The sequence below is a fragment of the Triticum aestivum genome, chromosome 5B, assembly GCF_018294505.1.
Source record: "Triticum aestivum cultivar Chinese Spring chromosome 5B, IWGSC CS RefSeq v2.1, whole genome shotgun sequence".
Lineage (NCBI taxonomy): Eukaryota > Viridiplantae > Streptophyta > Magnoliopsida > Poales > Poaceae > Triticum > Triticum aestivum.
The window spans coordinates 370,822,782-370,966,960 of record NC_057807.1 but is presented as its reverse complement, the minus strand read 5'-3'; positions in this window follow the sequence as shown (position 1 = coordinate 370,966,960).

Genomic DNA, 144,179 nt, shown 5'->3' with positions numbered 1-144,179 from the left:
TATCATTGGATTCTTAAGCGGATGTAGTTTTCAAACATATATTTTTCATCAAATATAATACAGATTTAGTCTGCTAAATTGTCATCCTAGAACGACGTGCATGCCTTATAAACCGAGACGGTGGAAGTATTAATATTTTGCGACAAAAGATGAATTTTACTGATTCAGAATGAGGCATGAGAAAGATACATAATACAATGACCACATACCGGACCTCTGTATAAGTATGATGCACACAACCAACACACACAAAAATGTGCCAACAACTAGCAAAGTTATATAAGACCAAAGCTATGCATGAGTGAGAAAAAAATCTCGAATATGATCAGATAAGCAATCGGTCAACTACATCAATGATCATATCCGCACCAACCATATCATGACATCATAAGGACGACGATGTTCTTCAACATTAACACCTTCACGAAGGGAGCGACACTCAAGCGTCAAGGCCAAAAGTTAGGTTTTCACTCTGAAGAATCAATTCAAGCATATTAGAGCAATGCCTTTAACAAGGTAAGGACATCAAAAAACATCATCATTGCTAGGCATAACCAGCTCAGGTCAGGCCTAGACTTCCACCCCGGAGCTCAAGACCAGGTGATGGGGTAGCACCACTATCAAAGTCAATAAAGTGTTGTCGCCACCACTTTTTCATAATCCCAGCAGCTACATGCGATGTGACCGGCACTGCTGCACAACCATCCCTCTGCGTCAAGACTTCGTCCATAATTCTCATCTCACCGCCAAAGTCAAACACTGGATCTTGAGAGATGGACAACCCCGTAGACATGTTAGTGACCACCGTTGTCATGGAGTCGTAGGAGGTCGCTGCAATGCATACACCCCCACCCAGCCAACCAAATCTGGATCACCACCACCAACGGCGACCATCTAAGCCCTCGAGCACCAACGCCGATGGGAGGCAGGTTGATCTGACCATTGACCAACTCCAACAATCACCGCTGAGCACATCACCCAACGTAGGCCATAAAGCACTTGTCACTGGCAACAACCACCACCATGCCTCCAGCCACGTCCATGTGCAACGGCCGGCCAAGGTGAGCCACCGCGCCTAGGAAGCCAATTGGGGCGGAGGGAGAGCGCCCCAGCGGACCAGGCCGAGGCAGCACCAGGGCCTCCACACCGTATCACGCCGCTGGAATGTGCGCCTCCCTAGCCGCCCTGAGCTCGTGTGACATTGCCGACACGGGCATCTGGGCCACTATGCGAGCCCTGCTAGACAAGCCCCATGTCGCTGCAACCCAGTGAGAGGAGGAACCGGCCCCCGCCACCGCCGACGTCGCGCGGGCTTTGCCCGGCAATGCTCACCAACGATGACAGGAAGAGCATGGAGGTGGATGTGCCCTGCGGCGGCTAGGTTTTCTCTCCCGGGTCGCTCGCGGGAGAGCGACGTGGGAGGCCCTCACGTCTCAACACCCCGTATATATCCGCATGAGAGTGGACAGATCTTGCCCTTTTCGAAACCTTTAGCATAAAAGGAATTGGACGAAAAACATAAAATGGCCTCATTTGCATGGCGTCCTCGACGGAGGTAGCTACCGCGCTATCTAGCGTGCTCGCCTTATATAGATGACAAGGGCTAGGGTTTACACATGAATCCAACCAACCTTAATCCACCGTCGTTCTTGGCTTGCACTCCAAGATGATCGTTGTGCTCTTCTAGGGTATTTGGGCTCCCTTCAATAGTCGGGCCCCATTCAAGCCGTGCGGGCCCCGTAGTGGGTTTGTAGCTGCCCCCAGGTGTCGGTGCTAAATCCGGCATATCTCGAGGTAGTGGTCCTAAGCTGGGCGTCTTGGAGCGATTGTAACATGGACACATGATTTTACCTAGGTTCAGTCTCTCTCGAAGAGATAATACCCTACGTCTTGCTTTTGACTGTATTAATATGTGTATAGTACATAGTACATGTATCTACCACGAGATTGTTGATCTAAGTTGTAATGTCATTCTCTATTGACTAGCCTAGCCTCGGCTTATATAATGCACCAGAGGACTAGGATAACAGGAGTCCTTGTCTTGTACGCCAAATTTTATGGAGTCTTCCTCGTATACGTCATGGGATGCCTGAAGAAGCCCATTAGTAAACCACCATGGGGGTCCTCGGTCCAACCCACCTAGTCGGGAGACGACGTGGTGAGTACCCCATATTCCAGGACACTGTCAGTAGCCCCCTGAACCGGACTTCAATTTGGGGATGCTCCTCGGTTCTTCCGAACTGTTCTTCATCTTCAGTCGTCGATCTTGAAAGCTGGTTCAACAAATCTTCCCATCTCTGGTCTTGAGTATCGCCGAGGTATATCCGAAGAGTTCACATGTTGGGCATCCGAGGAGTTTATATGTCGAGCGTCCGGGGAACCCCTTTAAATTCTCGGCCTTTATCAATGCCTTGTTATTTTTACGTCACACCTCGGGTTTGAAGTATTTTCCATGCGGCGGTGTCCTCTTGCATTGGAGCTCCAACGCCGGGCTACATCTGAGGTGTCTTTTTGCAGCCGAGCTCCAACGTCGGTATGCAACCAAGGTGTCATAGATTACCTCGGTCCTGAAAAAGTTTAAGGAGTTCAACAGAGCTTAATGGCAGAAATGTCCTATATGGATCTAGCCACTTGCATCCGAGCTTTATGCCGGACTGTGATGTCTACGACGCAACCTTCTTATTGTAGACGTTGTTGGGCCTCCAAGTGCAGAGGTTTGTAGGACAGTAGCAAATTTCCCTCAAGTGGATGACCCAAGCTTTATCAATCCGTGGCAGGCGTAGGATGAAGATGGTCACTCTCAAACAACCCTGCAACCAAATAACAAAGAGTCTCTTGTGTCCCCAACACACCCAATACAATGATAAATTGTATAGGTGCATTAGTTCGGCGAAGAGATGGTGATACAAGTGCAATATGGATGGTAGATATAAGCTTTTGTAATCTGAAAATATAAAAACAGCAAGGTAGCAAGTGGTAAAAGTGAGCGAAAACGGTATTGCAATGCTTGGAAACAAGGCCCAGGGTTCATACTTTCACTAGTGCAAGTTCTCTCAACAATGATAACATAATTAGATCATATAACAATCCCTCAACATGCAACAAAGAGTCACTCCAAAGTCACTAATAGCGGAGAACAAACGAAGAGATTATTGTAGGGTACGAAACCACCTCAAAGTTATTCTTTCTGATCATCGTTGGGCTATTCCTGTAAGTGTCACAAACAACCCTAGAGTTCGTACTAAAATAACACCTGAAGACACAAATCAACCAAAACCCTAATGTCACCTAGATACTCCAATGCCACAACAAGTATCGGCAGGTTTGATTGTATGATATGCATCACACAATCTCAGATTCATCTATTCAAACCAACACAAAGAACTTCAAAGAGTGCCCCAAAGTTTCTACCGGAGAGTCAAGACGAAAACGTGTGCCAACCCCTATGCATAAGTTCCAAGGTCACTGAAACCGCAAGTTGATCACCAAAACATACATCAAGTGGATCACGTGAATATCCCATTGTCACCACAGATAAGCACATGCAAGACATACATCAAGTGTTCTCAAATCCTTAAAGACTCGATCCGATAAGATAACTTCAAAGGGAAAACTCAATCCATTACAATAAGGTAGAGGGGGAGAAACATCATAAGATCCAACTATAATAGCAAAGCTCGCGATACATCAAGATCTTGCCATATCAAGAACACGAGATAGAGAGAGATCAAACACATAGCTATTGGTACATACCCTCAGCCCCAAGGGTGAACTACTCCCTCCTCGTCATGAAGAGTGCCGACATGATGAAGATGGCCAACGGTAGGGTGCCGGAACAGGGTCCCGATTGGATTTTGGTGGCTACAGAGGCTTGCGGAGGCGGAACTACCGATCTAGGTTTGTTTTCGGGGGTTTATGTATTTGTAGGAATTTTTGGCGTCGGTTTCACGTCAGGGGGGGGGTCTCCGAGTCATCCATGAGGTAGGGGGCGCGCCCAGGGGGGGTAGGGCGTGCCCTCCACCCTCGTGGATGGCTCAGGACTCTTCTGGCCCAACTCTTTTGCTTCGGGGGCTTCTTCTGGCCCATAAAAAATCTCCGTAAATTAGCTTGTCAATTGGACTCCGTTTGCTATTCCTTTTCTGTAAAACTCAAAAAAAAGGAAAAAACAAAAACTGTCACTAGGCTCTAGGTTAATAGGTTAGTCCCAAAAATCATATAAAATATCATATAAATGCATATACAACATCCAAGATGGATAATAGAATAGCATGGAACAATAAAAAACTGTAGATATGTTGGAGACGTATCAAGCATCCCCAAGCTTAATTCCTGCTCGTCCTCGAGTAGGTAAATGATAAAAACAGAATTTGTGGTGTGGAATGCTACCTAACATATTTATCAATGTAATCTTCTATATTGTGGCAAGAATATTCAGATCCATAAGATTCAAAACAAAAGTTTAATATTGACATAAAACCAATAATACTTCAAGCATACTAATAAAGCAATCATGTCTTCTCAAAATAATATGGACAAAGCAAGCTATCCCTACAAAATCATATAGTCTGGCTATGCTCCATCCTCATCACACAAAATATTCAAATCATGCACAACCCCAGTTTTAGCCAAGCAATTGTTTCATACTTTAGTATTCTCAAACCTTTTCAACTTTCACGCAATACATGAGCATGAGCCATGGACATAGCACTATAGGTGGAATAGAATGGTGGTTGTGGAGAAGACAAAAAGTAGAAGATAGTCTCAGATCAACTAGGCATATCAATGGGCTATGGAGATGCCCATCAATAGATATCAATGTGAGTGAGTAGGGATTGCCATGCAGCGAATGCACTAGAGCTATAAGTGTCTGAAAGCTCAAAAAGAAACTAAGTGGGTGTGCATCCAACTTGCTTGCTCATGAAGACCTAGCGAACTTTGAGGAAGCCATCATTGGAATATACAAGCCAAGTTCTATAATGAAAATTCACACTAGTATATGAAAGTGACAACATAGGAGACTCTCTATCCTGGAGATCATGGTGCTACTTTGAAGCACAAGTGTGGAAAAAGGATAGTAAAATTACCCCCTCTCTCTTTTTCTCTTTTTTTTTGTTTTTTTGGGCCTTTTCTTTTTTTTGGCCTGTTTTTTTTCGTTTGGAGTCTCATCCCGACTTGTGGGGGAATCATAGCCTCCATCATCCTTTCCTCAAATGTGACAATGCTCTAATAATGAAGATCATCACACTTTTATTTACTTACAACTCAAGAATTACAACTCAATGCTTAGAACAAAATATGACTCTATGTGAATGCCTCCGGCGATGTACTGGGATGTGCAATGAATCAATAGTGACATGTATGAAAGAATTCTGAAAGGTGGCTTTGCCACAAATACGATGGCAACTACATGATCATGCAAAGCAATATGACAATGATGAAGCGTGCCATAAGAAACGGAACAGTGGAAAGTTCATGGCAATATATCTCGGAATGGCTATGGAAATGCCATAATAGGTAGGTATGGTGGATATTTTGAGGAAGGTAATGGTAGGTGTAAGGTACCGGCGAAAGTTGCGCGGCACAAGAGAGGCTAGCAATGGTGGAAGGGTGAGAGTGAGTATAATCCATGGACTCAACATTAGTCATAAAGAACTCACATACTTATTGCAAAAATGTACAAGTCATCAAAACAAAGTACTACGCGCATGCTCCTAGGGGAAGCGTTGGTAGGAGTTAACCATCGCGCGATCCCGACCTCCACACAAAGGATGACAATCAATAAATAAATCATGCTCCAACTTCATCGCATAACGGTTCACCATACATGCATGCTACGGGAATCACAAACCTCAACACAAGTATTTCTCAAATTCACAATTACTCACTAGCATGACTCTAATATCACCATCCTAATATCTCAAAACAATCATAAAGAATCAAACTTCTCTTAGCATTCAATGCGCTTTATATGAAAGTTTTTATTATATCCCTCTTGGATGCCTATCATAGTAGGACTAAATTCATAACCAAAGAAAATTACCATGCTTTTTAGAGGCTCTCAAAATAATATAAGTGAATCATGAGAGTTCATCAATTTCTTCAAAATAAAACCACCGCCGTGCTCTAAAAAGATAGAAGTGAAGCACTAGAGCAAAAGACAAACTACTCCAAAAGATATAAGTGAAGATCAATGAGTAGTCGAATAATTATGTAACTATGTGAAGACTCTCTAACATTTAATAATTTCAGATCTTGGGAAATTATTCAAACAGCAAGCAAAACAAAATAAAATAAAATGACGCTCCAAGCAAAACACATATCATCCGAGGAATAAAATATAGCTCCAAGTAAAGTTACCGATGAATGAAGACGAAAGAGGGGATGCCATCCGGGGCATCCCCAAGCTTAGGCTCTTGATTTTCCTTGAATATTACCTTGGGGTGCCTTGGGAATCCCCAAGCTTAGGCTCTTGCCACTCCTTATTCCATAGTCCACCGAATCTTTACCCAAAACTTGAAAACTTCACAACACAAAACTCGACAGAAAACTCGTATGCTCTGTTAGTATAAGAAAATAAATCACCACTTTTGGTACTGTTGTGAACTCATTATAAATTCATATTGGTGTAATATCTACTGTATTCCAACTTCTATATGGTTCATACCCTCCGATACTACTGGCAGATTCATCAAAATAAGCAAACAACACAATGAAAACAAAATCTGTCAAAAACAGAACAGTCTGTAGTAATCTGTAACTCTCGAATACTTTTGTAACTCCCAAAATTCTTAAAAAATTATTTCCACCTGATAAATTTTTGCACCAATCCATATAAAAAAGAATCAGGTCAAAATAACGTTTCAATAATATTCTGGAAATTATTTACTGAGCACAAAAGTTTCTGATTTTCAGCAGGATCAACACAACTATCACCACAAGCTATCCTAAAGGCTTTACTTGGTACTTTATTGAAATAAAAGCTATAAAACATGATTACTACAATAGCTTAATCATCTGACACACAAAAACAGTAGGGGTAAATATTGGGTTGTCTTCCAACAAGCACTTTTTCTTTAATGACTTTCTAGCTAGGCATGGTGATTTCAATGATGCTCACATAAAAGATAAGAATTGAAACATAATGGAAGCATCATGAAGCATATGACTAGCACATTAAATTCTAACCCACTTCCTATGCATAGGGATTTTGTGAGCAAACAACTTATGGAAACAAGAATCAACTAGCATAGGAAGGCAAAACAAGCATAACTTCAAGATTTTCAGCACATAAAGAGGAAACTTGATATTATTGCAATTTCTACAAGCCTATATCCCCCCCTCATAATAATTTTCAGTAGCATCGAATGAATTCAACAATATAACTATCACATAAAGCATTATTTTCATGATGCACAAGCATAGATAATTTACTACTCTCCTCATAAGCAAAGTTCTTCTCATGAATAGTAGTGGGAGCAAACTCAACAAAATAACTATCATGTGAGGCATAATCCAATTGAAAATTAAAATCAAGATGACAAGTTTCATGGTTATCATTATTCTTTATAGCATACATGTCATTACAATAATCATCATAGATAGCAACTTTGTTCTCATAATCAATTGGAACCGCTTCCAAAATAGTGGATTCATCACTAAATAAAGTCATGACCTCTCTAAATCCACTTTCATAAATATTATAAGATTCAACATCCCCCAAAATAGTGGGATCATTACTTCATAAAGTTGACACTCTTCCAAACCCACTTTCATCAACATAATCATCATAAATAGGAGACATGCTACCATCATAATAAATTTGCTCATCAAAACTTGGGGGAAAAAATATCATCTTCATCAAACATAGCATCCCCAAGCTTGTGGCTTTGCATATCATTAGCATCATGGATATTCAAAGAATTCAAACTAACAACATTGCAATCATGCTTATCATTCAAAATTTAGTGCCAAACATTTTATTGCATTCTTCCTCTAGCACTTGAGCACAATTATCGGAATATTTATTTTCACGAAAGATATTAAAAAGATGAAGCATATGAAGCACCCTCAATTCCATTTTTATAGTTTTATTTTATAGACTAAACTAGTGATAAAACAAGAAACTTAAAGATTCAATTGCAAGATCTAGAGATATACCTTCAAGCACCAACCTCCCCGGCAATGGCGTCAGTAAAGAGTTTGACATCTACTATGCAATCTTCTTCTTGTGGACGTTGTTGGGCCTCCAAGTGCAGAGATTTGTAGGATAGTGGCAAATTTCCCTCAAGTGGATGACCGAAGGTTTATAAATCCATGGGAGGCGTAGGATGAAGATGGTCCCTCTCAAACAACCCTGCAACCAAATAACAAAGAGTCTCTCGTGTCCCCAACACACCCAACACAATGATAAATTGTATAGGTGCACTAGTTCGGCGAAGAGATGGTGATACAAGTGCAATATGGATGGTAGATATAGGTTTTTTGTGATCTAAGAATATAAAAATAGCAAGGTAGCAAGTGGTAAAAGTGAGCGAAAACGGTATTGCAATGCTTGGAAACAAGGCCTACTGTTCATACTTTCACTAGTGCAAGTTCTCTCAACAATGATAACATAATTAGATCATATAACAATCCCTCAACATGCAACAAAGAGTCACTCCAAAGTCACTAATAGCGGAGAACAAACAAAGAGATTATTGTAGGGTACGAAACCACCTCAAAGTTATTCTTTCCGATCATCGTTGGGCTATTCCTATAAGTGTCACAAACAACCCTAGAGTTCTTAGTAAAATAACACCTTAAGACACAAATCAACCAAAACCGTAATGTCACCTAGATACTCCAATGTCACAACAAGTATCCGCAGGTTTGATTATACGATATGCATCACATAATCTCAGATTCATCTATTCAAACCAACATAAAGAACTTCAAAGAGTGCCCCAAAGTTTCTACGAGAGAGTCAAGACAAAAACGTGTGCCCAACCCCTATGCATAGGTTCACAAGGTCACTGAACTCGCAAGTTGATCACGAAAACATACATCAAGTGGATCATGTGAATATCCCATTGTCACCACAGATAAGCACATGCAAGACATACATCAAGTGTTCTCAAATCCTTAAAGACTCAATCCGATAAGATAACTTCAAAGGGAAAACTCAATCCATTACAAGAAGGTAGAGCGGGAGAAACATCATAAGATCCAACTATAATAGCAAATCTTGGGGCACATCAAGATCGTGCCATATCAAGAACACGAGAGAGAGAGATCAAACACATAGCTATTGGTACATACCCACAGCCCCAAGGGTGAACTACTCCCTCCTCGTCATGGAGAGCGTCGGGATGATGAAGATGGCCACCGGTGATGGATCCCCCCTCCGGCAGGGTGCCGGAATAGGGTCCCGGTTGGTTTTTGATAGCTACAGAGGCTTGCGGCGGTGGAACTCCCGTTATAGGTTTCTTTTCAGGGGTTTCTGTATTTATAGAAATTTTTGTCGTTGGTTTCACGTCAGGGGGGGGGTCTCCGAGTCATCCACGAGGTAGGGGGCGTGCCCATGGGGTAGGGCGCGCCCTCCACCCTCGTGGATGGCTCGAGACTCTTCTGGCCCAACTCTTTTGCTTCGGGGGCTTCTTCTGGTCCATCAAAAATCTCCGTAAATTGGCTTGTCAATTGGACTCCGTTTGGCATTCCTTTTCTGTAAAACTCAAAAACAAGGAAAAAACTGAAACTGGCACTGGGCTCTAGGTTAATAGGTTAGTCCCAAAAATCATATAAAATAGCATATAAAACATCCAATATGGATAATATAATAGCATGGAACAATAAAAAATTATATATACGTTGGAGACTTATCAGACTGCTTCCGAGGAGGTGCACCACCATGGTCGTGGGCTAATTTTTTGTGGAATTTATTTCCGATCGGCGGAATTTATTCTTTGCCAAGATGTATATCTAGTAGCCCTCAAGGTGTGTGTCGGCCTAAAATTTGGGATGCACCTAAAGGATAAAAATACCTGCTGATCCCAGTAGCCCGTGAGACTCAAGTCGATTCACGAAATTGGCCTGAGGATCAAGTCCTTGCTCGGTAGTATACTTAGGAACAAAAACACAGTGTGCATAGCCCCCGAGACTCAGGTTGGGTGTGGACGACCATCCTGAGGATCGTAATCTCCTCAGAAACTATTTTGCACTTTAAATTTCCCTGCATTGAATCGTCAATGCAGTAGCCCTCGAGCCACTGGTCAAGTGAGAACACCAGATTAGGGGATCAATGTGACCCTTTAATGTCAGTTATTCGATTTCTCAGCGAGACTGTGCCCTTGACTCTTTAGCAGATGTGATAGAGTAAATTGACTTTATTCATAATTTGTGCGTAATGATTTTATGTATCCAAATACTTTACATCATTAGTGCTCGAATCCGCATTGTACAAAACTTTGTTGAACGACTATCGGCTTCAACATCCTCGACCAATAGGCGGGGAGTGTTTGTCCCACTTTATAAATCTTTATGAGGGAAAAGACTTACGGCAAACAAGGCAATCCGGCCATACAAATTTTATAAACAAAGGTACGCGGAGAGATATGTTGTATTACTATTTAATGTAAGAAACATCTTATGGGAAAAAATAGTTCATTTATAAGTTCTTTCTCCCAAGCTATCATGTTGACCATGATCATGAAACCTCACTTCCGATCAATCTGGGAATATTGTGTATTTAGTTTGGGGAAAGTTCCCGAACTCTGTGGTCTTAATAAACCTAAATTTTCACTTCCATCACCGCCGGTCAATTATATTTGTAAGATAGCTAGCTTTCGGCTTCACCCGTCTAAGGTACAAATCCGAATGACCCAATAGTAAAAATCATAGAGGTGCTCGCTTTACCCCCTAGCCGAACAATCGGGAACATAGGGGGTAAGCACAGGAGCCAGGCAACCCAGCTTGGCCAAAATCTTAAGTCAAATTGATGCATATTTATGGATCTATAACGATGAATATGGAAGGCAACGCTCATATATTGAATACAAACATTGTTGATAATCGACTCGAGCATATCATCTACGTGATGCATCAGATAATTGACTCGAGCTGAACCCATGGAACACAGCCAGACTCCAAAGATTCTACGCCTAGTGTCGAACTCTGTGTTCGTCTCCTTACCTCCGCGTTTTTTAGGTTATATCCTCTTTCTCTTTTTATTTCTCCCCTATTTATAGCCTTCAAAGCTTCAAGTGTGCTTCGACTACACACTCCTGCCGTGCTATGCATGCTCAATATACTTGGGGGCTTCTTATACAGAAGCTTAATATAATTATCTTCTGGGCTTTATGCCCACCACATATGCGTCACTTTTCCATATGTACCTTTTTTCGCCATTATATGCATCGATATGACTTAAGTTTTGGCTAAGCTGGGTTGCCTGGCTCTTGTGTTTATGCCCTACGTTCACGTTAGTTCGGCTAGGGCATAAGGGGAGCACCTCTGCGATTGTTACTGACGGGTCAGCCGGATGTGTACCTCAGACTGGGTGAAGCCGAAAGCTAGCGTTCTTAAGGGAGTATTCGATCGGTGAACAAAGATGTTTCTTACCTACTGCAATACATGCCCCCAGATGCTTATATCCCGCGTCTCTTTTCGCAGTTCGGACATGCACATTAATGCATGCGTACCCAGGGAAAGGAACCCTTAATGGAACTATTCTCCCTAGAAGATGTTTCTTACTATCCATGTAATATAACATAGCTAGTTGGGTACTTGTCTGTTCAAGCACTTATGACCCCTACACCTGGTCTCCATACCCTGGTTTTTACATAACTAAGCGGGTATTCGGATACATCCGGACTGTTGGGTCCGGAGGTTGAAGCGAAAAGGTCTGCCATGACAAATGATTTACAATCCGGCTAGGGACAAAATATGTCATCTGAAGTACACAGCCACTTAGACTGACTAAATTCTTCTTCTATACCATCCAACAGGCTGTCTAGCCTACAATCCCGTTGGGAATACTTTGCAGCTAATGCTACTGGTCATATACCAGACTAATGGGGATCTCTTTTCCATCTGACCCTACGGGCCCGACCTCGGCCATGTGGTTCTGATCAGCCTTGGTGTATCGCGTCTTCACCATGGCCCAGGCTTCCCTCACACCTTGTTGGAAGGCCGATATCTTCCATAATCAGAAGCGCCACCGCGCTCCCTTGAGCATCTCTAGAAGCTCCCCCATGCCTCCTGGCAGGGAGGCGGATGGCCACAAGGCCTGGGCGATACCCTGCATCACCTGTCGAACTTGTTCGTGCAGCTGTGAGAGCTCTTGCAGAAGATCGCCTACAGATCCGAGCATCTCCTCTTTGGGACGACCTGTCAGCATACCTATAGACATAACTCTGTTAGCCTATTTCTTCTACGAACTGTATAAAGGTTTGTTCGAGCACTTACTAAAAATGCCGCATCGAAGCCTCTTATTCTCCTTCACGGAGTTAGCAAGCTGGGCCCGAACATCTTTTAATTCAACGTCCAAAAGGGTCTTGGCATCCTTGAGATCATTATTCTCTCGAATAACCCGCGTAAGCATGCGCTCGCCAGCCTCTCGCTGTCGTTGAGCAGGTTGCTCATCCCCCGATACGATCTCCAGATTGCCTCCAGGATTGTCTGCAGAATCTATTGTTAGATTTTCATGCATGCCGAATACTAGCTGGTACATGTCATTACATTCTTTTTTGATCATGACAAGTATTACCAGATGACGCCTTCTTGGACTCCTCCATTCCGGCAACTGCGGCCCATAGCTAGGCTTTGCACTCCTCCAGCTCTTTAGACAACTGGGTATTCTTCTCCATAAGAACCTATGCATAGAATGATCCTTAACTAGTTGTGCCAACTGTTTCAAGTCTCAGGGGCTACTGATATACATAATTATCAAATTTTATTACCCGTATATCCTTTACATATTGGTCCGTGGCTCTGGCAAGTCCATCTTGAGCGGCTCAGATGTACGCGTCTCCTGAGTTGAAGGCATTGAACGCCTCTTCGGAGAAACTAGGATCGCGGAGTACGGCCTGGTGACGCCTGTGATTCATGGCGCTCTCCACTTAGAAATTCGTAGCAGACAGTCTATCCGCATCCTCTGTAGGAGGACCATCCGGCATTGTCCCCACGTTAGCCTCTGCCCCTAAGTCCGGCTCTGGAGTCCGGCTGGTGGAGGCATGGCCGGCAGGCTCTCCGGACACTATCCGGCGAGCGTTTTTTCTGCCAGGAACCAAGGACATTATTATATTTTAAAGACGATAATCACGGAGCAAGCTTTTAATCATACCTCTGCGACGGCGTCTCAGTCCTGACCGCCTTCCTTTTGAGCCTACCCGGCTTCGGTGCCCCTTGTTGATGAGTCACCACGGATTCGGCACGGCGCCCCGCTGGCCTTCCTTGTAAGACACAATACGTATGCGGTGGGTAAGAGGCAAAGAAGGGATCCTTCTCGGAAGTTGGGACTCCGGTTTTACTTACATGCGATGCAGGGAGTAGGCCAGAGTAATCGGCTATGATGGCCACTAAGGCGCCATCACAGCTAAGCTGATAGAACGCCCTGTCAACAAGCTCCACAAATACGTCCGGATCCTCTTCGAGTCCGGGGTCGAGGGCCCGGTCAGGATCCTCTGGCTATGGAGATGGGCTGTGGATCTCCCTCACTGCTTTTCGTAGTTCCTACTATGAATTAGCAAGGTAAATATTTATGATGAAGAATGCGGGAAGGACTAGAGTAAAAAGATAGCGGCTCACCCAGCTTGGGGGGTTGTACATGGAGAATCCATCCCATGGCTTAATACGGATGGACTCCTCTTCTTCTCCTTTGTACAAATCAGACAGTATCTTCACCAGAGCAGCGGCGGAGTATGGCTCTATGACCGCAACGGGTGGCATCGTCTTCTCCATTGAAGTGCCACATGGGTTTCCCCCGATATTGAAGTGGTTGCACCCCTCGCATTATACAAATTGACATAACCTTGATTATTGTCAGTCCTGATTTGGCCAGCGTTTTTATCCTACCCATCAGGTAAAGGACCTCTCTGTTGTCTTCCTCCTGGGGGCTCCGAGGGCGCCAGCTATGGCGTTTCTTTAACGGGCCATTAGCAAACTCAGGAAGGCCCATCCGAATAGGGTCTTGAAGGGGGACGTCCTCCATATAAAACCACTCCGAAGGCTAGTCTTTGGATGTCTTCTTCAGAGTACCGGACAGGTATCCGGTCCCGATGATGCACCATATTTCGGCTCCGCCTACTTGATATATCGACCCCTCCTGAGTGCGGGATACAAGGCAGAATAGCCTCTTCCATAGCTTGAAATGAGCTTCGTAGCCCAGAAATAGCTCGTAGAAGGCGACATAGCCTATGATGTGTAGCATGGAGGCAGGAGTGAAGTTATGCAGCTGGAGACCGTAGAACTCCAGGAGCCCACGGAGGAATAGATGGATTGGAAATCCGAGTCCCCTCAGCAAGTAAGGGACAAGGCATACCCGCTCCCCCTTGGATGGGTTGGGAAAACTCTCCGCTTGCTCCCCGCCATTGTAAGTGGCTAGTCCGTCTCGGACAAGGACCATGTACGCAGGCGGGAGAAACCCCTGGGTCTGCAACTCTACCAATCGGCTATGGGGGACGGAACACTTCTCCCAATCGCCTGTCTTAGTGCCGGGAGCGAGAGGAGGAGCTACGACAGTCGGCCATGATGGGATGGTTTCTTTCGGGCATGCTCTGATGGATACTCGCTAGGGGGAGGATGGTGTGATTTGGATCTGAGGATCCCTGTCTCTTTAAATAGACGATTTACTTACATGGTCAGGGTGGAAAATGTAAAAATGCCCTGACTTCTCGCATTCACTCGATTCGTGGAGATAGCCAGTATTAAAGCACCGAAGCCGAGGAGTGCAACATTAATGGCAATCCAGACACTACTCGTTACAACAGGTACTCTGGATTTGGAGAAGAACCCGCCTTGCAATGCCGAAGACAATCTGTGCGCCAGACTCATCGTCATTGAAGCTTGGTTCAGGGGCTACTGAGGGAGTCCTGGATTAGGGGGTCCTTGGACAGCCGGACTATATACTTTGGCCGGACTGTTGGACTATGAAGATACAAGATTGAAGACTTCGTCCCGTGTCCGGGTGGGACTCTCCTTTGCGTGGAAGGCAAGCTTGGCAATCCGGATATGTAGATCTCCTTCTCTATAACCGACTCTGTGTAACCCTAGCCCCCTCCGGTGTCTATATAAACCGGAGGGTTTGGTCTGTAGGACAACAATCATAATCATAGGCTAGCTTCTAGGGTTTAGCCTCTACAATCTCGTGGTAGATCAACTCTTGTAATACTCATATCATCAAGATTAATCAAGCAGGAAGTAGGGTATTACCTCCATCGAGAGGGCCCGAACCTGGTTAAACATTGTGTCCCCCGCCTCCGGTTACCATTAGCCTTAGACGAACAGTTCGGGACCCCCTACCCGAGATCCGCTGGTTTTGACACCGACAGCGCCCTACCCCCTGGGCACGCCCCCCTGCCTTGTGGGCCTCCTGGCAGTCCTCCGGTGGCCATCTTCTGCTATATGAAGTCCTTTACCCTGGAAAAAAAAATCATAAGAAAGCTTTTGGGAAGAAACACCGCCGCCACGAGGCAGAACCAATCTAGGGCTCTAGCGGAGCTGTTCTGTCGGGGAAACTTCCCTCCGGGAGGGGGAAATCATCACCATTGTCATCACCATCGATCCTCTCATCGGGAGGGGGTCAATCTCCATCAACATCTTCACCAGCTCCATCTCCTCTCAAACCCTAGTTCATATCTTGTATTCAATCTTTATCCCAAATCCTCAGATTGGTACCTGTGGGTCACTAGTAGTGTTGATTACTCCTTATAGTTGATGCTAGTTGGTTTATTCGGTGGAAGATCATATGTTTAGATCCTATATGCATATTAATACCTCTCTGATTATGAACATGAATATGATTTGTGATTAGTTACATTTGTTCCTGAGGACATGGGAGAAGTCTTGCTATAAGTAGTCATGTGAATTTGGTATTCGTTCGATATATCGATGAGATGTATGTTGTCTCTCCTCTAGTGGTGTTATGTGAACGTCGACTACATGACACTTCACCATTGTTTGGGCCTAGAGGAAGGCATTGGGAAGTAATAAGTAGATATGGGTTGCTAGAGTGACAGAAGATTAAACCCTAGTTTATGCGTTGCTTCGTAAGGGGCCGATTTGGATCCATATGTTTCATGCTATGATTAGGTTTACCTTAATACTTCTTTTGTAGTTGCGGATTCTTGCAATAGGGGTTAATCATAAGTGGGATTCTTGTCCAAGAAAGGGCAGTACCCAAGCACCGGTCCACCCACATATCAAATTATCAAAGTAACGAATGCGAATCATATGCGCGTGATGAAAACTAGCTTGACGGTAATTCCCATGTGTCCTCGGGAGCACTTTTCTTTATATAAGAACTTGTCCAGGCTTGTCCTTTGCTACAAAAAGGATTGGGCCATCTTTCAGCACCTTATTTACTTTCGTTGCTTGTTACCTGTTACGAATTACCTTATCATAAAACTATTTGTTACCGATAATTTCAGTGTTTGCAGAGAATACCTTACTGAAAACCGCTTGTCATTTCCTTCTGCTCCTCGTTGGGTTCGACACTCTTACTTATCGAAAGGACTACGATAAATCCCCTACACTTGTGGGTCATCAAGATTCTTTTCTGGTGCCGTTGCCAGGGATTGAAGCGCCTTTGGTAAGTGGAACTTGGTAAGGAAAATTTTATATAGTGTGTTGAAATTTACTGTACTATGGAACATAATCCTTTGAGGGGCTTGTTCGGGGTATCTTCACCCTGACCAGTAGAGCAAAGAGTTGCTCTTAACCTACTGAACCCACTGAAAATGTTTACTTTGAATTCCTTCTGGTATGATAGAGAAACTGCTAGCTAATCCTTTTACAGGAGATGGAACATTGCATCCCGATTTACACCTAATCTATGTGGATGAAATTTGTGGATTATTTAAGCTTGCAGGTATGCCCGACGATGTTATCAAGAATAAGGTCTTCCTTTTATCTTTGAAGGGAGAGGCATTGACATGGTTTAGGCTATGTGATGATATGAGATCATGGAACTACAACCGATTGAAATTGGAATTCATCAAAAGTTTTAGCCTATGCATCTTGTTCATCGTGATCATAATTATATATATAATTTTTGGCCTCGCAAAGGAGAAAGCATTGCTCAAGCTTGGGGGAGGCTTAAGTCTATTCATGCCCCAATCATGAGCTCTCAAGAGAAATGATTATTCAAAAAAAATTATGCTCGGCTTTCTCTCAACAATCGCTCCATGCTTGATACTTCTTGTACTGGTTCCTTTATGATGAAGACTATTGGATTCAGATGGGATTTATTGGAAATAATTAAACGCAACTCTGAAGATTGGGATCTCGACGAAGTTAAGGAGTCAGGTATGACACCTAAGTTTGATTGTGTTAAATCTTTTATGGATACTGATGCTTTTCGTGAATTTAGCACTAAATATGGACTTGACTCTGAGATAGAAGCTTCTTTCTATGAATCATTTGCTACTCATGTTGACCTCCCTAAGGAGAAGTGGTTTAAATATAATCCTCCCGTTGAAGTAAAAGTAGTTGCACCTATTAAAGTTGAATAAAAGACTATCACTTATAATGATCCTATTGTTCCTACTACCTATATTGAGAAACCACATTTCCCTGTTAGGATAAAGGATCATGCTAAAGTTTCAACTGTGGTTCATAAGAGTAATACTAGAAAACCTACACCACGTGAGCAAATTAAAGTTGAACCTAGTATTGCTATGGTTAAAGATCTCTTGGTGGATAATATTGATGGGCATGTTATTTACTTCTGTGATGAAGCTGCTAGAATTGCTAGACTAGATACTAAAAATAAACATAGACCTGTTGTAGGCATGCCTGTTATTTCTGTTAAAATAGGAGATCATTGTTATCATGGCTTATGCGATATGGGTGCTAGTGCTAGTGCAATACCCCATTCCTTATAGAAAGAATTTGATGTTACCATTAAGCTTGCCAATAGAGATACTATTTCACCAGTTGGGATTGTTAGAGATGTTGAAGTCTTGTGTGGGAAAGTTAAATATCCTATTGATTTTCTTGTTCTTGGTTCCCCACAAGATGACTTTTGTTCCATTATATTTGGTAGACTGATACGTCTCCAACGTATCTATAATTTTTGATTGCTCCATGCTACTTTATCTACTGTTTTGGACTATATTGGGCTTTATTTTCCACTTTTATATTATTTTTGGGACTAACCTATTAACTGGAGGCCCAGCCCAGAATTGCTGTTTTTTCCTATTTCAGTATTTCGAAGAAACAGAATATCAAACGGAGTCCAAACGGAATAAAACCTTCGGAAACGTGATTTTCTCACCGAACATGATCCAGGAGACTTGGACCCTGCTCCAAGGAACAACCGTGGAGGTCACGAGGGTGGGGGGCACGCCCCCTGCCTCATGGGCCCCCTGTTGCTCCACGGACGTACTCCTTCCTCCTATATATACCTACGTACCCCCGTCAGATCAAATACGGAGCCAAAAACCTAATTCCACCACCGCAACTTTCTGTACCCACGAGATCCCATCTTGGGGCCTGTTCCAGAGCTCCGCCGGAGAGGGCATCTACCACGGAGGGCTTCTACATCAACACCATAGCCTCTTCGATGAAGTGTGAGTAGTTTACTTCAGAACTTCAGGTCCATAGCTAGTAGCTAGATGGCTTCTTCTCTCTTTTTGGATCTCAATACAATGTTCTCCCCCTCTCTTGTGGAGATCTATTCGATGTAATCTTCTTTTTGCGGTGTGTTTGTTGAGATCGATGAATTGTGGGTTTATGATCCAGCTTATCTATGAACAATATTTGATTCTTCTCTGAATTCTTTTATGTATGATTGAGTTATCTTTGCAAGTCTCTTCGAATTATCCGTTTGGTTTGGCCAACTAGATTGGTAGTTCTTGCAATGGGAGAAGTGTTTAGCTTTGGGTTCAACCTTGCGGTGTCCTTACCCAGTGACAGAAAGGGTTGCAAGGCACGTATTGTATTATTGCCATCGAGGATAACAAGATGGGATTTTTATCATATTGCATGAATTTATCCCTCTACATCATGTCATCTTGCTTAAGGCGTTAATCTGTTTTTAACTTAATACTCTAGATGCATGCTGGATAGCGGTCGATGAGTGGAGTAATAGTAGTAGATGCAGAATCATTTCGATCTACTTGTCTCGGACGTGATGCCTATATACATAATCATACCTAGATAACCTCATAATTATTCGCTTTTCTATCAATTGCTCAACAGTAATTTGTTCACCCACCGTAGAATACTTATGCTCTATTCTCATCATATCAATCTCCATTACTTTATTACTTTCTTTGTTTTTACTTTGCCTTTTACTTTTTACTTTGCATCTCTATATCAAAAATACCAAAAATATTATTTATCATCTCAATCAGATCTCACCCTCGTAAGTGACCGTGAAGGGATTGACAACCCCTAATCGCGTTGGTTGCGAGTAGCTATCGTTTTGTGTAGGTACGAGGGACTCGTGCGTGATCTCCTACTGGATTGATACCTTGGTTCTCAAAAACTGCATCATCCTCTCCTCTTTGGGGAAATCCAACGCAGTGCTCAAGAGGTAGCAAGAAGAATTTCTGGCGCCGTTGCCGGGGAGTTTGCACAAAAGTCAACCATACTAGGTACCCATCACAATCCCTATCTCTCGCATTACATTATTTGCCTCTCGTTTTCCTCTCCCCCACTTCACCCTTGCTGTTTTATTCGCTCTCTCTTTTTCGTTCGCCTTCTTCCCATATGTATCTTTGTTTGTGTTTCCTTGTGCCTTCTATATGCTTGCATCTTTGCTTGCTAAAAATCTATTGACATGGATCCACTTAAAGTGTTCTACTTGGATCATCTTCAATCCTTATGCGCTCGTGCTGAAACTCCAACTAGCCTAGTTGATGGGAAATCTTTAGATGAGCATGCTCATTCTGTGCGTCATCAATTATCTGAAAAAGGGAGACTCTTACAGTATCATATAAATAGTTTGCTATGCTATGCTTGGAATCTTTATGAAATGTGTGATTTTACTTGTTGCTCTAAGAACCCTAAAAAACACCTTCCCTACCTATGTGAGTTCAATGATAATGAAATCTTATCTTCTTATGCAAAGGGTGTTTATAGTTACTATGATATCGAACAAATTGAAGAATTTGTCGTTTTTAAGGGTGCTCATGAAGTTGCTTCTTTGATTGAAAAGTATGATTTTACTCTCAACAAATCTGAAAATTCCGTCATACTTAAATATTGCAATGAAAACCTCGCTCATAATGTCTATGTCCAAGAATTTATTGAAAGAATGACCGTTGCTTTGGAAGAAAATAATGATATGCATGAATCTATAGATAATGATGATTCCGATGATTTGATTGAAATATCCCTTGATGAACATGATGCTTGCTATTCTTGTGGCCATGAAGCCAATATTTATGAAGATGAATTTGCTATAGTTCCTTATGTTAAACATGAGATTGTTGCTATTGCACCCATACTTGATAGTTCCTTAAATGAAAAGCATGATTGCAATGATTTTAATACAAATTCTCTTGATGTCAGTTGTGCTAATAATATGCAAAACCCTAAGCTTGGGGATGCTAGTCTTGCTATGTTTACTACTTGTTGCAATGATCATGATTGGGTGATTCTGCTTATGTTCTTGAAAATTTATTTAACCCGCATGATGAATATGAGATTGATAATAGTGTTTACAATATTATTGAAAGTGGGTTTGGAAGAGTGTCAACTCTATATCCCACATATTTGGAGAATATTCAATCTTATGAATTTTTTGATAAAAGTGGGTTTGGAGAGGTCATGACTTTAGTTAATGTTAATCCCACTATTTCGGAAGAGTGTCAACTTTGCATGCATGTGGATCGTGTTGAAAATATTTTATGTGATAGCTATTTTGTTGAATTTGCTTATGATCCCACATGTAATTATTATGAGAGAGGAAAATATGGTCTTAGAAATTTTCATGATAATAAATTACCTCTCGTTATGTTGAGATTGCTATTGTTTCTTTCCGCCTCCTTGCATATGCTAGTTTTTGCTTACCTTGATAATTTGTTTGTTTACAAGATGCCTATGCATAGGAAGTATGGTAGACTTAAATGTGTTTGTCACATGTTTTATGATGCTCTCTTTGTGCTTCAATTCTTGTCTTTCACGTGAGCATCATTGAAAACTCAATGCCTAGCTAAAAAGGCTTTAAAGAAAAGCGCTTGTTGGGAGGCAACCCAATTTTATTTTGTGTTTTTGTTTTTGCTTCTGTTTAGGAATAAATAATCTATCTACTTTCTGTTTAGATGTGGTTTTATGTTTTAATTAGTTTTTTTTGCCAAGTAGAACCTATAGGATGAGCTATGATGATAGTTGATTTGATTCTGCTGAAAAACAGAAACTTTGCACTCACGAGAAAAAAATCAATAAATCACAGAAACGTGATTTTGCATTGATTCTTTTTGCTGATGATCAATAACCAAAATTTCCAGTACTTCCTATTTTGGTAGAATTTTTAGAGTTCCAGAAGTTTGCGTTAGTCACAGATTGCTACAGACTGTTCTGTTTTTGACAGATTCTGTTTTTCGTGTGTTGTTTGCTTATTTCAATGCATCTATGGCTAATAAATTAGTTTATAAACCATAAGGAAGTTGGAATACAGTAGGTTTAACACCAATATAAATAAAGAATGAGTTCATTACCGTATATTAAAGTAGTCTTTTGTTTTCATTCACTAACGGAGCTCACGAGATTTCTATTGAGTTTTGTGTTGTGAAGTTTTCAAGTTTTGGGTGAATTCTTTTGATGGATTATGGAACAAAGAGTGGCAATAGCCTAAGATTGGGGATGCCCATGGCACACCCAAGATAATCCAAGGACACCAAAAAGTCAAAGCTTGGGGATGCCCCGGAAGGCATCCCCTCTTTTGTCTACTTCCATCGGTAATTTACTTGGAGCTATATTTTTATTCACCACATGTCATGTGTTTTGCTTGGAGCATCTTGTATTAATTGCGTCTTTGCTTTTTAGTTTACCACAATCATCCTTGCTGTACACACCTTTTGAGAGAGCCATACATGATTTAGAATTTGCTAGAATACTCTATGTGCTTAACTTATATCTTTTGAGCTTGATAGTTTTGCTCATAGTGCTTCACTTAAACCTTTTCGAGCGTAATAATTTTTGCTCTAGTGCTTCACTTAGATCTTTTAGAGCACGGTGGTGGATTTGTTTTAAACAAACTATTGATCTCTCATGCTTCACTTAGATTATTTTGAGAGTTGTTAATAGCATGGTAATTTGCTTAAAGATAATATACTTGGTATTCAAGATTTGTGAAACTTTCTTTTGAGTGCGTTGAATACTAAGATAAGTTTGATGCTTGATAATTGTTTTGAGATATGGAAGTGATAATATCAAAGGCAATGCTAGTTGGGGTGATTATGAATTTAAAGAATGCTTGAGTTGAAGTTTGTGATTCTCGTAGCATGCACGTATGGTGAACCGCTTTGTGATAAAGTCAGAGCACAATTTTATTTATTGATTGTCTTCCTTATGAGTGGTAGTCGGGTACAAGCGATGGTCTTTTCATACCAATCTATCCCCCTAGGAGCATGCGTGTAGTGCTTTGGTTTTTGATGACTTCTAAATTTTTGCAATAAGTGCACGAGTTCTTTTGATTAATGTTGAGTCCATGGATTATACGCACTCTCACCCTTCCACCATTGCTAGCCTCTCTAATACCGCGCACTTTTCGCTGGTATCATACACCCACCATATACCTTCCTCAAAACAGCCACCATACCTACCTATCATGGCATTTCCATAGCCATTCCGAGATATATTGCCATGCAACTTTCCACCGTTCCGTTCATATGCACATATTACTTTTGTCATATTGCTTTTTGCATGAACATGTAGTTGACATTGTATTTGTGGCTAGGCCACCTTCATAACTTTCATACATGTCGCTCATGATTCATTCCATATCCCGGTACACCGCCGGAGGCATTCATATAGAGTCATATTTTGTTCTAAGTATCGAGTTGTAATTGTTGAGTTGTAAGAAAAATAAAAGTGTGATGATCATCATTATTAGAGCATTGTCCTAGTGAGGAAAGGATGATGGAGACTATGATTACCCCATAAGTCGGGATGAGACTACGGACAAAAAAAAAGAGTGGCAAAAAAAAAAGAAAAGGCCCAAATAAAAAAAATATGAGAGAAAAAGAGAGAAGGGACAATGCTACTATCCTTTTTCCACACTTGTGCTTCAAAGTAGCACCATGATCTTCATGATAGAGAGTCTCATATGTTGTCACTTTCATATACTAGTGGGAATTTTGCATTATAGAACTTGGCTTGTATATTCCAATGATGGGCTTCCTCAAAAGTTCCCTAGGTCTTCGTGAGCAAGCAAGTTGGATGCACAACCACTTAGTTTCTTTTGTTGAGCTTTCACATATTTATAGCTCTAGTGCATCCGTTGCATGGCAATCCCTAATCACTCAGATTGATATCTATTGATGGGCATCTCCATAGCCCGTTGATACGCCTAGTTCATGTGAGACTATCTTCTCCTTTTTGTCTTCTCCACAACCACCATTCTATTCAACCTATAGCGCTATGTCCATGGCTCACGCTCATGTATTGCGTGAAAGTTGAAAAAGTTTGAGATTATTAAAGTACAAAACAATTGCTTGGCTCGTCATCAGGGTTGTGCATGATTAAATACTTTGTGTAATGATGTTAGAGCTTAGCCATACTATATGATTTTGTAGGGATAACTTTCTTTAACCATGCTATTTTGAGAACACATGATTGCTTTAATTTGTATGCTTGAAGTATTATTACCTTTATGTTAATATGAACTTTTGTCTTGAATCTTTCGGATCTGAATATTCATGCCACAATTAAGAAGATTCACATTGAAATTATGGCAAAGTATCACTCCGCATCAAAAATTCTTTTTTATCATTTACCTACTCGAGGACGAGCAGGAATTAAGCTTGGGGATGCCTGATACGTCTCCAACGTATCTATAATTTTTGATTGCTCCATGCTACTTTATCTACTGTTTTCGACTATATTGGGCTTTATTTTCCACTTCTATATTATTTTTGGGACTAACCTATTAACCGGAGGCCCAGCCCAGAATTGCTGTTTTTTTTGCCTATTTCACTATTTCGAAGAAACAGAATATGAAACGGAGTCCAAACGGAATAAAACCTTCGGGAACGTGATTTTCTCACCGAACGTGATCCAGGAGACTTGGACCCTGCTCTAAGGAACAACCGTGGAGGTCACGAGGGTGGGGGGGCGCCCTCCCTAGGCGCGCCCCCTGCCTCATGGGCCCCTTGTTGCTCCACCGACGTACTCCTTCCTCCTATATATACCTACGTACCCCCGTCAGATCAAATATGGAGCCAAAAACCTAATTCCACCGCTGCAACTTTCCGTATCCACGAGATCCCATCTTGGGGCCTGTTCCGGAGCTCCGCCGGAGAGGGCATCTACCACGGAGGGCTTCTACATCAACACCATAGCCTCTCCGATGAAGTGTGAGTAGTTTACTTCAGACCTTCGGGTCCATAGCTAGTAGCTAGATGGCTTCTTCTCTCTTTTTGGATCTCAATACAATGTTCTCCCCCTCTCTTGTGGAGATCTATTCTATGTAATCTTCTTTTTGTGGTGTGTTTGTTGAGACCGATGAATTGTGGGTTTATGATCCTGCTTATCTATGAACAATATTTGATTCTTCTCTGAATTCTTTTATGTATGATTGAGTTATCTTTGCAAGTCTCTTTGAATTATCCGTTTGGTTTAGCCAACTAGATTGGTAGTTCTTGCAATGGGAGAAGTGTTTAGCTTTGGGTTCAATCTAGCGGTGTCCTTACCTAGTGACAGAAAGGGTTGCAAGGCACGTATTGTATTGTTGCCATTGAGGATAACAAGATGGTTTTTTTATCATATTGCATGAATTTATCCCTCTACATCATGTCATCTTGCTTAAGGCGTTACTCTGTTTTTAACTTAATACTCTAGATGCATGCTGGATAGCGGACGATGAGTGGAGTAATAGTAGTAGATGCAGAATCATTTCGATCTACTTCTCTCGGACGTGATGCCTATATACATAATCATACCTAGATAACCTCATAATTATTCGCTTTTCTATCAATTGCTCAACAGTAATTTGTTCACCCACCGTAGAATACTTATGCTCTGGAGAGAAGCCACTAGTGAAACCTATGGCCCCCGGGTCTATTCTCATCATATCAATCTCCATTACTTTATTACTTGCTTTGTTTTTACTTTGCCTTTTACTTTTTACTTTGCATCTCTATATCAAAAATACCAAAAATATTATTTATCATCTCTATCAGATCTCACCCTCGTAAGTGACCGTGAAGGGATTGACAACCCCTAATCGCGTTGGTTGCGAGTAGCTATTGTTTTGTGTAGGTATGAGGGACTCGTGCATGATCTCCTACTGGATTGATACCTTGGTTCTCAAAAACTGAGGGAAATACTTACTCTACTTTACTGCATCATCCTCTCCTCTTCGGGGAAATCCAACGCAGTGCTCAAGAGGTAGCATAGACCCTTCTTGAATACTGTTAATGCTAAGATATACTGCAAAAAGGATGTTGTTACGATTGGTTTAGGGGATATGTCTCATGAGTTTAATTTTGCTAAATTTTGTAGACAACCCCATGATAAAGAATTGCCTAGTAAGGATGAAATTATTGGTCTTGCTTCTATTGTCGTGCCTCCTAATGATCCTTTAGAACAATATTTGCTAGACCATGAAAATGATATGTTTATGAATGAAAGAATGGAGATAGATGAAGTATTCTTTAAATAGGGACCTATTTTTAAACATAACTCGCCTGTTGAAATCATAGGGGATCCTCCTCCACCCAAGGGTTATCCCGTGTTTGAGATTAAACCATTACCTGATACTCTTAAATATGCTTATCTTGATGAAAAGAAGATATATCCTGTTATTATTAGTGCTAACCTTTCAGAGCAGGAAGAGGAGAAATTATTGAAAACTCTGAAGAAGCACCGTGCTGCTATTGGATATACTCTTGATGATCTTAAGGGCATTAGTCCCACTCTATGCCAACAGAAAATAAAATTGGAGAAAGACGCCAAACCAGTTGTTGATCACCAACGATGGTTAAATCCTAAGATGAAATACGTGGTAAGAAAAGAAATACTAAAGCTCCTTGAGGCTGGTATAATTTATCCCATTGCTGATAGTCAGTGGGTAAGTCCTGTCCATTGTGTCCCTAAGAAGGGAGGTATTACTGTTGTTCCTAATGATAAAGATGAATTGATCCCGCAAAGAATTGTTACAGGTTATAGGATGGTAACTAATTCCCGCAAATTAAATAAAGCTACTAAAAAGGATCATTACCCTTTGCCTTTTATTGATCAAATGCTAGAAAGATTATCCAAACATACACATTTTTGCTTTCTAGATGGTTACTCTGGTTTCTCTCAAATACCTGTGTCAAAAGAGGATCAAGAAAAGACCACTTTTACTTGCCCTTTCGATAATTTTGCTTATATACATATGCCTTTTGGTTTATGTAATGCACCTGCTACCTTTCAAAGATGCATGATGCCTATATTCTTTGACTTTTGTGAAAAGATTGTTGAGGTTTTCATGGATGATTTCTCTGTTTATGGATCTTCTTTTGATGATTGCTTGAACAACCTTGATCAAGTTTTGCAGAGATGCGAAGATACTAGTCTTTTCTTGAATTGGGAAAAGTGCCACTTTATGGTTAATGAAGGCATTGTCTTGGGTCATAAAATTTCTGAAAAAGGTATTGAAGTTGATAAAGCTAAAGTTGATGCTATTGAAAAGATGCCATGTCCCAAGGACATTAAAGGTATAAGAAGTTTCCTTGGTCATGCCGGTTTTTATAGGAGGTTCATTAAGGATTTCTCTAAAATTTATAGGCCTCTGACTAATCTCTTACAAAAAGATGTTCCTTTTGTCTTCGATGATGATTGTGTAGAAGCATTTGAAATACTTAAGAAAGCCTTTATTTCTGCACCTATTGTTCAGCCACCTGATTGGAATTTACCCTTTGAAATTATGTGTGCTGCTAGTGATTATGCTATAGGTGCTGTTCTAGGACAAAGAGTTGATAAGAAACTAATTGTTATTCAATATGCTAGTAAAACTCTAGATAGTGCCCAGAGAAATTATGGTACTACTGAAAAAGAATTTTTAACAGTTGTATTTGCTTGTGATAAGTTCAGAACTTATATTGTTGACACTAAAGTAACTTTTCACACTGATCATGCTGCTATTAAATATCTTGTGGAAAAGAAAGATGCTAAACCTAGACTTATTAGATGGGTTCTCCTATTACAAGAATTTGATTTGCATATTATTGATAGAAAGGGAGCTGAGAACCCCGTTGCAGACAACTTGTCTAGGTTAGAAAATGTTCTTGATGACCCACTACCTATTGATGATAGCTTTCCTTGATGAACAATTAGCTATCATAAATGCTTCTCGTACTGCTCCATGGTATGCGGATTGTGCTAATTACATTGTTGCTAAATTTATACCACCTAGTTTCACATACCAGCAAAAGAAAAAGTTTTTCTATGATTTAAGACATTACTTCTGGGATGACCCACACCTTTATAATGAAGGAGTAGATGGTGTTATTAGATGTTGTGTACCTGAGCATGAACAAGAACAGATCCTAGGCAAGTGTCACTCCGAGGCATATGGAGGACACCACGCAGGAGATAGAACTGCACATAAGGTATTGCAATTTGGTTTTTATTGGCCTACTCTCTTCAAAGATGCCCGTAAGTTTGTCTTGTCTTGTGATGAATGTCAAAGAATTGGTAATATTAGTAGACGTCAAGAAATTCCTATGAATTATTCTCTTGTTATTGAACCATTTGATGTTTGGTGCTTTGATTATATGGGACCGTTTCCTTCCTCTAATGGATCTAAAATTATTTTAGTTGCTGTTGATTACGCTACTAAGTGGGTAGAAGCTATTCCAACTAGTAGTGCTGATCATAACACCTTTATTAAGATGCCTAAAGAAGTTATTTTTCCGAGGTTTGGAGTTCCTAGATACCTAATGACTGATGGCAGTTGACATTTTTTTCATGGTGCTTTTTGTAAAATGCTTGCTAAGTATGATGTTAATCATAGAATTGCATCTCCATATCACCCACAGTCTAGTGTCCAAGTAGAACTTAGTAATAGAGAGCTCAAGTTAATTTTGCAAAAGACTCTTAATAGATCTAGAAAGAATTGGTCCAGGAAACTTGATGATGCGTTATGGGCTTATAGAACTGCATATAAAAATCCTATGGGTATGTCTCCATATAAAATGGTTTATGGGAAAGCATGTCACTTACCTCTCGAACTTGAACATAAGGCATATTGGTCCATTAAAGAGCTCAATTATGATTTCAAACTTGTCGGTGAGAAGAGGTTATTTGAAATTAGCTCACTTGATGAGTGGAGAACCCAGGCCCTATGAGAATGCCAAACTGTTTAAAGAAAAAGTTAAAAGATGGCATGACAAAAGGATACAAAAGCGTGAGTTTAATGTAGGTGATTATGTGTTTCTTTTGAACTCTTGTTTAAGATTTTTTGCAGGAAAACTTCTCTCTAAATGGGAAGGGCCTTACGTTATCGAGGAGGTCTATCATTCTGGTGCCATAAAAATTAACATCTTCGTAGGCACAAATCCGAAGGTGGTGAACGGTCAAAGAATGAAACATTATATCTCAGGTAATCCAATAAATGTTGAAACTAATGTTATTGAAACCGTAACCCCGGAGGAATACATAAGGGACACTTTCCAGAATGTTTCAGACTCCGAAAAGGAATAGGTATGTGGTACGGTAAATAAACCGACTCCAAAACAGTTCTAATAGCAATTTTTCTCCATTTTGGAATATTTAAGAAAATAGGAAAAATAAGAAGTAGTCCGGGAAGGACACGAGGCATCCACGCGGGTGGAGGGCGCGCCGTACCCCCTGGGCGGGCCCCCTGTCTCGTGGGCACCTCGTGTGCTCTTCAGACTCCATTTTCTTGCACGATACTTCTTTTGGTTGGTAAAAATTCATTATATAATTTCCTGAAGATTTTGACCACCGTACCACGACAAAATCCTCTGTTTTTGTTTCGAGCGGTTTTTCTAACAAATCTCGATCACCATGACGTCTTCAAGTGCCCCCAAGGACAAGTTTTTCGAGAAGGTCATCAACCCCTACCTCACGGAGGTGCTGCAACACCCAAAAACCATTGAGATGCGTGAGGGGGTGCAGCACATCCGCGATGTTGAGGTTTCAAGGAGGACCGGAAGCATGGAGACAAGACTCGAAGCAATGGAACAACAAGTTTTCAAGTGCCAAGGGATGGTGGAACAAAGACTCAACGCCAACCAGATGATGATCGCGGAGTTCACAAACAACCACAAGCTGGATGCCAAGAACATTGGGGAGACCATCTTCAAGCTTCATGAGAAAATCGAGCACCTCCAAGCCCAGATCTATGACCTGCAAAACCAAAATTGTGAGTATGAATATAGATTCAAGAGGATGAGTTTGGCTGCAGATTTGAGGATCCCGGAGACTCTATCATCCTTCTATGATGGTGGGCCTATGCCTTGGAAGATGGACGGCAAGCCTACATCATCAACAACTCCATCATCACCACCTCCGAAGAAGGAGACATAAACACATGGGTATGGCACTCCCCGTGGCAACTGCCAAGATTGGGGGAGGTACCCGGTATCGTATCACCATCACACTCCTATCTTTACCTTTTTCTTAGTTTGATCCTTTTGGTAATATCCTGATCTAGTAGAATAAAGTTTTGGTATGATTTAGTTTTGAGTTTTGCTTTATGATCCTTTTATGTAATCGAGTCCGTGAGCTATATATAATAAAGATTAGTGTTGAGTCAAGGGCTTTGTTATCTTACTTTGATCTTGAGGGAATAAAAGAAAGTATAAAAAGAAATAAAGAGATCATATTGATCTTATGGAGAGTAATGACTTCAATATAAAGAGTATGATGAATAAAAGTTGTTGACAGTTGACAAACATAGTTTTGGTCGTCGTTGCAATTAATAGGAAGTAATAAAGAAAGAGAGGTTTTCACATATAAATATACTATCTTGGACATCTTTTATGATTGTGAGCACTCATTAAAATATGACATGCTAAAGAGTTGATGTTGGACAAGGAAGACAACGTAATGGGTTATGTTCTCTTATATTCCAAATATAGTATATTGTCATGGATCATCCAAGATGTTGGGCTTGCCTTTCCCTCTCATGCTAGCCAAATTCCTTGCACCAAGTAGAGATACTACTTGTGCTTCCAAATATCCTTAAACCCAGTTTTTGCCATGAGATTCCACCATATCTACCTATGGATTGAGTAAGATCCTTCAAGTAAGTTGTCATGTTGCACGCAATAAAAATTGCTTTCTAAATATGTATGACTTATTAGTGTGGAGAAAATAAGCTTTATACGATCTTGTGATATGGAAGCAATAAAAGCGACAGACTGCATAATAAAGGTCCGTATCACAAGTGGCAATATAAAGTGACATTCTTTTGCATTAAGATTTCGTGCATCCAACCATAAAAGCACATGACAACCTCTGCTTCCCTCTTCGAAGGGCCTATCTTTTACTTTTTGTCTTATACATTATGCAAGAGTCATGGTGATCTTCACCTTTCCTTTTTACATTTTATCCTTTGGCAAGAACCTTGTGTTGGAAAGATCCTGATATATATCCAATTGGATGTAAGTTAGCATGAACTATTACAGTTGACATTACCCATGAGGTAAAAGGTTGGGAGGCAACACTATAAGCCCTATCTTTCTCTGTGTTCGATTAAAATTCCATAACCATAAGTATTGCGTGAGTGTTAGCAATTGTGAAAGACTAAATGATAGTTGAGTATGTGGACTTGCTGAAAAGCTCTTATATTGACTCTTTCCGATGTTATGATAAATTGCAATTGCTTCAATGACTGAGATCATAGTTTGTTGGTTCTCAATGAAATTTCTAATTCATACTTGACATTGTGAATACATTGTTACTTTAGCATAAGAAATCATATGACAATATATATATATATATATATATATATATATATATATATGTTGCTGCTATAAGAATAATCATGATGCCCTCATGTCTGTATTTTATTTTATCAACACCTCTATCTCTAAACATGTGGACATATTTTTCGATATCGGCTTCCACTTGAGGACAAGCGAGGTCTAAGCTTGGGGGAGTTGATACGTCCATTTTGCACCATGCCTTTATATTGATATTTATTGCATTATGGGCTGTTATTAAATGTTATGTCACAATACTTATGCCTATTCTCTCTTATTTTACAAGGTTTACATGAAGAGGGAGAATGCCGGCAGCTGGGATTCTAGGCTGGAAAATGACCAATATTAGAGCCCTATTCTGCACAACTCCAAAAGTCCTGAAACTCCACGAAAGTTATTTTTGGAATTAATAAAAAATACTGAGTGAAGTAAGTACCAAAGGGGGCCCACACCCTGGCGACGAGGGTGGGGGCACACCCTACCCCCTGGGTGCGCCCCCTGCCTCGTGGGCCCCCTGGCAGTCCTCCGGTGGCCATCTTCTGCTATATGAAGTCTTTTACCCTGTAAAAAAATCATAAGAAAGCTTTCGGGAAGAAACACCGCCGCCACAAGGCGGAACCTTGGTGGAACCAATCTAGGGCTCCGGTGGAGATGTTCTGCCGGGGAAACTTCCCTCCGGGAGGGGGAAATCATCCCCATCATCATCACCATCGATCCTCTTATCGGGAGGGGCTCAATCTCCATCAACATCTTCACCAGCTCCATCTCCTCTCAAACCCTAGTTCATATCTTGTATTCAATCTTTATCCCAAATCCTCAGATTGGTACCTGTGGGTCACTAGTAGTGTTGATTACTCCTTATAGTTGATGCTAGTTGGTTTATTCGGTGGAAGATCATATGTTTAGATCCTATATGCATATTAATACCTCTCTGATTATGAACATGAATATGATTTGTGATTAGTTACATTTGTTCCTGAGGACATGGGAGAAGTCTTGCTATAAGTAGTCATGTGAATTTGGTATTCGTTCGATATATCGATGAGATGTATGTTGTCTCTCCTCTAGTGGTGTTATGTGAACGTCGACTACATGACACTTCACCATTGTTTGGGCCTAGAGGAAGGCATTGGGAAGTAATAAGTAGATGATGGGTTGCTAGAGTGACAGAAGCTTAAACCCTAGTTTATGCGTTGCTTCGTAAGGGGCTGATTTGGATCCATATGTTTCATGCTATGGTTAGGTTTACCTTAATACTTCTTTTTTAGTTGCGGATGCTTGCAATAGGGGTTAATCATAAGTGGGATGCTTGTCCAAGAAAGGGCAGTACCCAAGCACCGGTCCACCCACATATCAAATTATCAAAGTAACGAACGCGAATTATATGAGCGTGATGAAAACTAGCTTGACGATAATTCCCATGTGTCCTCCGGAGTGCTTTTATCTATATAAAAACTTGTCCAGGCTTGTCCTTTGCTACAAAAAGGATTGCGCCATCTTGCTGCACCTTATTTACTTTCATTGCTTGTTACCTGTTACGAATTACCTTATCATAAAACTATCTGTTACCGATAATTTCAGTGTTTGCAGAGAATACCTTACTGAAAACCGCTTGTCATTTCCTTCTGCTCCTCGTTGGGTTCGACACTCTTACTTATCGAAAGGACTATGATAGATCCCCTACACTTGTGGGTCATCATATTACAAGGTGCAAAGTTGAGTAAGATCCAAAGCCTGACCACGACAGAAGATAGAAAGAGAAAGATAGTCATTCCCTATGCCACACTCATAGGTTCTATAAAGTATGTTGTGCTATGTACCAGATCTATTGTGCACTTTACCATGAGTTTGGCAAGGGGATACAATAGTGATCTAAGAGTACATCACTGGACAGCGGTCAAAATTATCCTTAGTGAGGACTAAGGAAATATTTCTCGGTTATGGAGGTGATAAAGAGTTCGTCGTAAAGAGTTACGTCGATGCAAAATTTTACACCAATCCAGATGACTCTAAGTCTCAATCTGGATACATATCGAAAGTGGGAGCAATTAGCTAGATTAGCTCCATGTAGAGCATTGTAGACATGGAATATTTGCAAAATACATACGACTCTGAATGCGACAGACCCATTGACTAAACTTCTCTCACGAGCAAAACATGATCACACCTTAGTACTCTTTGGGTGTTAACAACATAGCTATGTGAACTAGATTATTGATTCTAGTAAACCCTTTGGGTGTTCTTCACATGGTGATGTGAACTATGGGTTTTAATCACATATAGTTGTGAACTATTGGTGTTAAATCACATGGCGATGTGAACTAGATTATTGACTCTAGTGCGAGTGGGAGACTGAAGGAAATATGCCCTAGAGGCAATTATAAAGTTATTATTTATTTCCTTATATCATGATAAATGTTTATTATTCATGCTAGAATTATATTTACCGGAAACTTAGTACATGTGTGAATACATAGACAAAACATAGTGTCCTTAGTATGCCTCTACTTGACTAGCTCGTTAATCAACGATAGTTATGTTTCCTAACCATAGACATGTGTTGTCATTTGATGAACAGGAACACATCATTAGGAGAATGATGTGATGGACATGACCCATCTGTTAGCTTAGCATTATGATCGTTACAGTTTAATTGCTACTGCTCTCTTCATGACTTATACATGTTCCTCAGACTATGAGATTATGCAACTCCCGAATACCGGAGGAACACTTTGTGTGCTACCAAACGTCACAACAAATATGGGTGATTATAAAGGTGCTCCACAGGTGTCTCAGAAGGTGTTTGTTGGGTTGGCATAGATCGAGATTAGGATTTGTCACTCCGTGTTTCGGAGAGGTATCTCTGGGCCCTCTCGGTAATACTCATCACTATAAGCCTTGCAAGCATTGTGACTAATGAGTTAGTTGTGGGATGAAGTATTACAGAACAAGTAAAGAGACTTGCCGGTAACGAGATTGAACTAGGTATGATGATACCGACGATCGAATCTCGGGCAAGTAACATACCGATGACAAAGGGAACAACGTATGTTGTTATGCGGTTTGACCGATAAAGATCTTCGTAGAATATATAGAAGCCAATATGAGCACCCAGGTTCCGTTATTGGTTATTGACCGGAGATGTGTCTTAGTCATGTCTACATAGTTCTCGAACCCGTAGGTTCCGCACGCTTAACGTTCGATGACGATTTGTATTATGAGTTTTGTGATTTGATGACCGAAGTTTGTTCGAAGTCCCGGATGAGATCATGGACATGACGAGGAGTCTCGAAATGGTCGATATGTAAAGATCGATATATTGGAAGGCTATATTCGGACATCGGAAAGGTTCCTAGTGATTCGGGTATTTTTTGGAGTATCGTAGAGTTACATGAATTCGCCGGGGGAAGTAATGGGCCTTAATGGGCCATACGGGAAAGGAGAGAAGGGCCTCAAGGGGTGGCCGCCCGCCCCCATGGACTGGTATGAATTGGACTAGGAGGGGGCGGTGCCCCCCTCCTTCCTTCTCCCCTCTTCCTCCTTCCCTCCTTCTCCTACTAGGAATAGGAAAGAGGAGGGGAATCCTACTTGGACTAGGGAGTCCTAGTAGGATTTCCCACACCTGGTGCGCCCCCTTTGGCCAGCCACCTCTTCCCTCCCCTCCTTTATATACGTGGCTAGGGGCACCCCATAGACATACAAGTTGATCTTTAGCCGTGTGCGGTGCCCCCCTCTGCAGTTTTCCACCTCGGTCATATCGACGTAGTGCTTAGGCGAAGCCCTGCGCCGGTAACTTCATCATCACCGTCACCACACCGTCGTGCTGATGGAACTCTCCCTCGGCCTCAGCTGGATCTAGAGTTCGAGGGACGTCACCGAGCTGAACGTGTGCAAATCGCGGAGGTGCCGTACGTTCGGTACATGATCGGTTGGATCACAAAGACGTTCGACTACATAAACCACGTTACTTAACACTTCCGCTTTTGTTCTATGAGGGTACATGGACACACTCTCCCTCTCGTTGCTATGCATCACCTAGATAGATCTTGCATGATCGTATGAAAATTTTGAAATTACTGTGTTCCCCAACAGTAACTTCTTTGGTCATCCACCCAATGTGAATGGTTTATTGAATCTTGATCGTAGTGATGCACATGTTCATAACATTGATGCCAAAAGATGTAGAGTTGATAATGATAATACCACTTTCTTGTGGCATTGCTGCTTAGGTCATATTGGTGTAAAGAGCATGAAGAAACTCCATGCTGATGGACTTTTGGAGTCACTTGATTTTGACTCACTTAACACATGCGAACCATGCCTCATGGCAAGATGACTAAAACCCCGTTTCCCAGAACAATGGAACGGGCATGTGACTTGTTGGAAATCATACATGCTGATGTGTGCGGTCCGAAGAGTGTTGACGCATGCGGTGGATATCGTTATTTCCTCACCTTCACTGATGATTAGAGCAGATATGGGTATGTTTACTTAACGAAGCATAAGTTTGAAATGTTTGAAAAGTTCAAGCAATTTTAGAGTGAAGTTGAGAATCATCGTAACAAGAAGACTAAATTCCTACGATCCGGTTGAAGGGGAGAATAACTGAGTTATGAGTTTGGCAATCACTTAAGACAATGTGGAATTGTTTCATGGTTGACGCCACCTGGAATACCATCGTGGAGTGGTGTGTCCGAACATTGTAATCGTACCTTATTGGATATGGTGCATTCTATGATGTCTCTTGCCTATCTACCAATATTGTTTCGGGGTTATACATTAGAGAAAACTACATTCACTTTAAATAGGGCACCATCTAAATATGTTGAGATGACGACGTATTAATTATGGTTTGGCAAGAAACCTAAGTTGTTGTTTCTTAAGGTTTGGGGCTGTGATGCTTATGTGAAAAGGCTTCAGCCTGATAAGCTCGAACCCAAAGCGGACAAGTGCGTCTTCATTGGATACCCAAAGGAAATAGTTTGGTACACATTCTATCTCAGATCCAAAGGCAAGGTCATTGTTTCCAAGAATAGATCCTTTCTAGAGAAGGAGTTTCTCTTGAAAGAGTTGAGTGGGAGGAAGGTAGAACTGGATGAGGTTGTTGAACCGTCACTTCAGTTGGAAGGTAGCACGATGCAGAAAGATGTTTCTATGGTGCTTGCGCCAAGTGAGTTGGAGCACTACAACATTTCTGATAAGTATATGTGGATGACATATTGTTGATCGGAAATGATGTAGAATTTCTGGAAAGCATAAAGGGTTGTTTGATAGGAGTTTTTCAAAGGAAGACTTGGGTAAAGCTGCTCACATTTTGGGCAACAAGATCTATGGAGATACATCAAGACGCCTAATAAGACTTTCACAGAGCACATACCTTGACATGATTTTGAAGGAGTTCAAAATGGATCAGTCAAAGAAGGAGTTCTTGCCTGAGTTGTTGTGACGCCCGGGTACTTAAGCTACAGTGAACCTCTACTAACGATGCCACGTCACCTCGATTACAGTGGCTAATCTCGCGTCAGATCAAAATCCAGTTCAAATTTCAAATTTAGAATAAAGGCAATTTCCAAATATTAAAACAAAAATGTTCAGGGTGAGCCAAATAATGCATAAGTAAATATGGCGGAGGAACTACACTTTTATAAAATGTTAAAGTGAACTAAACTAATTAAAACAGTAGCTAAAACCATTAATTAAATGCCTTTCGTATTTTGTAGAATATTAAACTATATTATTTTGGGATGAAACATTTTTGTGGTTGTGCCATAAATTGTAACAACAATTTAGGTGACACTTTGGTATTTTATTGAAACTACAATAAATTGGAAGTTAAAAGAAAAGAAAATAAATAAAAGAAAGGTAAAGCAAAAAAAAAATAACAAAAGGAGGAAACCCCCCTGGCCAACTGGGCCGAACGGCCCAACTGGCCGCCGAACCAGGCTACCCGACCGGCCCACCCTACCCCTGCTAAACCCCCCACTCCCACCGAACCCTAGCCCATATCCCCCACTCTCCCCCCCCCCGCTCGGTCCACTCCCTCCCGATCCGATCTGGATCGGGATCCCGTTGACGCCGCCGCCGACCCCCGCGGCCACTACGCCGGAGCTGCCACCGTCGCCCTCCGCCTCGACCCTCCCCCCCTCGCCGGGCCACTTCATCCTCGCCTTCCCCTCGCCCCTCTCCCCCTGCGTGCCCATCGCCGCCTGGACCGCGCCGGCGCCAGGAGCTCCCCCACCGGCCTGCTTCCCCGTCGCCGGCCTGCCTCCTCCTCCCCGCCGGACTCCTTCCGCTCCGTCCCGGTCGTCTCCGTCGACCACCCCGGCCCGGCCTCTCCACGCTTCGTCGTCCTCCTCTCTCCAACGATGTGAGCAAGCCCCCCCTCTCCTCTCTGCCCCACTCAATGCGCCGTCACCGTCGCCACTCGCACGTCCGCCCGCGCCCTGCCCGTGGCCCCCGCGCTGGCCACGCCCAGTGCGCGCATCTGGCCCTGCAACCGCTTGCGCCTGATCTCGCCCCGGCCTCGCGCAGCCCCGTGCGCGCCCGCCTTTGAGTCCTGCAGGACTGCGGCACCGGGCGTCGCCCGCAACTGCCGCTGGGCGTTGTCGTCCTCGACGCGCTCGGCAACCCCGCGCCTCCCCTCACGCTCGCCGTTCCGCCTCCCGTGCGTGGCTCCGGCCACCTGGCCGGCACCGTCGGCGCCCCCGCACCCGCTCGAGTGCCTAGCCGGGCTTCGCCCGTTAACCCGGCGCCCAGCGCCCACACCCGACTGCCCTCGCGCCCGCTAAGAACCCCCCGGTGACAATGACAGATGGGGCCCACGCCCCAGAACAAAAAAAAATAAGGAATTAAAAAAATAAAATAAAAATAAAAAAAAAGAATATATTAAATAAATAAATAAATAATAACTAAAATAATTAAAATATTAATTAATTAATTAAGTAATTAATTAAGTAATTAATTCTGATTAATTAACCCTAATCACTAATTAACCTAATTAACTAATGTTAATTAACTCTGATTAGGTTAATTAGATATTAGAGAATGACATGCGAGACCCACCTGTCAGGGTTGACTCGGTCAACCCTGTTGACTGATGATGTCAGCATGACATCATGCTGATGTCATAAAAGCATTTTCGAAATTAATTAAATAATTAATTAAATTCCTGAAATTAATAAAATCTTTTAAAAATCATATCTTTTAATCCGTAATCCGGATTAAAATATTTTCAACATGAAAGTTGCTCAGAACGACGAGACGATTCCGGTTACGCAGCCCGTTCGTCCGCCACACCTCCCTAGCATAGCAAACATGCAACTTTTCCCCTCCGGCTCCTCTGCCCGAAAACACGAAACACCTGGGATAATTTCCCGGATGTTTCCCCCCTTCACCGGTACCACCTCGTACCGCGTTAGGGCACACCTAGCACCACGCTTTGTCATGTCATGCATCGTCTTGCATTTGTTTGCATTATATTTATTGTTTCTTCCCCCTCTTCTCTCGCTAGACACCGAGACCGACGCTGATGCCACCGAGTACGACTACGTCACCGACGACCCCTCCTTGTCTGAGCAACCAGGCAAGCCCCCCCCTTGATCACCAGATATCGCCTATTCTACTCTATACTGCTTGCATTAGAGTAGTGTAGCATGTTACTGCTTTCTGTTATACCTATTCCGATGCATAGCCTGACATTGATGCTACACCTGTTGATACCTTACCTGCAATCCTAAATGCTTAGTATAGGATGCTAGTTTATCATCATTGGCCCTACATTCTTGTCAGTCTGCCTTGCTATACTATTGGGCCGTGATCACTCGGGAGGTGATCACGGGCATATACTATATACTTTACACTGTTACATTACCTGTGATACTATTCGGAGTTGGGGGCTGAAGGGGCAGGTGGTTCCATCCAGGTAGTGGTGGGCCTGGGTTCCCGACGGCCCCCGACTGGTTCTTTGTGGCGGAGCGGCAGGGCAGGTTGAGACCACCTAGGAGACAGGTGGGCCTGGCCTTGTTCGGCGTTCGCGGATACTTAACACGCTTAACGAGATCTTGGTATTTGATCTGAGTCTGGCTACGAGCCTATACGCACTAACCATCTACGTGGGAGTAGTTATGGGTATCCGGACGTCGTGGTATCAGCCGAAGCACTTCAGACGTCAGCGACGGAGCGGCGCGCGCCGGGTTGGACTGCGTTAACGCAACTTCCTTTGTAATGGAGGTTGCTAGGTCTGCTCACCGGCCGCGTACGCAACGTGCAGGTGTGCTCAGGGCGATGGGCCCAGACCCCTGCGCGCTTAGGTTTAGACCGACGTGCTGGCCTCTCTGTTGAGCCTAGGTGGGGCTGCGACGTGTTCATCTTCCGAGGCCGGGCATGACCCAGGAAAGTGTGTCCGGCCAAATGGGATCGAGCGTGTTGGGCTATGTGGTGCACCCCTGCAGGGAAGTTTAATCTATTCGAATAGCCGTGATCTTCGGTAACAGGACGACTTGGAGTTGTACCTTGACCTTATGACAACTAGAACCGGATACTTAATAAAACACACCCTTCCAAGTTCCACAGACAACCCGGTGATCGCTTTTCCGCAGGGCGACGAGGAGAGGATTGCCGGGTAGGATTATGCTACTCGAGATGCTACTTGGAGATGTTACCTGGAGATGCTGCTTGGAGATACTACTTGGAGATGCTACTTGGAGGACTACAATCTACTCTCTTCTATATGCTGCAAGACGGAGGCTACCAGAAGCGTAGTCTTCGACAGGATTAGCTATCCCCCTCTTATTCTGGCATTCTGCAGTTCAGTCCACTGATATGGCCTCCTTACACATATACCCATGCATATGTAGTGTAGTTCCTTGCTTGCGAGTACTTTGGATGAGTACTCACGGTTGCTTTCTCCCCCCTTTTTCCCCTTTCCTTTCTTTCTGGTTGTCGCAACCAGATGCTGGAGTCCAGGAGCCAGACGCCACCGTCGACGACGACCCTTACTACACCGGAGGTGCCTACTACTACGTGCAGCCTGCTGACGACGTCCAGGAGTAGTTAGGAGGATCCCGGGCAGGAGGCCTGCGCCTCTTTCGATCTGTATCCCAGTTTGTGCTAGCCATCTTATGGCAACTTGTTTAACTTATGTCTGTACTCAGATATTGCTGCTTCCGCTGACTCGTCTATGATCGAGCACTTGTATTCGAGCCCTCGAGGCCCCTGGCTTGTATTATGATGCTTGTATGACTTATTTATGTTTTAGAGTTGTGTTGTGATATCTTCCCGTGAGTCCCTGATCTTGATCGTACACATTTGCGTGCATGATTAGTGTACGATTAAATCGGGGGTGTCACAAGTTGGTATCAGAGCCGACTGCCTGTAGGAATCCCCCTTCCACACTCCTTGGCCGAAGTCGAGTCTAGACATTACAAAAACTTTTACTAACTTGGCTGTGTGCCTTACGGGCCCACGTCGCCATCGGGTGGTACTAGGATCTTTTACTCCTCGACCTTTACTCTGGGATTCTGAACTCTCTTCTATTCAGGTTAAACGATTTTGCTAATAACAAAACTAACTTTAGGTTCTCGCGAGTACTTTCTCCCGGAGAGCCCCTCACTTCAGATGATCGTCTGCTAATCAGAAGAATTCGGAGATACTCTTTGATATTCTCTCGAGACTTTGTGACCATCACTTTTGCTATTCCTGGCCACCGATAAATCCGTATGGATAGCTACTTACACTTGCCATTCATACGATCATCCCCCAGTGATCTGTTTATTACAAGATACCCCGAAGTTTTCTCTATTGATCCGAGAATACTTTGTGCCTACTGCCTAGCAGTTCCTTACTACATGAATACCCCCTCAAATAAATACTCGCACTTGTCGAGTATCCGCTCATCCCCTGTTGTTCATGTGTTACACAAAATTCTTCAAAATACTATTCGATCTTCCGAGAATCCTCTGGAGCCTTTGGCTCTTGAAATTCTTGCTTGCTTGCATTATGGTTAATCCCATAAGTCTCGTAGTCATATTGACATTCCTTGTCATTATCATTTTGAGTCTGTTGACTCAATATGTTTGCGAATACACGCAATCATCATTGATCCTTATAAATTAATTTTTCGGCTGAGCTGCCATCCTGCTAACTGGAATTGGTTCTCGACCAATCCAATTGTCCTTGATTGTACCCTAAGGCTATTCAACTTATCCACCCCTAATCAGAGCATTGCTTCTGATCCCTTGATTTGGAAATCATAATTCCTTTACATTTGACAATTGAGTTAGTCAGTTGTTTCTATAATTTGCTTCCTCTAGTTGAGTACCGATGCTCACGTCAGATCCCTTGTGGACCACCAGATCCTATGTTGGATTTTATCTGACAGTGCCCTTCATATTCGATAAACTTGTGAGCCTTTTTCTCGGATACATAATGCCTTTGGTAAAATGTATCGTCTGCTTCCTCAACCATGCTCTGCCTTCAAGCTTGAGTTAATTACTTCTAAAAGATTCTGGTATAGGATTCTAAGATGCCCCGATGGGTTGAACCTATGCCTTCTCTAAACCGTGTGAACCCGAAAGTTTTCACGAGTCGTACTCTTCTGGTATTTTGCCAGATAAAATTTCAAAACTACAACTTCATTGAGCGCGAGAAGTAAATGAAAGATTGTGCATTGGAGAAGTAGGAGTCGACCTTGAACTTTGCGTTCATGCCCATGGACACGATGTACATCTCTCATCGAAGCTTCTTTTAAAATCAATTATTCCCTTGGTATAAGTTCATCTTATATCTGAGATCTGGCCCTTTTGCAATCGTGGTTCTGACCATGTTCTCCTTTAAATATCATGTCCTGTGCAAGTTTAAGCACTTGTCTTCTATTGAGCAATATCCCAGTTCAACTTCTAGTTTGATCTGTCGTCGAGTATTACCACCTGGTATCTCGAGATTATCTTGGAACTGCATAATTTCTTATGAGTTCTTCATCAAGTACTACATACTCACCGATTACAATTTTTCATGGGCTCGGAGTTATTGAACACTCAAAGACACCGATAACTGAACCGAGTCCGCCCTACGGTTCAACAACTCTTCAGTAAGCTTCTATAAGTATGAGTTTGTACCTGATCACGCCATTCCTAGCCTGTTTGGCTATATCATTGTCGTGACGATTCTAACAGTGCTACCTGGTCCTTATTCTCGGAGCACCAATTTTCGATGATGAACTAACCTTACGTCGATTTTCCTCGTCATACCCTTTCACCTTAAACAACAAGCTTGAGTTCGAGTTTGTGTTGTAACTGTGGTTCCAATAACCTCTTGCTTCATCATTCCTTTGACTTGTTGTCGTCGCTGATTGACTACATCTGCATGAAATCTCTCGACAATTGTGTCGTGATCATCATCAACCTTAGGAGCTCTTCCAGGAATTCAATTGAATTCATGTTGGGTAATACCATCCTTGCCCCTCGATGATTCCTGTTCTCATCGACCACTTTATTGCCTTCCCACCAACACAAGCTTGTTCATGTTTGGTGTTATACCTTGAGTTCCTTGCTATCCAGCAATTGTTCTTCTTTACCTTGGAGTATTACCATCCTTTATGTCAAGAATGTTCTGAGATTTGTTCCACCCCTTGAGAATTCTTGACATAGAAATACTTCTTACCATCACCATTCTTTCTTGGTCCCCGTGTTAATTCCAACAAGTGAACGATGTTGTTTGGATTCTTTCCTTCTAGCAACCCTATCTCTTTGAAGTTAATGGTCGAAAGTTCATTCTTAGGCTATTGATTATTGCATCACCATTCTGACATTGGTCGTGCAACCCAACCCATATTTCGGGCGCACCTTTCAACCAATGTTTAATTGTGTATGTTTTCCTCGAGCATACTTCCTTATATCTTTTGATCTGACAAATGTTATCTCCTTGTTCACTTAATTGTGGACATCCATCTTTTGGGAATCTCGGTGAATTGCCGTTGAGTTCACCAGACACCTCCTTGTCCTCTCCTTGGGTTAATGATGAACTCTTGATAACGGAAATCACTTCATAGTTCATTTCCCGAGAATCTTACAATGTCATTTCGTTGATATGTGCCACAGCTTTTCTTCTCGGACATCCTGAGTCTGAGGTATCATGACACCGATCGGATCTGAATCTTGGTCGGATATGATGGTTGGGACAACTTTCCAAGAGTTATGATGTTGATCCTTTGATGACCCGGTAACATGATGTCATGCCTAGCACCCCCCCCTCGGCTGGAGGACCTATCACTATAGATTCCTTTTCAGCAAGGTTATCCGTTCATCCATGGGGAAATTGTAAGACTTATTCTACAAGTTATTCCTGATGGATCCTTCGTGTTTCCAAAGTTTGATCTTCACCTGAAGACCATTTCAGTTCTATCTCGAAGCATGTCTATGGTACTCCAATTTTCAACAAGAACATTTGAAACCCAATGTTAAATGTTTCCTGCCCAATTATTCAAACACCGTTGAATGGGTAATGTCATGAAAATTTCTCTTCCCTAAAGGGGTTTTCTACGCTATATCCCGTCATGAATATCATGCGTTGCTTGCCTTGGGAAGGATATACCCCCCTGATATATGTGTTTAAACACACTTTCCTTTTCATTGTTCTGTTTAATCTGATAATCTTGTTTTCCTTTCCATTGGTTGGTTTAATCTTTCTTGAGGTCTATATAATCTAAGCAGTATTATTCTCCTGCTTATGTAAACACCTCGGTGTACAACTCTGTCAGTAAGACCCTGTTGAAATTGTCGATAGCATTCCGGCCACCACCGATGGACGAGAACTTTGCCTATTGGTCCGCCTCGTTCAACGAGCAGGAAAATGGTTCTCTTCGTCCCTCGCCCTTGGTATCGATGTTGTTGCCGACATATCTGACAGGCTACCCTTTGACACGCCTTACTATCATGACCGTGCAAAATGTCGGCCCCCTTCCTACTTTCAACCACATGGTGGGCCCATAACCCACAGTGCCACAGGATCGAAACCTGACTCTCCTGCACCCCTGTTACTAAAGCTAATCCTCACGCTTGGCTTCGTATGAAAGATCACGAGCCACCTTCCTGTTGATCTATTCTGGTATCAGACGCAATACTCAATCTCATTGCTCTGGACCCCTTTCGCATGTTGTTTCAGACATCGAACTATGGCCTATCCGTTTGAAACTTCTCATGGTACCTTCTTACTTTACTCTCGATATTTTCTTAAGTTCAATTCGAGAGTTACTTCCTACCCCATTCCCCGATGTTATCTACCAAATAGTCAACCTTGCCGAGGCCCGTTCTCCCGGAATACTCCCCCTTTATTCTTTCGTTAGTACGATGGAGTTTCCGAAGAAAGGATGCCGACTTCATCTTAATGACCTGAAGCAGAAAAATGAAGACATCAATGTAATGGATCGACCACTTCGAGAAGAGCAACCAAGACCGAGAAGACTCGTTAGGTTTTTCGCTACCAACACCTTCGCCCCTTACTCCACCGCTTAAATCTCGGGACGAGATTTCTTGTAGTGGAGGAGAATTGTGACGCCCGGGTACTTAAGCTACAGTGAACCTCTACTAACGATGCCACGTCACCTCGATTACAGTGGCTAATCTCGCGTCAGATCAAAATCCAGTTCAAATTTCAAATTTAGAATAAAGGCAATTTCCAAATATTAAAACAAAAATGTTCAGGGTGAGCCAAATAATGCATAAGTAAATATGGCGGAGGAACTACACTTTTATAAAATGTTAAAGTGAACTAAACTAATTAAAACAGTAGCTAAAACCATTAATTAAATGCCTTTCGTATTTTGTAGAATATTAAACTATATTATTTTGGGATGAAACATTTTTGTGGTTGTGCCATAAATTGTAACAACAATTTAGGTGACACTTTGGTATTTTATTGAAACTAAAATAAATTGGAAGTTAAAAGAAAAGAAAATAAATAAAAGAAAGGTAAAGCAAAAAAAATAACAAAAGGAGGAAACCCCCCTGGCCAACTGGGCCGAACGGCCCAACTGGCCGCCGAACCAGGCTACCCGACCGGCCCACCCTACCCCTGCTAAACCCCCCCACTCCCACCGAACCCTAGCCCATATCCCCCACTCTCCCCCCCCCCCGCTCGGTCCACTCCCTCCCGATCCGATCTGGATCGGGATCCTGTTAACGCCGCCGCCGACCCCCGCGGCCACTACGCCGGAGCTGCCACCGTCGCCCTCCGCCTCGACCCTCCCCCCCCTCGCCGGGCCACTTCATCCTCGCCTTCCCCTCGCCCCTCTCCCCCTGCGTGCCCATCGCCGCCTGGACGGCGCCGGCGCCAGGAGCTCCCCCACCGGCCTGCTTCCCCGTCGCCGGCCTGCCTCCTCCTCCCCGCCGGACTCCTTCCGCTCCGTCCCGGTCGTCTCCGTCGACCACCCCGGCCCGGCCTCTCCACGCTTCGTCGTCCTCCTCTCTCCAACGATGTGAGCAAGCCCCCCCTCTCCTCTCTGCCCCACTCAATGCGCCGTCACCGTCGCCACTCGCACGTCCGCCCGCGCCCTGCCCGTGGCCCCCGCGCTGGCCACGCCCAGTGCGCGCATCTGGCCCTGCAACCGCTTGCGCCTGATCTCGCCCCGGCCTCGCGCAGCCCCGTGCGCGCCCGCCTCTGAGTCCTGCAGGACTGCGGCACCGGGCGTCGCCCGCAACTGCCGCTGGGCGTTGTCGTCCTCGACGCGCTCGGCAACCCCGCGCCTCCCCTCACGCTCGCCGTTCCGCCTCCCGTGCGTGGCTCCGGCCACCTGGCCGGCACCGTCGGCGCCCCCGCACCCGCTCGAGTGCCTAGCCGGGCTTCGCCCGTTAACCCGGCGCCCAGCGCCCACACCCGACTGCCCTCGCGCCCGCTAAGAACCCCCCGGTGACAATGACAGATGGGGCCCACGCCCCAGAACAAAAAAAAATAAGGAATTAAAAAATAAAATAAAAATAAAAAAAAGAATATATTAAATAAATAAATAAATAATAACTAAAATAATTAAAATATTAATTAATTAATTAAGTAATTAATTAAGTAATTAATTCTGATTAATTAACCCTAATCACTAATTAACCTAATTAACTAATGTTAATTAACTCTGATTAGGTTAATTAGATATTAGAGAATGACATGCGAGACCCACCTGTCAGGGTTGACTCGGTCAACCCTGTTGACTGATGATGTCAGCATGACATCATGCTGATGTCAAAAAGCATTTTCGAAATTAATTAAATAATTAATTAAATTCCTGAAATTAATAAAATCTTTTAAAAATCATATCTTTTAATCCGTAATCCGGATTAAAATATTTTCAACATGAAAGTTGCTCAGAACGACGAGACGATTCCGGTTACGCAGCCCGTTCGTCCGCCACACCTCCCTAGCATAGCAAACATGCAACTTTTCCCCTCCGGCTCCTCTGCCCGAAAACACGAAACACCTGGGATAATTTCCCGGATGTTTCCCCCCTTCACCGGTACCACCTCGTACCGCGTTAGGGCACACCTAGCACCACGCTTTGTCATGTCATGCATCGTCTTGCATTTGTTTGCATTATATTTATTGTTTCTTCCCCCTCTTCTCTCGCTAGACACCGAGACCGACGCTGATGCCACCGAGTACGACTACGTCACCGACGACCCCTCCTTGTCTGAGCAACCAGGCAAGCCCCCCCCTTGATCACCAGATATCGCCTATTCTACTCTATACTGCTTGCATTAGAGTAGTGTAGCATGTTACTGCTTTCTGTTATACCTATTCCGATGCATAGCCTGACATTGATGCTACACCTGTTGATACCTTACCTGCAATCCTAAATGCTTAGTATAGGATGCTAGTTTATCATCATTGGCCCTACATTCTTGTCAGTCTGCCTTGCTATACTATTGGGCTGTGATCACTCGGGAGGTGATCACGGGCATATACTATATACTTTACACTGTTACATTACCTGTGATACTATTCGGAGTTGGGGGCTGAAGGGGCAGGTGGTTCCATCCAGGTAGTGGTGGGCCTGGGTTCCCGACGGCCCCCGACTGGTTCTTTGTGGCGGAGCGGCAGGGCAGGTTGAGACCACCTAGGAGACAGGTGGGCCTGGCCCTGTTCGGCGTTCGCGGATACTTAACACGCTTAACGAGATCTTGGTATTTGATCTGAGTCTGGCTACGAGCCTATACGCACTAACCATCTACGTGGGAGTAGTTATGGGTATCCCGACGTCGTGGTATCAGCCGAAGCACTTCAGACGTCAGCGACGGAGCGGCGCGCGCCGGGTTGGACTGCGTTAACGCAACTTCCTTTGTAATGGAGGTTGCTAGGTCTGCTCACCGGCCGCGTACGCAACGTGCAGGTGTGCTCAGGGCGATGGGCCCAGACCCCTGCGCGCTTAGGTTTAGACCGGCGTGCTGGCCTCTCTGTTGAGCCTAGGTGGGGCTGCGACGTGTCGATCTTCCGAGGCCGGGCATGACCCAGGAAAGTGTGTCCGACCAAATGGGATCGAGCGTGTTGGGCTATGTGGTGCACCCCTGCAGGGAAGTTTAATCTATTCGAATAGCCGTGATCTTCGGTAACAGGACGACTTGGAGTTGTACCTTGACCTTATGACAACTAGAACCGGATACTTAATAAAACACACCCTTCCAAGTTCCACAGACAACCCGGTGATCGCTTTTCCGCAGGGCGACGAGGAGAGGATTGCCGGGTAGGATTATGCTACTCGAGATGCTACTTGGAGATGTTACCTGGAGATGCTGCTTGGAGATACTACTTGGAGATGCTACTTGGAGGACTACAATCTACTCTCTTCTATATGCTGCAAGACGGAGGCTACCAGAAGCGTAGTCTTCGACAGGATTAGCTATCCCCCTCTTATTCTGGCATTCTGCAGTTCAGTCCACTGATATGGCCTCCTTACACATATACCCATGCATATGTAGTGTAGTTCCTTGCTTGCGAGTACTTTGGATGAGTACTCACGGTTGCTTTCTCCCCCCCTTTTCCCCTTTCCTTTCTTTCTGGTTGTCGCAACCAGATGCTGGAGTCCAGGAGCCAGACGCCACCGTCGACGACGACCCTTACTACACCGGAGGTGCCTACTACTACGTGCAGCCTGCTGACGACGTCCAGGAGTAGTTAGGAGGATCCCGGGCAGGAGGCCTGCGCCTCTTTCGATCTGTATCCCAGTTTGTGCTAGCCATCTTATGGCAACTTGTTTAACTTATGTCTGTACTCAGATATTGCTGCTTCCGCTGACTCGTCTATGATCGAGCACTTGTATTCGAGCCCTCGAGGCCCCTGGCTTGTATTATGATGCTTGTATGACTTATTTATGTTTTAGAGTTGTGTTGTGATATCTTCCCGTGAGTCCCTGATCTTGATCGTACACATTTGCGTGCATGATTAGTGTACGATTAAATCGGGGGCGTCACAGTTGTAAGGTCTGAAGTTGAGTAAGACTAAAAGCTCGACCACGACAAAAGAAAGAAAAAGGACGAAGGTCGTCCCCTACACCTTAGCCATAGGCTCTATACAGTATGTCATGTTGTGTACCACACCTGATGTGTGCCTTGCCACGTGTCTGGCAAGGGAGTACGAGAGTGATCCAAGAGTGGATCACTAGACACCACTCAAAATTATCCTTAGAGGAATAAGGAAATGTTTCTTGGTTATGGAGGTGATAAATAGTTCGACGTGAAGGGTTATGTCGATGCAAGCTTTAACACCAATTCGGATGACTCTAAGTAGCAAACCGGATACGTATAGTGGAGCAGCCATTTGGAATAGCTCCAAGTGGAGCATGGTAGCAGCATCTATAATATGACATAGAGATTTGCGAAGTACACGCGGATCTGAATGTTGCAGACCCACTGGTACCGTAAGGTGCTATACAAACCGTTTTTAACCCCTTTCCACGACTGCATTTGGAACTGCCACCAAGTGACTGTGGGCAATAGGGGGGGGGGTCCTTTCCACACGACCCGGAAACCATCGGGGATGGGTGAGCGGCTACTGAGAGTCGCCATAGAATAAACGTATGAGAAGCCGCCCAGTCCCACATGTTACATCTCGATGTTACGTTTCTGATCAGAGAGATATCCCAAACAATTACGCCGCTATAGTCGTGTGAAAAAGGTGGACATCAACATTTAATCGGCCGATATGTTTGTGATAGGTACGTTATCGCACACGGTTCAAGAATGTAAAATGTGTGCGGTGCCTCTACTAACGCCAACGTGCCCATTTTCATAACTGTGTGTGATTGGTATTCCTATCACACACGCACACTGGTTTGAAACGTTTGCCGTATTACCATGAATCGCACATGCATATGAGACAAAACCGTGTGTGCATCCGTCGGGCATCGCAAATGTTTCACATCAAAGAACCTTCTATTTTATTTTGCATCACACAAGCTATTTTATTTATAACCGTGTGCAGATTATTTTATTCGCTCTTGTACATTTTTTGGCTGTAATTTATTATTCGAATTGGAAAGTTTGAAATATGAAATGTGCAATTCAAATTCCCAGCACAATAGTTCAACAACGAATCCATAAATAAAATTATTAGTACAATATGTTCAGTAATTATTGGATTAGAAATCAATTAACTATGATGAACCACAATATTTACAGGTGGTAAAGGTGAAGAGACAAGTGTAAATCATGTTGACTGTCGATGGTGTTGAAGAAGTAGAATGCCCATAATGTGCCTTCCTGCATGCCATAGGCACGAACAACTTTTGTCCAACCCCTTGTGACGATCGCCCGCCCATCCTTCACCGCCTTCAGGAAGACTTCTAGAGCATTATTATGGTAGCATGAATTATATACTTTAACCTTAGTTGCCTCCACTCTGGTCATGTAGTTTGCAAGGTAATGATCAGTAAATAGCTTCGGAAACCACTTAAAAGAGAAAAATATCAAATCATGAGGTCTAATAGAGTAACTTGTTGTGGGAAGGGGGAAAAGGAAACACATTACTTACCATCCTAAAGTTCACTGTTCTCTTGGACAAAGTGTAAATAAAGAGCTTAATTCCCATCACCCGTTTCTTTCGCCTAACAATCTTTCGTAGTTTCCTCACTTGACGCTTCTTCATGAATATCTCATTGCCCCATACGCAAAAGGGATCGAAGCGTGGATCAGTACCGCTCATATATGTACCTACAAGCAACCAGTAAATGTTAGAAGCTAAACTAAGATTGCACAAATGATGTAAAATACAACTACCGACATTCCTAAGTACAAGTATTTTTGGAGATTTGAATATGAAGTACATATAGATGTATATAGAATTATAGATATAGTTTAGATTAGAATCTAGATTCACTCGTTTTGCTCCTTATGTAGTCTATATTGGAATCTCTAAAAATACTTATATTTCGGAATAGATGGTGTATAATACATGGGATGCAGCTAACCTCGACGACAAAAAACAACATCAGCCATTGTAGCCCTGTGTAAGTACATGGAAAGCCAATGTGAACTACAATAGGGTTAACATCCACCAAAAATAGCAAATGGTAATAAAACGACATCATCTGTAGTGATATCTTCATTGCGAATGAGTAGCACGGTAGCAAAGGGACGGATTAAAAAATGGATACAACTATTAATTGCAACAGGCTTAACAACATCCTAATTCATGTTTTATAAGTTTGTAGCCATTGAAATACAACTATTTAAAAATGGATACAACTGTTAATTGCAACAGACTTAATGGCCATTGAAACCAATACTAATAAAAATGCAATTGGCAGAGTTAAACATCACAAGGCAGGTGCTGCTAGAGCAGATAATGGCCGAGTTGTCTATAAAAAGGAAGGGAAAATAGCTAAAATGTGTTAGGCATGTTTAGTACAACATGCTTAATACATCGACCGTACAAAACATAGCCATTAATTGCAACTGGTATTGGTAAGATTGAACTGGTGAGTTCATACTTGGTAAGTCCTGAGTGGTAGTTGCTGGGGCACTTCATCTTGGCCAGAGCCCGCACAAAGTCAGCGGCAACGGAGGCGAGCTCTTCCTCCAGGTCGAAGCGTGGATCAGTGCCCCCAACATGTGTACCTACAAGAAGCAAGTAAATATTAGAAGCTAAATTGCAATTGCACAAATGATATAAAATACTGTAAGACATGGGATGCATCTAACCTCGATGGGAAACAGCAACATCACCGTTATGGCCATGCGTAAGTACATGGAAAGGCATGCTAAGTACAACAGGATTAGCATTCACCAAAAATAGCAAATGGGCAACATCTCTAGTATATCTTCATTGCGGAGAGTAGCATGGTAGCAAAGGGAGAGATTAAAAAATGGATACAACTATTAATTGCAACAGGCTTAACAACATCCTAAGTCATGTTTTGTAAGTTTGTAGCCATTGAAATACAACTGTTTAAAAATGGATTGAAGTGTTAATTGCAACAGGCATAATAGCCATTGAAACTGGTACTAATAAAAATGCATTTGACAGAGTTAAACATCACAAGGCAGGTGCTGCCATAGTAGGTAATGGTCCAGTTGTATATAAAAAGGTAGGGAAAGTAGCTAAAATGTGTTGGGAATGTTTACTAGAACATGCTTAATACATCGACCGTACAAAACATAGCCATTAATTGCAACTGGTATTGGTAAGATTGAACTGATGATTACATACTTGGTAATTCCTGAGAGGTAGTTGCTGGGGCACGTCATCTTGGCCAGAGCCCGCCCAAAGTCAGCGGCAGCGGAGGTGAGCTGTTCCTTCGGGTCGAAGCATGGATTAGTGCCACTGACATGTGTACCTACAGGCAACCAGTAAATGGTAGAAATTAAACTACAATTGCACAAATGATGTGAAATACTGTAAGACATGGGATGCAGCTAACCTCGACGGCAAACAACAACATCGGCCGTTATGACCCTGCGTAAGTACATGGACAGGCATGTTAAGTACAACAGGGTTAGCATCCACCAAAAATAGCAAATGGGCAGCATCTCTAGTGATATCCTGAGTCATGTATTGTAAGTTTGTTGCTGGTATTGGTGAAATTGAACTGTACAATTAATACTTGAACATCACACGGTGTGCAGTACTGCAATAAACAAGGCACGAACATGCTTAATACATCAGTCGGACAAAACATAGCCATTGCAAGTGGTATTGGTAAGAATTAGCTGGTCATATCATACCTGTTAAGTCCTGGGGGGTAGTCACTAGGGCACTTCATCTGGGCCAGAGCCTGCACCATGTCGGCGGCGGCGGAGGCGAGGTGTTCCTTCGGGTCAACACGCACATCGGCCATCGCGCCATGGACCGCCATCAACTCCTCGACCTCCACATGATATGTGGTTGGGCTTGCACGGCGATGCTCTGGAGGTAGGGCGGTGGGGATTTGGAGGCATGAGGATGTTTCGTAGGCGCCATTTAAGCAATCAGGCGGGGGTTGTGATAGAGATCAGTGGGTTATATGACTGGATACGAGCAGAATGTAGATGTGGTTGAAGTTGTGGTTGCGGCGGTGTCGGTTTGAGCTGCTGGTAGGGGAAGGCGCGGGGGGGAGGGGGGTGTTGGGTGGGGGAGATACTTAGGAAATTTGATGGGTGGGGATGTGGTTGGAGGAGTAAATTGTGAAATCGTGCGCCTAGTGAAAATTTCGCTGCGAAACTTGAAACTTGGGCGGGGGAAACACACAACACAGACGAAGCGCGTAAAATACTCGTGTGCGAGAAAAAAGAAAATTGGCAGATCCCACCTCCAAAAAAATGTACACGTGTAGTTGATATTTTTTAGATCAATGGTACGCCTGGTTTATTAGGAAACATCGCATAGGTAACTGACTTATGGATCACTAACGCAAAAACGCACATGGGTACGACATAGAAACCGTGTGTTTGGTGATCTTCTAATGATTAATGGAAAAACGCGCACGGGTACACATGCTAATCAACGCTCAAAGCCCTCAAAGGATGCTCTTACCGACATTGTACATTAATACCACAAACTTAAAATACTATTGGTAATTTGCTCTAATACTACAAACTTAAACTACTTCTCACATGCTGCCATTGGGGCATGCTAGCCAGATGCCGACGTTCTCCTTCCCGGACTTTTAGGCGGAATCCCGCCGTGCTTCGATCTCCGCCAAGTTCTCCTCACCACGGCGTGCGGCCTCTTCTTTCTTGCGGCGGTGGGACTCTCTTTTCTTGACTGCTTTCTGCCTTTTCTGCTCCTCATGTGCGGCTTTCGCCGCCTCTAGATCCACCGCCCATTCGGCCATGGCAGCCTCAAAGTCCGCCCACATAACTGTGTGGCCGGAGGCGGCGAGGAATTCGGCGTGGCAAGATGGCATCGCTTCCACATCATGTGTGCAGTCGTGGGCGGCGAGGAACGCTGCGCGGCAGGATGCCATCGCTTCCTTATCAATTAATGTGCGTCGCGGTGCCATGAACAATGCTTGGAGAGAGCTCTGGGACAGGGGGGCCGGGTAGCCGTACAGTGCGGTGGTTTTTAAGAGCTCAACAACAAATGACAAAGGAAATTTGGCTTCCCTTACAATTTTCCTCATTCATCATCGCACACGCTTCATGTCCGTCGCTTCCGGAAACAGTGTACGTTGAGGCTATTGTGTGTTGTGTTATGATTGGCAAGAACCCCAGCCACGCGGATTGTGCGTGTGCATTGTAGGATGCGCCGCGACCGAACAACAATCCATGTCCCCCACATCACATCCGTGCAACTGTAGCTGGATTGGATTTATATGCGCTAAATGCCTAGAAAATCCACATAATCCCCTAAATATAGTAAATGAGCCCAGAAAAATGCCAAATTTTAACACGGTGGTTTGCGGGGTGTATGTTCGTCGTAGAAAAAAACTCCAGGGCAAAGAATGAAGAAAACTTGGACCCCCCTTCAATCTTGGTGATTTCCCTCTCGAAAGCATGGAACTTCCCCGGTGATAGTTCGATTTATGAAGGGCATGCATGACGACATAAGCCAAACCTTTTCAAATTTTTACCAAGGCATGGTGAGGTCATACCATGTCACCATGCGAGGCATCATGTTTACCAAGCATGTATTTCATTTTTGTATAGTTTTAACCCAGTAAACGACGCATTTATGGTTGACTATTGCCACACATTTCCTTGAAATATCTTCCCATTCCTTGTAAAAGTCATGAGAATGTACTAAATACCATGAGCATGGTTTTCCAGTCCATTCTTGTGAACCTTTTCATGCATCGATTGTTCGAATTTGAATTATGTGCATTAATGCCTAGAAAATGCAAATAACCCCCTAAATATGGTAAATGAGCCCTGAAAAATGTCAAATTTGAACACGTTGCTTCTGAGGCGGTATGTTGATCATTGGAAAAAACTGAATGACAAACTAGGATGGAAATTTGGATTCCCCTTCAATCTTTGTGATTTCCCTCTCGGAAGCATGGAACTTCCTCGATTATGGTTTGATTTATGAAGGGCGTGCATGACAACATTAATCAAATGTTCTCAGCTTTTAACCAGGTCACGGTGAGGCCCTACCATGATGGCACCATGCCAGGCGTCATGTTTTTCAAGCATGTATTTCATTTTTCTATAGTTGATAACCTAGTAAATAACGCGTTTGTGGTTGACTATTGCCATACATTCCCTTGAAATCTCTGCCCATTCCTTGTAAAAGGCTTAAGAATTTACTAAACACCACGAGTATGGTTTTTCTAGACCGTTCTTGTCCACCTTTTCATGCAACAATTATTTGAATTTGAATTATGTGGATTAATGCCTAGAAAATGTACGTAATCCCCTAATATGGTAAATGAGCCCAGAAAAATGCCAAATTTGAGCACATTGCATTCGAGGGGGTATGTTGATTGTAGAAAAAACTGAATGACAAGCTAGGAATGGAATTTCATTCCCAGCCACTTCAATCTTGCCGACCCCCCTCGAAACCATGAAATTTCCTCAGTGATGGTTTGATTTATGAATGGCGTGCATGACTACATAAGACAAACATTCTCAAATTTTTACCAGGGCATGGTGAGGCCATACCATGGCACCACGCCAGGGGTCATGTTTTCCAAGCATGTATTTCATTTTGGTATAGTACCCAGTAAACACATTTCCTTGAAATATCTGCCTATTCCTTGTAAAAGGCATGAGAATATACTAAATAGCACGATCATGGTTTTCCAGACCGTTCTCGTGCAACTTTTCAAACACCAATTGTTTGAATTTGAATTATGTGCATTGATACCTAGAAAATGGACATAATCCCCTAAATATTGTAAATGAACCCGAAAAAGTGACAAATTTGAACATGGTGATTAGGAGGGTTTATGTTCATCGTAGAAAAAAACTCACGGACAAAGGACAAAGCAAATTTGGATTCCCATTCAATCTCGGTGATTTACTATCGCACACGATTCATCTCCGTCGCCTTTGCGAATAGTGTGTGTTCACTCAGACATGCAGAAGGAAAAAAGAAAACCCTCGCCCACTTTGTCCCCACCCACTCACCACGGACTCCTCCGCAACTCTGCACCTCATCAACTTCTATCGCACCGGCCACCATAAGCTCGACGGCGCTGTTGTCAGTGGGCGGAGGTCGCGCTCCAAACGACACGGGATTTCACCCCTACTGCTTTCCGCTGCCTATCTGTACCGACATTCTGGACTCTGGTCGACTGGGGTTTTCTATGGGATTGGGCCGGGGTTTTTTCTCATGGAGAAGGTAATCAACTTAGCAAAATATTCACTCATCTCTTATAGCAATCCGTCCATCGTTGTTAATCAACCAGCAGAAATCACCGTGGAATCATTTTTGTTCTAGCTGATTCATGGGTGTTCATTCATGTGTCCACAATGCGAGCACAAATTGGGCAAGTGTGGTCGCGGCTAGTCGGAAATGAAGTTCTACCTCACCATTCCGGATGACTTCAGGGAGCGCTCGGTATGTTCAATCTGAACCTACCATGATTGGCATGGCCTAAATTTGTGAACATATACCGCATGTTGCTAGATTATCTATATATTTGCATCAAATCTTTGTAACACTATCTATTTTTAATTATATATTTTTGTACTTTGCTTTCATCTATATATTGATCTGTTCTATCAGTTACTCGCACATTTGCATCTTGCTCTGTTATTTCAATATATCTAATTTATGATCTTAATTTTCATCTCAAGCAGTACATCCCTTACTTTGCAAGAACATGAGTCGAAGGAAATATTGGGCTTTACTTTGTTGATGACTCCCAGGATGTCATATTGACAACGCATCATGGACATACAATGACGGTTAGTGAAAAACTTGATAAAGATGGTCATTCCTATTTTAATGCGGACCTTTGGAGAAAAATGTCTAAGTCTTTTGAACTGAAAGCTCGCAATAAAATTCTAGTGTGTGCACCACAGCCTGGTCTAATTAACATGGATGTTCACTTCCCCAATGTCATCAGCCGATCAAAGTCTGGTCGAGGTTAGTGTCCTTTCAACTTTCTCCATGCTTCCATATTACTTAGCTAAATCAGGGTATTTGTTCTGACTAATTGATCACTATTTAAGCAACCAATTGTGATCTCATTTTCTAACTCCTTTCCTAGGCAGTAACAAATTCTATTTACCAAATTATGCGCACTATATATTCTTCTGCCATGTTCTAAATAAATAATACCTTTCCACCTTTTAAGCAGGATATGTTGGATCCATAGTGAACGATCTGTATGTTACTAAGCATACCAAATTTCACTGGAAGGACTTGAAGCATGTCATAAACTCTGTTGATAATCTGATACAGATAGCACAATGTATGAACACTGGATTTTGGATGGGATTAATTATACCTATGATGCACACATTGAACAAGACCAATTGTGTGCACAAAACGCTGGTAAAAATCCTTATTTTAATGTTGATGCTCATGAACTATATATATCTTCAACGATATGTTACAACTGGTTTTTATTCTACATTTCAACAGAAATTGCCCATTGTAGTAGTTCTTGGTTCAATTTCCCGGCGTGGTCGAATTACACTTGTGCCTACTAATAATGCCAAAGTGATTGCAAGGTACGGCATTTCCCGCAGAAATGGAACCATTCAAATTAACAAGTTCTTGTTTGTCGTGGCAATGCATCCATATTGGAAAATTGGAGACACTGTTCTACTCATGCTCTACCAAGGCACAAGAGGGCTCTTCATTTTCATTGATGAGATGCCGAGTCACCGTGATCAAGCTGCTTCCAGCGGATAGTTGTGGTTGTTGGCCCTTAGCCTCTTAAAATGTGCTAGCTGTTACTATGTTAAGTATGTAGATATGGACCATATGGTTGTTGGCCCTTAGCCTCTTAAAATGTGATAGTTGTTACTATGTTAAGTATGTAGATATGGACCATATGGTTGTCAAAGCTGTGTTACGAAGATCCTCCTTTTATCGAATTATGTAACCACTCTATATATGTTACTCAAATGTTGTTAGCCAAGTTCTTAAATTTTCATGGAAAGTATTATTATCATACACAGTTCATTGAGTTTAAGCGTGTGCCTGATGTCCAGAAGGCATTTGCATATTAATTGTCCATATTGCAAATTCACACACATGTTAACATAAGGAAACGTATGTGTAACTTACTAATCATCGCACACGAGTACTCGCAGACGCATCGTTTGCGTACTCCTAGCCACCGCAAGCAACTAGTTTGCATTTTTCAAAGTTTTTTGTACACAGAGAATCACACACGAACTTACTGTATTAACCGTCCGTGTTGTAATTTCTCATCGCAAACAGTTCATCTGAGTCGGCTGTTTGCCACGTATCACACACATCTTGTTTACATGACTCATTTGTGATCTTTTGGCTCATCGCAAACAGTTCAACCATGTGAACTGTATGCCGCATATCACACACATCTTGTTAAGTTGAACCGTTTCTGTTGTGTTCCTTAATTGAAAATAGTTCGTCCAAGTGAACTGTATGTCGTATATCACACACACCTTGATCTGGCTAATCGTTTCTGTTGCACTCCCTAATAGCAAACAGTTCATTAGAGCGAACTATATGCCGTATATTGCACATGGATTTATATGGCTTCCCGTTTCTGTTGTTCTGCCTCATCGCAAACAGTTTGAATGGATTAACCGTGTGCCCTGGATCACACACACAACCAAAATATGAACTGTGTTTGATGGATCCGCCATCGCAAACATTTTGCACCTTTTTTGACGATTTTTAAACCACCGTCTGCGATTATACATTGCACACAGTTTTGTCAATGGGTCTCTGATCATAGTGTTGCGTTAGCAGCATCCTACAGTAGCGACCGTTGACTAAAACCTCTCTCACAAGCATAACATGATCTGACCCCAAAACTCATTGGGTGTTAATCATGTGGTAATGTGAACTAGATTATTGACTCTAGTGCAAGTGGGAGATTGTTGGAAATATGCCCTAGAGGCAGTAATAACTTGGTTATTATTATATTTATTTGTTCATGATAATCATTTATTATCCATGCTAGAGTTGTATTGATCGGAAACTTAGATACATGTGTGGATACATAGACAACAACGTGTCCCTAGTTAGCCTCTACTAGACTAGCTCGTTGATCAAAGATGGTTAAGGTTTACTAACCATAGACATGAGTTGTCATTTGATAACGGGATCACATCATTAGGAGAATGATGTGATGAACAAGTCCCAGACTATAAGTGTAGCATATGATCACATCAAGTTTATTGCTATCGTTTTCTGTATGTCAAGTATCTGTTCCTATGACCATGAGATCATGCAACTCACTGACATCGGAGGAATACCTTGTGTGTACCAAACTCGCAATGTAACTGGGTGACTATAAAGGTGCTCTATAGGTATCTTTGAGGGTGTCTGTTGAGTTGGCATGGATCAAGACTGGGATTTGTCACTCCGTATGACGAAGAGGTATCTCTGGGCCCTCTCGGTAATAGAACATCACAATGAGCTTGCAAGCAATGTGACTAATGGGTTAGCCACGTGATCTTGTATTATGGAACGAGTGAAGAGACTTGCCGGTAATGAGATTGAACTAGGTATGGTGATACCGACAATCAAATCTTGGGCAAGTAACATACCGATAGACAAAGGGAACTGCATACGGGAGTAGCTGAATCCTTGACATCGAGGTTCGACCGATAAACATCTTCACAGAATATGTAGGAACCAATATGGCCAACCAGGTCCCGCTATTGGTTATTGACAGTAGAGGTGTCTCGGTCATGTCTGCATAGTTCTCGAACCCGCAGGGCTACACACTTCACATTTGGTGACGATATAAGTATGTTGAATTGTTTTGGTGGTAATCAAAGGTTTTTCGGAGTCCCGGATGAGATCCCGGACATGATGAGGAACTCCGATGGTCCGAAGGTGAAGATCGATATATAGGACGAAGGAAATCAGAGTCCGAAAGTGTTCCAGGGGTACTGAGTTATGACCAGGATGACCGAAAGGGGTTTTGGGGGGCCCCGACAAGTGTTTGGGGGCCTCATGGGCCGAGAGGAGGGGCACACTAGCCCACTAAGGGGCTGTGCCTCCCGTCACCCCATCCTATGAGGCTAGGAAGGGTGGTGCGCCCCCCAGGGTTGCCTCCCCCTTGCTTGGGGGCAAGGCACCTAGGGGGGCACCCAAAACACATCTAGGGCTGCCCTTGTGGCTGCCCCCCTAGGGGAAACACTAGGGCTCCTCCTCCACCCCCTTCCCCCTATATATAGAGGGGTTGAGGGAGGGCGGCCGCACCCATCTATGCCATGGTGATGTCCTCCCTCTCCCTCGTATCCCTCTTCCTCTTTGTAGTGCTTAGCGAAGCTCTACTGAGATTCCACCACCGCCACCACACCATCGTGCTACCAGAGGACTCGAGCTACTAGTTGACCATCGCTCACTGGATCGAGGAGGTGAAGGAGTCATCAAGACGTAAGTGTGTGAATGTGGATGTGTCGTCCATTCGACACTTGGATCAGGAGTTCGTGGGATGGATCGTGATTGGATCGCGAAGACATTCGAGTACATCAACCGCATTTCTTAACGCTTCCGCTTAGCAATCTACAAGGGTATGCAGATGCAATCTCTCCTCTCGTAGATATTCATCTCCTAGATTGATCTTGGTGAGAATTAGGAATTTTTTTGTTTCCCATGCAATGTTCCCCAACACTATTGACCAAAGACATAATTCAAAACTGATACATATAAAGCAACATCCGAGAAGGTTTTGAAGAGGAATCCACGGAGTACCTTAACCTTTGGTGGTTTCAGCCCTAGTCGCACCCCCCCGTTGATATTGCCAATGCTTTAAAGGCGTCCGCTGTCATACTATCAAACTTATGATCGAGACACACAAATAGGTTAAAACTGCCATAAGCTCAGCAAACCAAAAAACTTTAGTAAAACTTTACATCTACATTAAATCAAGTTTTTTTGGTGTTAATCTGAAACTGGACATGACACATCCCATCTATAAACTTTAAGTAGGTCAGCCTTTGGCTTCAACCTCCTTATCCCAAAGGCGGAGTCCTGCATAGAAGCAAGTTTAGCGAACTAAACTTGAGCGGCTCTAGAGAGAAACCAAGTTATCCAGCTATTGACCATACACTTGAGTCAAAAAAGGAGTTTGTAGAAAAAGACTTTGCAATGACTAAGAAGAAAACATATTTATTATAAAACCGCTCATATGAATTTAAGAGCCCCAAGTTAGCATGGGAAAAGGAAGTGTTTTCAACAAACAACATTTTGAACTGACTAAGTTTTAACAAAAACTTTTGTGTTTAACACAAATACAATGCTTGGTCGAATCAAACAAAAATTGATTTTTTTTAAAAAAATTGAGCATGAAAGCGACTTAGCTGGTTAATCTGCTCGGTGTTGATGATGCGGTTCGGGCTTGTGGCGGGACGAAGACATAGTCCTTGGCCTGGCCGAGGTCCCAGCCCCCGAACCCGAAGTGGCTAAGTGAGGAGCTCGGCTTGAGAAAGTGGCTACACAGCACGTTCTATGCATCGAGGCAAAGCCCCTGGTCCATCTAATGTGACGAAGCTGGTCGACAGGTGACACCGAGGTCCCCGTGGTAAGTTGATGAAGAGATGGCAAAGCCCCCGGTCTAGCCGAGGCGACGGAGCAGGTCGGCAAGGTGATGTTGCAGCCCCCATGCCAGCCGAGGTGTCGAAGTAGGTCGGCATGGTGGAGATCAGCTTGAAGAAGCAACGATGCAGCGATACCGACATAGGTTAGAACTTGTGATGTAGTTGATGTCGGCTTCATGAAGTGATCGCGCGACAATGCCGGTGTGCCCGCTCCATGTAATACGTGGGGTGATGATGTTGGTGATGATTTATCCTTCTCGATGCCGAACTCTTGATTGGCTCGCCAGGGTGATAATCCAATGAGGTTGACCTCGGCTAGATGAAGCGACGACCTGTCTAGCGTAGGTCAGCAGCCGTGGAGCAACATTATCGGGCTGGTTTGACACCGGTGTGACGGTAAAGATCGCCTCGGAAAAGGTTTTAAAATTTGTAGGCACGTGCTTCAGAACAAAACAAAATACTCTAGAAAAAATTCCTTCAAAAAGGACGTCCAATAACTCATTCATGAAAAAGATGAACTCGGGTCGGATTCGTTTTCGCGCAGAAAATAGATCCGAAAATTGATGCACTCATCGGACGTTTCCCGGAGTTTGAATGGTCGGATCGAGCTGAAATTTTAGGGGATGTCGATGTAGGAATTCTGCAGCCGATCAACAGTTGTATCTTCCAAGGGACGTCGGAGATGGACGCTGGACGCCTCCCCCTAAACTCATCTAGATTCCCGTCCAGATTCGACATGGCTCTGGTATATCAGAGATTGCTAGAGATTCCTCCATTGGATTACAAAGAATTTTTACAGGGTTGTTGTAGTTTCAATTACAAACAATTTCGCCAACGATGCTTGAGGAGGTGGACACGGCGAATACATATCTGCTATCCAGAAAAACTACACGGTCGCCCAAGGGTCATGTTGATGTTAAGACCATGAGCTCCATAGATGATTCTTGCATGATCTTGATAGAGATCAGAGTTGATGTTGATGAAAGCACCCGTCTGATCTTGATGATCGGATGTGAAGCGTAGTCATCGGTCCAACCAAGGTGACCAGTCAAGCCGGCAACGAAGATGCCGACGTCGACAATGAAGCTCGGTTATGATGCATAGACCGCGACAGAGCCAATCTGAATTCCCATCACACCGTGGCAACTACCAGCAGGGACTTGTATGGGCCACCAATGTTGGTGCTAAATCCGGCATTCTCGAGGTAGTGGCCTAAGCTAGGCGTCTTGGAATGATGGTAACATGGACACCAAATTTTATCCAGGTTCGAGCTCTCTTGAAGAGATAATAACCTATGTCCTGCTTTTGATTGTATTGATATGGGTGTAGTACATGGTACATGTTTCTACCACGAGATCGTTGACCTAAGTTGTAATGTCCTCCTCTATTGACTAGGCTGGCCTCGGTTTATATAATGTACCGGAGGCCTAGGATAACCGGAGTCCTCGTCTTGTACGCCAAGTTTTATGGAGTCTTCCTCGCATACGTCATGGGCTGTCCGAAGAAGCCCATTAGTGAACTGCCATGGGGGTCCTTCGCCTAACCCACCTGTTCGAGAGACAACATGGTGTGTACCCCCTAGTCCAGGACACCGTCACCGGAAAAGTCACACCTATTGTATTGCACCATCAGTAGCCCCGAGCATGTTTGGAATTAGAGTGTCTTGATCTTCTTGATCTCCGAGAACAAGAAACCCAGGCGGGCTTGTCACGCCCAATATGCGACCCTATCCAAAAGGAACTCGAAGGTCCCACCAAGGATAGACCCGCATATTGAAACGCTTTTGCAAGGTGGATATCATTACATCAACATTACATAATAGATGGGGATACATACAAGAGGCATACAATGCCACACGAATACAACATCACAATACATCAGAGCATCATCCGACTACGGATGAAACACAAACAGAAACTCAAACGACATCCACCCAGCTAGCCCAGGCTGCCGACCTGGAACCTATCCCCTGATCGAAGAAGAAGCAGAAGAAGAACTCCAAGATAGGCAAACATCGCTCTCGCGTCATGATCATCGCAAAACCTGTACCTGCAACTGTTGTTGTAGTAATCTGTGAGCCACGAGGACTCAGCAATCCCATTACCATGTGTATCAAGACTAGCAAAGCTTAATGGGAAAGGAAGGGGTAAAGTGGTGAGGCTGCAGCAGCGACTAAGCATATATGGTGGCTAACATACGCAAATAAGAGCGAGAAGAGAGCAAAGGAACGATCGTGAAACTAGTAATGATCAAGAAGTGATCCTGAACTCCTACTTATGTCAAACATAACCCAGAAACCGTGTTCACTTTCCGGACTCCGCCGAAAAGAGACCATCACGACTACACACGCGGTTGATGCGTTTTAATTCGGATCTGGTGTCAAGTTATCTACAACCGGACATTAACAAATTCCCATCTGCCTATAACCACAGGCACGGCTTTCGAAAGATTATACCCTGCAGGGGTGTCCCAACTTAGCCCATGACAAGCTCTCGCGATCAATGAAGGATATACCTTCTCCCAGGAAGACCCGATCAGACTCGGAATCCTGGTTTACAAGACATTTCGACAATGGTAAAACAAGACCAGCAAAGCCGCCCGATGCGCCGACAAATCCTGATAGGAGCTGCACATATCTCGTTCTCAGGGCAACACCGGATGAGACAACCTACGAGTAAAACCAGACCTCGAGTTGCCCCGAGGTGGCCCCGCAGTCTACTCAGTTCGGACCAACACTTAGACAAGCACTGGCCCGGGGGGGCTAAAATAAAGATGACCCTCGGGTTGGCCGACCCAAGGGAAAGGTATAGGTGGTGGTGAGGCAAATTGTAAAACCAAGGTTGGGCCTTGCTGGAGGAGTTTTATTCAAAGCGAACTGTCAAGGGGGTCCCATAAATCACCCGACCGCGTAAGGAACGCAAAATCCGGGAACATAACACCAGTATGACGGAAACTAGGGCGGCAAGAGTGGAACAAAACACCAGGCATAAGGCCAAGTCTTCCACCCTTTACCAAGTATATAGATGCATTAATAATATAAGAGATATTGTGATATCCCAACCAAAATCCTGTCCACCATGGAGAAATCTTCAACTTCACCTGCAACTAGCAACGCTATAAGAGGGCTGAGCAAAGCGGTAACATAGCCAAACAACGGTTTGCGTAGGAAAGGTGTCAAAGGTTAGAGGTTCATGGCAATATGGGAGGCTTAATGAGCAAAAGATAGGTAACGCAGCATAGCGATAGAACGAAGCAACTAGCATAGCAATGATAGTAGTGAGATCCAGGGTAGCGGTCATCTTGCCTGAAATCCCGCAAGGAAGAAGAACGAGTCCATGAAGAAGATGAACGGATGAAGCCGAACCAAGCGTAGACGAACGAATCCTCACGATCGCAACGAAACAAGAACTATCGAAAAGAAGCACACAACATGGTAAACACACCACACATGAACAAGACATGATGCACAAGCATGAAAAAGCTACATGAAGCTACTCATGGCAAGGGATGATGCAAACAAGAGCAACACATCAAGGCAAGTTTAAATGAGGCCGGGAACAACATATAACAATTCCGGTAAGTCCTCATATGCATATTTAGAAATTGGTCCAGATCTGAATAAACCTTATGCTCAAGTTGTTAAACATCAAGTTAAGATACACCAAGATGATCTACACGAGATTCTAGTCAAGTTACGTATAAAGTTCATTTATTTCGGAGCTACGGCCTAGAAGATATGAGCAAAACAAGTTAAACATGGCATTGAAGCAAAATGCACCCAAACATCAAGCAAACACCTCAAAACATGGATGCAACATGATAATATGAAACTACATGCAATTCTAAGCAAGTTTCATATAGAGCACACTCAAAACGGAGCAACGGTTCAACACATGCACTCTATACAAGTTTAAAGGACAAGTTGTCCAAAACAGCAACTAGGCATATTGTAAGCATCAAAACAACGTGCTACAGGACCTCAACAAGAAAACAAAAGGCATGGGCATGATGTACAGGTAAAGCATTACAAAACATGAACACTGAGATATCTCCAAAAATCACTAGAACATACTCAAACACACATGGTAAGATTGCAAGTAATAACAATTCAGACTTCGCAGAAAATAACATCAGGATGCAATGTTTAGAGCTATCAAACAACATGTTTCAGGAACTTATCATGGCAAACAAAGGCATGGCATGATACTACTAAATGCATAGAACAAGAGACCCTTACTGACTATGAGTCAAAAAGGAGCAGAAAATATGATGGCACCCATGTAAACATGGCAAGTTATATTATAGATTCATACATGTCAGGAACAGAATTATGAAGGCATGTAGATGAGGTTGTGAAACTCAGTATAGAGCAATACATGGCATGGAAAGGCAACCAACAGTAAGAAGGCATGTTTGTGAAGTTAAGCATGGCAAGAGCAAGGTCATAGGGTGCATGGATCACTAACAACAATCATGATAACAACTGAACTTAATGTTAACAGGCTGACAACAATAGTATCAAGCAACTTTGGAGCAAGATATGAACGAGCTACATCAAGCTATAATTGCAACCAGGGACATTAATGGATAGAGCATAACATGTAGATCAAAACACCTTTAGTGAACATCTCAATATTATGCATAGAATGATTTTTAGAAGCAGGTTTGCATAGCATCACGAAACAACAGATTCAGCCTAGCAAATAGCAACAGCGAGTACCCTACTTAACAAGCTTGATTCACTCACCACAAGTCATTGCATGACAAGATAAGCATAGCATCATCAAGAAGACATGTTTATGAAACAACCCAAGGCAAGAACAAGTTCATAGCATGCAAGGATCAACTACAAGAAGCTTGGCAAAATTGAATAACATGTAAACAATCTGCCAGGAAACATTTTGAAGCAAAAGTAGAGCACGAAAATGACATGCTAGACTACTCCATGATTACAAACAGGGGCATGAATGGATATAGGATAACCATATGTTCAAAACATCCTTACTGAAGTATCTCAAAATATGCATGGATATCTCTGTAGCATCAAGTTTACATGTCATCAAAATAACAGCAGAACAGGGACTAAAATCAGCAACATCACGATGCCTAGTTTGCATGCTTGTGCTAGTCACCACATTGATCACAAAAATACATGGTAAGCACCTTTGTAAAGAAGACATATCATAGATCCAAACACATGTATACATCAACCTCATAGGATGCACACATCAATCATGGCAAAAATGACAAAAGAGCTCGTTCTGTTAACAGACAGCAGAAAACATTATGAAGCACTCTTGCAATGATGATTCAAGCATCAAGATGAGCTCAAATGAATATGATGCAATGGAACGAAATGATGTACTCGTTGAGACGAACAATTTGACATATTACACGCACAAAACGGAGCTACGGATACAGAGATATGGCATGATGAACATGGCATGATAATTAACACATACTGGGGACTTAGCAGATTTAGCACCTCGGGGAAAATGGACGGCGTGCTACGGGATGGAGAGATCCGGGGCTCGGGGCGTGTTTGGATGGTGGGATGGGTGGATCTGATCCACCCATCGATGGATCCGGCCGGAGGAGCTCCGGGGAGCTATTCCGGCGACGGCGGCGAGGCGAAGGGCGGCGGAGGCGCGCAGGGCCGGTCGCCGGCAGAGGCGGCGGGGACGAGGCTCGGGGCGGCGCAGTCCGGCGAGGGGCCGGCCGATGGCGGAGGGCGAGGCGGCCGGCGGCGGGAGCACGGCGCGCCAGGGCGGCGGGGTTCCGGACGGACGGGCGGCAGCTCGGGCGCCCGCGGGAGGCGGTGCGGCGACCCGGGCCGGGAGGGCCGCGGCTGGGCCTCGCGGGCCTGGCGCGGCCGGCGGCGATGTGGGGCGCGGCCCGCCACGTGGTGGCGAGCGGTAGGATGGGCGGCGGCGGACGGACGCGTCCGGTCCGATCCGGACGTGTCCGGCGGCGGAGGAGGGATTTAGTCTAGGGTTAGGGGGGAATTAGACCGCGAATTTTCGGGGGGAGGGCATATATATACGTAGAGGGAGCTAGGAGAGTCCAAATGAGGAGCGGTTTTCGGCAACGCAATCGTGATCGAACGACCGAGAGCGTGGAAGAGACTTAGATGGGTTTTGGGCCAGTTTGGAAGGGGTGTTGGCCTGCAAAGAGAAGGGGGGTTTCGGGCTACGTGGTTAACCGTTGGAGTACCAAACGACCTCCAAATGGCACGAAACTTGACAGGCGGTCTACCGGTGCTATACCAAGGCCGCTTGGCAAATCTCGGGCCATTTCGAGAACATTCAACACCCACTCACAACAGGAGACGAAAAAGGGAACGCTCGAGGGCATAGGAGCGCCGAATTGCAAAACGGACAACGGGGAAAATGCTCGGATGCAAGAAACGAACACGTATGCAATGCGATGCACATGATAAGATGATAAAATGCAACACGCAAGCAAATGACATAGCAACAACGGCGAATAACTGGCAGACACATGGCGCATCGGATCTGGGGCGTTACAGGGCTCCCCTTATCTTCTTGCAAATGACTGTATGCCCGGCTTGACGCACTCCCAGAGCACGACAGGCGCGCAACTTCCTGCTTAGACCCTTAGAATTTTCGGGCCTCATGGTTCTATGCTACTTGTGAGCTGCGTTGGGATTTCCTCGAAGAGGAGGGGATGATGCAGTACAGTAGAGATAAGTATTTCCCTCAATTAAGAACCAAGGTTACTAATCCAGTAGGAGAACCACACAATACATCGTGAATAGCACCTACACATAAAATAACAAATAGTTGCACCCAACACAAACAAGGGGTTGTCAATCCCTTGACGGTTAATTGTAAGGATCAAATCTCGTAGTGATAGATGGATAAAAAAACACAAAATAAATAAAGGTAAATAAATTGCAGCATGGTATTTTGGGATTTAAATATATGATACAAATAGAATGGGGCCATAGTCTTCACTAGAGGCTTCTCTCTCGAACAAAAAGCATACAGTGGGTAAACAAATTACTATTGGGCAAATGATAGAAAAATGCATAGTTATGACATTATCCAATGCAATGATTATGTATATAGGCATCACGTCCAAGACTAGTAGACCGACTCCTTCCTACATCTACTACTATTACTCCACACATCGACCGCTATCCAGTATGCATCTAGAGTATTAAGTTCATAAAGAATGAAGTAACACCTTAAGCAAGACGATATGATGTAGACAAAGTAAACTCAATCAATATGAATAAACCCCATCATTTTATCCTTAATGGCAACGATACAAATATGTGTGATGTCCCTTTCTGTCACAAGGACTGAGCACCGCGAGATTGAACCCATTACAAAGCACCTCTCCCATTGCAAGATAAATCAATCTAGTTGGCCAAACTAAACAGATAGATTGCAGAGAAATATAAAGCTATAACAATCATGCATAAAAGAGTTTAGAGAAGACTCAAATAATATTCATGGATAATCTGATCATAAACCCACAATTCATCGGATCCCAACAAACACACCACAAAAGAAGATTACATGAATAGATCTCCAAGAACACCGAGGAGAACATTGTATTGAAGATCAAAGAAAGAGAAGAAGACATCTAACTACTAGCTATGGATCCATAGCTATGTGGTAAAATACTCACACATCATCAGAAGGGCAGCAAGGTTGACGTAGAGGCTCTCCATGACTGATTTCCCCTCTGGTAGAGTGCCTGAAAAGGCCTCAGACGGGATCTCGCAAGAGAAGAAGCTTGCAGCGGCGGAAAAAGTATTTTGGGTGGCACTCTGTTGGTTTCCTGATTTTAGAGAATTTATAGAGTTGGAATTAGGTTAAACAGAGGAATGAGGGGCCCATAAGCCACATAGGCATGACCACCCCCTGCGCGCGCCCATGTGCCTTGTGGCCCACTCCTTCGCCTTCTGGCCTCCTCCCGGTGCTTCTAGGGTCTCTTTGGTCTAGAAGAAAATCATCAAAAAGTTTTGTGGCATTTGGACTTCATTTGGTACTGATTTCCTGGAAAACCAAAAATAGGCAAAAACAACAACTGGCACTTGGCACTAAGTTAATAAGTTAATCCCAAAAAAGATATAATATTGCATATAAAACATCCAAGATTGATACTATAATAGCATGGAACAATAAAAAATTATAGATACGTTGGAGATGTATCAAGCATCCCCAAGCTTAATTCCTACTCGTAGTCGAGTAGGTAAATGATAGAAACAAATTTTTTTATGTGGAATGCTACCTAACATGTTCATCATGTAATCTTTTTTATGGCATGAATATTTAGATCCAAAGGATTCAAAGCAATAGTCTATAATTTGACATAAAAACATCAATACTAAGGCATGCCAACAAACAATCATGCCTTTTCAAAATATCAATGCTAAAGTACGTTATCCCTACAAAATCATATAGCCTTGTCATGCTCTATCTTCTTAACACAAAGTATAAATCATGCACCACCCCGGTGTTAGCAAAGCAATTGGTTCATACTTTGTTAGCATGCTTTAGCTTTTTCAACCCTCACGCAATACAAAGCCATGGATATAACACTATGGGTTGAATATAATACGGTGATAGGGATTAATATGGAGGTTGTGTGGAGATGACAAAAAAGGAAAAAGTCTCACATCGACGAGGCTAATCAACGGGCTATGGATATGCCCATCAATTGATGTCAATGCGAGTAGAGATTGCCATTGAACAGATGCACTTAGAGCTATAAATGTATGCAAGCTCCAAAAGAAAACTAAGTGGGTGTGCATCCAACTTGCTTGCTCATGAAGACCTCGGGCATTTGAGAAAGCCCATCATTGGAATATACAACCGAAGTTCTATAATGATAAATTCCCACTAGTTATATGAAAGTGGAAGCATTGGAGACTCTCTTTATGAAAAACATGGTGCTACTTTGAAGCACAAGTGTGGAAAGGATAGTAACATTGCCCCTTCTTTCTTTTTTTCTATTTTTTGGCTCTTTTTGGCCTATCTTTTTTACCAGCTCTTTTTGGCCTCTTTTTTATTTCCTCACTTGGGACAATGCTCTAATAATGAATAATGATGATCATCACATTTCTATTTATTTACAACTTAAAACTACAACTCGAAACTAGAACAAAATATGACTCTATATCAATGCCTCTGGCTGTGCACCAGGATGTGCAATGATCTACCATAACATGTATAAAAAATGATGAATGGTGGCTGAGCCACAAGTACTATGTCAGCTATATGATCATGCGAAGCAAAATGACAATGATGATGTGTGTCATAAAAACAGAACGGTGGAAGTGGCATGGCAATATATCTCGGAATGGCTATGGAAATTCCATAATAGGTAGGTATGGTGGCTGTTTTGAGGAAGATATAAGGAGGTTTATGTGTGATAGAGTGTATCATATCACGGGGTTTGGATGCACCGGCGAAGTGTCAACCACATCTCGAGGTGAGAAAGGGCAATGCACGGTACCGAAGAGGCTAGCAGATTGCGGTTAGGTGAGAGTTCGTATACTCCATGGACTGACATTAGTCATAAAGAACTCACATACTTATTGCGAAAGTTATTAGACCTAGAAGCAAAATACTACTGCGCATGCCTCTAGGGGGATAGATTGGTAGGAAAAGACCATCCCTCGTCCTCGGTTGCCACTCATCAGGAAGATAATCTTGATCTTTACCTAATAATAAAGGGGCTATTGCTTCTTACCATCGTAATTTCGTCCGTTTTTGGTCCGTCCATCGTCCGTCCACTTATTATATTTTCTATATATCTGAGGTGGTACTAATCTTTATCTAACAAAATGGTTCGGTGAGGAAAAAAAACTATTTGCTTCTTTCGTTTTGCTGCAGCGGGCCTCCGCTAGGGCCGACTCCATCGCAGGCGCACGCCACGCACCCTCAATCGCCCACCTTTTTACTTGGAAAAAAGACCGATGCGTCTCCAACTCCAAAACATAGCAAGCGATTTATCTATTGAGCATATGGATTGGTTTTGATTCAAAGATGCTGCCGGACGAGGAGGAGCAACCCATGGTCGTTCCCGATACCGGACGGGGAGGAGCAACCCGTGGCTGTTCCTTTTTCCTCCACTATGTTCGTTCCACGAGCGCGCTAATTGCTCTATTGCCGGACGGTTGCAGGAGCTGGCCGGCATCGCCACCGTCGTCAAATCCCTCCCAGCCCTGGATCTGGTCCTTGATGGCACCTGCTCAGGCGTTCTTCCCACGACGGGGCTGAACGCGAACCGAGGCCAGCCTAAGCCCCATCTCTCGAGCACATCCCATTGCCGATCTCTCCTCGTCCCCTAGTGCTACATACTAGATCATCGTCACATCCTCTTCTCTTCCCTATAATTCTTTTGTATGGCGGTAGATGCGACGACCAAGCTTCCTCTAGTTGTGACACCGGTGTGCGGGACAGGTGGTCGTCCTGCTCAAGGACAAGAACATGACTGCAACAAGCTCAACGATGGCTGGCGGCTAGCTGATGTGGTGGCCAGTCTCTAGCTCGCGGGCGTCGTGGTGCTCGAAAACTCGAATCCCTTGAGTGGTGCAAACTCCACATCATGAACAACAGGTCGAGCGCCCGTGGCAGCCAGCCATCATCAAACCCTTCTGGAAGAAGACGATTGTGTCTGTACCCTTAGTGAAGGGGTTGATGTCATCGTGCCTGTCAGCATAGTTGTTGTTCTGAGAATTTCCATGATAAGCAAGCAGTGAATCCTTCTTGGCTGCCGATAAAAACTATTGAAGTGGTAATATGGATTCAGAAGTGATGAGTGCACATGATCGTGTTGCAGTACATGCCTTTGGAAAGCCATGGACAGCATTGCTTCCACTGGACCGAGTCCTCTCTCCGCTGCTTTGATCTATTGGCGACTGCATTCTGTTGGCTTCCCACGCACAAGGTCCTACCGGCAGCATCGGGCACCACGTGGGAAGCAGAAGAAGCCGCAACTCTCCATGCCAACTCTGGTCAATGTCATTGCAAGTTCCATGCTCGACGTTGTTGTTCAATCTCGCATCATCCGACTTTGCCCCCCCCTCCCCGCCTCCACCCGATGCTCCACACTTTGTTGTAACTCAATCTGCCGGTTCTTTGTTTGAGGTACGTACTGAAGCTAACCTTGTAAGAGGCAGGCAAGGAAGGTATGATTGTTGCTGAAGCCGAGCTCATAAACATCTCATGTCATGTGGTTCTGTGCTATTCTGAACCTTCTTCTTTAAAGTGTGTAGTTTCAGTTTCACACGAAAATCTGGTGCACTCGCAGTGTGTACAATGTACAGTTTACTGATGTGCATACGTGTTCATTTGATTGCACTTCAGTTTACCAAAATTTTCTACTGATACATGTTTAACATAATGTCTGTATTTGCGCCCTCCAAACCTAAAAATTCCTACTTTTGGTTCATGAATCATGTTGTTCAGAACATGAGCAACCTTTAAATAGCAGTTCTGTTATGTTTTACAATTTACTTAAAATCAAAATTTGAAAATAGCATGAGTTTTGGGCTTTATTCTTCACCATGATCTTTTACTCCTGCAACCATAGCTTCCATCGTCATTACCTTAGATTTTTCTTTTTTCCATATGTTCGGCAAGAAAAGTCTTCTAGCATCATTGCCTTCATTTATTTCTTCCTTATGTTTGGCAAAGAAAAGTGACATGCATTTTAAATCATTGGAAGTAAGCTTTGATGTGTTGTGAGGACAACTAATCGACTCATGCCCAAACACCTCTCATGCCCAAACTTCTATTTTTGTTTCCCTAAGAAAAAACTTCAATTTTTGTTGCTATAGTAGAAAATTGATGACACGGCTGAATTGGCCAATGTTGAGGATTTCAAAAAAGCAAAATGATCTTAATATGGAGCCATCACATGTCTCCAACCATCTCAACATTATCTCGGGTTTCGAAATGCTCTGAATTGGTTGTTTAGGGTATAATTGGTGATCCATTGCCACCACCTCCGTCACCAACCACGTCGACATTATCTTTGAGTTCTAAACTGATGAATGAAGAAAAGTTTCATTGGATGATGATAAGCAACCGGAGGAACATAAACTTGTCAGCTTGATGTAACATATGACTATCTCCCACAAGATAATTGTTTTATTTATGATAATGTGTACTTTTGTTTCTACCATCTTTAATGTTCTTTCATTATTGAATATTTATTAATATTAGTTTATGTCCATGGTTAATCCATATTAAACATGGATTTTTTTCAATATATTCTTAAACTATTGAGAATGGGGAACGGGAATAGATGAGTGTGTGCAGTTTTGGTCTCTTTGTGTGCATGTTTCCTTTGACGTAGATAAAGAGCCTATGTGATGTCTATGTAAAATGCTTCTGTTTGGGCCAAGTCCAAATAGTGAAAAAAAAACAGAATGTTATATAATGTTGCAACCAAACTATCAACATTGTAAAAACCCGCTTGCATTCAAATCTGTAAAAAAAATATTAAAAAAATCCACTTCAATGCACCACTCCTCTTACACCCGATCATAGTGAAGCTAAAGGAGGGGTTACTATGAATGCGGCTTCATCAAAACAAATAAATTGCAAACACTAAAAGTCCTGCCATCATCGGTCATGGTGGGCGACATGAAAAGGGGCAACCCTCTTGTAGGCCTTCGCCGGTGGCGTGTTCGTGGCTGTTGGATGAGCCCAATGGGCGTGCCTGGCCCGTCACTTCTTCTGTTGTTGCTAGCAGTCCGGCTGCTCCATGGCTACCTACTAGACATTATGTAGTATAAGTTCGTTAACTAGAGACAAGAAGGGTTTGAACACTACCATTATCGACGAGGGTGATAATGAGGATAAATGGCAACATAATGCGACGGGTGTTGACATACAAGATGTGGATCTGTGGTGGGACTTTAGCCATGTTTTATTGGCATAAGGGCATGTAATATTTTTTCTCCCATTGCAATGCACGGGCATGTTTGCTAGTCAATAATAAATCATGCTCCAACTTCATAGCATAACGAGAGACTATACGTGCATGCTTCGGGAATCACAAACCTTAACACCAATATTCTTACTAAACCACAGTCATTCACTAGTACCTCCCACATATTACCATCTTTATATCACAAAACTATTACAAGGAATCAAACCTATCATATTCAATGATCCACATGAAATTTTTATTATATCCCTCTTGAATACCTATCATATTAGGACCGAATTCATAACTCATCCTAATGGCCATTACTATTTATCAAACTCTAAAAATAATATATGTGAAGCATGAGGGTGCAACTAATTCTTTAAAATATAACCACTTCCATGCTCTAAAGGATATAAGTGAAGTACTAGAGCAAGTGCCTAGCTCAAAGACATAAGTGAAGCACATAGATTATTCTAATAAATCATAAATAATGTGTGTCCCTCTCATAAAGGTGTGTCCAGCAAAGATGATTGTGGAAAACTAAAAATCAAATAAAACAAAGACTCATATAATACACGAGCTCCAAGCAAAAGTCATATCATGTGATGAATAAAAATATAGCTTCAAGTAATTTACTGATAGTTGGTAGAAGAAAGAGGGGATGCCTTCCGGGGCATCCCCAAGCTTAGAGTCTTGGGTGCCCTTGAATATTACCTTGCGGTGCCTCGGGCATCCCCAAAATTAGGCTCTTGCTACTCCTTATTCCTTGATCCATCGTGATCTCATTCAAAACTTGAAAACTTCAGCACACAAAACTCAACAAAAACCTTCATGAGATCAGTTAGTATAACAAAGCAAATCACTACTTTAGGTACTGTTGTAAACCATTCATATTTTATTATTGCATTATACCTACTGTATTCTAACTTCACCATATACCCCTGACACAATCCATAGATTCATCGAAACAAGCAAACAACACAATGAAAATAGAATCTGTCAAAAACAGAATAGTATGTAATGATTCGAACAATGACCATACTTCTGTAACTCCAAAAATTCTAAAAATTTCGGACAACATGGGAAATTTTTATATCAATCATGTGTAAAAAATTCAGAAATTTATCACGTTCTAGTGATTCTAAAAAATTCTTCTACTGGGTTCAAAAGTTTCTATTCTCTCACAGAATTAAATCAACTATCATCCAAATCATCCCAATGGATTTACTTGGCACAAACACTAACTTAAACACAAAAACACAACCATAACAGTAGCATAATTGTGTGCACACCTGTTAGGGCATGTCTCTCTCTAAGTGGTTTTGGTGATTGATGACAATGCATCTGCGGACTAATCGAGTGAGTTGAGCATTTTAGATATTCATTCATTGGCACGAGACGATTCTTTCCCCTCGAAGCTCAAGGTGAACACAGTGTAGTTCTCTTTCGTTTTGGTTTTGGTGGACTTGAATCATAGGAGACACCGTACTATAAAGAGGGGGTCCATACCAGAAAGGCTAGGGTGGAATAAACATGTACACATCTTTTTCGCACCCCAACTCCTTCCCTCGTCCTTGGAGTTTACCTGTTATCACGGTAGTGGCATTAGGGTGGCGCCAGCGGTAGTACCCCTGGGCCGGAGCGTCAGTACCGCTGATAGCCATAAGCGGTAGTACCACCTAGGGCCATCAGCAGTAGTACGACTCATGTTCCGTGCTGGTACCGCCTCGACTCAAGACCTGCATTTCTTGTGTCGGGTTCAACGGCAGTAGCAGCGGTAGTAGGAGTGGTAGTACCGCTCTCGAGAGGTAGTAACGCACCTACCACCGCGGCTAGTGCCGCCCGGGAGCTCTCTCTCTCTTGCCTCTTCTCCCTCTGCAGGTGGTACTCGCAGTCACATCGGTAGTACTGCTCAGGCCCATGGTAGTACCACTCCGGCGAGCGGTAGTACCGCTCACTTGAGCAGTAGTACCGCCCGCTGCGGGCTGAAGAGGGGATAACAGTTGGATTGCTTCCCCCACTATAAAAGGGGGTCTTCTTCCCAAGAAGACCCACCTCTTTTTTCCCCAAGCTCCATTGTTGCTCCAAAGCTCATTTTCGCCTGATCTCTCTCCCTAGCCAATCAAACTTGTTAATTTTCTAGGGATTGGTTGAGCAGGCCCGGATCTACACTTCCACCAAGAGAAATTTAATCCCCCCTACTAATCCCTTGCGGATATTGTTACTCTTGGGTGTTTGAGCACCTTAGACGGTTGAGGTCAACTCGGAGCCACATACCATTGTGGTGAAGCTCAGTGGTATCATTGGGAGCCTCCAATCAAGTTGTGAAGATTGCCCCAACCTTGTTTGTAAAGGTTCGGTCACCGCCTTCAAGGGCACCACTAGTAGAATCATGGCATCTCGCATTATGTGAGGGTGTGAGGAGAATACGGTGGCCCTAGTGTCTTCTTGGGGAGCATTGTGTCTCCACACCGCTCCAATGGAGATGTACTTCCCCCAAAGGGAAGGAACTTCGGTAACACATCCTCGTCTCCACTGGCTCCACTTGTGGTTATCTCTTCCCTTTACTTTGTGCAATCTATTGTTGTGTTGGATCATTTGCTTGCACTTGTTGTTGTCGTTGTTGTTGTTGCTGCTGCTTCTGCTATTGTTGTTGTTAGCATCATATAGGTTGCTCACTTAGTTGCACATCTAGACAACATATTTGTTGCTAAACCTAATTTGTGAAGAAAAGCTAAAATTTATTAGTTGCCTATTCACTCCCGCTCTAGTCAACCATATCAATCCTTTCAATTGGTATCAGAGCCTTGTCTCTTTATTAAGGGTTTCACCACCCGAAGAGTATGGTTGACACCGAGGAGGAAGTGCCTGAGGCCGTGGAGTTGACTTCGATCAAAGCTATGGCTTCACTTTAAGACGTCTATGACGACCAAAGTCAAATCCTCGGAGGCCAATTCCGCCAAGGAAGCGGCTGAAGGTACTCATGTTCCTTCCCCTCATGACAAGAATGAGATGGGAACCTTTGCCTCGCTTCCCCTCCCCGGTCTATGGAGGACCGGTCCCCACACCTCGCATTAATAATTACGGTTCTCCTCCCAAGCTTGTTAAGGGTGATTTTGCTAATTGAGTCTTTTGCATTACGTCTGATTTGAATCATTGCTCAACTAACCTTTGGAGAATCATTGAGCAAGGCTTCTACCCGCATAATCCAAACAATTTCACCCCAAGAGAAGAAGTGGACAATCAATACAATCACTCTGCATTGTTCATCTTTCAAGATGCGGTCCCTCCCAAAGATCTATCGCACTTACGACCTTTCACTCATGCAAAGGATTGTTGGGAGCACATTGTTTCTATGTACAAGGGGAGCTCAAGCATCCAATGGTCCAACTTTGAAGTGGTCCTTGATGAGGCCGATGAATTTGTGATGCTTGAAGATGAGGATCTGTGTGATCTTTACCGGAGGGTGACAACTCTTGCGGTTGCTCTCCAAGACCATGGAAACAAGGATACAGATGACACTTGGATCAAGCGCAAGTTCCTCAAGGCCATCATGCCATTCAACAAGGACATGTCTTGTGTGATTCATCAAAGGCCGGACTTTCACACCTTAACCTCAAGTGAAGTGTTGGATGGGTTTATTGCCATGAACATCGTGAACAAGACCGCCGACAATACTATTGCTCGTGTACAATCAAAGAAAAGCACTCCCACCCTTGTTTTGAAGGCCAAGGCCATTCTGGAAGAAGAAGGGAAAGAAGAAGAGGAGTGTGGCCCCGAGGACACCAAATATGCTTACAATGAGCACATGGCTCTTGCGTCAAGGCAATTTTGGAGCAACAAGAGGAACTCAATGCCCAACTTCACCAAGAACAACTCAAGTGGGTCAAAGAACAAGCAACATGTAAGAACTTGCTACAATTGTGGCAATGTGAGTCACTTTGTGGTGTATTGCCCTTACGAGAAGAGGGAACACAATGGTGGAAAACTCATTCGCAAAGATAAAGCCAAGTCTTTCCCTAGCAAGAACAACTTCACCAAGAAGGCTCCTCTAAAGGGCTTGGTGGCACATGAAGAGTACCCCTCCGATGATGATGAGAAAGATACAAGTGGAGAAGGAACAACAACGACAACCATTGACATTGCTACATCTTCCCCCTCCAAGGTGTCTCTCTTCGGTGCCCCCAACGAAAACACCAAAAGTGTCTCATGGCCAAAGGTATCAACAAGGTAAGTCCTAACATCAAAACCACCATGATTACTACTCCTTCATTATTAGATTGTGTAGATGATAGTGAGGTGGAGAAAGTTGATGAGAATGAGTTCACCAAGTTTATGAGCAAGCTCAAGGGTGAGTCCAAGAAGCACTTTGTTGCTCTCTTGGAACAACTTGGTGAGGCTAATGATATCATTGAGACGCATGAGGACACTATCTCCAAGTTGGAGGGGCATAGTCGTGACTATGCCCATGAGATTGCGGATCTTTCGATTGCTCTAAAGGAAGAGCAAGTTCTTCGTTTGACTCTTGAGGAGTCACACAATGTTGATCATGCTAAATTGAAAAAATATGTTGATCATTCTATTGTTCTTACTCGTGTGCTTAAATCCGAGAAAGCCGCACTTGGGGTCGGCCATGATAGACTCAAGGAAGAATTTGATACACTTGACAAGGCTCACAAGGTCCTAAAGGGCGTTCATGCTTCTATCAAAGAGTCTCATGATCAACTCCAAGTGAAGCTAACCAAGGAGATTTCCACTTGTCCTCCCTTCGTCCTAATTGATAATGCCCATGGTACTAACCCTTGTTGCGAGCATGTGCATCTCGTGGAGGAAAATGCTAAGTTGAAAGAGCAACTTGAGAAGGGCCTTTTGACTTGCATACAAGGCGAGAAGAACCTCAATGACCTTTTGAGCAATCAAAAGGAAGTTGTAGGAAAGGAAGGACTTGGGTTTGTACCCAAGTCAAAGAAGAAGAAGAAGAAGAACAATACCAAGCAATCTCTCCTGCTCAAGGAAACCTTTGTCAAGGCTGGTGAGGGTGCTCATGAGAAGAAGGAGAACAAGGAATTGGTTGTTAATGACAAGAAGGGCATAACCAGGCCTAGCAACAAAGCCGAGACTTTAACCCCTCTTATGTTTTGTGCCTAGCTAGTGATGGTCATGTTTATGCTAAATTTGTTGGTTCATTTTTCTTATGAGTACATTGAATGGTCTATTTGGGTTCCTAAGACCCTAGTTACTAACTGCTACCTCTTGAGCATGCGTTGGTTTTTCACTTGAAGAGGAAAGGGTGATGTAGCAAAGTAGCGTAAGTATTTCCCTCAGTTTTTGAGAACCAAGGTATCAATCTAGTAGGAGGCTCCTCAAAAGTCCCACACACCTACACAAACAAACAAGAACCTCGCAACCAATGCGATAAAGGGGTTGTCAATCCCTTTTCGGACTTGCAAAAGTGAGATCTGATAGAGATAATAAGATAAGATAAATATGTTTCTTATTTTTATGATCTAGACTGGAAAATAAAAGATGCAAATAAAAGTAGATGGAAAACTTTTATGATAAAAGATAGACCCGGGGACATAGGTTTCACTAGTGGCTTCTCCCAAGATAGCATAAGAATTATGGTGGGTGAATAAATTACTGCCGAGCAATTGATATAAAAGTGCATAGTTATCAGATTATCTAGGCATGATCATGTATATAGGCATCACGTCCATGACAAGTAGATCGAAACGATTCTGCATCTACTACTATTACTCCACACATCGACCGACTCCTGCCTGCATCTAGAGTATTAAGTTCATAAAGAACAGAGTAACGCATAAAGAAAGATGACATGATGTATAGGGATAAACTCATGCAATATGATATAAACCCCATCTTTTTATCCTCGATGGCAACAATACAATACATGCCTTTCTGCCCCTGCTGTCACTGGGAAAGGACACCGCAAGATTGAACCCAAAGCTAAGCACTTCTCCCATTGCAAGAAAGATCAATCTAGTAGGAAAAACCAAACTGATAATTCGAAGACACTTGTAAAGATAACTTAATCACACATAAAAGAATTCAGAGGAGATTCAAATATTTCTCATAGATAAACTTGATCATAAACCCACAATTCGTCGGATCTCGATAAACACACCGCAAAAAGAGTTACATCGAATAGATCTCCAAGAAGATCGAGGAGAACTTTGTATTGAGATCCAAAGAGAGAGAAGAAGCCATCTAGCTAATAAATATGGACCCGAAGGTCTATGGTACACTACTCACAACTCATCGGAGAGGCCTTGGAGATGGTGTAGAGGCCCTCCATGGTCGATTCCCCCTCCGGCGGAGCGCCGACGAAGGCTCCAAGATTGGATCTCGCGGATACAGAAGGTTGCGGTGGTGGAAATAGTCTTTCATGGTGCTCCTGGATGTTTTTGGGGTACGTGGATATATATATAGGTGGAAGAAGTAGGTCGGTTGACGCTCGAGGGGCCCACGAGGGTGGGGGGCGCGCCCACCCCCAGGGGGCGCGCCGGGCTCCCTTGTGGCTGCCTCGTTCGATGCTTGACGTCCACTCCAAGTCTCCTGGATTGCGTTTGTTCCAAAAAGATCGCTCCCGAAGGTTTCATTTTGTTTGGACTCCATTTGATATTCCTTTCCTTCGAAACACTGAAATAGGCAAAAAAACAACAATTTGGTTGGGCCTCCGGTCAGTAGGTTAGTCCCAAAAAAGATATAAAAGTGTAGAGTAAAGCCCATAAACATCCAAAACGGGTAATATAATAGCATGGAACAATCAAAAAGTATAGATACGTTGGAGACGTATCAAGCATACCCAAGCTTAATTCATGCTCGTCCTCGAGTAGGTAAATGATAAAAACAGAATTTTTGATGTGGAATGCTACCTAGCATAATTCTCAATGTAATTTTCTTTACTGTGACATGATTGTTCAGATCCAAATGATTCAAGATAAAAGCTTATAAAACATAAAAATAGTAATACTTGAAGCATACTAACAAATAATCATGTCTTATCAAAATAGCATAGCCAAAGAAAGCTTATCCCTACAAAATCATATAGTACGGCCATGCTTCATTTTCATCACACAAAATACTCCCATCATGCACAACCCCGGTTTCAGCCAAGCAAGTGGTTCATAGTATTTAATGCGCTTCAGCTTTTTCAACTCTTACGCAATACATGAGCGCAAGCCATGGACATAGCACTACATGTGGTATATGGTGGTGGTTGTGAAGACAAACAGGGAGAAGATAGTCTCACATCAACTAGGCGTATCAACGGGCTATGGAGATGCCCATTAATAGATATCAATGTGAGTGAGTAGGGATTGCCATGCAACAGATGCACTAGAGCTGTAAATGTATGAAAGCTCAACAAAAGAAACTAAGTGGGTGTGCATCCAACTTGCTTGCTCACGAAGACCTAGGGCATTTTGAGGAAGCCCATCATTGGAATATACAAGCCAAGTTCTATAATGAAAAGTTCCCACTAGTATATGGAAGTGACGACATAGGAGACTCTCTATCATGAAGATCATGGTGATACTTTGAAGCACAAGTGTGGAAAAGAGATACTAGCATTGTCCCTTCTCTCTTTTCTTTCATTTTTTTATTTGGTGGGCTTCTTTGGCCTCTTTTTAATATGGGCTTCTTTGGCCTCTCTTTTTTATAAAGTCCGAACTCTCATCCCGACTTGTAGGGGAATCATAGTCTTCATCATCCTTTCCTCACTTGGGATAATGCTCTAATAATGAAGATCATCACACTTTTATTGATTTACAACTAAAAAAATTACAACTCAATACTTAGAACAAAATAAGACTCTATGTGAATGCCTTCGGCGGTGTACTGAGATATGCAATGAATCAAGAGTGACATGTATGAAAAATTATGAAGGTGGCCTTGCCACAAATATGATGTCAACTACATGATCATGCAAAGAGCAATATGACAATGATGGAGCATGTCATAATAAATAGAACGGTGGAGAGTTGCATGGAAATATATCTCAGAATGGCTACGGAAATGCCATAATAGGTAGGTATGGTGGCTGTTTTTAGGAAGGTAAATAATGGGTGCATGATACCGGCGAAGGTTGTGCGGCATAATAAGGGCTAGCAAAGTGGAAGGGTGAGTGTGCATATATCCATGGACTCACATTAGTCATAAAGAACTCATATACTTATTGCAAAATTCTACTTGCCCTCGAAGCAAAGTACTACTACGCATGATCCTAGGGGAAGGGTTGGTAGGAGTTAACCATCGCGCGATCCCGACCTCCACTCATAAGGAAGACAATTAAAAGAGCATCCCATGCAACAAATTTGTCACATAACTTTTACCATAAGTGCATGCTATGGGACTTGCCAACTCCAACACAAGTATTTCTAAATTTCATAATTACCCAACTAGCATGACTCTAACATTACAACCTTTATATCTCAACACAATTATCAAGCATCAAATTGATCATAGTGTTTAATGCACTTTCTATGATAGTTTTTATTATACCCAACTTGGATGCTCATCAATCTAGGACCAAATTTATAACCATAGCAAATACCATGATGTTCTAAAAGACTCTCAAAATAATATAAGTGAAGCATGAGAGATTGACAATTTCTTCAAAATAAAGCCACCGCCGTGTTCTAGAAAATATAAGTGAAGCACATAGAGCAAAACTATCTAGCTCGAAAGATATAAGTGAAGCACACAGAGTATTCTAATAAATTCTAAATATGTGGGTATCTCCCAAAAGGTGTGTACAACAAGGATGATTGTGGTAAACTAGAAAGCAAAGATTCATATCATACAATACGCTGCAAGCAAAACACATATCATGTGGCGAATAAAAATATAGCTCCAAGTAATGTTACCGATAGACGAAGACGAAAGAGAGGATGCCTTCCGGGGCATCCCCAAGCTTAGGATTTTGTTTGTACTTGAATATCTTGGGGTTCCATGGGCATCCCCAAGCTTAGGCTCTTGCCACTCCTTATTCCATAGTCCATCAAATCTTTACCCAAAATTTGAAAACTTCACAATACAAAACTCAACAGGAAATCTCATAAGCTCCGTTAGTGCAAGAAAGAAAAACCACCACATAAGGTACTGTAATGAACTCATTCTTTATTTATATTGGTGTTAAACCTTCTGTATTTCAACTTCTCTATGGTTCATACCCCCCGATTCTAGCCATAGATGCATCAAAATAAGCAAACAACACACGAAAAACAGAATCTGTCAAAAACAGAACAGTGTGTAGAAATCTGTAACTTTCGAATACTTATGGAACTCTAAAACTCCTACCAAAATAGGAAGTCATGGGAAATTTGTCTATTGATCTACATCGAAAGGAATCAACGCAAAAGCAACTTTCTGTGAATTACTAAAATTATTTTCGTGTGTGTAAAGTTTCTGTTTTTCAGCAGAATCAAATTAACTATCACCGTAGGTTATCCTATAGGCTCTACTTGGCACAAACACTAATTAAAATATAAAAAAACACCTAAACAGAATCTAGATGAATTATTTATTACTAAACATAAACAAAAAGTAAGAAACAAAAATAAAATTGGGTTGCCTTCCAACAAGCGCTATCGTTTAACGCCCTTAGCTAGCCATAAAAGCGAGGATAGATCTACGTGGTGCCATCTTTGGCGTTCAATTCATAAGTGGCTCGCATGATAGATTCATAAGGTAATTTAACTTTCTTTCTTGGAAAGTGTTACATTCCTTTTCTTAATGGAAATTGGAATCTATATTCCGTTCCTTCATATCAATAATTGCATCAATCGTTCTAAGGAAAGGTCTACCAAGAATAATAGGACATGAAAGATTGCAATCTATATCAAGAATGATAAAATCTACGGGCACATAATTCCTATTTGAAATAATAAGAACATCATTGATCCTTCCCATAGGTTTCTTAATGGTCGAATCCGCAAGGTGCAAGTTTAAAGAGCAATCATCAAAATCATGGAAACCTAGCACATCACATAAAGTTCTCGGAATCGTGGAAACACTAGCACCCAAATCACATAAAGCATAGCACTCATGATCTTTAATTTTAATCTTTATAGTAGGTTCCCACTCATCATAAAGTTTTCTAGGTATAGAAACTTCCAAATTAATTTTTTCTTCATACGATTGCACCAAGGCATCAACAATATGTTTGGCAAAAGCTTTATTTTGACTATAAGCATGAGGAGAATTCAACACGGATTGCAACAAGGAAATACAATCTATTAAAGAACAATTATCATCATTAAATTCCTTGAAATCCATAATAGTGGGTTCAATGCTATTTAAAGTTTTGACCTCTCCAATCCCACTTTTACCAAATTTAGCATCAAGATCTAAAAACTTCGAATCATTGGATACGCCTTTTAACTAAAGTTGAATCATCTTCAGTCTCATCATTATCAAGATACATATTGCAAAACAAAGATTTAATAGGGGACACATCAATAACTTTTAGATCTTCATCATTATTTTCATGGAAACTAGAAGAACACGCTTTTACATGCAATCTTTCTTAGCACGCAACCTAGCGGCTCTTTCCTTGCACTCATCAATGGACATTCTCATCGCTTTGAGAGACTCATTGATATCATGCTTAGGTGGAATGGATCTAAGTTTCAAAGAATTAACATCAAGCGAAAGCCTATCAACATTCCTCGACTATCATCTACTCGAAGAGGCCCTTGGAGCTCCTTCACATGGACCTCTTTGGACCTCCTTCCTTTGATAGTCTTGGTGGAAGAAAATATTGCTTGGTGATTGTTTATGACTACTCAAGATATACATGGGTATATTTCTTCAAGAGGAAGAGTGATATTCAACAAAACCGTCATCAACTTTACAAATGAAGCCAACGTCAACATGAAGCAAAGATCTTGATGATTAGAAGTGACAACGACACCAAGTTTAAGAACTACACCTTGGACGAGTTTCTTAGTGACGAGGGGATCAAGCACCAATATGTCGCACCCTATACCCCTCAACAAAATGGTGTGGCGGAGAGGAAGAGCCGGACATTGATGGATGCGGCAAGGACCATGATGGCAGAATTCAAATCTCCGTAAAACTTTTGGGCCGAAGCCATCAACACTGCATGTCATGCATCCAATAGGCTCTACCTCCGCAAACGCTTGAACAAGGCTCCATATGAGATACTTACCGGTAACAATCCCAACCTCAAGTACTTCCAGGTGTTCGGTTGTAGGTGTTTCATTCTCAAGAAAGGTGTTCGTTTGTCTAAATTCGAAACTAGAGCTCAAGAGGGCATATTTGTTGGTTATGCTACAAACTCTCATGCTTACCGTGTCCTCAACAAGTCTACCGGACTCATTGAGACGTGTAACATGGAGTTGGATGAATATAACAGCTCCCAAGTGGAGTAAAGTGGTCTTTGTAATGTAGGTGATGAAATTCCTCCCCAAACCATAAGAAGAATGAGGATTGGTCAAATACTCCCCATTGACGAACCCCTTGTGGCCGAAGGAGAATAACAATGCTCTACTCAAGTGGATCCATCACTTACGCGAGACCCACACGCTTCCAAAGAACAAAGTGAATGCCCTCAAGTCCATGAAAAAGATCAAGGGCAAGATCAACCCCATGGAGATGGTGATGCACCAAATGATGCCCAAGATCAAGTTCATGCCTCCAAGCTTGCTCAAGATCAAGAGAAAGCTCAAGGTCAAGAGCAAGCGCAAGACGATGCTCAATATCAAGAGCAAGCTCAAGATCAAGAGCAAACTCAAGACGGTTCTAAAGATGTGCAAGATGATCCTCAAATGCCCATCGAGGAACTTTTGGAGCGCCATGCCGCTAAGGTGGCTTCCAAGCTCGAGCGTCAACAACATGTCATGGAGAATGTGCTTGGAAGCTTGATAAAAGGGGTAACTACTCATAAACAATTGTCAAACTTTTGTTAGAATCACACGTTTGTTTCGTGTGTTGAACCCCAAATGGTACATGAGGCGCTCGATGATCAGGATTAGGTTGAAGCTATGCATGATGAACTCAACAACTTCGAGCGCGATCAAGTTTGGGAATTAGTGCCAAGGCCAAAGGAGGAACACAATGTCATTGGTACCAAATGGGTCTTCAAGAACAAGCAAGATCAGAACAGTGTGGTTGTTCAAAACAAGGCAAGATTCGTGGCACAAGGCTACTCCCAAGTCGAGGGCATCGACTACGGTGAAACCATTGCCCCTTTTGCTCGTCTTGAATCTATTCACATGTTGCTTGCATATGCATCTCATCATGATTTTAAATTGCAACAAATGGATGTGAAAAGTGCATTTCTTAATGGTCCTTTGAATGAGTTGGTGTATGTCAAACGACCTCCGGGATTCGGGGATCCCAAGCTCCCCACTCATGTATACCAACTCAAAAAGGCGCTCTATGGCCTTAAACAAGCCCCACGTGCATGGTATGGGCACCTTACCGAGTTTTTACAAGATCGTGGGTTTGAAATTGGGAAAATCGATCCCACTCTTTTTACTAAGAGGGTCAAAGGGGATTTGTTCATATGCCAACTACATGTTTATGATATTATTTTTGGTTCTCCTAATAAATCTTTCAATGATGAGTTTGTCGCACTAATGACTGAGAAGTTTAAGATGACTATGATGGGAGAGTTGAAGCTCTTTCTTGGGTTCTAAGTCAAGCAAAGAAGAGAAGTAACGGTCATCAACCAAGCCAAGTATACCCAAGACATGCTCAAGAGATTCAAGCTAGATGATGTCAAGCCGGTCAAGTTTCCCATGCCAACCAAATGCAATCTTGACAGTGATCCCAATGGTAAAGTGGTGGATCAAAAGGTATATCATGCCATGATTGGATCCTTGCTTTACATTTGTGCATCTAGACCGGATATCATATTGAGTGTGGGAATTTGCGGTTTCAAGCCGCACCTAAGGTAAGCCACTATGTGGCGGTCAAGAGAATCTTTTGATATTTGGCTCATACCCCAAACTTTGGCTTATGGTACCCCAAAGGAGCAAGCTTCAATCTTATGGGTTACTCAGACTCGGATTGGGCGGGAGATTGTGTGGAGAGGAAGTCAACTTTCGGAGGGTGCCAATTCCTTGGTCGCTCTTTGGTGAGTTGGTCTTCGAAGAAGCAAAATTGTGTGTCTATCTCGTCCACGAAGGACGAATACGTAGCCATAGCAAGTTGTTGTGCACAGTTGCTATGGTTGAGGCAAACTTTAAAGGATTACGGTGTCACTTGTGACAAAGTGCCTCTTCTATGTGACAATGAAAGTGCTATCAAGATCTCTCAAAGTCCCGTGCAACATAGCAAGATGAAGCATATTGAGGTTCGTCATCATTTCATTAGGGATCACATCAAGCATGGAGATATTGAGATCATCTACATCAACACCCAAGAGCAACTAGAGGATATCTTCACCAAGCCTCTAGATGAAGCAAGATTTCGCGAGTTAAGGCATGAGCTAAATATCATTGATTTGAGCAATGTGGCTTGAATCTAGGGACACCCAACCACACTCATGATTATATCTTGTTCTAGATGTAGGCATGGATATAGGGGGTGTTACTCTCTCAATGAACTCTTCCTCCCCCCATTATGCATAAATCAATTATGTCTTTCACTTTAGCCATTTTTATGGTTCTTGTGCTTCAAAGATGAGTTTTGGTCTTGGGCCCACGGTTAAAATCTTCGTGGTGCCATGCCAATTGACTCAAACATAGGTGGCCTCAGCCACCGCCCTCTCCATGAGAGGTGTGTTGTTTTCCTTCTTTCCTCTTGTTGGTTTTGTCTGAGCCTTTGTTGTGTTTTGCTTTTAGTCTCTCAGTGGGTGCATCTATGGTTTTTGGTTGTATTTTGCTCTTGGAGTTGCTCCCTCGGCTCGTCATTTTGTTTCTTTTTCTGTAGTTAGGCCTTTGGTTTTGTCCTGTCGAGTTGAGTTCTCGCTGGACGGTACTACCACTGTGCACGGGCGGTACTACTGCTGAGTGGCATCAGGCGATACTAATGCCCGCCCGAGCGGTACTACCGCTGTGGGGCGGGACTGGGGGTTATGAATTGGGCAGGGAGAGGTCTCCACCATACCCATTTGAGTTTCTCCCCCTCGTCCATTCCTCTCTCTCCGACGACGAATTCGCCACGGGAGGCTCCACCGGACCGCCTTCTCTGGGCCATCCTTCGCGTTTTCAACTGGTGGAATCGGTCCCCAGCCCTTCCTCTTGCCATGCACTACAAAAAAAATACACTTCCGTGATGATACGTGTTTGTCAGAGTAGGTCACGTTTTTTGTCATGCATGTACATCCATAACGATTTTATGACAGAATCAAGATAGTCATACCTGTGCTGTCGTAGAAGTGTTCCATGACATTACCAAAATTATCATCATGGAAGTGTCCACTTCCATGACGATAAATCACGCGTCATAGAAGTGCTTTCGTCAAGGGTGACTGACCCGTGGCATCCACCGTAACGGAACACCGTTAAGCTATGGCGTCGGGTTTTGGATCCGATAACCCTTTAACAGCCCGGACTAATGGGAAATTTCCACGTGTAAAATTCTGATTGGCCGAAGGGAACACCTGTCAGCTCGTCAGTCGGCCAGATGTCGCCCATCCATTGGAGGAGACATGCCTATGATACGTCGACACGTGGTTGGGCCCAACAGAGGCCCATATAGGTTAAAGAGGCCGGCCTAGTCAAAGGCCCATAGTACTTAATCAGGTACTAGTGGGCCGGCCCAATAACGGCCTGCTTAATAAAGGCCCATTTACGGCCCAAAGCCAGATCTCACACGTTAATTATTCGCCCAAAATTTGGGCCCATTTACGGCCTGAAGCCATATCTGGCCCGTTAATTATTCGCCCAATATTTGGGCCCATTTGTGGCCTGAAGCCAAATCTGGCCCGTTAATTGTTCGCCGAATATTTGGGCCCAACTACGGCCCAGTGACTTTCGGCCTGTTAGAGGCCTGATGTAGACATGGGCCCATTTCAGCCCGGTGTGACTTTCGGCTTGTTAGAGGCCTGATGTAGACATGGGCCCATTTCAGCCCGGTGTGACTTTCGGCCTGGGAATGGCCCGTGCTGCCCATGGGCCATATATGGTCCGACGGGACATCGGGCCCATTAACGGCCCGTGCTAAAGGTGGCAACAGTTAAGCCCAACGTGACTTTGGGCATGTTAAAGGCCTGTCGCGTAATTCGGCCCGTTGATGCCTGTACTAAGCTTTCGGCCTCTTAAAGGCCCATGATATCAATGGGCCATCTAAGGCCCGAGATATGTTTCGGCTTGGTAACGGCCCGTGAGCTAATTGGGCCCAAAAAGGCTCGGTCTACATTTCAGCCTGCTGAAGGCCCGTCGACGACTAGTGAAAATTGAGGCCCAACATGCATTTTGGCCTGCTAAAGGCCCGTGGTTTCATCTCGGCCGTAACAGGCCAGTACAATATTCAGCCTGTTAATGGCCCAATGCTACCTGGGCCAAACTAAGCGCTGGGTCGACAAAAGACCCAACTAAAATATAGGCCGGTGTAAGTTTGGGCCTGGCGCAATGTGTGAAGGCCCCAATCATTCGGGCCCAAGAAAGACGCAGGCCGGCCCAATTGTGGCCCGCTAAAAACCAGGCCCGTTAGAGTCGAATGTTTCGGCCCGGTCGACTACATCTGATTTTTTTCAGATAGCGAATGATGGCAGTAACTAGTAGGAATTAAGAACAAACCTACTCTATACAATAAAGAAATTACGGCATAGTAACTAAGAATAAACCTACACTATACAATAAAGGATTTAAGGTATATTACATCCACTGGGCATCGAAGTTCGCCACCAGTGATCATAAAGCGCAACGAAGAAGCAGATTACAAAAACTGGGCACCATTGCAGCGTAACAAAATAATACTGAACCGAGACCACTTCCAAGACAGTTCAAGAAAGGTTAGCCTTGCGGGGGAACTGCTGCGCAAGCTGCTGAGCAAGGCTGTGAGACCGGCCTAGCATGTCGGTCATAGCTTCCAGGTGTAGCTGTTTAGCGATGAGGTTCTCATTGGTGTTCTCCGCAATCTTTCTTAGAGATAGGACTTCAAGTCGAAGTTGAGTTGCAGAATGCCTTTCTGCTAGAACTTGGGACTGAAGAAGTCGAACTGATTCAGACAACGAATTCTGTGAGCTTGTCTGACTGCTAGTCTCAAGTAACTTGAACACTGCATCAAGACAAGACTTTGGGGTTGTCTCGCTATCTTCAAGATGTTTTGCCTTCTTTGCTGCAATATATGTTGGGTTTGTCTCACAGCCTTCAGCAGACTTGTGCATGCCATCAGGCATATCACCCTGAAACAAAGCAGAGAGATGACAGGTTTTGCACGTGTATAAACAAAGATGATAACTGTGCTGTCAATTCCATCCAATTTCAAATTAGAAAATAAAGAGTAAGTTCAAAATATCAATAGCATAATTTGGCATTGTTCATAATGCGGGGAGCTTCACCACACTACTGGATTACCATGTCAACATAACAAGCATAGATGAAGGGCAAAGAAAATCATTGTATCTATTTTGGATAATGTGCATGGCATGTTGTTCATATCATCAGCCACATCAGTAAGATAAAACAGGAGATGACAAGGTGCAAACGTGGGCTGCTTCACCACACACTGGATTATAGATCCACAAAAACAAGCATACATATAGGGAGTATTAAGTAATGTGCATGGTATGAATAAGGAATTTGGTTTTACAAGTAAAACTTAGAACTTACGGTTCTTGCGAACATGCATTTTGGTAGAAACAGCAAACTAAACAGCAGTAAACGATAGGGAGTATGAGCAAATTAAACAGCAGTTGAGGATAAAGGCTTTAGAAGGACTGACTTACATTAACAGTTAACACCGGCTTTATAATGCCCTTCTCCATGTCAAGGGAAGGATAACTCAAGAATTTCAGCACAGAATCTTCTTCATAAGCATTGCCTGTACTCTACATTTTGTAGAGAGTAATTATAGATATGATAATACTGGAAGGGATAGAGGATAATGAAGATAAGATGCAGATTGATGCTACATAATCAACTACCAATCCCTGGAAGTACAAGCGTTACAGGACAAAATGTACTGACAAGAGCAATGGGCTACACTTCTGCACTGGCATTGTCTGTATTCTACTTGTTGGTAAGATTAAATATAGATCTGATCTTTTTTAGTAAATGGTGGGCGGGGGAGATAAGATGCAGAATGCTACACAATGAACCAATCCCTCTTCCCATAATACAAGAGTGTTTTGAACACTGGTGTACTGTACAAAACGTTCTTATATTATGGGACGGAGGGAGTAGCTGTTAATGTAAGTACAGTGATAGACCACGTTCAGTCCTTACAAGAGGACTGCAGAGCTAAACCTCTTCAAAAGCATTGGGTTGATTCTAAATTTATGTAAGAGTCCATACGGATCTTATAATGTCCACCAAATGGACGATTACAAGGCTAACATGTGCAGTGATGCTACATAATCAAACAGCTATGAAAGTAAGTATGGTCATACAGGGCAAGAGGTACTCACAAGAGCAATGCAGTGTGCAGTATAGTTGCGAGATTCTGTGGTCCCTTGAGAACGAATGTTCTTCTGCTAACAGTTTTCGTACAAGTGAGACATTAAGGCAAATGCAGAAATGTAGTTCAAATTGTGATGTGATATCATAGACAGTACCTTACGCTGCAGCCGAGACCAATGTGTAACAAGATTATTCCAGTCACCGTCGGATAAATGTAGCACCGGAGACTTTACAGAAATTTCGTTCAGAGGCTTGCCATCGAAGTGCGCTTGCCTCAGGTAGGAACGATACTTCATCAACGAGTGCTTGAAAAGCGCAACCAACCCTTGCTCGTCTTCACAATCCAGTTTGCTCCTCGCCTATTTAAAAGAATGAAGTCTTGTGTCTTCTGTCAGCAGAAACATATGCAGTAATGACCATGAATAACATTAGTACATTACTTACGCGTAAGTTGCGGAGGAAGACTGGAAATTGTTCTGTGTCTGCGGTATAATCTTTCCATGAAGGAAAGATGCGCACAAAGTTCCTGACAACAACATAAGCTTCATCTTCTAAACTGGGAAGAAATGGAACAGGGGTCCTATTTGCTGCAATTGGGGCTCTCTCTGGTTCGAAAAGGGATTTGGCAACTGGATTTGGTGTACTCTTTGCTGGAATGGGGGTTTTGCGTCGTAGAGCTGGTGCTATGTCAACTGGCATAATCATACTGTTTGCTGCAGTTGGGGTCTGCTGAGTTGGGGCATCAGAAATGACCAGTGTAGTAGGGCTAGAGTCTGCTAGAGTTGGGGTGTTTTGTGGGTCAGGTGATATTGCAACTACACCTAATGGGCTATTTGATTTATCAGGTGCCACTACCTTTTCCAAATACTTTGCTTGTGCTCCTCCACGATCAGCAATCGCCCTCTTCCTTTTGAACGTCTGATACACAAGAACAACATTTGAATGGATAAATATGGTATGATGACAGATGGAATATGTACTGAAAATGGATAGGCAGGGCGTATTCACATACACGATGTGTAAACTAAGCTAATGGCAGTTCAACAAAGTAGAAGCAATGCAAAGCATCAGTTGCAAGATATGTGCGAGCAATGTAACCTTGGAAAGTTAGAGCAAGTACCTTGATGGGTGAATAAGATAGGGCATCTTCCTCTGACTCCTCCACTAGGGAGCTACATTGACTTAGGTCTCCCTCTAGCTCAGAATCACTATTAGGATCATATTCTGAGCATGAATCTGTAGGTGGAGAGCGTTTGCATTGCATTGCATCCAGACTTGATTTCAGTCCCTTAATGCCAAGTTTGACAGCCATGGCATTGTTCTGCTTTATTCTTTTCATGCGCGCAAGCTCATAATCATTATGATGCTGTTCAGAATCTGAGATTCATGAAAACATAAAAAGTAGTCAGATTATCTATGGAATGCATTGCGGATTCAACTCGAAGAGTGTCTCCCTATAAACCCCTGCATATGCAAAGTTCACCCCCCAACCATGCTGACCAGACCACACACAGAAATACAAACCCCTTATGTCTCTATAACAGGCAGGCACACATTTCAAAACTGAAGTAGGAACATTAGAATCATATGAAATTCGTATTTGAACAAATAAACTAAGCAATTATGAGTGGCATAATGTTTAGCTTCAAGGGTGGAGTGTTGGTAGTGCGACACAAAGCAAGTAGGCAGATTGTATTCCATGTAAAAGATCGAAACCTATGTAAAAGCGGGAAATGACACTTTCTTTCTATACAATGCAGTGTTCGTTGCCCACACATGATGGAAGAGATCACATAGAGAAATACTATTCACTCATGTCTACGGTTCCAGTATTTAGAAACAGGGTGGTCCACCCTAAAAGAATATTGACAACAAATATGACAAGGCAAGCATAGATGTAGTGAATCAATCATTTACTTGTGAGCTTACTAGGACAAGTATGCAGAATTGTAACTGCAGTAAGAGACCGTCCAAAATCTGAATGAAGAAGTTTGTCTAGCACTTATTGTTTGCAACTAATCGACGTGAATAATTGGATATTATATCGAATGAGTAAGAAAGACAAGTAAAATTGTCAACAAACCTGGCTCACAGTAGTAATCTAGGTCAATGTCACTACGACCAACAATCCAAAATGACTAGTGTCTGTTCAGAGGGCCGGAATTTTGAAAACCCTGTGAACTTTAGAGGTACTAAAGATTACCGAAATACATCTGAACCATTAAGTGTAGGTAGCACTGAGCACACAACAAACCCTAATGACAGTCCTGCCTAATGAGTAATGAATCAATTAGAAAATGGGTGATGAGGAGTGGCTGCTGAGTGTTGAGGAAATATCTCAGGATAAATCGGGTTGGCTTGGTGGGTGCTGCACGCCTGAGCCCTGAACAGACTGGGAAGGTAGGCATGGCGGCGCGCCCGGGCAGCAGTGACGCTGATGCGCGAGCGCCTCCTGGCCTCCTGTTAGTCCGGCGTCTCCTCCTAGAGTCACGCCATTCGGGGATGGCAAGTCGCCAGTGAGGCAGGCGGCTGGGGGCGAGTAGAGATCAGAAGCGCGCAATAGAATATAGGGGAATCAGGGCCTGGGACGACCCAAAATCCCAGGGTGGGCCGGCCCACCGTGGGCACCCTGTAGAGATACACACCCGAGCGGCGAACATGCATTTTCGAAACTAATTTAGGAACATTTAACTGACCAATTAAACAACTCTGTTTTAATAATATCAGATTCGTATTTGAACAACTAAGCTTGTTTAGCTTGATGGGTGGAGCACTGTTATTATGACACGAAGCACGTATTCTGATCGTATAGTGATCATAAAAGGGGGAAACTCCAAGCACAATTTTTTAGCAAAAGAGGGTTTCCCCTCTGATTTCTATTAAAAAACCACCATAGAACCAACATGATCAATTAAACCCTAAGCATGATCAACTAAACCGTATTATGGCTCTGCCATGACAGATTTGAAGCCGCAAACCGGAGAAATGATATTCAGCATCCATTGTTTGCTTAGAACTAAGAACTAAATTCTAAGAGCTGAAAAGAAAGTAGAGTAACCAAGTTAAGATCTATTTTCTAGTTGAGATCAAAAAGTTGACGAGATATTAAGTACCACCTCTCTTGTGGCGCCGTGTAGGCATCAGGGGTGCGATGGCTGTCGGTGGCATTGAAGCAGATCTGCGATGGTAGACGGGTGCATCAGGGGATAAGTCCCGTTGTGGTGGAAGAGAAGGTTGTGTGAGCGGCCCCGGCAAATAGGACGACGACACCGATGAAGCGAGAGGACGCGATGCAAGGCTATTGGTCCGTCGCCGTGGATGAGAAACGCCCATCTCTAGCAGTGGACGACGCGGTCTTGGTATGCGCTCCGGCGTGGTGGAGGATGGTGGCGATGGATGTGGTGGAGGACGGCGGCGATGGATGGGGTGGCGGACGGAGGCTGGTGTGGGGATGGGGTGTTCTAGCGGTGATGGTGTATGAATGGGAAAATGGAGGGAGAGGTACGTGGAACCATGTTTTTTGGGACGCGCCTGTGTGATATATGGGAAAGTTACGAACTTACACTACAAAAAAATACACTTCCGTGATGATATGTGTTTGTCACAGTAGGTCGCGTTTTTTGTCATGCATGCACATCCATGACGATTTTATGACAGAATCAAGATAGTCATACATGTGTTATTGTAGAAGTGTTCCATGACATTACCAAAATTATCATCACGGAAGTGTCCACTTCCATGACGATAAATCGCGCGTCACAGAAGTGCTTTCGTCAAGGGTGACCAACACGTGGCATCCACCATAATGGAACGCTATTAAGCTATCGGGTCGGGTTTTGGATCCGATAACCCGTTAACAGCCCCGACCAATGGGGATTTTCCACATGTAAAATCATCATTGGCCGGAGGAGACACATGTCAGGTCCGCGTTGGCATAGGTGTCACTCATCCAATGGGCGAGACGCACCTATGATATGTTGACACATGGACCGGCCCATCAAGTTTAAATGGGCCGGCCCAACTAAAGGCCCACAAGATTTTGCGGACCATAATGCGCCGGTCCAGCTAAAGGCCCACGAGAATTTGCGGACCATAATGGGCTGGCCCAGCTAAAGGCCCACAAGATTTTGCGAGCCATAATGGGCTGGCCCAGGTAAAGGCCCACAAGATTTTTGTGTGCCATTATGGGCCAGCCCAAGTAAAGGCCCACAAGATTCTTGCGGATCATAATGGCCGGCCCTCCTAAATGCCCACGAGATATCACCGACATTAATGGGCCAGCCCAGCTGTAGGCCCACAAGATTTTGAGGACCCTAGTAGGCCGGCCCATTAACTGGCTGCCATGTTTTGGGCCAAATGCCCGGCCCATATTTGATCCGGTCCATTAGTGGCCTGCCATTCCGGGCCTAATAATGGCCCATATGAGATCCGGCCCGTTAAAAGCCTACCACGTTCTAGGCCAAATTACGGCCCAGATCAGGTCTGGCCCTTTAAGAGGCTTTGGGCTAAATTATAACCCATATCAGATTCGGCCCGTCAACTGGACGCTATGCTTTTGGGCCCACTTGCTACAGGCCCATTTATTAATTCAGCCTGATATTAGTTTCGTCCTGTTAAGGGCCCATTTAACATTTCGGCCCTATATTAATTTCGGCCTGTTAAAAGCCCGTCATATAGTTGGGCCTAATGACGACCCGATTTGCATCCCGCCTGCTCACAGCCGATATCTGATTGGGACAAACAAGGACCGAGACAATTTTGGCATGTTAAAAGCTCGTGATTTGATTCGCAAAATCATGGGCCGGGTTCCATTTCGGGCTGCTGCCGGCCCGTGAGCTGTTCGGCACGTTTCAGGCCCAACCTACTTCTCAGCCTCCTAAAAGCCCATTGAGTTTTCTTCCGAAAAGAGGTCCGGGGTTACTCAGCCTATTAAAGGCCCTTATCTACTAGTGGGCCAGTTTACTTTTGTCCATTTAACGGACCAAGATGACGGGGCCCATGATGCAGATCATACACCGTGATTGCATGACGGCCCGATTATGTACCGTAATTTTACGGTTTGGCCGGTTTACTACGAAGACATGATAGATATACAGTAAAATAACTACAACATCGTGAATAAGAAAAAACCTAGACTATACAATAAAGAAATTATGACATATTACATCCACTGGGCATCAAAGTTTGCCACTATGATAATAAAGCACAAGAAGACAGGAGATTACATACACTGGGCATCAAAGATCGCCACCAGTGCAAATAAACACACCGACAAAATAATATACAAAACCGACATCACTTCAATAGAGTTCAAGAAAGGTTAGCCCTGCTGGGGAGCTGCAGCGCAAGCAGCTGAGCAAGATGATGAGACTGCGCTTGTTCAACACTCATATCTTCCTCACTCTGAAAGATAAACAAGCAGACAGATGATAGGTTTTTCACATAAAAGTATCAGTGCTGACAATTCATCACATTTCTTACTGACGAATAAACTGACACAGTTTAAAATTGCATTAACACAATATGGTATTGTTCAGGTCAAGACATGGCAGGACAATTGATAAGCAAGCTATCATGCATACTGATGTCACATAATGAACCAGGTATGTATGCAAGTACAATGATATAGGACAACAGGTACTAACAAGAGCAAAGAAGCGGGCAGCATATTTGTGATATCCTGTCGTTCTTTTCAAACCAGAATTCTTCTTCGAGCAGATTTCCTGCTAAAAAGATCCATAAGGCACATGCGGAAAAGTAGAAGTTCAAATTGTCATGTGATTTCATAGACAGTACCTCATCCTGGGAATGAGACCAGTGCATAACAAGTTTTTTCCATTCAATGTCTTCTAAATTTAGCACAGGAGACTGCACCAGAAATTCGTTTATAGACTTGCCATCAAAGTGTGATTTCCTCAGGTAACACCGATACTGCTGCAATGCTTCCTTGAAAAGCACAAGCAAGATTTGCTCGTCATGACTATCCAGATTGACCCTCGCTAGTTACAACAATGTAATGTAAATCATTGATGTGTTCAATTAGCAGAAAACATGAAAATAATAACCATGAATAATAGCACTTACATGTAAGTTCGCCAGGAAGATGTGAAAATGGTGTTTGTATTCACTATAATCTTCCCATGATGGGAATATATGCACGTAGTCCCTAACAACATTGAAAGCATTGTCTTTTAAACTGGGAATAAATGGAATGGGGTTCCAATCTGCAAGAATTGGCTGTCTCTGCAGTTGGGATAGGTCTTCGGCCGGTGGAATTGCTGTACTTTTTGCTGGAGTGGGATTTTTCTATGGTACGGCTGGTGCTATGGTAAATGAAATCAGTATACCTTTTGCTGTAGTGCAGGTCCTGTGTGGTGGGGCTAGTGGTGTGGCCAGTGAAGTATGGGTACAGTCTGCTGGAGTCGGTCCTACCTTTTGTGTCACTGGTTGTACATCCAATATAAGTGGGGTGTTGTCTGATTTCTCTGGCACCACCACATTTTTCAAGGACTTTGCTGGTGCTCCTTCAGGTTCGGCAATCACCCTCTTCCTTTTTGATGTCTCATGCACAGGAACAACATTTGAGTGAAAAAACATGGTATGATGACAGATGGAATATGTATTGATAATGGATGGGCATGGCATCTCGACATATATGATGAGTAAACTAAGCAGATGGCGATGCAACAAAGTAGAAGAAATGCAAGACAACATATGCAAGTTACGCGCAATCAATAAAACCTTGCCAAATTAGAACAGGCACCTTGATGGGTGAACAGGATAGGCCATCTGCCTTTGACTCCTCGAGGTTAGAATAGTCATCAGGATGATATTCTGAACAAGAATCAACAGGTGGGGAGCATATGAGTTTCATTGCATCCAGAATGGCACTCAATGCCTTGGTGCCAATTTTGTAAGTCATTGCAGTGTTCCACAATATTCTTCTGATGCGCGGATTCTGATATTCACTGTAATTGCGTATAATATCTAAGAACAATGAAATCATAAATAGTTGTGAGATTATCTTTGTAATGCAGATGATATTCTAATATAGGGGCGCCCCTGTAAACACTTGTGTGCTATCACTGGATTCTGATGAGAGAGCTCATGTGTGCTGTAATATGGTGCGTGCATTTATATAATCTGGCACAAGTACACAAAAAAATAGGCTCTAGAAGTAAGGATAGTTGGTAGATGATAGGTTCATAATATACGGTATAGAGAGTTTATTGCCAAACCATGATAACAAGATCACACAGAAACTAGGCAGATCATAGTGTACATAACAGGGGTACACCATAACCACGATATATAATCGGGAAAGTGGAACTGGCTTGAAAATACGGTGTTGTATTGCTGCTAGTAATTGAAAGCCTATCGATCACGTACAGGCCAGCTCTATCAGCTGTTGAATGCAGATGTCCCTGCGCCCCTTCCTGACAAGGAACATACTGTATGTACTAAATACAGAATAAACAAAGAGGAACATGTTAAAGAACAGAAGAGGAAGCATATTCTTGAGGTTCCGCTTCATTGCATACAATGTTGGTTGCCCACTCATGATGAATCACAGCGCCCAAAGAAATGCAATTCCATGTTGTCTCTCTATATGTGGCAATTTTGAACAAGAGTCATAAGGATCATATTCTGAACAAGAGTCAACAGGTGGGGAGCGCATGAGTTTCATTGCATCCAGAATGGCACTCAATGCCTTGGTGCCAATTTTGTAAGTCATTGCAGTGTTTAGCTTCAAGAGTGGACTACTGCTAGTGCGACACAAAGCAGCTACACAGATCATAGTGTAGATATAATGGGAAAACCTTAAGCATTAGAGTAACATCAGCAAAGTGGAACTTGCTGGAATATATGTGCTAGTATTGCCGGTATGGCTAGAAAGGCTTCGGATACCAGCTCTCTTCAAGTGAAGGTGCGGTACTGTTAATATCAGTGTAACTCTCAAAGGCGACACAACTCCCCGCATTTCCTTGCTATTCTTATAGGATTCAAGTGGGCAGGCCACTACAAATCCTATTCCTATGTTTACAAAATCCTATGAATCTAAGAGGCTCAACCATCACAACCGACCGTATAGACCTCTACACTGCAAATGTCCCTGCTCATCTTCAGTACAAGGAACATATTGTACTACTATCATACTCCCTCCGTTCCAAAATATAAGTCTTGCTAGAGATTTCCACTATGGATCACATACAGATGTATCCAGATACATTTTAGAGTGTAGATTCACTCATTTTGCTCCGTATGTAGTCCATGTTGGAATCTATACAAAGACTTGTTTTTGGAACAGAGAGAGTACATATTAAAGAAGAATGGAAGAGGAACATGGTAAAGAAGAGCAAGCAGATTTTGGATAATAAAATTTGGTTGCGCAGTGCCCACACATGATGAACCAGAGCGCATTAAGAATGCAACTCCCAGCTGTCTCTCGACCATTTCAGGCAGTTGGATGAAGATCCTACGTCTCCTAACCCTTCTTCTTCCTCGTCTCTGATTCTTCCCATACAGAACACCGCACGGGCCACCGGCCGGACCACCGGCCCCCATCGCATGTGTTCCTCCGCCACCCCCACCCCCACCCCCGCTCCAACCCCCACCCGCGTCGAGTTTTCTTCGTTCGGTGTGGCCCCACAAGCACCCGAGCCCCTTCGTTTGCATTGGCGAATTCCGACGAGCTCTGAAAAATTGACTGACCCAATTTTGCAATTTAGTCTACTGTGATTTAACTAGTGTGGAATATGAAAGGGGAAAACCATAAGCATTGGGAGTATAGTGTTGAGCGTGCCATGGCGGATCTGAAGGTGCAAACCGGACAAAGGCAACTTCGCAACCAAGACAAGAAATCAGAGTAAAGCAGTGGCGATCTATTTTCTTGCTGCGATAACTAAGTTGAGCAGATACAAAAGAGTACCGCCTCTGGTGCGGCGCCGTGTATGCATCTGCTGAGAATTTGACGGTGCTGTGGTAGCGATGGCTGTCAGCAGCGTGGAAGCAGATCTAGGAGGGTAGACGGTGGCGGTAGGGCGCAGTGGACGAGACGGTCTTTGGAGCGGCGCCGACAAGGTGGATGACGGCGGGGATGTAGCTAGAGGACGGGATGCAAGGATCCCGGTCCGAAGCCGTGGATGAGAGAGGTCGATCTCTTGTAATGGACGGCGGCGTCGGCGTATCAGCTCCGGCATGGTGGAGGAGGACAGCGGTGGATGGGGTGTTGGACGGCGGCGGACGGAGGAGGGTGGGGTGGATAGGGTGTTTTGGCACCCACGGAGTACGAATGGGGAAGAGGAACGTAGAGAGGAAGGGGGGAACCATGTATTCAGGGCGCGCTTGTCTCAAATGCGAGGAAATTGACAAACTTAGCCCCCATTTCAAATTTCTACATCACAGCAATATTAGTCGGTTGGGGATAGGACGGTAATCTCGCATACACCGAATGTTTGCCGACGAGAGTTTGCGTTTGGCGCCCACTGTGTATGAATATGAATCGGGGAGGGAGTCGATTTCGGCCGAGGACACACTGTGTTTTGGCGCCCACCGTTTATGAATCCGGGTGAAAGGTGGTTACGTCACATTTGGGTGAAATTACAAACCTACCCCTATTGAAACCTATAGAAATCCAGCAGATAGGCTTTGCGTGGCAGGGATAGGCAGTAGTAATTTCCATCTCGCAGATTTTGGTTTCGGGCGGTTACTGCGACTTTCCCCGCTTCATTCAAATTTTTTAGAGTGCACATTTATGTGCCAACTCAATTGGAATCCCGTTTGTATTCTATTTTTTTCGGGCGGGATCCATTTTCAATTGGAATTAAATTCTATATACATCATTATTTTTATATACTTTCAAAAGCACAACACCATTTATACATAAATATGGTTTACAAATGGGATGATCTCAGATTCATAAGGTTGTATCCATCAATTTGGATTTTCAAATATTTGAAACCACTTTATGTTGAAATCCAATGTATGCATTCCTTGCTAACTGTCTCCAATTAATGTGTGTTTCATGCAGGTTTTTTTACTTCTCAAACATGTATAATGTGTTTCACACACGCAACATATAGTGTAATCCCGTTTAGACATTAATTGCATATAAACCATGCATTGTTTGTAATTAAAGAATCTATGGATCACCAATATTGGTAAACTATATAACATTACACATGTGCCCAAATTCAAATGAATATGCATGTTTGATACACCAATTTGCGTTATGATATTATCGATGTCGTGATCTCCAGTTTAAATATTCGAATCAACTTTAATCCAGATATTCGTCTCATATAGCTATCACTCATGCTTATATAGGACTATCTCTCTGGACCTATACGCGTTCATCGTCTCTCAGGTATCTCTCGTGCTACCTGTATGTCAACAATGATCTTTTATCTTTGTAACACACTGACGGTACTCTCTCCCTCTACCTTCATCACTCTATCTCTCTCTAAGTATATCTCGCTCCCTGCTATGTGTCTCTAACTATGATTCTCCATGTGGAATCTCTTTCTCTCACACAAACACAAAACTTTGTCTCCAGGGGTCTCATTTCGTTCTACTATTCCCATGTGTGCCACTCGCACACCCCACATACAGAGATGTCTTTCGCTCCTTAGATATGAGAACCTACGACTCTTCCTCTTAAATTTCTGTTTCTCACACACAAACACAAACTCTGTCTCCCAGGGTCTCATATTTCTCCATTGTTCTCTTATATGTTGCTCAAACACACTCTCTCTCGCTAGAGATATCTTGTGTTCCCTCATATGTCGCTCGAGGTATCACTCTCGTTGTGAAATATCTTTTTCTCTCGCAGACACAAAACTCTGTCTCTCAGGATCTCATTTCTCTCTGATATCTGTTTGTATGTGACTCACATGCACCCTATCTCTATCTCTCTCGCACCCACACACATAACTCAGCCTTCTGATCCACTCGACTCCTATCTCTAACGCACATTATCTAGCATATTTATCTTTCTATTTATCTGTTTCTCCATCAACCTTCTTTCTCGCCCTCACTCTTGATTCCTATCACGCACACTACATATGTTTCTATCTACATGCAGTCAAGTGCCCTCTCACACACACATATATAACTTCACCCTCTGAACCACCCGGCGGTCATCTCCAACACCCAAACTAGGGGATGTCCCTCTAGATAGCATCTCCATCTCTGTATCTATCTATAGTTTCTCCGTCAACATTTCTTTCTCGCACGGAGTCTTGCTTCCTATCACCCACACTATATATGTCTCTCCATACATATGCATTTATAGGTTGATCTCTTTTGCACAATCGTTGTACCTCAGTCCCTCTGATCGCCATAGATGCATGCTCCAGCCCATGCCACTATCTCTTAAAGACAAAAACACATGCTCAATTGTCGGGCCTTCTTCCCTGCATTCTCACATGCATGCATGTTGTCATACCGATCTGTCTTTCCCATGTCGTTGATCTTATGACTTATGTCTTCTTTCTTTTATCTCGATCATGGCGCGCACACACACACAATCCCATGTATACATGTATACCTCTCACACATGCACGTTCAAGGTCTCTATGTCTCCATACGTAGTTAATTACCCTCAATCCTAACGCCACATCGAATCGTTCTCCTCTTGTGAGCACAAAACTTCCGTCTGGATGGCTAAAACACACACTCACACTTAACAATCTCCTTCTAGCTACCCCCCCCCCCCGCCTCTCACTCTTTCCCTATGTCCCCGAAACCAATAAGACCATCCCTTTGTTTAATTCGTACCTACATGCACCATCGATATATAATAGTCTTCCTCGGTGTCTCTCGAACAAACACGTTCTCTCGATGTCGACTCCTCTCACGCGCACACACCTTCTCTTCCCTCTCTACGGGTATTTTCTCTCTCGCAACCCATCGTTGGTGGCCTCTGCCATACACATCACCTCTCTATGATGAAGCCATGCACACTTCAATTACATCTGCCACAAAGGACCCCGCGACACACACACGCACACACAAACACACACACACACACACACGCACCCCCACACACACTAAGACTCCATCTCTCTCTCTATCTCACACACACACACAGACAAATACACAACACACACACACGCACGCACCCCCCCACACACACACACTAAGACTCCATCTCTCTCTCACACACACACTAAGACTCCATCTCTCTCTTCCTCTCTCTCTCTCTCTCTCTCTCTCACACACACACACACACACACACACCCCACACACACACTAAGACTCCATCTCACACACACATGCTCTAGGCGGAGCATTTGTTCCTACCACCCTTCATCCAACCTTAACCGTATGATAAACAATCACCTTAATTTACTTGCATAACATGGACAAATTCCACTTTACTTTAGTAGTCAGCAAACTTATCATCCGTACCCTTATAAAAAACGAGTTGGCGATGATGGTGTGCCTTCCATCTTGTAATACAGACCGTGATCTATATCTAACGGATAGAAAGCAAACTCCGATAGTTTTACAAAGATACCCGCACCTCTCTCCACATCCTTATCTCCCACAACCTCATTGCTCGGCAATTAAAAAAGGAAGTCTTTGGAACAATCTAGCATGGTGGCCGCTGTCGCCTGCCGGCGCCGTCCATCCCCATGCCTCCGCCCATTCCGACCACCAGTCACCACCACGCTCCACTCCTCCTCGCCTTATCTCTCATCTTTCATTTTTTGATGACATTCTCTAGATACCAGTTTTTCGATAAAATTCTCGAGATATCATTAGTTTTTACACATGGGATTACTCCGGCATGGGTCAATCACAACAGGTGTTTTGTAAAAAAAATGCATATTGATGTTCCGTGCAATGTACGAGAATCTTGCTTGTAATTATATAATGCAAATCACGAGCAGGAAGTGACATTTTTGTGACACAACCACGTTAACATGGCCACGTAAATCACTAGCTAAAGTAAATACCATTATACTCATATCCTGATGCAAAAGGTTGAGTACATGTCCGAAGAGTAGAGTCGCACACATGCACTCTGTCTCTCAGAATCTCTCTCTCACACACACACACCAGTTACGTGACACACACTTAAGCAGACACGTATGTTACAATTTGTGCGCCCGCGGGTTCGCGCGGTAGCCATGGCCCGGCCGAAGGTAACAACATACGCCATACTCCCATTGGAGCGGCGCTTTAATATGGAAATTTTAGTGGTCATGTGTGCATCTTTTTGTGCTAGCACTCCTATATAAGGGTTGACCGGTCGCTTCCCACGGACGTGCGCGGGATGTGGAAGAGGAAGGAGAAGGGAAGCAGGCTATGGAGTAATGTTTTTTACCACAATTTCTTAGGAAACTGAGTGCAATAATTGAGTAGTTTTGCAAACTACGAGTACTACACCTGAAACGGTTCAAAACCTATACTCCCTTGCCAGCGCGCGCCTCCCGCATGAAACGGTCAGCGTCGCCCTGGAGCGTCAGTGCCGCACTAAAGCCCGGCCAGAGCAGAGGTGACCTCTCACTGGCGTCGGCTTTGAAGTGGCACGACGGCCGAGAGAGTGCCGCTTCCCGGTGCATGCGACTGCTCCGCGTCAAAACTGGCCATAGGCCCTATTTGGATCCATGGGTTAGAGTTAGTTTGAGCTAGTTGGGTCTCAAATAGCCCTAAAGTATCCAAGCATGAGGGTTTAAATTGGAGCAAGTTGCACCGAACCCACCAAAAAAACTATCCCACCCAAGAGGCGCTAACTGGAGATAGTTCTCATTGGGACCACTGAAAAATCACTTTTCTCTCTCCATCAAGTGCATTTATTGTCAATATAACCCTGTCACCCAAACACCGTTTTGGCTACAGTTAGTTCAGGGTTAGTCATGAGTTAGTCTAACCTCTAGCTAAGTTAGAGTATCAAACAGGAGCAGTATAGGACATGCAAGTTGCTCAAAGCATATAGTCAAATTCGTACGTGAAAGGATTTTTTTTATTTTTGAAAATGGAATGTGAAAGGAATTTTTTTAGAATGCTCTTGGCATGTTGCTAACATGTGATGAGTTAACCGACCTCAATAGACGGCAAAAATGCCGGCCCGCCGCACTTTGATAGAGATGAGGAGGGAGAAGCGATATAGGCTGCTGGATTACTAGAGATAGGTGTCGCATGGAAGCCAAGAAATATGGTGATAGCGTGGGTTAGCCATGTACTCCCTCCGTCCCAAAATTCTTGTCTTAGTTTTTTCTAGATACGGATGTATCTAACACTAAAACATAACTAGATACATTCGTATTTGGACAAATCTAAGACAAGAATTTTGGGACGGAGGGAGTACTAGTATGATGTAACTACACTGGGCTGTCGTGTTTCGTACTCTTCCTGTCCACTGTGGAGATGATTGGTTGATTTTATATCGCTGAACACTATTAAATATTATGAGTGCAGACGCTCCACCACGAGGTTCCTTGCTCCTTCTTGGTCGTCGAGAATCTATGTTCTTCCACTATTTTTTTTACGTGAGCTTTGTTCATCCTTTTGCCAACACGCGAGACATCTAGCATCAAGGTGCACGTGTTATGCAAGGATCGTTCCATCTATATGAGGAACACGTGGGAATGGAACTACGAGACAGACATGTACCCAGGAGTGGACGTACGAACCTGAGTAATGTAGCGTAGTAAGTGAAGTAGAAAGGCACAAATGGTATGAACATGCATGGCATATAGGGTGTGTTTGGTTGCATTCTCGTCTCAGCATAGTTGTTCCCTCTTCATGCATGCTCAACGCAACACCCCTCTGCATGCATGCTCTCTTCATGCATGCTTCTAGTGTATTTGTGCTAAACTAGTGTGGACTCATGCACCGTCCATACACTCTACCAAACACCCAAAAGTAGGTCGAGAAGGGAACTCTTGGGAGGCATTTGTCTCTTACTACGTACTACCACTAAATTTTGTACGTACAATGCACGGTGATGTTATGGAGTACGTGCCTAAGTACTCTACTACTACTATGTTAGTTCGAGGCACATATTAACTTTTATATTTGTTTACGTGTATGCCCCGAGACCTTCCAACTAGACATGTCTTTCTCTCCAGGTCGCACTTTGTATCATTCATACCACTAAGTACTACTACGTGTGGTCTCCGGCCCAGAAGTGGAAGAAGTGGAGATGCTCTACCACGCTGTTTTTTTACGCTGGGCTCTACCATGCTGTTCATGTCCCACTCCTTTCGTTAAAGTGTGGGACATCCAACACGTGCTGTGTTTGGCACTCTTCGTCGTAAGAGTTGAAATGCTAGCATTCATCAGAAATAAAAAATAATTATAAATCAGCAGTGATACTATTTTTTTGAGAACCAATCAGCAGTGATACTATACCACGTGGTTTCCTTGCTCCTCGATATCAGAAAGAATACTTCCGTTCGCCAACATCTGGGACGTCGACCATCCTGGTCCACTTGCCATGCACGCAGAACTCCAAGGGAGAGTCACCCCGGTCGTCGCGCCGCAGTAACAATGACTAATGATTCGTCAAATCACAGGCCCGCTTCCCAATTTGAAGTTGCTCGAACGAAGGAACCATCATGACTTTGTTGAATTCCACTTCTTGAAGAAAACTACTGTACCAGCAGTACTGCTAGCTACAGTAGTTACTCCAACAGAGGCCTCCTTTCGTTCATAGGATAGGAATTTTATAGGAATATGAAAATCATAGGAAGTGAGATGACATGCATCTCAGTTCCTATAGAGAAAGAGATGCCATTTGATGCATAGGATAGGAATTTTTCCATTTAGTCTAGGCTAATGTACTGGTAATTTGCTCTAAAAACTACAATAGTAACTAGTAGTACTGGTACATGCTCGTACTCAGAAACAGACACACACACTAACTACTAGTACTACTACTTCTCACATGCTGGCCAGACATCGTCGTTCTCCTTCCCGGCTTTGTCGGCGACACCCCACCGTGCTTGGATCTCCGCCGACCTCTCCGCAGAAGCGCATGCATCCTTTTCTTTCTTGCGGCGGCGGGCCTCTCTTTTCTTGAGTGCTTTCTGACTTTTCTGCTCCCTCTGTGCGGCTTTGGCCGCCTCTTGCTCTACCGCCCATTCGGCCTTCACATCTTCAAATTCCTCCCACATAGTTGTGAGGTCGCGAGCGGCAATGAACTCAGCACGGTGGGATGCCATTGCTTCCCTACCATTTTATGTGCGGTCGTGGGTGGCGAGGAGCTCAGCACGGCAGGATGCCATTGCTGCCTTACCGGTTAGTGTGCAGCGCGGTGGCATGAACGACACTTGGTGAGAGCTCTGGGGTGGAGTGGCCGGACAACCGTATAGTGCATTGGTTTGTCAAGAGCTCAAGGACAGAAGACGAAGGAAATTTGGATTACCCTTCAATCCTGGTCATTTATTACCGAGTAAATGCATTGGCGGTCATCGAACTTGTCTTGATAGCTCACTTTGATCATTGTATACGAGATATGGTGATTATACGGTCACTGGCTCAGCGTATAGCTCCATATTTGTCTGGTTGACCAGTCAAACAGTCCGCATGCACCTCATCAACTCGTGTTCTTTATCTATCTACACGAGCCTACCTGTCAATGGAGAAAGAAATACTGTAAAAACCAAAATTATGCGTTTGTGGGGAATCAAACCACGGATTTGTCGCTGCAACGCACCCACGTCAGCCAAATGAAAATGAAATACTTCGCGTCAGACACTCACGCTCACACTGTCAAAGCATGCTAATGCATGCATGTCGCCCTCTAAATCAAAGTCCTGCTCATGGCGCAACGCAAACGGCGAGCCCATCACCTGCGCGCCCCGGCAGTGCCTGACATTACTGTTTAGACGTTTGATGGAGGCCTACGCGAATGCCAAGCATGTATTCACCTGACTCAACACCAACGGTCATACTCGGAGCGCCTTGCTCATGTATATCATCCGTCACAACGACAATCTATAAAAAGGCCTAGCTAGAGAGGGTACTATGGTAGTATGGTACGGAGTATGTACTATCGTGAGCGACCGATCATAGTGCCACTGCACACCGAAACCCCTTCCATCGTTAGCGCGCGCTTCCCGCCTGAAACGGTCACCGTCTCTCCAGAACGTCAATGCCGCATTCACCGGACTTAACTGCAGGTGCAATTGGTGTGTCACTGACATGCAGGCCAGATGCCCGTTGGGCCCACATGTCAGTAACCCAAGGCATCTGCAGTTAAGTCACTGAAGCAGTGTCCGCATTCATGCCCGACGAACCTACTCCGGCACCAGTTGTCCATCCGTCTGCCGTGGCTCATTGCCATTTTCCCGCTATATTAACTTGAGCCCAACTCCTAGCTATAGCCAAAGACCCACACTTATTCTCCTCCGGTCCCTTCCTTCTGTCGGCACCACTCCAACCATGGCCTCCTGGCGCTCCGAAGCTCTCTTGGACGTACTATCCCAGGAGCAGACGAGGGATATCGGCGGATCCACTCCGGGCATGCTCCAAAGCTCTCTTCGACGTACTGTCGCACGAGCAAACAAAGGAAATCGCCGGCACCCCCCGGCCGCCCTCCACCGCCACGACCACGAAGCCGGCGCGCGTGCGCGGGCGCAACAGGCAGCGAGGAAGAGTAGTACATGGTAGGTCGCCGCTGCTCTGGTCCCAGGAAGGCCACCGCTACTCCACTCAGTCGATGCCAATCTTGGTGGGGTAAATATCGGCGGCCGATTAGCCGCTTGACGGCGACGTGGAGGCGGAAATCTTCAGAACCTTATGCTCCGGAGGAGGAGGTTATCGAGGTGGATGAGGAGGAGGCAAAGGCAATGGCCTGCTTTCTCGGGTTCATGGTCGGACATGGTGGTCGTGCGCTGGCGATCATTTAGATTAGGTTTACAGTAGGCTTTAGTACAGTTTGTGCGAAATATGTAATGAATTTCGTCCAATTTGTAGGAAAAGTTTTCGAAATGTAATGAATTTCATCTGGTTAATTTGAAATTTTCTTTTTTTGCACGAATTTCGTCTGGTTAGTTCGTATAGTTGTCGAAAGGTATGCGGGCTACATCGGATGGCATCCATCAGTGTCCTCGGACAGATGCCGGTGTAAATTTGTGGGCCAGCGCTGGAGATGCCCTAACTATCATGCTATAATCGCTAACAGTCCTCCATTATTTGGTAGGGAACAATTATCCCTCGATCAAAATCAAATCCGCGGTGTTTTGCACTCCTCCCGTGTAAGAGTATAAACTCTTGCTTACATAAAAATGGAGCAAGTGGACGACAGTGTAGCACGTCATATCACTCGAACTAGCCCGCCTAACGAGCGGGAAAGCACCGCCCTCGTCATTTTGTTCTGGATTTCTATCAATCGATCGCGCGAAAATGTTATGCTTCGCAAGTTCTAAAGGAAAAGGCGGCACACTTACGACTCGTACGCGTCGCACCCCGACAGTCCGACTCGCACGCCGCTCACCAGAGGGGACACGCATTGTCTTGCAATTTCACTGACATGTGGGACTGTAATTGAATAAACCATCGATAGCCGAAATCTAATTGCTCGGTGGGCGTCGGCTGAGAAGAGAGAAACGGGGGAGGGAGAAGAGATCGCCCACCCGCCGCGCACGTACTCCAAGAAATATATGGTGATAATGTGAGGTGGGCCATGCTGGAGTCCGGACTGCTTCTGGAGCCCGCTCTAACCGCCCTGGCCCCTCAAGATGCCAGCTACCCGCCACATGCATGCATAGGAATTACTCCCACCATCCCATAATATAGGATGTTTTTTGACACTAGTGTAGTGTCAAAAAATGTCTTACATTATGGGACGGAGGGAGTACTAAAAAACTAGGCTATAAGGCCTTGTACAATGGGAGATGCTTAGGGAAGATGCTTAGAGAAATAAACCAGTCTTTTGTTAAGCACCAGTGCTTACTTGTACAGGATATATGCTTAACTAAGCGTCTATCCTGTAGAAATAGGCATTGGTGCTTAGAAGCCTGGTTTATTTTTCGAAGCATCTCCCATTGTACAAGGCCTAAGCCCCGCTTATGTGGAGGAGAGAGAGGCATTGACAAAGTCAAGGAGTGGGCTCTGCAAGAGCCCGTCTCTACACGTGCTCCTAGGTATAAAAAATAATTCTAAAAAAGGCATAAAAAACAATTGTGTCTTAAAAAAGAAAGGTAAAAAACATTTGAGAGGAAATAGATAGAGAGATAGTGAGAAAAAGTTGTAACCTTATAGCCAACCTTATAGTCAACAGTATGGTTGCATTACATGAGGAAGGATGGAGTGGTGCACATGCCAAGTTCACTGGGATGCCATGTTTCACACTCCTCCATCATAACAGTGGAGACAATAGCTTTCATAAAAAATAAACAACGAATACTCTTTGCTCGTCCTCTATATTGGAAAGAATACTTTCATTTGCCGACATGTGGGACGTCGACCATCCTGGTCCACCTGCCATGCACAAAATTATCCTGGTCTACCCCGGTCGTATCGCAGGCCCAACCTTTCCCACTGTAAGTTGTTCAGACGAAGGAACCATTATGACTTCGTTGAATTCCGCTTCTTCAAGAAAACTTACTGTACCCGCAATACTGCTACCACACGCGAAGACTGGATGGCACTGTACCACGTCATATCACTGAAACCCACTAGGCCAAACTAGCCCGCCTAGGTCATCTATTTTGGAACGGAGGGAGTACGTCTCTGCACTGCTATGATTTTGTGTTGTATGTCTCTGTACTTTTGCTACGATTTTCCTACCCTATGAACCAAATGAGGCCTGAATGTATCCGTGTCGACTATTGTCTGATCGACCGCTAAGCCTACAATTTTAGGAGCTAGGGCTATTGGTCTATCGACGACGGATAAGTATAAGCGTACCACGAGCTCATCAGCCCCAACATTTCTCTTTGATGAGTGTTTTGCAAGTACTATAGCTCGCACGGTAGCTAGCCTACTAACACCAAGAATCGTCAAACAAGCCTTGCTGATATGGTAAATAGTTCAAACTTACATCTAAGCATGCCATATATTACATCAAAAGCTGGTGAGGATACATCTGTTTCTATAACTCGGAGAGGGTTCGCATGATTCACTATCAAACAAAAGTAGAAAGTACCGCCCACAGAAGACAGTGCACTAGCCCTAAGATGGTTTGATAACACACATCATTCTGGTAATTAAACACAGGGAAATGCAAACTACCCTGAAGGATTAGCGTGACCAACTATTTCTTGTCATCGATCTCTCGGGCAATGACCACAGCACGGACAGCGGCATGGGAATCGATCTCTGGGGCGATGTCCACAGAACTGACCGCGACATCAGAATCGATCTCTGGGGCGATGTCCACGGGATGGACAACAGCATCGGAATCGATCTCCGGGGTGATGCCAACAGGACTGGCCGCGAGATCGGAATCATCAAGGACGTCCACCAGCACCTGCACAACCCTAACATATTAGCAAGCACATTGCAAATAATCAAAAACCACAACTATGGTAATAAGCCATTATTTTTTACCTTATGCAGATCACCGGGGAATCTCATCCCTCCGGGGGCCATCTCCTCATCCTCGATGGGGGCCATCACCTTGCCAGGGGAATACTGCTTCTCAACAGCGACTATCTCCTCAAACTCAGCCTTGAGCCTCGCATAGGTGGCCATAAGAGTTCCTGGGGTAGGCACGGTGGGGCCCTTGCTGTTTTTTCAACTTTCTTTGAGAAGTTCGTCTGCGAACGTCGTCAACTCTTTGGCCAGTGCTTGTTTCTTGGAGTTCTTCGTCTCCATGGGTTGCCCCGCCAACATGGTCAACTCGTTCGTTAGTGTTCTCTTCTTGGAGATCGCTGTCTCAAGTGGGTTGTCCGCCGGTAACTCTTTGCTTAGTGCTTCAGGATCCATCAATGAACTAACAAACAAAAAGCAATCGAAAGGAAACCACAATCGCAATGAAAACGGGAAAAGAATAGAATGTGATAATCGGTCGGTGCTTCGCAAAAAGAAGATTCTTGGAATGAATATATAGCAGCATAACTGATTTGCCCACCTTTCCTTCGTCGGTACAGAAGAAAAATGGCAGAAGTGAGTAGCCTGGAGTGAGGTTTTCTTCAAGAAAGGGAAGAAAGGGCTTGAACGAGCATTCCAGTGAAATGATGGTTGCTTTGTCGAGTCCAACTTAGAGGCCACCTTGCCACTGTTGGGAAAGGTGTGGGTTTTGTGATATGACGGATCATGACGGCCACACCGGGGTGACAGGTGAGTCTCGACTGTAGCACCTTGCTGTGATTTGGCGGATGGCACGCGGGCCCGGATGCTTTGAAATGCCCCGCATGTAGATAGAGAGGCTAGTCATATAGGAGTGCTCAATACTTGTGCACCGCGACCAAGGCAGAGAGGAAAACGAGAGAACTACGTAATTAATGCATGAGTTTAATTACTCCCTCCGTCTAGGTGGGTAAGTCATCTTACGAAAACCAAATAATCCCAAAACACTTAGGTGCGGTGCATTAAATTCTACCTCGTTTCTTGTTTCTTGACATATCAACCAATAAGAGATGTGGGGTGTGCATGTTTCTAATGACTTGAGATTACCAAACACGACATGCAGTGGTTAGTGCATTGCATGCAATGCTATTAATTAGCAAATGAACATTAAGTTCTCTCGTTTTCCCTCCTTCTTGGTCACGGTGCACAATACTAATTAGGCGCGGTGCATTAACTTCTACCTTGTTTCTTGTTTCTTGACATATCAACCAATAAGAGATGAGAGGTGTGCATGCTTTTAATGACTTGCAGTGGCTAGTTCATTGCATGCAATGCTATTAATTAGCAAATAAACATTGGTGACCCCAGGAGGAAATGGTGCTAAGCGCGTGGACCTATGCAAAATGAGTATCAACCAATGGATGATGGAGTTTAATTGTTAAACAATTCAATGAGGGAAGCTTAGCTAAAAATTCAACGACTTACTCACCTAGACGGAGGGAGTAGCAAGTACTAGTACTACAATAGTGGGCTCAAATAGCAATTTTGTCTCATGCAACAGCCTTGCTACTATATGCGTGCTCCAAGGCACCGCACCACGCGAGCGTTCGCAACTGCCACATTCGGGTTGCGCTTGGCTCTTCGCCTCTCCAGAAGACAAACAATGATGTTACTCCTACTTCTACAGTATCGAATCCACTGCTACATGTCCGTCCACCTCGTGCGGGAGGTATAGCGTGTAGCGAAAGCTTCTACTTACTGCTCCTGCCTTTGCGTCTATGACAGGTGGGCCCAACAGGTGGTTGGCCCTCCTGTCATGCAGCCAAAGGCAGGTGCAGTTAAGGCACCGGAGCTCATTCCGTGAGGGAGAGGGCGTTGTAGTAATCAAATTTCTCGGTCTTGTACAAGTTGACGCAACACATCAAAGCACTGCACTCGATATAAGTCTTTTTACACATTTCAAATGGACTACAAGATACGGATGTATGTAGACATATTCTGCTTCGTATGTAGTCACTTGTCGCAACCTCTAAAAAGACATATATTTGTAAACGGAGGGAGTACAACGCATGCATGCATGCCGTGACTTTCCTTTTGATACTTGCATGTGTTGATTTGATGCACCTTGCCAAATTTTGACTATAAACTTAACTAACCAAATTTTCATGCATGTCACAAAAAATTACGGTGCTGTTTGGATTGTGACTATGTTTGTCTTATGTTGCCACATCATTTTTCCCACACTTGCCACACTTGCCTAACTTGAGTTGCTCAAATTGTTAGACACACTTTGGCTTGCCTAAGGGAATCTTGCCACAATTTTTGTGTCTATGACATGTGGGGTTCACTGCTAATAAAAAAATTCTTGTCTTAGGTGTGGCTAATAAAAAAGACTTATATTTAGGAACGAAGGGAGTAGAAAATATAAATAATAATGTATGTTGGGGCAACCCACGTTTCCGTTAATTTTAGCCGTGGGCTTGTTCACATTTTTTTACGAGGGGGTGGTTGTTCATTTAATGGAGGGACTTGTAGTAGTACTAGACTTGAACGATACAAAGGGCGACCTGGCACACTGTAACACCACTTGGAACAAGAGGGTAGCTATCTCAAAAAACAATCAACAATTAAAAAAATCGCAACTTGGCATGTAGTAGTACACAATTTTAAACGATTGTTTTGATGGAGTGAAAAAGGAAAACTACCCCACTACGTATATATAGGCCAGAGCCTCCGCGCTTGCTTGCTAGGGTTTCTCTATTCACACACTCTCATCCTCTCCAGATCTAAACAAGATAGGGGTAGTAACACTGTCTTTCTCCCTTCAAAAAACACTGTCTTTCTATCCTCACCACTGGTTACAGATCCGGACGTATCCCCCTCCACCGGTGAAGGGGAGGAGGGGCAGCTTTTAGGCCATCGTCGACAGCAAGGGAGGTGTGACGCCCGGATACTTAGGCTACAGTAATCCCACGTTAATGATGCCACGTCACCTCGGTTACTGTTGATAATCTCGCGTTAGTTCGAAACGATTCGAATTCAAAATTTGAATTTAAGTTAAAACCATGAAGGTTTTCAAAAGTCAAAACTAAATTGTTCCTAATGTGTCAAATAATTCATAGACCATGTTGGTGGAGAGAGCACACCTTTATAAAGTATTTTGATGCACTAAAGTAAAGAAAATTGTGGCTAAAAACAAATATTTAAATACCTTTTGAATAATAAAAATGTATCAAGTAATTATTACTACACCAAACTTTTTGAAGTAGTGGCCTATATTATAACAATACTTTAGTAGTTTTTTTTTGTATTTTTATAAAAAAATAAAATAGGTGTAACTAAAATAGAACAGAAAATAGTAAATACAGAAAAGGGAAAAGAACAAAAAAAAGGGGCGAAGCCGCCCCTCTCCTTGGGCCGAGTGGCCCAACTGGCCACCTAGGCCACCAGGAGGCCCGCCCCGCACTCCCCATATCCCCACCCCCCGAAACCCTAGCCCAACCACCCCACACTCCTCCCCTACTCGCTCTCTGCTTCACCCCCGATCCAGATTGGATCGGGTACTCGACAGCGCCCCGTCGCCGGTGTTGCCCGTCTCCACCGTCGCCTCCATGTCTCCTCCCCACGCCGGACCTCCTCCTTGACGGCCTCCCCAAGCCATGCTGCGCCCTGTCGCCGACGCGGCCCGGAGCCCGCGCCACCGCCCGAGGACCTCGCCGGACCTCCTCACCGGCCTGCCTCCTCCTCGCCGGTCTGCCTCCTCCACAACGTGTCGTCTTCGTTGACCTCCTCAGCCCCACTACCCTGTACCCTACGCCCGCGGTGAGGACACCGATCCTCCTCTCTCCCCCTGCCCCCGCGCCGTCTGGGCCTCCCCTGCTCGCCACGCTCGGGCACCACCGCGCACAGGCGCCCGCCGACAATCCCTTCACTCGCGTACAGCCGCACCGCCGGTTTTGTCGCTGGCCGCCGCGGAACCCGCCCTCCTCCGCTCACCTTGCGTGCGCCCACCGACGCCTGCGCGAGCCCTGTCGCCCTGATGCGTGCTCGTCGCCTCGCCACGGCCGTCCACGGCCACCTCCACCCGCGCCCGACTTCGGCAACCGCCGCGCCTGGCCTACTCCCCGTGCCAGCTGCGGCCTCGCCTGGTGCCGTCCTTAGCCGGCGGCACCCTGCTGCTGGCCTGAGCAATGCGCCCCGATGGGCTGGCGCCCGTCACCCGGATCTGCCCGAACAAGCACGCGCGATCCAGTGGCCTATGGGCCACTGACAGCCGGGGCCCAGCCCCTAGAACGATTTAAAATAATAATAATAATAAAATGAATCACTAAAATTTATAATTAATTAATTAATTAATTAGTGAATTAATTAAGTTAATTAATCCTACTTAATTAATCTGATTAACTTGTTAGTTTAATTAAGCAGTAATTAGTTTAGCTAAACCCTAATTAAACTAATCAGAGTATGACAGGTGGGTCCCACGGGACCCACATGTCAGTTTGACCAGTCAGCACTTCTGTTGACTGCTGACGTCATGCTGACGTCATGATGATGTCAGCATGCACTATTCTGGACAATGTTGAATTAAATTAATTAAATTAATTCTAAAAATGTTTTAAAACTTTATAAATTAGTATAAAATAATCCGCAACTCGGATGAAAAAACTTTGTACATGAAAGTTGCTCAGAACGATGTGAAGAATCCGGATACGCAGTCCGTTCGCCCGCCACACATCCCTAGCATAGCAAACCTGCAACATTTCACCTCCGGTTCATCTGTCCGAAAACGTGAAACACCGGGAATACTTTCCCGGATGTTTCCCCCTTCTCCGGTATCACCTACCACTACGTTAGGTCACCCCTAGCACTGCATATTGCCACGTCTTGCTTTGTGTTACATTTGATTGCTCTGTTATTTATTATGTTCCCCCTTTGTTACTTCTTTCCGGTAGACTCTGAGACCGGAGCCGATGTCCATGTGTTCGACTACACCGAAGATGACCCCTCCTTGCCAGAGCAACCAGGCAAGCCCCCCCCCCTTGATCACCAGATATCGCCTATTCTTCTCTATACTGCTTGCATTAGAGTAGTATAGCATGTTACTGTTCGGTTACTCCTATTCTGTTGCATAGCCTGTCATTGTTGCTACAGTCATTGATACCTTACCCGCAATCCTAAATGCTTAGTATAGGATGCTAGTTTATCATCATTGGCCCTACATTCTTGTCAGTCTTCCTTGCTATACTATCGGGCCGTGATCACTTGGGAGGTGATCACGGGTATATGCTATACATATATACTATACATGGTGACTAAAGTCGGGTCAGCTCGATGAGTACCCGCAAGTGATTCTGATGAGGGGGCTGAAAGGACAGGTGGCTCCATCCCGGTAGAGGTGGGCCTGGGTTCTCGACGGCCCCCGACTGTTACTTTGTGGCGGAGCGACAGGGCAGGTTGAGACCATCTAGGAGATAGGTGGGCCTGGCCCTGTTCGGCGGCCGCGGATACTTAACACGCTTAACGAGATCTTGGTATTTGATCTGAGTCTGGCCATTTGGTCTATACGCACTAACCATCTACGCGGGAGTAGTTATGGGTATCTCGGCGTCATGGTATCAGCCGAAGCCTTCGTGACGCCAGCGACTGAGCGGCGCGCGCCGGATTGGAACGTAAGCCTGCTCTTGTATTAAGGGGGCTAGTTCTGCTTTCGGCTGCCCTCGCAACGTGCAGGTGTGCTAAGGGCGATGGGCCCAGACCCCTATGCGCTTAGGTTTAGACCGGCGTGCGGGCCTCTCTGTTGTGCCTAGGTGGGGCTGTGGCGTGTTGATCTTCCGCGGCCGGGCATGACCTAGGAAAGTGTGTCCGGCCAAATGGGATCAAGCGTGTTGGGTTATGTGGTGCACCCCTGCAGGGAAGTTAATCTATCGAATAGCCGTGATCTTCGGTAACAGGATGACTTGGAGTTGTACCTTGACCTTATGACAACTAGAACCGGATACTTAATAAAACACACCCTTCCAAGTTCCACAAACAACCCGGTGATCGCTTTTCCACAGGGCGACGAGGGGAGGATCGCCGGGTAGGATTATGCTATGCGATGCTACTGGAGATGCTACTTGGAGATGCTACTTGGAGGACTTCAGCCTACTCTCTTCTACATGCTGCAAGACGGAGGCTGCCAGAAGCATAGTCTTCGACAGGATTAGCTATCCCCCTCTTATTCTGGCATTTTGCAGTTCAGTCCACTGATATGGCCTCCTTACACATATACCCATGCATATGTAGTGTAGTTCCTTGCTTGCGAGTACTTTGGATGAGTACTCACGGTTGCTTTCTCCCCCCCTTTTCCCCTTTCCTTTCTTTCTGGTTGTCGCAACCAGATGCTAGAGTCCAGGAGCCAGACGCCACCGTCGACGATGACTCTTACTACACTGGAGGTGCCTACTACTACGTGCATCCCGCTGACGACGACCAGGAGTAGTTTAGGAGGATCCCACGCAGGAGGCCTGCGCCTCTTTCGATCTGTATCCCAGTTTGTGCTAGCCTTCTTAAGGCAAACTTGTTTAACTTATGTCTGTACTCAGATATTGTTGCTTCCGCTGACTCGTCTATGATCGAGCACTTGTGTTCGAGCCCTCGAGGCCCCTGGCTTGTATTATGATGCTTGTATGACTTATTTATGTTTTAGAGTTTTGTTGTGATATCTTCCTGTGAGTCCCTGATCTTGATCGTACACATTTGCGTGCATGATTAGTGTACGATTCAATCGGGGGCGTCACAAGTTGGTATCAGAGCCGACTGCCTGTATGAATCCCCCTTCCCAACTCCTTGGCTGAAGTCGAGTCTAGACATTACAAAACTTTTACTAACATGGTTGTGTGCCTTATGGGCCCACGTCGCCATTGGGTGGTACTAGGATCTTTTACTCCTCGACCTTTACTCTGGGATTCTGAACTCTCTTCTATTCGGGTTAAACGATTTTTTTTACTAAAATCTAACTTTAGGTTCTCGAAAATACTTTCTCCTGGAGAGGCCCTTCAGTCCAGATGATCACCGACTGCACCAGAGGATTTCGGAGATACTCTTTGATATTCTCTCGAGACTTTGTGCCCATCACTTTTGCTATTCCCGACCACCGATAAATCCTTATGGATAACTACTTACACTTGCCATTCTTACGATCATCCCCCATTGATCTTGTTATTACAAGATACCTCGAAGTTTTCTCTATTGTTCCGAGAATACTTTGTGCCTACTGCCTAGCAGTTCTTTGCCACATGAATACCCCTTCAAATAAATCCTCGCACTTGTCGAGTATCCGCTCATCCCCAGTTGTTCATGTGTTTCACAAAAGTCTTTGAAATACTATTCAATCCTCTGAAAATCCTTAGCAGCTTTATTGCTCTGCAATTACTTGTCTACTTGCATTATGGATGCTTCCCATATATCTAGCAATATTCACTAGTATCTTTTGACACCATAATTTTGATCCTATTGATTCAACATGTGTGCGAATGCACACAATCATCTATCAACCCTTCTAAATTATCTTTCTGGCTCAGACATCATTTTTGAACATGAGCTGGTTCTCGGCCAAACTATTGGTCGTCAATTGTGACTCTGGTCTATCCAACTTATCCATCCTTGATCAGAGCGACAACTTCTGATTCTTTGTTTTGGAAATCGTAATTTCTTTGTTATCTAAGCATCGAATTATTCAGATGTTCTATAATATGATGCCCGTGCATTCTTCTTCCCCTGGTTGAGTATCGATACTCACATCAGATCATTTATGGACCGCTTTATCCTTGGTTGGATTATTATCCGACAGTGTCCTTCATATTGAATAACCTTGTGAGCCTTTACATGGGTATATAATGCCTTTGGTAAATTGTATCATCTGCTTTTGAACAATGCTCTACTTTTGAGCTTGTATTATTTACTCCGAAGTTTGTGGTATATGTTCCTAAGATGCCCTGATGGGTTGAACCTATGCCTTCCCTAATCTGTGTGAACCCGAAAGATTTCACGGGTCAAACTTATCTGGTATTGCACCAGGTAAAACTTTCAATAACTAATGTCATTTTGGAAATATGAGAGGTGAATGAAGGTTATGCATTAAAGAAGTGGGAGTCGACCTTGAACTTTGTGTTCATGCCCATGGACACGATGTAGATCCTATCATGAAAGCTTCTTGTAATAATAACTATTTCCTTGATATAATATGCTTTGGTATCGGTGAATTGATCCTTTGCAATCGTGCTTCCGACCGTATGTTCTTCTTTGATCCCATTTCTCGTGCAAGTTTAAGCACTTGTCTTCTGTGGATCAATACCCCGGTCCAACCTCTACTTTGATCTGTCATCGAGTATTACACTCTGGTATCTCGAGAATATCACCAAAATACATAACTTCTTGTGAGTTCTTCATCAACTATCATTTCTTGATGATTCCAATTTTCTCTGGGTTTTGAGTTGTTTGTCACTCGAAAAATCAATAACTGAATCAAGTCCGTTCTACGGTTCAACTACTCTTTGTAATCCTTATTACCTGCGAGTTGTACTCGCTGATGTCATTCCCAACCGATTGGCTACATCATCATCGTCATGTTAAAGCTTAAACTGTGCTACCTGGTCCTTATTCCCAGAGCACAACTTTCGATGATGAGCTAAGCTTACGTCGATCTTCCTTGTCTAACCCTTTCAGCTCAAACAACAAGATTGAGTCCGAGTTTGTGTCGTATCCGTGGTTTCAATAAATTTTCGCTCCATCCTTCCTTTTGCTTGATGTCGTCGATGAGCGATTACATCTTCATGAAATCTATCGACAAATGTGTCGTGATCATCATCAACCTTATGAGCTCTTCCAGGATATCAATTGAATTCATGATAAGAAATACCATCCTTGCCCTCGATGATTTGTGTTATCATCAACCACTTTATTGCCTTTCGTTCAACACAAACTTGTTCGTGTGTTGTGTTATACCTTGAGTTCCTTGCTACCCAGCATTGTTCTTCTTTACCTTGGAATATTACCACCTTTTATGTCAAGAATGTCGTGGGAATTTCACCACCTCTTAAGAATTCTTGGTATGGTGATACTTCTCACCATCACCATTCTTTCTTGGGTCCTCGTGTTGATTCCAACCAGGGTACCAACAAGTGAGCGGTGCTGTTTGGATTCCGCCCTTCTAGCAACCCTATTATTTGAAGTTAATGGTCGGCCGTTCATTCTTAGACTATTGATTATTGAATCACCATTCCAATGTTGGCCGTGCAACCCAGCCCATATTTCGGGTGCACCTTTCAACCATTGTTAAATTGTGTATGTTTTCCTCAAGCATACATCAATATATCATTTTGATCTGACAAATTTTATCTCCTCGTTCACATAATTGTGGTAATCCATCCTTTGGAAATTTTGATGAATTTTCGCTGAGTTCATCAGCCACCCCCTTGTCCTCTCCTTGGGTTAATGATGAACTCTTATTAACGGAAATCACTTCATAGTTCATTTCCCGAGAATCTTATGGTGTCATCCCGTCAATTTGTGTTGCACCTTTCTTCTCGGGCATCCTGAGTCGGAGGTTTCCTGACACCAATCGGATCTGAACCTCGGTCAGATATGATGGTTGGAACATATTTCCAAGAGTTATAACATTGGTCTTTATATGACCCGGTAAGGTGATGTCATTCCTGGCACACCTGGCCGAAGGACCTAGTGTTATAGTTTCCTTTTTGAAAGGTTAACCATTTTTCCATGAGGAAATTGAATGCCTTGTTTAATAAGTTTATCCTGATGGATCCTTTGTGTATCCAAAGTCCGACCTTTGCTTGAAGACCATGTCAATGCTATCTCGAAGCATGTCTATGGTACTTCGATTTTCAACAAAAACATTTGAAGCCCAAAGCTAAATGTTTCTTGCCTAGTTATCCAAACACTGTTGTATGGGTAACATCTGGATTAATCCTTGCCTCTTATCTGAATGGTTGGGTACTTGCTCTCCTACCCTATATGCCATGTTCTGCTTGTACATGGAAAGGATATTGTCCTAATAATTGTGTGTAATCACAATTTTCCTTTCCATTGTTCTGTTTATTCTGATAATCGCGTTTGCCTTTCCATTGGTTTTCTTAACCCTTCTTGTAATCTATATTATATAAGCAGTAATATTTTCCTGCTTATGTAAACACATCGTCGTACAACCTAGTCAGCAAGACCCTGTCACTATTGCTGATGACATTCCAGTAACCATCGATGGACGAGAACTTTGCCTATTGGTCCGCCTCGTTCAACGAGCAGGAAAATGGTTCTCTTCGTCCCTCGCCCTTGGTACCAACGATGCAGTCAACATAACTGACCGGCTACCCTCTGACATGCCTTGCTATCATGACCGTGCAAGATGTCACCGCCATTCCTACTTTAACCCACATGGTGGGCCCATAACCCACAAGTTCCACATGATCGAAACCTGACTCTCATGTACACACCCTGTTGTCAAAGTTATTCCTCGAGCTTGACTTCGTATGTAATTCACGGGCCACATGCCTAGTAATCTATTATGGTATCTGACGCAATACTTACTCTTGCCGCTCTGAACCCCTTTCTCACTCTGGTTCAGACTTCGAGCAACTATCTATCCGCTGGGAACCTCTTATTGTACCTTCGTACCTTACTCTCGATGTATTTTTATATGTTCAACTCGAGAGATAATCTTGTGCTCATTCATGGGTTAACCCCTGATTGTTTTCCCTCATAAGCATTCTGTCGTAGCCGAGCTGCCCCTTACCTATTCGTAAGTACGTTGGAGATCCCGAAGAAAGGATGACTCTTGATCATGGTGACTTGAAGCAGAGTAATGAAGACAGCAACGAAAGGGATCAACCTCTTCGAAAGGGCAGCCAAGACCGAGAAGACTTGTTAGGTTTTCGCTACCAACACTCCCCCCTTACTCCACCGCTTAAATCTCGGGACGAGATTTCTTCAAGTGGAGGAGAATTGTGACGCCCGGATACTTAGGCTATAGTAATCCCACGTTAATGATGCCACGTCACCTCGGTTACTGTTGATAATCTCGCGTTAGTTCGAAATGATTCGAATTCAAAATTTGAATTTAAGTTAAAACCATCAAGGTTTTCAAAATCAAAACTAAATTGTTCCTAATGTGTCAAATAATTCATAGACCATGTTGGTGGAGAGACCACACCTTTATAAAGTATTTTGATGCACTAAAGTAAAGAAAATTGTGGCTAAAAACAAATATTTAAATACCTTTTAAATAATAAAAATGTATCAAGTAATTATCACTACACCAAACTCTTTGAAGTAGTGGCCTATATTATAACAATACTTTAGTAGTTTTTTTTGTATTTTTATAAAAAATAAAATAGGTGTAACTAAAATAGAACAGAAAATAGTAAATACAGAAAAGGGAAAGGAACAAAAAAAAGGGCGAAGCCGCCCCTCTCCTTGGGCCGAGTGGCCCAACTGGCCACCCAGGCCACCAGGAGGCCCGCCCCGCACTCCCCATATCCCCACCCCCCGAAACCCTAGCCCAACCACCCCACACTCCTCCCCCACTCGCTCTCTGCTTCACCCCCGATCCAGAATGGATCGGGCACACGACAGTGCCCCGTCGCCGGCGTTGCCCGTCTCCGCCGTCGCCTCCATGTCTCCTCCCCACGCCGGACCTCCTCCCTGACGGCCTCCCCAAGCCATGCTGCGCCCCATCGCCGACGCGGCCCGGAGCACACACCGCCGCCCGAGGACCTCGCCGGACCTCCTCACCGGCCTGCCTCCTCCTTGCCGGTCTGCCTCCTCCACAATGCGTCGTCTTCGTCGACCTCCTCAACCCCACTGCCCTGTACCCTACGCCCGCGGTGAGGACACCGATCCTCCTCTCTCCCCCTGCCCCCGCGCCATCTGGGCCTCCCCTGCTCGCCACGCTCGGGCGCCACCGCGCACAGGCGCCCGCCGGCAGTCCCTTCGCTCGCGTACACCCGCACCACCGGTTTTGTCGCTGGCCGTCGCGGAACCCGCCCTCCTCCGCTCACCTCGCGTGCGACCACCGGCGCCTGCGCGAGCCCCGTCGCCCTGATGCGTGCTCGCCGCCCCGCCACGGCCGTCCACGGCGACCTCCACCCGCGCCCGACTTCGGCAACCGCCGCGCCTGGCCTACTCCCTATGCCGGTTGCGGCCTCGCCTGGTGCCGTCCTTAGCCGACGGCACCCTGCTGCTGGCCTGAGCAATGCGCCCCGATGGGCTGGCGCCTGTCACCCGGATCTGCCCGAACCAGCACGCCTGATCCAGTGGCCTATGGGCCACTGACAGCCGGGGCCCAGCCCCTAGAACGATTCAAAATAATAATAATAATGAAATGAATCACTAAAATTTATAATTATAATTAATTAATTAGTGAATTAATTAAGGTAATTAATCCTACTTAATTAATCTGATTAACTTGTTAGTTTAATTAAGCAGTAATTAGTTTAGCTAAACCCTAATTAAACTAATCAGAGTATGACAGGTGGGTCCCACTGGACCCACATGTCAGTTTGACCAGTCAGCACCTCTGTTGATTGCTGACGTCATGCTGACGTCATGATGATGTCAGCATGCACTATTCTGGACAATGTTGAATTAAATTAATTAAATTAATTCTAAAAATGTTTTAAAACTTTATAAATTAATATAAAATAATCCGTAACTCGGATGGAAAAACTTTGTACGTGAAAGTTGCTAAGAGCGATGAGAAGAATCCGGATACGCAGTCCGTTCGCCCGCCACACATCCCTAGCATAGCAAACCTGCAACATTTCACCTCCGGTTCATCTGTCCGAAAACGCGAAACACCGGGAATACTTTCCCGAATGTTTCCCCCTTCGCCGGTATCACCTACCACTACGTTAGGTCACCCCTAGCACTACATATTGTCGCATCTTGCTTTGTGTTACATTTGATTCCTCTATTATTTATTATGTTCCCCCTTCGTTACTTCTTTTCGGTAGACTCTGAGACCGGTGCTGATGTCCATGTGTTCGACTACACCGAAGATGACCCCTCCTTGCCAGAGCAACCAGGCAAGCCCTCCCTGATCACCAGATATCGCCTATTCTTCTCTATACTGCTTGCATTAGAGTAGTATAGCATGTTACTGTTCGGTTACTCCTATTCTGTTGCATAGCCTGTCATTGTTGCTACAGTCATTGATACCTTACCCGCAATCCTAAATGCTTAGTATAGGATGCTAGTTTATCATCATTGGCCCTACATTCTTGTCAGTCTGCCTTGCTATACTATCGGGCCGTATCACTTGGGAGGTGATCATGGGTATATGCTATACATATATACTATATAGATGGTGACTAAAGTCGGGTCAGCTCGATGAGTACCCGCAAGTGATTCTGATGAGGGGGCTGAAAGGACAGGTGGCTCCATCCCGGTAGAGGTGGGCCTGGGTTCTCGACGGCCCCCGACTGTTACTTTGTGGCGGAGGGACAGGGCAGGTTGAGACCACCTAGGAGACAGGTGGGCCTGGCCCTGTTCGGCGTTCGCGGATACTTAACACGCTTAACGAGATCTTGGTATTTGATCTGAGTCTGGCCATTTGGTCTATACGCACTAACCATCTACGCGGGAGTAGTTATGGGTATCTCGGCGTCGTGGTATCAGCTGAAGCCTTCGTGACGCCAGCGACTGAGCGGCGCGCGCCGGATTAGAACGTAAGCCTGCTCTTGTATTAAGGGGGGCTAGTTCTGCTTTCGGCCACCCTCGCAACATGCAGGTGTGCTAAGGGCGATGGGCCTAGACCCCTGTGCGCTTAGGTTTAGACCGGCGTGCTGGCCTCTCTGTTGTGCCTAGGTGGGGCTGCGACTTGTTGATCTTCCGCGGCCGGGCATGACCTAGGAAAGTGTGTCCGGCCAAATGGGATCAAGCATGTTGGGTTATGTGGTGCACCCCTGCAGGGAAGTTAATCTATTCGAATAGTCGTGATCTTCGGTAACAGGACGACTTGGAGTTGTACCTTGACTTTATGACAACTAGAATCGGATACTTAATAAAACACACCCTTCCAAGTTCCACAGACAACCCGGTGATCGCTTTTCCATAGGGCGACGAGGGGAGGATCGCCGGCTAGGATTATTCTATGCGATGCTACTGGAGATGCTACTTGGAGATGCTACTTGGAGGACTTCAGTCTACTCTCTTCTACATGCTGCAAGACGGAGGCTGCCAGAAGCGTAGTCTCCGACAGGATTAGCTATCCCCCTCTTATTCTGACATTCTGCAGTTCAGTCCACTGATATGGCCTCCTTACACATATACCCATGCATATGTAGTGTAGTTCCTTGCTTGCGAGTACTTTGGATGAGTACTCACGGTTGCTTTCTCCCCCCTTTTCCCCTTTCCTTTCTTTCTAGTTGTCGCAACCAGATGCTGGAGTCCAGGAGCCAGACGCCACTGTCGACGATGACTCTTACTACACTGGAGGTGCCTACTACTACGTGCAGCCTGCTGACGACGACCAGGAGTAATTTAGGAGGATCCCAGGCAGGAGGCCTGCGCCTCTTTCGATCTGTATCCCAGTTTGTGCTAGCCTTGTTAAGGCAAACTTGTTTAACTTATGTCTGTACTCAGATATTGTTGCTTCCGCTGACTCGTCTATGATCGAGCACTTGTATTCGAGCCCTCGAGGCCCCTGGCTTGTATTATGATGCTTGTATGACTTATTTATGTTTTAGAGTTGTGTTGTGATATCTTCCCGTGAGTCCCTGATCTTGATCGTACACATTTGCATGCATGATTAGTGTACGATTGAATCAGGGGCATCACAGGAGGAGACCCACTGTCGGCCGCACTGTTATCTCCGGCCGAGTGCCGGCGCGGGAGGTCCTCCTATCCCTTTGTTTTTGCATGTGGGCGGATCCGGCCTCCCGCCGCCCACCTATCCAGGTCTAGACGACCTTCAGGTATATCTTCGTTCGAAACCGCCTTAGCTCTACTTCCCCAGCTCTCTACGTCGCTGTATGTGCATCACTTTCTACCTCTCGGACCCTCTCGATCGGATGGTCCAACGTCACCTATTTTTTTATATTGTTTGAGTTAAGCTACTTCATGGAGTCGAATCTTGTACTCCCTCCATCCGAAAATACTTGTCATTGAAATGGATGTATCTAGATGTATTTTAGTTCTAGACACATCCATTTTGATGACATGTAATTCCGGACGGAGGGAGTACTTGGTTCAAACAAGAAATAAAGTGGGGTGGGGGAATTTAGTATGTACATCGGACTTGGTACAAACAGGAAGGAAAGGGGGTGAGAGTAGTACAGACTGGTCATCCAACCGGTCTCTTGGTCGAAAAGGGAAATATAGGGGTAACACTGTACACAGTGGTATGACCAGGACTAGATTTGCTATCCACACATAGGAGTAGGTGGCTAGAGTGAACAAAAATGGGACCAACCCAGATATGTTTCTTGGATGTTTGTTTCTCGGGGCAACAAACTATGAATCACCACTTTATGCCCCTGTTTACGTACATGGTGCTGGACTGCTGGTGCACCCACTGTCCCATGCCCTTATACCAAATATTTAGTTGTTCTTAATCTAATGTCCTTGGTAAAAATGAAGCCATGCCACTGTTATAAGCCATGACAAGTTTAGCCAAATGTTTTCGCCTGTAATTGTTTGAGACTCTGACTGTTTCCTCTGTACCTTTTTGTGCAAATAGGGATATCCAATTCACCTGGTTGTTGTTGTGACCTTTTGGTTCACTACACAAAACTCTTCTTAAAAGAAGTGACTTTTGTGCTGTTTAACTAGAATGTCAGAATGGAACAGTTGGTTCATTTTGGTGGAACTACATAAAGGGAGATCTGTGTTCCAATCCTCATCATCCATACTGGCGCCATAACCTTCCTTTAGGTAAGAATGATATTTAATGCATGTGTTCATCTCTATTTTCTGACTGCCATGAGAAAATAATGCTATTTTTTACTAGTACACTTGTACTCCCTCACTAACAAAACCAATTCTGAATTAGAAGGCCAATCATGTACTTGGTTTCACGAACTGGTGAGGAGAAAGAGAAACAGAGCATGAAGAGGAAGAAGAAGAAGAATAAACAGTGCCAAGGCGATATTGCTGAAGCCAGAGGCCTTAGTCGAGGCCATTCAAGGGCTCCGGCAATGACTACCTTACATGTGAGACGATCCTCCAGGGAGCCCTTCCACTTTTGCTGTCTCACATAATTAATTAGGAGTACTTAAGTACCACTAATTTATTGCTGCCTAATTTTCCTGTCGGAGTTAAACAAATCTTTAGTAGGACCCTATGTTGAATCATGTACGTGTGTATGTTTGTCTATGGAGGTGAATCATGTGGTGGAGCAGGGATGGAATATTATTAGTGTCATGACATAATAGTGCTATTGTTTTGCATGTCAATTTATTGCCGTTGGTTCAATGAGGCAATGTTTTGCGTATTGTCCATCATGAATTTGATGCTACTGTTTGAGTAATATGCTAATGTCTTTCTATCCTTTCTCACTAAGCTAATGAAGGTTTCACCTTGTTCCTACTTGTGCAAACAGGGATCATGTTGTGCCAATCATACATTTTAGTGGAACTACACAAGACAATACAATGAAATGTATCCCAGCCAGTGCTTTAACTCTGCTAGAAGTTCTTGATAATCTTTCGATATAATCTCAGCACTAGTAAACAAGAGTGATCTCAACCATACATTTGAAGTGCACAAAAATATATACTATTGTGTGATTCCAGTGAGTGCTTTATCATCTCTTATGGGACTACATGAATAAGCTTTTTTCCTCAGGTTGGTACGGGCCTAAGGCCTTCATCCATATTAGTTTGATGTCATCTCTATTTGTATCGTGCTACTGAAACTCCTTTATCTTTGTATGTGAAAGTTTTGCAACCTATGATAAATGGCAATGCTTTGAGTGTTGAGCTAATGGGCACTGATTAAATAAACTAATATCTATCTTTAAGCAAGACTACTATGTTGCTAACTTTACCCATTAAGATAATGAGGGTGCTTCTATTTGTTAGTGTATGTTTCATCAACTAGTCCCACTATTACAGTAATCTCACTCTCTCAATATATGTGCCAACAGGGATGCTCGGGTTTGGTGGAACTGCACAAAAACTTTGGGTGCTTCATTGCCTCGACAGCTTCCGTCCTTTCCTGTCAGTCACTAATCTCGGCTTGCTTTTTTCCTTTGTTGTCAGGCGCTTCGCTTATCTTAGCTTCCAGTCAAAGGAAATAGTAATTGATATGCTACCTCACATAGGTTGGTACTGGTCTTTATCCTGATTATTGTGCTTGTCATGTATTGGTAATTTGGTATTGTGCTACTGTTTGCCAATTTTATAAAGGAGTAACTTGGAGCCTGAACTCGTAGGCAAATCATTGCATTGGGTGATTTCAGTAGAACTGCATAAAATGATCAGATGGACATATATTTATGCTACTGCCATGTACTCCAAAGTTCACTCAGACAAGCATCAATGTTGACAAGAAGTGCCTATATTCATTCGATTATCAACCGGCGTCAACCAGTTGTCAAACTCCCAAGTATTAGGAGAGTGAACGCAAAAAATATTGCTTGGCGCATAGCCCAAAAGAACACAGTCCAGTCTTTGGTCCCAACTTGTGCCTTTTGGTTATCGGCAGATATGGTAGCGAACTGTATGGCATGGAGTCTAAAGATTCCACACAAGTTGGTTGACGCGTATATTCATCTGGCACTTAATCAGTCTGCACGCCAGGGATGCTCCATTTCAGTTGAACTGCGCAAAAAATTTGGGTGGTTCATTTTCTCAACCGCCTGCTTTATCGTCTGCAATGTAGAATTTTGGCGAGCTACAGGACCAAGATGAGCCAGTAAACTAGTTGGATGAAAGTAGTGGCCAAGTTCCTCAAACCTCGCTCGGCATGAGGCCACTATTTGAGGATAAACCTACAAGCAAAGTTCAGATTGTCTGTGCTGCCTCTTATGTACTCGATAGTTTACTCATACAAGAACTAATTTTAGCAAGAAGTACCTCCAACTGAACACCATTTACCAGTCTGTACCGTAGGTAATTAAAGTTCGTCCATGGATCATATTGTCTGTGATCTCAATCATTTGGATGCATAAACATACTGAACATGTGTATATCTAAATATTTTTGTGAATTATGCATGAATACTGTCGTGTGATCTATCAATCATTTGGATGCATAGATATGCTGAGCCTGTGTATATATGAATCTATTGAGTTGTTGATAGTGAATGTTGGCTATGAATATGAACGTGTCTTGTGAACCTGAGTTTGATACGAATGTTTACCTTTTCTGTTGTATTTGTGTGTGAACTTGTTAGTATGCCTACTGTGGGGTATGTGACGTGTGGGTGTCAACGGCACACCTTCTTCCCGAGAAGAATTGCACCCGCTTTGTTAGGGTAGCAACGGTGCATCGGTTCTTTTTAATCTTTTTATTACTCTGTCTTCCCCTCTCCCCCGCTCAACCCCTGGCGTAATGTTTTCGGCCTCAAAACAAACATAGTACTGCGTTGTTTTGGGGGCTTGATGAAAAATCGAGTGTTGGTTTCTATAGGTTGGCCCGCCCAGCAAATGGGCTGCTGTTCCACCTCGACGGACTGGGAGGCTAAAAATACAAGTTGTATGGTGCAGAGGCAAGTAAAAAACGCTATTGAGAGCCATCCACTGAAAAAAAATCACTCCTTATGTGCTTCTTCACTCGTGCCACCGGCCCCCTCTTTAATCCAGTTCGCTCGGGGATCTGGTATCATTTTTTCCAAAGGGCGAACAAGTATCCGCTAGGCCTAGATTTTGTATTTTAACATGAATAGCCCACGACATACGGAGACAGTGGTTTCAACTTATTTTTTAAGGTCCATACCGGCCTATGGGCTTTTTCTTAAAGATCGACAGCCCAATGTATTTTTCAATAAAATTCAAGTCTCTGATCTATTTATCTATATATAAGAATAATAATGCTGTGTCCAATTTATATTTTCCCTTCTAACCACATTATATATATTTATATTATTACTATTATCGTATATTTTATAGAGACTTATATATACATTATAAAAACATCCCACGTGTTATTAACTTATAAACATAAATGTTCAACGGAAGTTGGCAAGGAAAATCCTAGTTGTTTTTGACTCACAAGCAAGGAAAATCCTGGTGATTGCGTACAAAAGCTTGTGAAGATTTTAAGGACCAATTTTATAATAACACGCTCATTTTTATTATGAGCAATAACTCGCTAATTTGTTAATTATATATATATATATATATAATGTGCCTCTCCGGTTTATTCTTTGATATTAATTGCTCCGTCTATCATAACATTATATATATAACGAGCCCATCTAATTCTTGTATTTCAAGGAAGTGCAAATGGGCTAGGATTTCTTAGAAAATATAAATGGGCCTGATTGACGCGAAACTATTTGTTCACCCAACCCAGCAAATGGACTGTACATTCTAGAAAACATGGGTTAAATATATGCCACATTTTTGCAGGCTGACATGTGGGCCAATAGGTCGAAGCCTATGCAGGGCGTTGTCAACTTGGTCAAAGAATGATTGTGACATCCACAGCCATTGGATTTATATCCAATGGCCGGCATGCACCTTCAATCTCTCGTCTTCTTCCTGCAGCGTCGCCGGTACCGCCTGGTCCGGCCTCCGGCAGCTAGCGGCTCTGCTTAGCACGAATCGCTGCGAAGCGCTACCCCACCGCCGGCAAGGCTATCCCTCCACCCCTCGACACCTCCTCTTATTCTCCACAGACTACAGCCCCACGCCGCAACAGAACCAGTTATAACCCTTCTCCTCCTCTCAATCTGCGACTCCACTGCCACGTCTTCCCATCTCTGAGTTGTTCTCGTCTGGGGCCTCGCCATCGTCCACCGTCTCGCTGCGCTTGGTGCGGCGTGGTCAACGAACGAGAGTCATCGGAAGAGGACTGTACATGGAGAGCCTGACGGCTGGGACCCATGAGGTCCATGGTCGCACGCAAGGAAAGTTCCTCCTTATTAAGCTGAAAAAAATATTTCCTCCACCTAACAGCTGGGACCCACCGGCTGTATCTTTGCACGGAAGGAAGTGCCTCCTTGTTTCGCGAAAAAAATTATCCATCCCGTTGACAGCTGGGACCCGTCAGATTTGGTGGCTGACTTGTGGGCCTACTAAGCGGACGTGTACGCACGGCTTTCTCAACTTAATCAAAAAATGATTCTAGCAGCTGGACTGTTGGATGTTAATCCAACAGCCGTGCTCCTTCTTCAACCTTTGTTCTTGCTCCTGTCTCCCGTGGATGCACCGCGGCTGTGCTGCAGCGAACCTGAACCAGTCAAGTTTCCCACTCCTCTCCATCTGCGACTCCACTGCCCCGACTTCGCCATCTATGGGTCGTTCCAGTCTGGGGCCTCGCCCTTGTCCACCGGCCTTGGTGCACTCGGCACGGTGTGGTCAACATGGTCAACAACCGAGAGTCATCGGAAGATGATTGTACATGAGAGGCTGACAGTGGGGACGCACCACTCCCATGGACGCATGCATGAAATGGAACGCGGCATGGTCAACGCGTTCAAGGAACGACTTCTATCGGAAGTATACCGTACGTGGAGAGGCTGACAACTGGGTCCACGGCCGTAGCAAGGAAGTGCCTCCTTATTACGCGGAACATAATGATTCCTCCACCTGACAGCAGGGACCCACTAGACGGGCCACCGTATTTTATAAAAAAAAAGGTTCCCGCCTGACTGCTGGGACCCACCTGACGGGTCACCGTATTATGTGAAAAAAACATTCCCCCCACTGTCAGCTCGAACCCACCGGAAGTGCCTCCTTTTAAGCAGAAAAAATAATTAATACTCCCCTGCTAGCTGGGACCCACCTTGGTGGGAGGTTAACTTGTGGGCCCACTAAGTTGACGGGGACGGAGGGCTTTGTCAACTTAGTCAATATGAACGATTCTAGCTGCAATGACCGTACGATGTCCATCCAACGGCCGTAGTGCTTCTTCAACCTCTGGTCTTCTTGCTCCAGCCACCCAAAGCAGCACCGGTTGTGTCGCCTGCTCCTACCTCCCATGGCCGGCTGTGATGTCGCGGAGGCCTCACCACCCCCTACTACTCCCGCCGTTGGCCAGGCCATCCCTCCACTCACCCACACCCCCTGTTATTCTGCGGCAACGGCAGCCTCACACCGCAACCGAACGAGTGAACCCTCATACTCCTCTACGCGTGGGCATCCACTACCGCGTCTTCCCCAGCTCAGCGTCATCCCCTTCCTAGGCCTCGCCGTCGTCCACCGCCGTGGTGCTCTCGGCGTGGCGTGGTCAATGTGGTCAACGACCGACTTCCATCGGAAGAGTACTGAACGTGGAGAGGCTGACAACTGGGTCCACGGCAGTCGCAAGGAAGTGCCTCCTTATTACGCGCAAAATAATTATTCCTCCACCTGACAGCAAGGATCCACCGGACGGGCCACCATGTTTCACGAAAAAAATGTTTCCCCCCACACTGCTGGGACCCACCAGCTACACCTTGGCACGCAAGGAAGTGCGTCCGGGCCAAAAAAACGATTCGCCCCCTGACTGCTGGGACCCACCAGCTAAATCTTCGCACACAAGGAAGTGCATCCGAAAAAAACGATTCGCCCCCATGACTGCTGGGACCCACCAGCTACATCTTTGCATGCAAGGAAGTGCGTCCGAAAAAAACGATTCGCCCCCCTGACTGCTGGGACCCACCAGCTACATCTTTGCACGCAAGGAAGTGCCTGACAGTCGGGACCCACCTGGTCGAAGCGTATGTAGCATTGTCATTCTGGTCGCGAACGTGTACGTACATACTGGTGGATGTAGAGGCGCGCATGTGTCATAGTAGAGTCATGCACGTGTCGTAGTAGAGGCGTGTATGTGTCGTAGTAGAGGCGCGCACGTAGCCTGTACATGTACGTACAACGGCCAGTGTGCAAGAAAGAAAATATGGCCACGTATGTGTACATACGGGCGGGGTCTCGAACACCTACTTGCGCATACGTACAGCCAGAGCTCGTGTACATGGCTGGGTCTGAACGGAGAAACAACATCGTCATCGTGTTCATGGGGAGCCAACCGGCTTGGTCGAATGGAACAGGCGATGGAAACAAAGCCTGGCGTACTGCAGAACGGAGGAAACGGCCTTGTGTTCGACCGGCCACATTCGAAACAGGATCATGTTCATCGGGAGGGGTCTGGCGTACCGCAAAACGAAGGAAATGGACCTCCTACAGTGAAAACGGGGGTCCTGTTGATCGGGAGGGGTGTGGCATACCGTAAAACAGACGAAACAGACTTGTATTGGAGTGCTACGGTCGAAACGGGGGTCCTGTTCATCGGGAGGGGTGTGGCGTACTGCAAAACGGGACTCCACGAGACTTTTCATCTCCATCGTCGACCTCCTCCAGCCTCCATGGGCTACCGTCAACCTCCTCCAGCCTCCACGGGCTCCTGTTCATCCAGCCTCCACCGTGCGCTACTCCACCGGCTACTGTTCAACCACCCCTCCACGGGCACCCCTCCATCATCTACTGTTCATCCAGCCCTCCACGGGGTCGTCCTGTTCATCTAGCCCTCCATGGGGTCGTGTTCATCCCAGAGGCAACATCCATCGGCTTCAGTTAGCAGCAGTAGTGAATTAGTCGCTCGATCGGGTTCAGTTAACAGCCATAGATCGATCGCTCGTGTTCAGTAACATGTAGCCTGCAGTGCAATCGCTCAGGTTCAGTTAGAGCCCAACGCCTCGCTCGGGTTCAGTTAGAGCCAACGCCTCGCACACACGTGCGTACTTGTACGAGAGAAACGTGCATCGCTCGGCCCGCGACCACCCACCGTAACTGGGAACTCTCCGAAATTTTCCACGCCCTTGCTTCTACCACGGTTTTTTCCATCATGGACGGCCCAAAGAATGTCATGCAGCTGTGTCTCCGGCCCACCCAGGACGAAAAGCCCATTTTTCGTCATGATTTTTTTCATAGAAGTAGGAGCCCACCACATCTATGATGATACTGGGTTTTTTCACAATTATCGTCATAGAAGTGTCATAGGTATGACAGAAAAAAATTCGTTCGGCCCAAAATGTCACGGATGTGTCTCTTTTTTTGTAGTGTTAGCCCCTGTTTAAAATTTGGACGTCTCGTCGATTGGGGATAGGACGGTAATCTCGCATCTCGCCAATATTTGCCCAGAGCGATTTCGGGCGAGGAGAGGGTGGTTGGCGCCCATGGTGTATGAACGAAGCTGACAGGTAGGGAGGTTGTGTCACGTCTGAGTGAAGTTACAACCTGCCCCTATTGAAAATATTTGCCTACATCAATTTCGGCCGAGTCGAGTTTGTTTTGCCGCCCACCGTGTATGAATGGGGAATGGAGGGAGAAACAGAGGTCTTTCGGACGAGCTTGAATCAAATGTGTTTTGCCGCCCATGTTTGACGCCCACCGTGTTAGAATGGGCTCAGAGGCGGTCGTGTCACGTCTAATTGAAGTTATTAACCTACCCCTATTTAGAGAAGTGGAAATCAGGCCGATGGATTGTCCGTGTAATGGGTAGACAGTAATTTCCATCTCCCAAACACTTGGCTTCGGGCAGCCAACGTGGGAGTGGACATTTTGCCACTTTTTTCGAATTTTGGGGCAATAAGCATCCACGTTTACCCTGACAACTAAATTCGAATCCATTTTGTATTCCTATATCAATCTTCATAAATCCTTCTATGTGTTTTTATATATCTTCAAAAGGACGACAAAGATGTATTCCACTATCATATATGAATATGGTTTACAAATGTTGATACTCAAATTCAGAAGCTAGAATCCAGTTTAAGGTGAATTAAAATATATGTAACACTTCATGTCCAACTCAAATGTCACACGTAGCATAATGTGTACTCCCATTTAGATATGTACACAAGCGATGTATAAAGATTCAAATACCGAGTCAATCAACCAAGAATGTACAGAACTAACGGACATCTAAACACTTATAGAGTATATGGATCAATAATATCAACTAACATACATAAGCCAGGCCGCTGTATTTTTTTTGGCTACAACGACATGCTTTTTTTAGCCAGCATCTTGGCGTTTCCGATGTGTGCCACTTATGGTCCATCTATACTACTATTATTGTTGAATGCACATTCAGCCCGATTGGCATATTTGTAGGTTTGGCACAACAATCCAAATGAAATGTCTCCGAGTCTTATCAATTAATACAGACTTGTGGTCAAATAAAATTACAAACCAAAAAACAAAAAAAAGAATTATTACATGATCTGTAAAACAAATGGTTTGATTGATTACATGAATAGACAACAAAAGGTTATTCAACGATGGAAAGAACATTTCACCTATGATTTACCAAGTAGGAATTTAATTTCCTTTTTTCCTTCAGGACCTTAACAATCTGGTTAGTCTCAGCTTGCTTCATTTTGAAATCCACCAAATATTTAATGGTTGTCTTGAGTACTGCTTGTGATTGTGCTGTTTGCTTCCTCAACATGTCAACTTCATCTCTAAGTGCAAAAGCAGAATCTCTTTCTACCACTAGTTTAGCCTCTAGAGCATCAGAAGTTGGAAATTCATAATGCACGATTGGGCCGGTGCCACTGTTGTGGGATGATGCAACGTCCATGGGGACCTCGCTCTTTGATCTTGGGCTAACCTGTTTTTCCATTAAAGTTCCAATTGGATTCAGAAAAGTTCAAGTTAGCAAAACTTCTGAACTAGGAGTTATAACAGCAAACCAGTAAAACAAACAAGGAATTAAAAAGTTTCAGTTGGATGCTGAAAAGTAGCCATTAATATCATTGTAACCCGTTGTTGCAGCAGCAAAGCAGTTAAAGAAACAAGTAGATATTTAAGTTAAGGCAAACATGTAATTCTTAACAGTAATTATCAAACACATAGATAGGTGCAGTCTACAATATGATTAACAGGCTGTGGCATTATGTAACCAGTAGCAAACTAAATTAAGCCAAGCAACGTAATTGAACAATTTTGCAATAAGTGGCTAACTAAAATTCCGAGAAGCAGGTAACTGAACTTATGCTAGTTCTTTGTACAGGCACAGTATAACTTCTTTTTCGCTTACAAGGTTGTATGAAGGAGTCCATGGCATGAATTGCTTGGATACGCAGTCCCAATACTTCTTTCTTCCCAGACTGCATTGGTAAGTCGAATGGTTAATCTGGTAAGATGGTGTGCCCTTGATATGTTATATGAGGATGTGTAGTCAGACTAGTTGTAGCCACACACATCACACTGGCTTTTACTGTATAATTCATGTGATTACTTTTGGCATATCGAGATCTAAGCAATCTACAATAGGATGAAAAGACTGGCATCCTTCACATTATTGGTGAACTCAGTTCATAGAACAAGCAATTCAACCATTCTGTGGTTAAATCAAAAGCGCCACTGGAATATTTTTCACTACCCAATCATACACGAAAAAGGGGCGACACCACCATAGGGGCTGGTATGGGCGGCCGCCTCAGGTGGCTGGAAAGTGTGCACCTAGTTTGAGTCGTCCAGGTTGGCCCAGGCTAGTTTTGTTCGTCCCAACGCACGAGCAGGCAATGTAAAAAATGAAGAAAAATGTTTCAATTTGGATGGGCCAATAACATAAGTGCAAGGCAGACCCTATATCAGGCTCGCGGCCCAAACGAGCGCCTCCAATATCGATCGACAACAGGAAAAATCCCAATTCATTCACTCCAGCCTCTAGTCTGGTTTGCTCCTAACCTAGCCTCCGCTGGACAGACCGACACCGCACTTCCTCGCGCCCTCATTGGAGGGCGGTCGCCGGGCTTCAAGCGAACGGAAGGACAAGAAGATGAAGATCCAACCCTGGGTGTAGCCTGCGTGGGAGGCAACAGCGGCAGCACGGGCATGGCATCGAGCTTGCGCAAACGGACAGTCACAACTTGCAAGAGTAGCATGCGCAACGAGCAGGTACATCACATCCCTGATTATATCTAATTCAACTCTTCAATTTCTGGCCAATAGTTAAACCTGACGGTGTTGTAAAACTGCTTGTATGTAGGGAATCTATGAGAAAATGAAACCAATTTCTACTTATTTTATAACTCCCCCAATCAATACTGAACTGACTGAATCTGACGTATCTAATCAAGTTTCTGATGCAAATATACAAGCTCATGTTGTTCTTGAGCCTGAAGTGTCTAATGAACAGACTGCTAATGAAGGATTTGATGCAAACATTTTACATGCTCATGGTGATGAACATATAGTGTCTAATGAGGGATCTAATGCAAGCATTTTGCAAGCTCATTGAAGGATTTAGTGTCTAATGATGATGTGCTATGTTGAGAGAGCAGAGATTTTCAGGCATTAATGACAAGCAAATTACAGTGCATTTTAATAGCTTCAGGAAACTTCGAGGCCATCTACCAGAAAGTCCCCGTATCATGACAACATAGCATAAATACTTTTCTAATCTGTTATTTGAAACTATTGGCATACTTGTGCAGGATAGATATATTGATATGCCGTTTGCGCACTGGTTATAGGTGCAATTACACTTCGATATTTTCATCTAGAGAACAAATAATTCAAGCAGGTATAGACCATGTTTGTAGTCCTTGTACACCATGTTGCATTTTGTGTTTTTTGGTGCTTGCATCATTTAGTGTTTATAATCTGAACTACTTTGGATCATTAGCTGGTTTTCAAAGTGCATGTAGCTTCACATTTCTCAAGTTATGTTGATTTCCGGAGTGCAAGTGCCTTCGTATTTTTTAAGTTAAATGTTTGCCCCTGGTAACTTGAATTCATGGATCCTCCACTTCACACAAATCATACACGAATGCCAGTATGAATTAAATGAAATGCAGGGACTTAGACTAGCTCGTTGTACAGGCTCACTTCAGCTCTGCTTGCGCTTGGGATGTTCCATGTACATGTCCATGTTACCACTTTCTTGGATGCCCAGGCATTGTGCTCCTTGCATCCCCTCTGCATTTTTGACACCATGAATGGTTGATCAAATAAGAGGAATCGACCTTGATGTTGTACAGGAGGACAGATACTTACAAGGTTAACGGTGTGCAGGATGTGTACCAGATCCCGTAGAGCCGTCATGCTTCGCTAAAAAATGGATTTGCTTGTTTCAGATGATATCTCCAGAAGAAATAAGAGATAAAGTCAGAGTTGCGTAGGCGTGTAAGCTAAGAGATCAGTGAAAGGATATCCAAACATCATCGGAACAGTGCACAAGGGAGTGATGTGTGGATACCTAGTTCGGGCCGGCATTTGGGCATGCTCGCCTAGCTAGAGTGTAGGTCGCTTCAGAGCCATTGAGGGTGATGCGCTAGCATTGGCTGGCCGCGCACGGATGCAGATCTTTTGTGGTAGCAGAGCGCTACAATGCGATGGATGAGACCATTGGTGAAGCCCCAATGGCCTCGGGGGGCGAAGGTGCGACGATGTGCTTGGTGAAGTAGCCCCGGTGAGCTGGGAGACGGCGTCGGTGAAGCGCACCTGATGCGGTGGAACTCGGTGTCTGTGAGGCACGTCGGTTGCGGCAGCCGGCGTAGATGAGGTAGCTCCGGTGCGGTGGTGAAGTGCGACCGTCGTCTTCGTCGTCGTTGTCCGGCACAGAGGTGGGGAAAGAGACGAGACGAGGGGCTGTAAGTGCATCTAGTGCCACCACCCTAGTTGGTTTTGGAGTATTGACGACAAAGTTGGTTGAGGGACTAATGCGTTTGTGATAATTGCAGGATAACGCAGGTAGTGTCCCTCATTGATTCGGTTTACCTACCGGAGATGACCCCTAAAAATGTATGAAGACATTGAAGACAATGGTGGTATGAGAAGATATTCATATTGAAGACTATGACATGACAAGACATTGAGTGAAGACTATGGAGCGCGAAGACTGTGTGGTTTCGTTGTTTCCTTTTCTTCTTTGTTGAGTCATAGGAACCACCGTACTGTTAAGTGGAGTCCAAGTGAACTAAGTCAGAGTGACTGAAGTGATGCTCAACCCAAATCCTATGTCTTCGAGCGAAGACAATGAGAGCAAATCTTATCCAGAGTTGGATGAGTCAGCTTTGCTTGTAGCCCAAGTAAAGTTGCCGCGTGTGTTTGAAATCTGACCGTTGGAACACGTGTCAGTTCCTTAGTGACTGTCGGTGTCAAAACCGGCGGATCTCGGGTAGGGGGTCCCGAACTGTGCGTCTAGGCGGATGGTAACAGGAGACAAGGGACACGACGTTTTACCCAGGTTCAGGCCCTCTTGATGGAGGTAAAACCCTACGTCCTGCTTGATTGATATTGATATTGTGGATGTTTACAAGAGTGGATCTACGACGAGATCATAGAGGCTAAACCCTAAAAGCTAGCCTATGGTATGATTGTTGTTGTATATATCTCTATCGACTAGCCTAGCCTCGGTTTATATAATGCACCAGAGGCCTAGGATAACAAGAGTCCTAGCCGAATACGGCGGTGGGGGAGGAGTCCTTGTCTTGATCGCCAAGTCTTGTGGAATCTTCCTTGTATGCGGCAACTGTCCGGACTGGCCCATGAGTATACGGCCATGGGGATCCTCGACCCAATCCAACCGATCGGGAGACGACCTGATGAGTACCCCCTAGTCCAGGACACCATCAGTAGCCCCCTGAACCGGTCTTCAAGTTGGGGACGCTCCTCCATTCTTCCGAACTGTTCTTCATCTTCGGTCGTCGGTCTTGAAAACTGGTTCAACATATCTTCTCATCTTCGATCTTGAGGATCGCCGAAATGCATTCGACGAGTTTACATGTCGGGTATCCGAGGAGCCCCTTTAAGTTTCCGGCCTTTATCAATGCCTTGTTATTTTTATGCCACACCTCAGGTTTGAAGTTGTTCCCGAGCGGCAATGTCCTCTTGCGTCCGAACTCCAACGCCGGACTGCATTCGAGGTATCTTTTGCAGCCGAGCACAAATGACGGACTACTTCCCAGCTCTAACGCCGGACTATGTATCCGAGCTCCAACGCCGGACTATATCCAAGCTCCAACGCCGGACTATGTATCCGAGCTCCAACGCCGGACTTTATCCGAGGTGTCGTAAATCACCTTGGTTCAAAGAAGTTTGAAGGAGTTTAACCAAGCTTAATGCCGGAAATGCCCTCTAAGGAGCCAGCCACTTGCATCCGAGCTATATGTCGAACTGCTTCCGAGGTGGTTAAGCACCTCGGTCATGGGCTGATTTTTGGTCAATGTTTTTTATTGATGTAATTTATTCTCTGACGAGATATATAGCCAGTAGCCCTCAAGGTATGTATCGGTCTAAAACCCGAGATGCACCTGAAGGATGACATAAGACCGCTGATCCCCATAGCCGCTGAGACTCAGGTTGATTTGCAAAAATCGGTCTGAGGATCAAGTCCTAGCTCGGCAGAATACTTCGGGACACAAAAAGTGGCGTGCTCAGTCCTCGAGACTCAGGTTGGGTGCGGCCGACCAACCTGAGGATCAAAATCTCCTCGGAAACTGTATAGCACTTAAGATTTTCTGCATATAACAAGCAATGCAGTAGCCCCCGAGACACTGGTCGGGTGGCAACACCAGATCAGGGGATCAATGTGCCCCTTTAATATTTGTAAATAATAAGCCCGAAGCCCAGTAGCCCCCCAGCCTTAATGCGGGCACGGGAGGCCGAATTAAGGATCGATATCCATAGTAAAATCACAAATTATGTGTAATGACTCTATGTATCCAAGTACTTTACGTCATTAATGCTCGGTTCCGCATTGTACAAAACTTTGTTGACCGACCATCGGCTTCCACCTCCTCGGCCAATAGCCGAGGAGTGTTTGTCCTACTTTATGAAGCCTTTATGAGGGCAAAGATTTACAACAAACAAGGCAATCTGGCCATACGGTTTTATAAACAAAGGTACGTGGAGAGATATGTTATATTACTATTTAAGAAATGTCTTCAAAATAAAATAGTCACGCTATCGGTTCCTTTCTTTGGGTTGTCATGCTAAGCATGATCATGAAACCTCAGCTCCAATGTAAGAGCAAAAGATCGAGGATTTAGTTTGGGAGGCCAGTTAATAGCCCCCGGTAGTGTTCGGCGACAGTCGAGGTCAAGCCGGAAACACTTCGGCCAATGTTATGAATGGCCCATCATTTAATATAGTCATCGGATCGCTGACCAGTTTACACCTATTGTGACAGTCAGTTTTCGGCTTTCTCCACTGAGGTGCTTGACCATGCGAGTTGGAAGCACAATTGTAGTGGTTCTCCCTTTGCACACCTAGCCGAACAAAGCGGAACGTAGGAGGCAAGCGCGGGAGCCGAGCAACCCAACTATTGACCGAAGACACAATTCGAAGCTGATGCATATATAGCAATATCCGAGAATGTTTTTGCCGAATCTCTAAAGCTGTCCGGCGTTGCACTTCGAGACTTGTGCTAAAAACACACAAATAGTTAAAAGTGCCAAAAGCTTGGAAATCCAAAAAACGTCAGTAAAAACATGACGTCCGAACAAGATCAAGTGTTCGGTGCCAATCCGAAAATTGGACTTTAGAAAAAAAAGTGCTTCTGCCGTGCTTTAACTTTGCAACGACTAAGAAGAAAAACACTTAGTATGAAACGGCTCAAATAAACATAAGAGCCCCCAAGCGACTTGGGTAAAAGTTGACTATGAAATGTAAGGTGACATTTAGAATGCCTTCTAGCCGGATTGTAGATCGTTTGTTGTAGCGGACCTTTTCGCTTCAACCTCTGGACCCAATAGTCCGGAGTGTGTCCAAATACCCTCGCGGTTATAAAAACCAGGGCATGCGTGGAGATCAGGCGTAGGGGTCATTAGTGCTTTATCAGACAGGTGCCCAACTAGTTATGTTATAATACATGGTTAGTAAGAAACATCTTCCAGGGAGAATAGTTCCGTTAGGGGTTCCTTTCCCTGGGAGGCATGCCCTAAAGTGCATGTCCGGACTGCGAAAAGAGCAGAAAAACATCTGGGGGCAGGTAAATAAATAGGTAAGAAATCATCTTTTAGTTCATCGACCGAGTATTCCCTTAAGAACGCTAGCTTTCGGCTTCACCCAGTCTGAGGTACACATCCGGCTGACCCGGCAGTAACAATCGCAGAGGTGCTCCCTTTACCACCTAGCCGAACAATCGGGAACATAGGGGTAAGCACAGGAGCCAGGCAACCCAGCTTGGCCAAAACTTAAGTCATATCGATGCATATAATGGTGAGTAAAAGGTACATGCGGAAGTGTGACACACGTGTTGGGCATAACGCCCGAATTAATAAGCTTCTGTTAAAAAAGCCCCCAGGTATAATGAGCGCGGGTAGCGCGTCAAGTGTGTGCGAACAAAGTTTCGACAAGGGAAATTTTTACAAGCAACTTTTTTACAAAAAAGTATAATCCTTGGTCGAACCGAACACAAGTTAGAAATTTAAAACTTTGAGCATGAAGGCAACTTAGCTGGTTAATGTGTTCGGTATTGACGACGCGGTCCGAGCTTGATGCGGGACAAGGTCCCATCCCCCAAGCCGGTCCCGAGGTGGGGGAGCAAGGAGCTCGGCACTCCGAAGTGGTGACATAGCACGATCAATGCAGGACGGCAGAGTGATGCCGAAGTCCCTAGCATGGGGTAATGAAGTGTTGACGAAGCCCCCCATCCAGCCGAGGTGACGCCAAAGGATATAGTCCGGCCGGATCATTTTCCTGTGCACAAAAAATAGTGCAG